Source organism: Hevea brasiliensis, chromosome 4 (genome assembly GCF_030052815.1).
Source record: "Hevea brasiliensis isolate MT/VB/25A 57/8 chromosome 4, ASM3005281v1, whole genome shotgun sequence".
In the NCBI taxonomy this organism is placed as follows: domain Eukaryota; kingdom Viridiplantae; phylum Streptophyta; class Magnoliopsida; order Malpighiales; family Euphorbiaceae; genus Hevea; species Hevea brasiliensis.
The window spans coordinates 16,335,779-16,479,957 of NC_079496.1; the positions used below are offsets into that span (position 1 = coordinate 16,335,779).

The following is a 144,179-nucleotide window of genomic DNA, read 5'->3' on the forward strand; positions in this document are numbered from 1 at the left end:
TGGGACAAACGTGCAATCAAACTTTAAAATTCCAAGACCAAAGTATGGTCGCAACTCAACATACAAGGTATACAGGTAGTAAAACCTTTATAATGATCAACCTTAGGGGCTAAAGAGTAATGCTTTTAGCAAACCATAGGACTGAAGTGTGTATTTTTGGAATAGGAGGGATTAAAGTGTTTTTCATGTGAAACATAAAAGGGGTTTTTCCAATTAACCTTTTATTTTTCCTGTCTTGGGAATTTTTCTTGGTTTAAGATGATCATGCTGAAATCTTTGCATCTGGTTATTTGAATTAGAGGTCCTGTTGTTGGGATGGATTCTAATATATAGCTGCATTGTGTGCAATAACTTTATTGTCAATATATGATCCAAATATGGAATGTACATATTTGGGTAAGGTTTACTTAACTCAACTCAACTAATCCTTTATCCCAAAAATTTATTGGGGTCGACTATATGAATTCTCTTTCTCCACTCTAAACGATTTTGGGTTAAATCCACTGAAATGTGTAATGTTTCTAGGTCATATTGTACTACTCTCCTCCAGGTTAGTTTAGGTCTACCCCTTCTTTTCTTTCTATTCTCTAATTCAATGTGCTCTACTTGTCTAACTGGAGCCTCCGTATGTCTACGCTTCACATGACCAAACCATCTCAATCTCCCTTCTCTCAACTTATCCTCAATTGGCACTACTCCTACCTTTTCTCTAATACTCTCATTACGGACTTTATCTAGTTTAGTATAGCCAATCATCCACCTTAACATTCTCATTTCCGCAGCTCTCATCTTAGACACATACGACTCCTTCATTGCTCAACACTCACTATCATATAACATGGCCAGTTGTATGGCTGTACTGTAAAATTTTCCTTTCAACATATTGGGAATCTTGCGATCACATAAAATTCTCGTGGCACGTCTCCACTTCAATCATCCGGCTTTAATCCTATGTCTAACATCCTCCTTATATCCTCCATCTACTGAAGAATTGAGCCGAGATATTTAACATGATTGCTTTGGGGCAATAACATTCGATCCAAACTAACTCCTTTCCTATTACCAGTTCGGCCTTCACTGAACTTGCAATGCATGTATTCTGTTTTCGTTCTACTTATCTGAAAACCCTTTGATTCTATAGTACTTCTCCAAAACTTTAGTTTTCTATTGACTCCTTCTCGCGTCTTATCTATCAAAACTATATCATCCGCAAATATCATGCACCAAGAGATACTCTCTTATATATGTTTCATCAATAGAAACATTTGGATAAGGTTTAATGACTTAAAAAAGCACAAAGCATTCAAATTTGTTCAACAAACAGAAGAATCTGCCCTGTATTTTATTATGAGTTGCAATCATTCATATCCCAAAGTAACTTAGCTAATTTGATAAATTGGAGTTTGTTTGGCAAGATGAGTTGGCAAATCCTAGTTGATTCTCTTTTATCCAAACTTTATGGGCTGATAAGGATTTGCTTATTGCCCTTTGGCTCAGCTGGGACTTTTTTTTTTTGGCTCGAAGCCTCAGCTAGGACTTGACTACTCATCTTGTCATCAAATAAATTTAGCTCAGCAAAATGGGTTGGGTTCTTATGGCCAGGTTATAATTAGAGCTTGTAATAAATGAATAGGTCAATATCTAGTATTTCCATAGATGTGGCTAGGATTGAAAAAATGGTACATAGAAGAATTCACATAGAAAATCAAACTTTCTTTTGTAAAACTTGCATCCTTTGTTTAGTGTAGACTTTTAATGGTTAGCAGGAAATAAACTAGAGCCGCTATCAAGTGATTGAAGTGCATGTGGAATCGATTGCTATCATATCATATTCTATTGTGTCTATATTTTTCCACTTTTATTTCTAATTCTCTTGGTTGCAATTGTTTAACAGATTGGAGTGTTCAAGCAACTGTTAGCTGGGTACTTTCAGAATCTTTTAGGGATCAAAATGTATCCATCATTGCTGAAGAAGATGTACAAACTCTCTCTAAAGCAGATTCAGCAGGCTTACTGACGACTGTCACAAACACTGTGAATCAAATCTTAGCTGAAGCATCAAAATATGGTCTTGAGAGTCCCAAGAAGGCCCTTGGAGGTGAACAAATTCTTGAGGCCATTGGTCGATGCAATTCAAGAGGGGGTCCTGTTGGAAGGCATTGGGTACTTGATCCTGTTGATGGAACATTAGGATTTGTGCGTGGAGATCAGTATGCTATAGCTTTAGCCTTGATTGAAGAAGGAAAGGTAGTGATTGGAGTTCTTGGGTGTCCGAATTACCCTATGAAGAAAGAATTGCTGAATCATCATCATCAGTATCATCAGAGCATGCCTAAATTGTCTTTACCTACTTCTGATACATTGGAAAAAGGATGTGTGATGTATGCACAGAGGGGCAGTGGTGAGGCATGGATGCAGCCATTAATCCAAGGAAATAAGAAATTTGGATGGCCAAATTCTGCACAATTCATACGAGTTTCTTCCATTGATGATCCTGAGCTGGCAACCTTCTGTGAACCTGTGGAGAAAGCTAATTCAAATCACTCCTTCACAGCTGGGGTTGCTAACAGCTTAGGGGTTAAGTATGTTATGATTTCTTTTTCTCTCCCCTACATATTTCAACCTTTTCTTTTATGTGGATGCTTGAAATGACTACTTTAAAAACATAATTTTGATGTGGAAACTCATATTTTTTGAGAGTTAAGGGGCAGTGAACTCTCATTTTCCGTGTGAAACTCTTCTGTGGATAAAAAAGAGGAGGGGTTTCCCCTCTTACTTCTTGAGGTAGTTCCCATAGAAGAATTAAGAAAGCATGTAGTAATGGTTAGCCTATATCTTACAAGAATTCTTTCTGCTTAATTGTGTGATTCAATTGTAGAATTTGTGGTAACCATAATTGCATAATTGATGCGGGGTTATAACTTAAGTCATAGACTCATTGTTAATGGAAGGAACTTGGACTTGGGTTTTATCTATGCATGATTAGGGTATGTAAGAGGAATAATAGAATACGATCATGTTCAAGGTGCAATCATAGGCAAGTTACCATGCTTAGTTTTTAGCCAGTTTTCCCAAGTTCAAGTTTGATTTACATGTTATCTCAGCTAAACGCCTTTATGAGTTTGGTGGAAAGGAGATATTCTTGTTGATCTTCTCATTTCCGGTCATTTGTTCACTATTTTAGTTGCTTTACTTTTTGGTTTCAGTGGCAAGTTTTGAACTTGAGGGCAGGCCCACCTCATTGGATGCTGTTCACAATCGTAGTGGATTATTGTTGACAATTAGATGGTTTAATATGATCATTTTTGGTTTTGGTCCTCATATCTCTCTTTGTACTCTCTAATGGCAGAAAACAACCCTTACGTGTCCATAGCATGGTCAAATATGCAGCCATTGCTAGAGGAGATGCTGAGATTTTTATGAAATTTGCATCGTGTGGTTACAAAGAGAAGATATGGGATCATGCTGCTGGCGTAGTCATTGTAGAAGAGGCTGGTGGTGTGGTAACTGATGCTGGAGGAAGGCGCCTTGATTTTTCAAGGGGGGTATACTTAGAGGGTCTTGATCGGGGCATAGTTGCTTGCTCTGGGGCCTTACTGCATGATAAACTCATTGGGGCTGTTTACGCTAGCTGGGACTCGTCTAATCTATGAAGGCTTCTGAATCTTGATGATGGACTTATCCAACACAGTTCCCATACTCTTAGCAGGGTAAGGTCATCCCTATAATTGGTATTTTGCGTTGATGGAAACCTTGTTTTTTTCTTTCTCATCTGATTAAGCGTGTTGAGATAAAAATAGCCTGGATTAAGCTAGTCATACCATCTAAAACGCAGAGTTATATTGTGATTGGTGACAAGAAATCATTCAAACCTAAAAACTAAAACTTGTAGGTGAGAGTCTAAGAATAGTTTATATCTCTAACAATTGGTTCTTAGATTGAGTCACTAGAGATTCAAATTTTTTCCTATTTGGCGTGTTAAGTTGCCGGTGCAAATTGACTTGACTCCTTTTTTGTCAATTTGGTGTTTGTATTGGACACGTCATCTTAGGCACTTGAGTAAAAATCTGTACTGAATCCAAATTGTATTAAGCTAGTCTCTCTTGGATCTCATATTTGTTTTAAAGTTTTTGAGCTATTTCAGGCCAAGCAAATTGCTGGAAAAGGTTGCCTGATGATACACAGAGACTTCATTATACTGTGCTGTCAAAGAGTAGACTCCTTGGCTTGAGGATACAAGCTTTTTTCAAGGTTTTGTATATCGAAGGATTGCACCTTTTCATATTATTCAAATATAGTGATAACTGATAACCACCCTTTAGCTGGGCTACTGCTAGTCTACTACTGTAATGAATAGTTTTGATGGACAGTTTCGCCTTCAGTACTCTTATGCTGAATTTATCACTTTCGAAATTTCCATTTATTATTTGCAAGGTCTATAGTTATGCGAGTTTAGAAATTATTACACATTTTGAAGTGCATTGCCTTTTTCTTTTCTTTTTCCTATGATATTTTTGGAGCAGGGCAATTTTTATTTGCTTTGCCACCAACAAAGTCTGTAATTGCATACGCTATCAATCCTACCAATTTCACAAGTCACACTGACAAAGATTTGATCATTTTCTATGATCTGAAGACAGAAGGAACCACCTCCATAAATCTTTAGAAGGAAGTGTATCAGATGGATTACTTGACCACAGAGGTTTTCTGTTGCCACTAAATTCATATACATCTTTAAGACGTGAGAATACAAGTATTAATTTTCATTTTTCCTATTTATTTTCATTTTTCTTTGTGTTTTGTGCAATGTTTTCAACTAAAATTATTGTCGCAGCTACTCATTGCGGAGAAATTTGCAATGGAGAATGATAAATAATTAAAAAAACATATATTTCATTTCTTCTAAAATACGACACAAATATTGTTTCTATCATTAAATTTGGACTCAACTCAGCTCAACTCAACTAAGTTTTTATCCTAAAAATTTAGGGTCGACTATATGGATTCGCTTTCTCCACTCTAAATGATTTTAGGTTAAATCCTCACAAATGTGTAATGCTTCTAGGTCATGTTGTATTACTCTCATCTAAGTTAATTTTGGTCTACCCCTTCTTTTCTTTCTATTCTCCAATCTAATGTGCTCTACTTGTCTAATTGGAGCCTCCGTATGTCTACGCTTCACATGACCAAACCACCTCAATCTCCCTTCTCTCAATTTATTCTCAATTGGCACCACTCTTACTTTTTCTCTAATACTCTCATTAGGAACTTTATCTAGTTTAGTATGACCACTCATCCACCTTAACATTCTCATCTCTGCAACTCTTATCTTAGACGCATACGACTCATTCAGTGCTCAATACTTACTACCATATAACATGACTGGTCGTATAATTGTACGGTAAAATTTTCCTTTCAACTTATTGGGAATCTTACAATCACATAAAACTCCCGTGGCATGTCTCCACTTCAACCATCCGGCTTTAATCCTATGACTAACATCCTCCTCACATCCCCCATCTCCTTGAAGGACTGTGCCGAGATATTTAAAGTAATTACTTTGGGACAGTACTACTCCATCCAAACTAACTCCTTCCCTATCACCAGTTTGGTTTTCACTGAATTTGCAATGCATGTATTCTATCTTTGTTCTACTTAACTTAAAACCCTTTAACGCTTAAGTACTTCTCCAAAACTCTAGCTTTCTATTGACTCTTTCTCGCTTCTCATCTATCAGAATAATATCATCCGCAAACATCATGCATCAAGGGATATTCTCTTGTATATATTTGGCCAATTCATCTAAAACTAATGTAAAAAGGTAAGGGCTTATAGCTGATCCTTGGTGTAATCCAACTGAGATCGAAAAATCTCTTGTGTCCCCTCTCACTATGCGCACAATAGTAGTTACTCCTTCATACATATCTTTTAACACTTGTATGGACCTAATATATACCCTCTTTTGTTCCAACACTCTCCATGAGACATCTCTTGGAACACTATCATAAGCTTTCTCTAAATCAATAAAAACCATGTATAGATCTTTCTTCATATCTCTATATTTCTCCATCAAGCTTCTAATGAGAAAGATCGCTTACATAGTTGAACGATCGGTCATGAAGCCAAATTGATTGGGAGAGATAGAAGTATCATGACGTAGTCGATGCTTCACAACTCTCTCCCACAACTTCATAGTATGGACTGATGAATCTAATTCTAAATTAGTCTGGAAAGCGATTCAATGTGATTAATTTGATTTATAATTTTTTTATTCTATTGATTCAGAGTGACTAGTTCATTGATTGAACTAGTGATCCATTGATTCAGTTCCTTATGAAGGTCAATTTCCGAATTTAATAACACTGATTACTCATCTCTCATTGACACCATCTACTCCTCTCATTTTCTTAGCAGTACTAATAATTTTACCTGTACCCGGCAAACCTCCACATTCTACAATAATTTCCTTGGAGCAAGGAGGTTTCTAAGCCCTAACTTTTCCTTAAATAAAATCTCTGCTTACCTAACAGGAAGAAGCTCAATTTCAATAGGTTCCTGGCAGCTCATCCTCTGACACAACCTTGAGGTCCTTGACGATCGAGTGCTTATGATTGCATCCACTCGCTTGTGTAGGAATTCCAACCTCATCTTGATGAGAGTAAGCTGAAAGTCTATCTAAGATGAGCACACATTTATTTCTTCTTGGAAGTCCTTTATGTAACTTTGCTGCTCTCTTCCTTGTACATTCCTCAGCAAAGACATCAAACCTTGCTTCTTTGGCAATATCACTCTGCAACCTGTGAATACTGAAATCTTATATTTTTACGTTAAAAAATTCAATACTTTTGTTGATATAAAGAGTAAAACTTTTAATTAATTTATATAAAAAATCATTTGAAATAAGAAAAAAAATTAATAATTTAATTTAAAAAAATATATAGTATGTAATTTAATTAAAATAATAATTTAATACATATAATTTATTTTTTAAAAAAATTGTTATATACATATAGTAAAGTGTGCTGAGAGTTTTTAAAATAAAGTAAAATAAAATAATAAAAAGTAAGATATGCAAATTTTTTAAATTTATTTATTTGATGAATTAAAAAAATTAACTTTTTAAATACTGTTAAAAATAATTTTAAAATTTATTTTCTTATTTTAAAGTGTTTATGATTAAAATATATTAAATTAAAATTAATTTTTAATTAAAATAATTAATTTGTTAGCAATAATTCAAATACTTACCAAATATTTTTAAAATTTTAAATTTTTTTATGATTAAAATTCATTCGTAAAGCAGGAGAAATTGACATTGCAGCAGAAGTTGCACTGGAATCCTCTGCAGTTTCAGCCGGTACAGCAGTGGCATTTGAATCTTGATGAACATTGCCATTCTGATCATTCGCAGGAGGAGATTCTTTATCAGCTGTGAACGCGTCAATTATTGTATTACTCTTTGATTCATCTTTGCGCCAATAACCATACCCCTTACGTCGCTGCTGTGGGACATAGCGCATCCAAGCACCATATGGCATGCTCACCCTGTTGTTTCTTCATTAAACAATTTGCAGAGTCCATCTCTTACTGCCTTTGACGGCCACGGAAATCGCAAAAAGTTGTGAGTCAGTTGAAACTTTAAAGAAGCCCAAACTTGCCTTCCAGTCGAACACTGGACCATAGTACCCATTGGCAATGGTTTCAAAACATTTAGACCAACTCTAATAAGCGAAGAATCAACCCAAACGTGTAAAACAGGACCAGGTTTTTATGAAGGGAAATACCATCCTACCAGTTCAGGACATGCAATATCCGATCTTCTTTAGCAAAATATCAAAACGATGTGCAGGAAATTGATGTGGTGCATAAATCCATAATATACCAGAAGACTTTTGTTTTCTTATTTTAAGAAAAACTTTTAATTTTAGATGAGTTCTTTATTTTCTTAGATAGGTCTTATTTATATTTCATAGTTTATTTATAACTCTAAAATATTACTTTTATTTAATTTAGGTCTTTAAATATGCTTTTTATTTATATTAGAACTCTTTAATTTATTTCTACCTAGATTAGTATTTATAATTTTATAAATACTTATTATATTTTCATTATATATAAGTTTTTCAAATTTGTTTCAATGAAGTTTTCTTCTTCATAAAACTATGTTTACTTCATTTTATCCTTAGATTCTGGATTGAATCTTATTTATTTTAAAATCTTGGATTAGATTTTATTTATTTTCAAGAATTTGATAGTGTGTCGATCCTCTTCTACTCTACATGCTACATCGGGTGGTATTAGAGCAGGAATTTTCCCCTTATTAAGATGGCCAATATTAGTGGTAATAGTGGCAATCAACCTCGTGACAATGATCAGAGGTTGCATATTGTTTGTTGAGCAATCAAAGAGCAAACAAACACTATAAAGCAATTAAATATGTATATAGATCATTAATTTCAAGAGGTTCACTGCTGATTAGGAGTTTTTAGTGTTGAGAAGAGAAATTATAAATTGAATTAAGCTAGAAGAGTTAACCACGGCAAAGTCAATTACGATTCTATTTTCTTTAATTCTAAAAGAATATTTGTTACTAATGTGAATACAGGAGAAATGGTGTTTAGAAATTGTGTATTTCAGCAGAAATAAAGAATGTGGAGGTGGAAGCAAATCTTATTGAGACATCAAAGAATGTTAAAGATTTAAAGTAAGAACAAAGAGATCAATCTGTATCAAAAAAACAACTCTAAGTTGAAGACCCTAAGCTTAAAAGATTTTAAATTGAAGAATATGAAACTTTAATTTTATTTCCTTTCGCTATGGTGAATGACGAAGAGTTTCACTTCTTAGGGAATGAAGAATAATAAACCATGGAGATTTAAATGGAAATTGAAGACAAACAATCCAAGAAGACAATGGAAATTGAAGAAACTCAAATTGTGAAGTTTATGAAGAACGAAGATTTTTCTAACCCTTTAATTCTTGTTATTTTCGTTGATTTTATTTGTACAGATATACCAAAAGATGCAAAGCACAAAGTGAAATTATTCAATTTTGTTCAAGTGAACTTTATTGATATCATTCAACAAGTAGAAATAGTGTGATCTTTCAATAGAGTTTTTTTTTTTTTCAACACTTTAAAATTCGAGGTCAAATTTTCTCTAAAATGCAGATGAATAAAGCGATAAACAAATCCATACTAAACCAGAAAACTTTTTGTTTTCCAATTTTCGCATTAGATGAATTCTTTATTTTTTTAAATAGATTTTATTTATATTACCTAATTTATTTTAAACTCTAAAATATTATTTTTATTTAATTTAAGTTTTTAAATATGTTTTATATTTAGATTATGACTCTTTAATTCATTCTTACTTAGATTAGTATTTATAATTTTATAAATATCCATTGTATTTTCATTATATATAAGTTTTTATATTTGTTTCAATGAAGTTTTCTTTTTCATAAAGCTATGTTTGCTTTTTTATCCTTAGATTTTGGATTGAATTTTGTTTACTTTAAGGTCTTGAATTAAATCATGCAGTGTGTAGCGTGGAAAATGATTAACACATGATCAAACCCTTGATAATAAACAAGATTTAATATAAGATATTAAAATAAACAAGATTCAATTCAAAATCTAAGGATAAAATAAAGCAAACATAGTTTTATGAAGAAGAAAACTTAATTGAAAAACTTGTATGTAATGAAAATACAATAGATATTTATAGAATTCTAAATTCTAATCTAGGTGAGAATGAATTAAAGAGTCCTATTTAAACATATTTAAAGACCTAAATTAAATAGAAGTAATATTTTAGGGTCCTAAATAAATTAGGAAATATAAATAGAACTTATCTAAGAAATTAAAGAATTTATCTAAAACTAAAAGTCCTTATAAAAATAGGAAAAAAAAAGTCTTCTGATCTAGTATGGATTTGCGCAATGCGTCATTCACTTGCACTTTAGAGAAAATTCGACCTCGAATTTTAAAGTGTTGAAAAATAAAAAACTCCATTGAAAGATCACACAATGTCTCCTTTTTAAATGATATCAATAAAGTTGACTTGAACAAAATTGAATTAAAGAACTTCACATTGTCCTTTGCATCTATTGAAACATCTGGACAAATAAAATCAACGAAAACAATAGAAATTAAAGAGTTAGAAAAATCTTCATTCTCTACCATAATTTGAGTTTCTTCGATTTTCATTGTCTTCTTGGATTGTTTGTCTTCAATTCCCATTGCAATCTCCATGGTTTGTTGTTCTTCATTCCCTCGAACACTTTCTTCAAGCTCTTTATCATTCACCATAGCAAAAGGAAATAAAATCAAAGTTTTAGATTCTTCAATTCCAAATCCTTTAAGCTTAGGGTCATCAACTTAAAGTTGTTTTTCTGATGCAGGTTGATCTCTTTGTCCTTGCTCCAAATCTTCAACATCTTTTGATGTCTCAATAAGATTTGCTTCCACCTCCACATTCTTTATTTCTGTTGAAATACATCATTCTTGAATACCACTTCTCCTATATTCATCATTAGTAACAAATGTTCTTTTAGAATTAAAAAAAAAACAGAATCATAAATGACTCTACCGTAGTTAACTACTCCGACTTAATTCAATTTATGTTTTCTCTTCTTAACACCACGAACACACAATAAGTGGCGAATCTCTTGAATTGATGATCTATATACATATTTAATTGTTTTATGGTATTCGTTTGCTTTTTGATTGCTCGACAAACAGCGTTCAACCCCTTATCATCATCATGAGGTTGATTGCCACCACTACCACCAGTATTAGCCATCTTAATGAGGGTTAAATCCTTGCTCTGATACCACTTGATGCAGCATGTAGCACGAAAAAGGAATGACACACGATCAAATCCTTGAAAATAAATAAGATCTAATTCAAAATTTTAAAATAAGCAAGATTCAACCTAAAATCTAATGATAAAATAAAGCAAATATAACTTTATGAAAAAGAGAACTTCATTGAATAAATCTGAAAATTTGTACATAATGAAAATACAATGGATATTTATAAAGTTCTAAATTCTAATCTAGGTAAGAATGAATTAAAGAGTCATAATCTAAATAAAAAACATATTTAAAAATGTAAATTAAATAGAAATAATATTTTAGAGTCATGAATAAACTAAGAAATATAAATAAAACTTATCTAAGAAATTAAAAAATTCATATAAAACTAGAAGTCTTTGTGAAAATAAGAAAATAAAAATCCAGAAAAAGAAAATAAAAAAGAAGTATTTGTTCGTTAAGGATCCAAAATATAATAAAGGGAAGCTGCATTAATAGACATATGCATAAGGTATAAATGTAAATCAATCAAAACAGAATATACAAGACAAAACAAGGAGAGATACCATTTTCACAAGAAAATTCCACAAAATACTGGAGGGAATCTCAAAAGTGAAATAAAATAGATATCAAAGACTCAACATCATGCCAGGAACCAAATCAGATGGAATAAAAATATGCAGGCTTGAAGCATTCTAAAAAGAAGAAGATAATTCATAACAAAGTAAGTGTTATATATAGTACATTAAAGGTAAAAATACATACACAGAAGCAGTGGAAGATAACTGCAAGAAAAGTTCAGTATGATTCAAACTGGGAATACTTCCTACACTGACAAAATGAAACCCAGACAAAGCAAAGTGGTGGATAGAATGGTTGATGAATGAATTGAAAATGATCAGTGAAGATGAAGCAGCTTGCCTCTACTTGCCACACATTCCGTCAACAGTTCCTCTTCAGTATCTCTTGAAGTGGCAAAGGGGCAGGAGGACATTCTTGGCATTAGGATGGTCCAATTCAACTGTCTCCCACCATTCTTGGGGAAATATTTTGATGTTTTGGAGAGAAGGGAGTGGAGACAGTTGGTCATTGTCCAACACGAGAAGAGAGAGAGGCATCCTCTTTAACTTCAGGCAACTGTCTACATAAATTCTACAGAGAGAATTGCAAATCATTTTTCCACTGCAAATGCTCTTTAGTTCTGGTAAGTAACTCAAACTAATAGACTGTAATTTTGGGAGAGGGAAATGAATAATGCCCTTGCTTTTATGGCTTTCTTGTTGCTCTTCCATTGCTATCAGCTCCTCTATGTTTTTACAATAATGAACAGAAATGTCTTCCAGCTTTTGAAGGTTTGAAGACAAGCCAGGAGGGAACAGCTTCTTTATACTTGGACATCCCCACATAGAAAATTTTTTAAGAAGAGAAAAGGTACCAAGAGGTGGTGACAATGGCATAAATTTTGCTGGTGGTGATGCCATAGCTGCTTCTCTACCAAAGAGGAAATGCAAGTCCTTTAAATCGCTAATATACATATCCTCAAGGCTTTGAAATATAGAAGGAGAAGAGGACAATGAGAACAAACATTCTATCCCATTACAAGATGCAATTGTGAAGGATCTTGGTTCAGTCGCATTTTTCAAGCATAAGCTCCTTCGTTTGATGTCGCATTGAAAAAAATCCAGGCATTGGACGTCTTTTGGGAGAAGTATGGCATCTTCATCTCCATCGATACTGCAATTATCAAAATACACAACTTTCAAACCTCGTGGTAACAAGTTGTCTGGTGGCTTATGTTGGGCAACCAGAAGATAGTATTGAATTAGATTGGAAGTATGTGTTGAAGTTGTGTATGCATTCAACTCATCAACATCATAGACACGACATTCCAATCTTTCCAACTTCCTCAAGGATGCTATTTCCACTGCTTTAACTTGGTCAAGAATGAGGACTTGCAGAGAGAAAAGGTTTGGTAATATTCCAGTTGGTAACTCCTTTATTTCTGTGTTACTGAGATCCAGATACTCAAGATTGAAAAGCAATTCTATGCCTTGAGGCACATGTTTAACTTTAGTATAATGCATATCCAACTTCTTCAGCGCTGTAAGTTGTGCCAATGATGGCATGTGCCTCAGCCTGCTACACCCTCTGAGCAATAAGGCACTTAGATTCACCAAATGGGAGATGAAAACCGGCAATTGTTCAATACGAGTATAAGAGAGATCCAGAACCTTGAGCCCATGCAACTGAACGAAAAAAGAATCTGCAATTGATCTCAACTTATTGCCACACAATAATAAGGTTGAAAGCTGGGGACACCTTGGTGAATAGCCAGAAGGAATTTCCTCTATATGGTTATACATTAATGAAACTCTCACAAGATCCTCTGCCCAATTCCTCCAATTTGGCATTTCAAACAGCTGTTTACCTGCTTTAACCATCACTCTTGGATCCACTTTCATTATTTGGATGGCCATATCTCGAACCAAGTCATGCATCTTCACACATCTGCCTCCCTGTTCCACAACACTTTCCAACAAGCATACTTTTTCAAGTCTATTTAATATGGTATGACCCATATCAATTTCTGCTTCCCTGCTTCCTCCTTCTATTATTCCCTCAACAATCAAATACTCTATCAACTCCACTCTTTTGATTTTATGATCTTCTGGATATAATGCACAGTACAAGAAACACTGTTGCAATGCTGAATCAATCAAGCGATTATAACTAAATTTCAATATTCGGAATACCTCATATTCCATGTCACCTTGCCAAAGTATTGATTCTTGCAGTTCCCTCAATGCATTTCGCCATTCATAAACATCACTCACTCCCCTCATACTTCCAGCTATTGTTACAATTCCAAGTGGCAAACCAGCACATTCCCTCACAATAGATTTTGCAATTGGTTTAACTTCTTCTAAAACTGCTTCTCCTATTTTCTCCTCGAATAAGTTCCAAGATTCCTTTTCGGAAAGAGGCTCCACTTTGAATTTTTTTTGACAACCCATCCTCCAACAAACATCTAACGAACGAGTTGTAAGAATCAACTTACATCCATTCGCTCCAACAGGTATACCTACTTTCTCCAGAGGAAAATGGATCCACAAATCATCAAGAATAAGAACAAATTCTGGTCTCTTACTTAAAGCTTTTGACAGTTTTGCAGCTCTTTTCTTTTCGTCATCTTCATTGGAAAGATCAAAACCGATAGTTTTGGCAACACGATTCTGCAATTTAGAAATGCTCAAGTCTTGTGATACAGATGTCCAATAAACATTTCTGTTTCTTAGAAGAAGCTCATTATGAATATGTGTTACCAGTGCTGTTTTACCTACTCCTCCCATCCCGTAAATGCCAATAATTGAGAACTCATCCATCACTAAACATTCCTTAATCTCACTAAAATTTGTTTGAAATGCTTGCCCCACTAATTTTGGGGCTAGCAATTGATCTCCACCATCCTCTTGCACATCAAGCACAAGTGCTCCTTGAAATCTATTCCTTTGATCAAGAAGTTCATTCAATTCTTCAGTCTTTTTCTCTAAATTCTTTCCTAAAAGTATGCTCCATCCACCCTGTGCTATTACTTCTTCTATGCTCTGAACCTCTCTTTTCATCTGTGCTACATTACTCAGCCAATTTGCAACTTCATTCTTCCGTTTCTTACCAGACCAAGATTCTGAATTTTCTAGTTCCACAATTATGTCAGCTTCAACGCTTTCTAGTTGTTTCAATTTTCTTTCTAGAACTTGCTTCTTTTCCTCAAAATTTAAAGCATAATCCACCACTGAACCAGCTATTTCTATGGCTTTCCCCAGATTCTCCATGCCTAAAATAAAAATAGCTTAATATTAAATCTCATATTACAATTCAACTTCTAAGTTACAGTAAAGCAAAATGAAATTTATTAAAGTTACATATTCTCTTCAATAGAAAATAGAATTTCATATCTAAGAGCTAGATAGCAGAGAAATAGCTTTCAAAAAGAGATTTTAGACAATCAATGCTCAAGAGTGAAAAAAAAAATCAATCAGATATGATTAAAGTCAAATCTAATGGCAATTCTACTAACCTATTGTTCTTTTTCCACTTGTTTTTGTTAGGATCGGCAGAAATAATTACCCTACTGGTAGACTTGAAGAGGGTTTAAAGCAGGAATGATCCCACCCCAATCTTCCATTTGTAGTTTTATTTTAGCAAAGTCATAGGCTCATATCTACTTGGTCGAATGACATACCGTTTGCGAACTCCCTTGGCTCTACAATCAAAATTTAAAAAGATCTTGAATAATATAATTTCAACCAAATATTACTAAGAAATTAATTGACAAAAAAGGGTAACAGCAGTAGAAATTTGAAACATATATAGAAGAAACCAGGTAAGAAAACAAAAACAAGTGCAACAAGACGATAGAATTACGACATACCTGGCCAGGCTACGATGGAAGAAAGTAAGAACCCCACCTCACCTCCCTGCTTCCTAGATCTCCTCAAAATGTGTAATTACAAAAGCATATGGTAAAAGTCAACATAAACCAGAAATGATGTCAACTGCCAGAGTTCCGACGGCACTGCTTTCAAGGGTGACTGTGGGCCGCCTAACGCTTGTCACATGATGGGTGAGAATTAATTTTTTTTTTTCCACCTGGCATCTGAGCTTTGCAAAATATTTTATTAATGTTATGAGTTTGCAAAATATTTTATTAATGTTATGAGTATTTTTTAAAATTTTATATTAATTTTTCGTTGACTTTTAGGCCATCCTTCGTCTTCAAAGCAAATCTTTGCATTGTTGGCCACGTTCGTTACTCCTTGGCCTGAGCAGAATTCAGTTCAAATCGAAAAATTGAATTGAATTAAATCAATTCGATTTAATTAATTTAACTTTAAAATTTAATCAGTTCAATTCGATTTTATATTATAAAAATTTTAATTATTTCAGTTTGATTCGATTTTGAAGAGAAAAAAATCAATTAAATCGAATCAAACCGAATAGTAATTTATATAGTCAAATCAAACTAAATCGAATCGAATTGATTTTTAAATTAATTTATTTTTATGGAAAATTTATGAATTATATTTAATTTTATATATATTAATTATTTAATTTCATTGATTAATGATTATTAGGTTCAAACCAAAGTTAAAATTAGACCAAATAACTTAAAAATCAAGTTTAAATTAAAAAATAATCAAAAATCAAATCGATCGGTTTAAACCGAACCGAAATAGAGCAGTTCGGTTCGATTCAGTTTTTCATCCATTTCGGTTCGATTCGATTTCTAAAATTTACGGTTCGATTTTTATAATTTAATTCAATTCGATTCGATTCGGTTTGAACCGAATGCTTACCCCTAATTAGCACGATTTGTTGGGCTTGGCATGTTCTTGAACCTTTGGGAGTGTAGTTGAGAGCCCAACAGAGTCCAACCCATGTGGTTTAAATTAAAGGGCTGCATCACATTTCTACAATCCGAAATCATAGGTTTGCTAACTTTATTACATGCTCGCAATCTCGAATCTCACCAGTCAAATTTGAAAGACAAATGATTCTATAAAAACCCCGGTAAGAGATGATAGACATTAGACCGGCCACGGTTCAGTTCGGATTCAAATTTATCCAGAAGCAAATACTTTCACTTTCCACATCATCTGGGCCACGGAGTCATCATGAGATTGGTAGAGCAAGGTTGAGAACTACTTGGGATTGCCGAGATTGTTTGTTTTTCAAGAAAATTTCTCTTCCGATGGCCCAAGAACCCACCAAGCATTAAGGCCCATTATGAAAAATAAAATTCCATTAAAGCATCTCTTGCTGACTTTGACCTTTTCGCCTATAATCCATTGCAAGATATGGTCTGATAAGCACAGCTGGCTAATATATTTTTCATAAATTATTTTATTTTCTATGAATTCATTAAATTAATATATCCTTGTTTGACAAATTCCCTAATTATTTGTTATGGTCTATGAAAATTTTTTATAGATATAGATCTGCAAAACAGAAAATAAATGAGTTAGAAGTCCATCAGGTATGGATTCAGTGAGGATCCTCTAACGCTTAAGTTAGAGCCAGTATGAGAGAATAATATATTTCATTGATTAGAGAGAAAAAACAAGCATTCATAGATAATTTGATCTATTTCTATAAGATATAGACAATAGTTAGTTATGGTAAGTCAACTATATAATTATATGAATATTATTAGCTAACATTATTATAGGATTATATTTCTATTTATTGTACATAATTATAGGCATTACTATATTTGACAATCTTACCAAAATTACTTATCTTTAATCAATATTTTTTTCCTTTTATTGAGTGAATCTTACAGCAGTTGAATTAATTAAACGAATCTTATCGTTGAATTATTAAATATTATTAGGTTTATGGGCTATCCAAAAATCTAATTTATTAAATTAATTATATATATTTTGAGGAGTTGTATCATTATTTATGCACTTAGTATTTTTTTTTTTTTAAAAAAAAAAGGAAGCCAGCTATGGAATTAAGAGGCTTTTGATTTATAACTCAAGTGGTCAATGTTAGGTTTGATATAATAATACATGAGTATTATTGGGTTATTAGGTTAGGTTGATCTTAGCCTAATTAGGATAATATTCTATAGTCCTTAGCACATGTTATTACTAATTACCATTGGTCCTATGGCACTTGGTTACCTTTGTCCTATTGTGAGAGTCTTGCTTGCTATAATATTTTTTATTTTTGGTCCAATGCATTCAAAATAGCTTTACATTTTAGTATATTAGGTCAAAATCTATGGGGCGAGATTTTTTTTTTTTTTGAAAAAATAAAAATACAAAATATCAAACATATTAGTCAATGGTTTTTCTATAAAACTAGTACCATTAGCTTTATTTCCATATATGATCATTCATTCATCTTTATTTCCATTTATATTTTTCATAAAATTTATAAATATTCTTAATACAATATAATGACAAAGTTACCCGTAATAAAATAACTATTATCGATTAAAATTTAGAGTTCAATTAGTAATAAATCAGTCGATTTCTGACTGATTTAATTTTTTATGACATCTAAAAAATTAATTTTCACCACTTATCACATAATATAATTAATCTTTTATATATATATATATATATATATATATATATATATATATATATATATAAATCTAATCCAATTAAGTATATTTAGCATTGTTGTTAAAAATATTATTGAGAAAAATACTTAAACAACATCTAAAATGGTGCTGCTTATAAACATATAGCTAAATATATAATCATATGTGGGGTAAAACTTGTGTATATATTTTGTGGGATAGAGAGATGTGCCGAGACACTGTTTTTTCAAGAATTAATGTGTTCTTGAAGAAACCTTTTCTTTTGGGTCTTGCTGAAGATTGTAGATTGTGTCTGTGATAAATAAACATAATTATTATAGAAGAACACATCACCACTTCGATCATTCAATTAGGGTTTATAATACATATCATATTTAATTCTTTATCTACTAGGAAATCCTATAGTTATATGATTTTCCTCAACTACAAATGATTGCTTTTAATCTTTATAATTTACACATTTATGTTATAATGCATTTATATATAAATAAAAATAAATATTTATTCATTTTTTCCATTTTAATTGAATAATTTTAAGGTGGATCCAGTGGACCAGCAGTAGTGCTTGATTAATGCACTTCAAATTAGTTGAAAATTAATGTTTACATTGGTCCAATAATAATTAGTTAATTAATTAATTACCTCCATGCATGCAGTAGCCAGCTGCTTGTATGACATAATTAAAGATAAAACAATATCAACTGCTACAAGATTAATGTGCCCAGCTAGTGAAGCATTATTTGGACATGTAATTGCTTTGCTTTTACTGCTTTTCAAGAGATGGTGCCAGGTGGCCATGTTAGTTTTTTCGTAATATTAAATATTGTTATAAATAATAGCTTCTCCCAAGATAGGAATTCAAATATAATTTAATTGGATATTTAAATTTTGCCTTAAGATATATAGTGATGAAATTATATCATTATCAATTTTATTAGTGAAATTATACCATCCTTAATCCTAAATTAGTGAAAATTGGCATTTAAATATCATTAGATTAAATAATTTAACAAAGCATATATGTGGAATCAATTTATTTATATATAAAATTGGTAAATTTTAATATTATTATCAACTTAAATTTAAATAAGCATAACTCAAACTGACATATAATTCGTTTTTATTTAATATATACAAGAAACTCCATAAAATGTAGAATTTTTATTACTTAATGTTGGAGATCTGGGAAGCCCAAAGTATCTAGAGAAAATCCTTCTTGATGGGTTTTATGAAAGAAGACACTCATGGGTCACATCCAACCATAACCTTAAGGCAATGAATCTATGGATCATTTCTACTTATATGTCTCTCATTCATCCCAATTTTTTTTTCTGATGTGGGAATTTTACACTTGTATATTTCCAACAATCTTCTCCTCAAATGTGAATTTTTTCTATATTGGGCTTACTAGGTCTGCTCCCCTTTAAATAGAAGCCTTTTTTCTTAATTCAATGATTATGTTGTCACTAAGAGTCCCAATTACTCCACCAAACCCACTCAAGTATGTACTTCTAAGAACCATGTCAGAGCCATCACGCCTTCCACTATCACGTGTACCGAGAGTTCCCACTCCATCGGTCTGCTCTTCTCCAGAAGAGTGCCTTCTTACTCCATTGGAGCCTATTAGGAGTTTCTCGACTCTTTTCATCCACGTGTCAGAGCATCACAAGAATCACTGACCACTGTTTCCATACTCATCCCTTACCAAACCAAGGCTCTAATGCCACGTGTTAGAAATATGGGAAACCCAAAGCATTGAGGAGAATCTTTCTTGATGGTTCTTATGAAATGACACACTCATGGGCTTGACATCACATCCAACCAAAATCATAAGACAATAAATCTATGAATCATTCCCACTTATATATATCTCACCCATCTCATCTTTTTTTGATATAAAAATTTTATATTTATATATTTTTAACACTTAATTTCATATGAGATACATTACGTAACTTATACAATCCTCATGGTTATTTACTTGAATTAGCAAGAAATTAAACGGAGTGGAGTGGATATATAAATAAATACAATTAAGAAAGATCTGAAATTAACGGACTTCGTGGGTGCCGGCGTGCCGGTCCAGACTACTCCAGACCAATTCCTCTAACAACACGCAAGAGAACAAGCATGAGCCCCGAATTCCATGCGACTTTCCGTACTCCAATCTTTAATGCCATAGATTGACTTGGTAGTCCATCATCAACTTAAAATTAATAATAATAAGAAGATGAAGATGAAGAAGAAAGGAAGAGCATGTTATAGAATGGCTTGTAATGGTCTTTCAGAGTCGGTGATATGATATCCAGCTTTGTTCACATCGTTAAAGGAAAGAGAAGTTTATTACTATTTATTTTCATGGCTTTACCAATTGGCTTGCTGTCATTCCCGCGTTCTTCTCATTTCCTCTTTGCTTTTTGTCATCTTATTTATTTATTTATTTGCTGTCTTTGATATGTCTCATTTATTTCCTATCTCTTTCTTTTCTTTTCATTTTACCATTTTCTCCTTAACTCTCTATTTCATATGAACAATATTTATTGATTTTATTTATTTCTTTATTTTTACATAAATTGCTACTAACACGTCAATGCTTTAGTATTTTATTAAGTACACAGACAGGCAACGAAGGATTTAAGAAGGACTGTCAGAGGCCACTTCTCTTAAAATTTTAATTTTTAATTATTAGATTGAATGTGAACATATTGTTTAATAAATTCTCATATTTAATTTAAAAAAATTTATCAAATTTTTAAAAATATTTATATTTATTTATTAAATCAATTAAATAAAAAAAATTTAAATAACTCATATCCTAAAAAATTAAAATATTATTTTTATTGATTTAAATAAAAAAAATTAATGATTTATATTTTGTCTATAACTAACTCTTAAAGTTTAAATATATAAAAAGCAGATCACGTATGTCACTGACTATATAATATATTTCATTGATTAGGGAGAAAAAATATACATTCATAGATAATCTGATATATTTTTATAGGATATAGATAATAGTTAGTTATGGTAAGTCAACTATATAATTATATGAATATTATTAGCTAGCATTATTGTAGGATTATATTTCTATTTATAATATATAATTATAGACATTATTATATTTGACAATCCTATCATAATTGCTCATCTTTAATCAAAATTTTTTCCTTTTATTGAGTGAGTCTTACAGTAGTTAAACTAATTAAACGAATCTTATGGTTGAATTATTAAATATTATTAGGTTTATGGGCTATCCAAAAATCTAATTTACTAAATTAATTATATATATTTGGAGGAGTTATATCATTATTTATGCACTTAATATTTTTTTTTAAAAAAAAAGGAAGCCAGCTATGGAATTCAGAGACTTTTGATTTATAACTCAAGTAGTCAATGTTAGGTTTGATATAATAAAACATGAGTATTATTGGGTTATTAGGTTAGGTTGATCATAGCCTAATTAGGATAATATTCTATAGTCCTTAGCACATATTATTACTAATTACCATTGGTCCTATGACACTTGGTTGCCTTTGTCCTATCGTGAGAGTCTTGCTTGCTATAATATTTTTTATTTCCCATGCATTCAAAATAGCTTTACATTTTAGTATATTAGGTCAAGATCTATGGGGTGAGATTCTTTTTTTTTTTTTTTTAAATAAAAATACAAAATATCAAACATATTAGTCAATGGTTTTTCTATAAAACTAGTACCATTAGCTTTATTTCCATATATGATCATTCATTCATCTTTATTTCCATTTATATTTTTTATAAAATTTATAAATATTCTTAATACAATATAATGACAAAGTTACCCTTAATAAAATAACTATTATCTATTAAAATTTAGAGTACAATTAGTAATAAATCAGTCGATTTCTGACTGATTTAATTTTTTATGACATCCAAAAAATTAATTTTCTCCATTTATCACATAATATAATTAATCTTTTATATATATATATATATATATATATATAAATCTAATCCAATTAAGTATATTTAGCATTGTTGTTAAAAATATTATTGAGAAAAATAATTAAACAACATCTAAAATGGTGCTCCTTATAAGCATATAGCTAAATATATAATCATATGTAGGGTAAAGCTTGTGTATATATTTTGTGGGATAGAGAGATGTGCCGAGACACTGTTTTTTCAAGAATTAATGTGTTCTTGAAGAAACCTTTTCTTTTGGGTCTTGCTGAAGATTGTAGATTGTGTTTGTGATAAATATACATAATTATTATAGAAGAACACATCACCACTTCGATCATTCAATTAGGGTTTATAATAAATATCATATTTAATTCTTTATCTACTGGGAAATCCTATAGTTATATGCTTTTTCTCAACTACAAATGATTGCTTTTAATCTTTATAATTTACACATTTATGTTATAATGCATTTATATATGAATAAAAATAAATATTTATTCATTTTTTCCATTTTAATTAAATAATTTTAAGGTGGATCCAATGGACCAGTGGCAGTGCTTGATTAATGCATTTCAAATTAGTTGAAAATTAATGTTTACATTGGTCCAATAATAATTAGTTAATTAATTAATTACCTCCATGCATGCATTAGCCAGCTGCTTGTATGACATAATTAAAGATAAAAGCAATATCAACTGCTACAAGATTAATGTGCCCATCTAGTGAAGCATTATTTGGACATGTAATTGCTTTGCTTTTACTGCTTTTCAAGGGATGATGCCAGGTACTCCAATCTTTAATGCCATAGATTGACTTGGTAACTTAAAATCAATAATAAGAAGAAGATGAAGATGAAGAAGAAAGGAAGTGCATGTTTTAGAATGGCTTGTAATGGTCTTTCAGAGTCGGTGATATGATATCCAGCTTTGTTCACATCGTTAAAGGAAAGAGAAGTTTATTAGTATTTATTTTCATGGCTTTAGCAATTGGCTTGCTGTCATTCCCGCGTTCTTCTCATTTCCTCTTTGCTTTTTGTCATCTTATTTATTTATTTATTTATTTGCTATGTCTTTGATATGTCTCATTTATTTCCTATCTCTTTCTTTTCTTTTCATTTTACCATTTTCTCCTTAACTCTCTATTTCATATGAACAATATCCATTGATTTGATTTATTTCTTTGTTTTTACATAAATTGCTACTAACACATCAATGCTTTAGTATTTTATTAAGTACACAGATGGGGCAACGAAGGATTTAAGAAGGCCTGACAGAGGCCACTTCTCTTAAAATTTTAATTTTAATTTTAATTATTAGATTGAATGTGAACATATTGTTCTCATATTTAATTTAAAAAAATTTATCAAATTTTTAAAAATATTTATATTTATTTATTAAATCAATTAAATAAAAAAAATTTAAATAACTCATATCCTAAAAAATTAAAATATTATTTTTATTGATTTATATAAAAAAAAATTAATGGTTTATATTATGTCCATAACTAACTCTTAAGTTTAAATATATAAAAGGCAGATCACGTATGTCACTGACTCTAAATTTTAATATTGCATCTATTATTATTACAGACGAAATTTAACAACATTAGAGTTTTTGTCTTTTACTTCCCCATGGAAAACTGAAATAAGATAATAATACTTAAAATAATAATAATAATAATAATAATAATAATAATAATAATAATAATAATAATAATAATAATAATATACTAGTGCTTCTGTCTAGAAATAAACCAAAAATAAAATACAAATAAAAATATTATGTAAAAGGTATATATTGTATAAAAATATTATATAATAATGATAATTTTAGAATTTTTTTTATTTCTTAAAAGAATTCTCTTGATAATGAGCTTTATACTTTGAATAAAATGCTATTAAATACAATTTTTTATATATTTAATATAAATTCAACTTTATATATATTAGAATAAATTCAATAACTTGTAAATTAAATATTTTATTGAAATTTAAATAAAATTAATTAAAATATGCAAATAATTAAAATAAAAATATATAAATTTCAGTATAAAAATTTAATTTAAAAATTATTAAATTCATTAAGAAATATTTTTTTATTTTTTTTAGGGGAATCCAAAAATTTAATCAGAATGCCTCTTAAAGAAAAGAAAAAAAAAAAAAGACTAATCAAAATGGGGGATGCTTGTCTTTTTGATTTAGAAGCATGGTTAACAAAAAGTAAGCATCTCATCTCATGGGGATGGGCCTACATTGATTTAAAAAGAGGAAGAACTTCTAACGCTCAAGTTAGAGTTAGTAAGAGAAAATAATATATTTCATCGATTGGAGAGAAAGAACATATATTTATAGATAATCTGATATTTTTCTAAAAGATATAGACAATGATTGGTTATGATAAGTCAATTTTATAATTACATGAAAATTATTAGCTAATATTATTATAAAATTATATTTCAATTTATAATGTATAATTATAGGTATTGTTGTATTTGACAATCTTACCAAAATTTATTTATCTTTAATCAAGATTTTTTTTTTTATTGAGTGGATGTGGTTGAACCAATTTAACAAATCTTATAGTTAAATTATTAAATATCATTAAGCTCATGGGCTATTAAAAACTTAAGTTACTAGATTAATTATATATTTTGAGAAATTATATCATTATTTATGCACTTTAGTATTTTTTTTTAACAAAAAAAAAAAAAAAAAGGAAGCCAGCTATGGAATTAAGAGACTTTTGATTTATACCACAAGTAGTCAATGTTAGGTTTGATATAATAATACATGAGTATTATTGGGTTATTAGGTTAGGTTGATCTTAGCCTAATTAGGATAATATTCTATAGTCCTTAGCACATGTTATTACTAATTACCATTGCTCCTATGACACTTGGTTAACTTTGTCCTATTGTGAGAGTCTTGCTTGCTATAATATTTTTTATTTTTGGTCCAATGCATTCAAAATAGCTTTACATTTTAGTATATTAGGTCAAAATAAAAATAAAAATACAAAAAATCAAACATATTAGTCAATGGTTTTTCTATAAAACTAGTACCATTAGCTTAATTTATTTCCATATACGATGATTCATTCATCTTTATTTCCATTTATATTTTTTTTTTATAAAATTTATAAATATTTTTAATATAATATAATGACAAAGTTATCCTCAACAAAATGACTACTATCAATTAAAATTTAGAGTACGATTAGTAACAAGTCAGTCAATTTCTGATTAATTTAATTTTTTATGGCACTCATAAATCAATTTTTATTGCTGTGATTGGATTTAAGGGAATAATTTTCTAATATTATATTATATTTTTAGCTAACTTGATCCTTAAAACAACAAGATGAAAGACATATGTAATAATTAAGAACTCTTAAAATATATGTATAATTAAATTAAAAAAGATTCCACAATCACACTGAGATAGTTTAGAGATGTCATTTTTTTTTACCACCTGTCACATAATATAATTAATCTTTCATATAGTTAATATTGTTGTTAAAATTATTGTTGAGAAAAATATTTTAACAATATTTAAAATGATATTTTTTTAAAAAAAAATAATTTTACTCTTTTAATCTTAATGTCAAATAGACACATTAGAAGCATATAGCTAGATATATAATCATGTGTAGGGCAGAGCTTGTGAATATATTTTGTGGGATAGAGAGATGTGCCGACAATGCCCATTGTTTAGGGACGCTGTTTTTTCAAGAATTAATGTGTTCTTGAAGAAACCTTTTCTTTTGGGTCTTGCTGAAGATTGTAGATTGTGTTTGTGATAAATATACGTAATTATTATAGAAGAACACATCACCACTTGAGTCATTCAATTAGGGTTTATAATAAGTATCATATTTAATTTTTTATCTACTGGGAAATCCTATAGTTATATGATTTCCTTCAACTACAAATTTACACATTTATGTTATAATGCATTTATATATAAATAAAAATGAATATTTATTCATTTTTTTTCATTTTAATTAAATAATTTTAAGGTGGATCCAATGGACCAGTAGCAGTGCTTGATTAATGCATTTTAAATTAGTTGAAAATTAATGTTTACATTGGTCCAAGAATAATTAGTTAATTAATTAATTACCTCCATGCCTGCATTAGCCAGCTGCTTGTATAACATAATTAAAGATAAAGCAATATCAACTGCTACAAGATTAATGTGCCCATCTAGTGAAGCATTATTTGGACATGTAATTGCTTTGCTTTTACTGCTTTTCAAGAGATGGTGCCAGGTTGCCATGCTAGTTTTTTTGTAATATTAAATATTGTTATAAATAAGAGCTTCTCCCAAGATGGGAATTCAAATATAATTTATATATATAATTTAATTGGATATTTAAATTTTGCCTTAAGATATATAGTGATGAAATTATATCATTATCAATTTTATTAGTGAAATTATACCATCCTTAATCCTAAATTAGTGAAAATTGGCATTTAAATATCATTAGATTAAATAATTTAACAAAGCATATATGTGGAATCAATTTATTTATATATAAAGTTGGTAAATTTTAATATTATTACCAAATTAAATTTAAATATGCATGACTCAAACCGATACATAATTCTTTTTTATTTAATATATAAAAGAAACTCCATAAAATGTAGAGTTTTTATTATTTAATTCCTTTTCTCTACACTTAATGTTAGAGATCTGGGGAGCACAAAGCACTTAGGAGAATTTTTTTTGATAGGTCTTATGAAAGAACACACTCATGGGCCACATTCCATCTTTTTCCCGATATGGGAATTTTACACTTGTATATTCCCAACAATCTTTGCCTCAAGTATGAATTTTTTCTATATTAGGTTTATTGGGCCTGCCCCCCCTTAAACAGAAGTCTTTTTTCTTAACTCAAGTATTATGGTGTTACCAAAAGTCCTAATTACTCCACCAAACCCACTCAAGTATGCACTTCTAAGAGCCATGCCAGAGCTATCACGCCTCCACCATCACGTGTACTGAGAGTTCCTACTCCATCGGTCTGCTCTTCTCTAGTGCCTTCTTACTCCATTGGAGCCTATTAGGAGTCTCTTGACTCTTTTCATCCACGTGTCAGAGCATTACGAGAATTACTGACCACCGTTTCCATACTCGTCCCTTACCAAACTAAGGCTCTGATACCACTTGTTAGAGATCTGGAAAACCGAAAGCACCTGAGGAGAATCCTTCTTGATGGATCTTATGAAAGAATACACTCATGGGCTTGACATCACATCCAACTAAAACCTTAAGACAATGAATCTATGAATCATTCTCACTTATATATCTCCCACACATCTCATCTTTTTTTGATATAAAAATTTCACATTTATATATTCCTAACACTTAATTTCACATGAGATACATTACGTAACTTATACAATCCTCATGGTTATTTACTTGAATTAGCAAGAAATTAAACGGAGTGGGGTGGATATATAAATAAATACAATTAAGAAAGATCTGAAATTAACGGACTTCGTGGGTGCCGGCGTGCCGGTCCAGACCAATTCCTCTTAACAACACGTAAGAGAAGAGAACAAGCATGAGCACCGAATTCCATGCGACTTTCCGTACTCCAATTTTAATGCCATAGACTGACTCGGTCGTCCATCCTCAACTTAAAATTAATAATAATAAGAAGATGAAGAAGAAAGGAAGTGCATGTTTTAGAATGGCTTATAATGGTCTTTCAGAGTCGGTGATATGATATCCAGCTTTGTTCACATCGTTAAAGGAAAGAGAAGTTTATTAGTATTTATTTTCATGGCTTTAGCAATTGGCTTGCTGTCATTCCCGCGTTCTTCTCATTTCCTCTTTGCTTTTTGTCATCTTATTTATTTATTTATTTGCTATGTCTCATCTATTTCCTATCTCTTTCTTTTCAATTCATTTTACCATTTTTCTCCTTAACTCTCTATTTCATATGAACAATATCCATTGATTTGATTTATTTCTTTATTTTTACATAAATCGCTAATCACACATCAATGCTATTGCTATAGTATTTTATTAAGTACACAGACGGGGCAACGAAGGATTTAAGATGGACTGATAGAGGCCACTTCTTCTCTTAAAATTTTAATTTTTAATGATTAGATTGAATGTGAACACATTTTTAATAGATTCTCATATTTAATTTTAAAAAAATATATCAAAATTTAAAAAATATTTATATTTATTTATTAAGTCAATTAAATTAACAAAAAAATTTTAATAACTCATATCCTAAAAAATTTAAAATATTATTTTCATTTATTTAAATAAAAAAAATTAATGGTTTATATTATGTCCATAACTAACAATTAAATTTAAATATATAAAAAGCAGATCACATGTCACTGACTCTAAATTTAAATATTGCATCTATTATTATTACAGACCAAATTTAACAATATTAGAGTTTTTGTCTTTTACTTCCCCAAGGAAAACTGAAATAATAATAATAATAATAATAATAATAATAATAATAATAATAATAATAATAATAATAATAATAATAATATACTAGTGCTTCTGTCTAGAAATAAACCAAAAATAAAATACAAATAAAAATATTATGTAAAAGGCATATAACATATGGTAAGTCTATATATTACTTTTGCCATTATAATAATGATAATTTTATTTTTTTTTTAATTTCTTAAAAGAATTTTCTTGATAATGAGCTTTATATTTTGAATAAACTGCGATTAAATACAAATTTTTATATATTTAATATAAATTCAACTTTATATATATTAGAATAAATTCAATAACTTGTAAATTAAATATTGTATTGAGATTTAAATAAAATTAATTACAATATGTAAATAATTAAAATAATAAATATATAAATTTCAGTATAAAAATTTAATTTAAAAATTATTAAATTCATTAAGAAGTATTTTTTTATTTTTTTTAGGGGAATCCAAAAATTTAATCAGAATGCCTCAAAGAAGGACTAATCAAAATGGGGCATACTTGTTGGTTGACAAAAAGTAAGCATCTCATCTCGTGGGGACGGACCTACATTGATTAAAAAAGCGGAAGGGGTAGTTTGGTCACTTAAAAATGGACAAAGGTACCGCTGGGATAAGTCCACGTGGCATCGTTAAAGTAGGGATTCCGCAACGGTAAAAATCAGCGGAGTGGAGTGGTGAAATGATAATTCATTGAAGCATTGAAGCCTTCTACAAATTTCCCGCATCAATCAGTCTCTCTGTGCGCCGTTGATCTATTTTCGATTCCCTTGATTAGCGGAGTCCCACTTTCTAGTTAAGAAAGCACTTCAATGCGTTCAATTTCACTTGATCTTTTTGGTTTTATTATATTTTATTTTCATTAAATTTTTTTTATTAAAATCCGAATTCAAGACTAATTAATTTTTTTTTCTTAATAAATGGAATAAAATTCTTAAAAAATATAAATAAATATTTTTAAAGTCATTATTAATTATAAATAAATATTAATTTTTAAATTTAAAAATATATTTATTTATCTAATCAAAATATAGAAAAGCAAAGAAAAAAATGAAAAATTATTAAAAAAGAAAATACCACACTAATTAAAATTTTAAATATTGAAACCACAAAATTGAAATATACTAATATAAAATGAACTTTAATAATATGGTTAGTTTTAAAAGCCATAATTAATCATAAGTAATACTAATTTTCAAACTTAAAAAATATATTGATTGGTTATTTGGTTCAATTAAAATATAGAAAATAAATAAATAAAACTTAAAAATTAAAAAAAAAACTAAATAAAGAGAAAATTAAATTTTTAACTTTAGATATAGATAGATAGATACATCATAGATATAGTTAGATATATAAATGTATTAAGAAGATATTAATTTCTAAATAATTACTTATTTTGGATATATATTTAATATTATTTAACGATTAGTTACTAAATTTAATTTATATATGTAATTTTAAATTGAAAATTTTTTTTAGGGTTTTTAAATAAAAATATAAATGATAAAATCCCTAAAAAAAACCATTTTTTAGGGTACTAAAGAATCAAGAAAAAATCTTATATCAATAAAAGCAAAAAATATATCATAATATTCTTTTCTAATTTCCACAAATTTTTTCAATGACATTAATTAGAAATTTTGTCTCTGAAGTATTAAAGGTGTAAAATCACAAAATTATTATAGATTATGAAATACAATAATATTAAGTTAAATAATAAGTTATTACAAATGTATAAGTAAAGGTTCTCTTTAAGCTTAATATGCTTCACTCTTTTTCTAATTTTTTTAATTATATTAATAAATTAAAAAAAATAATTAAAACGATAATATAAAAAGAATCTTTTTTTACTTAAATTTGATATATTATAAATTTAAATTATAAAATATACGATAAAATTTATTTATTTAAAAAAATATGTAATTAAAAATAATAATAATAATAATTAAAAAAAGGAAGGTGAGTCCTTATAGAAATTTTGGTGATGCTTAATATTTTGATGTTGATCTCATTAAAAAGAAAAAAAAAAAAAGAAAGAAAAAATTTGAAATTCTTCGATAGCATCCCTTCTTTTTCCAAATGACAGCTGGAAAGCACAATACTGTTAAATGATGTAACTTTTTTTCCTCACTTTTTATTTTATTCCTTTCACATACATTACATGAGATTTTATTAATTTAATTATTTATTTATAAATTTACAATTTTATATTTTTAATTTCACGTCTCCTATTATATTTTTTATGCGCAGCAATTTTATGTATATTAAAATTAAAGCACATAATAATTTGATATAAAGACTTATTTTATTTAAAATTAAATATTTATTTTTAATACAAACTATTGTATCATAGTTAAAATAATTATTATGAAAAGGTAAATGCTGATTAGTTAATTATTAAAAATATAAATATTATGGAATTTATTTTCTTAAAAGAACTTATACAAGAAATTTTTCTTAAAAAATCAAATTTAAAATTTATAAGTTAATATTATTTAACTTTTAAATATATTTAAAAAAAAGGTTTATTTAAAATTATATTTAAAATTCTGAATTTATTTGGTCAAAACATTAAGTTAGATTTATTTGATTTTGAGTAAAAGTTGAGGAGTTATTTTGATTATTTTTCCATTAAAAATTTCGGTAACGAATCACAATGCTAATTTTGTTCCCATTTTGCCCTTCCACTAAACTCTATACATACCTCAACCGCGCCCGCTAATTATTCTCTTGTGGTCTCTCTCTCTCTCTCTCTCTCTCTCTCACGCAAGGTCCGTACAAATCCACCCACTAAAGGCAGTAAGAACCTTTTTTTGGGAGAAAAAAATGAGATCAAATCTCAATTCCTTCTTTCCCTTTTAAAGCTGGGTTAGCACAAAACGACGAATCCAAACGCGTTTCATGCTTGTAAGGGCAATAGAGATGATAATATCACTGTTACCAGACCTGACATTTGCAGATTTATTACGCTGATTTTGTCTCTCTTACTCGTATTCACTCAGTTCTGAGTTGAAAACAGCGCTTGGGGGGAGATTCTGATACAGAAGCTCTGATTTTCTGCCATCTTTTTATGTTTGGTTTCTCTGTTGCCGTTTTGGGATTGGGCTGGAAAATTCTCTGTATCTGCAATCACTGGATCTGATGGTTTTTTTCAAGTGGTACTGACATTTCGTTACTGTTAGTGGGAGAATCTGAGTTTCTGCTTTTCTGGGTTCTGCTTGGTTTTGAGTGTGCCCAATTTGCTGCTCTTTTTACAGCTTCTGAAAAAAAAGAAGAAGATATTCTGCCGTTTCTTTTTTTCTTTTTTTGTAAGTAAATTGCTAAACTTAATTTTGGCGAAATAATTATGCATAATTTAATGCATTTTCTTTCAATACTAATCTTTGATTTTATTTCCCATGATATTCAGTCAATCTTGATTGTTTTCAATTAATGGTTTCCTGTCTTTAGTTCCTTCACTGTTTGAAAGAAAAAAAGAGTTTTGAAATCATTAAATCTCTTCTCAAAACCCCAAATTATAATCAATCTATCCGTATAATCTTTCCCTTGTTTGCTGGTTCTTTACAAAATAATACTCTCCAATTCCTTCTTAATTTGCTCTGTTTTTTATTTCTCTTTTTTTAACTGACCTTTTCGTCTGATCTTTTATATTTTTTCACCAGATTGATTTTTTCCCCTTTATCAAGTCCTCTAATGACTCTCTTCAATTTACAGGTTTAAACTAAAAAAATTGCAGAAGACCCAGACCCCTTCCAATGTCACTCACTGTGAAACCTCATCTCCATTATTACAACAACAAAACGGGCAAACCCACATCAACAAACAGAGATTGGACACAGATCTATGCAATCTATGGCATGGACCAGTGGCAAACCTTGTTCTTCCTCTTGTGTCACGCCATTTTCTTCTCCATCCTATCCATTCTCTTCCTCTTTTACTTCGATCCAGTCTGCAATCTCTTAGAGACTGGTGTTCTTCTTTTCACCACCACTACCAGCAGCACTGGCGCCGCTCGCTTCGTCGCCGGATTCACCGGGTGTGTGACAGCGCTGTCCGCACTTTGCCTTTTCTTCGCAGCTGGGAACTTCTTTTACAGCTCGGTGGCGTTGCATCATGATATGGCACAGAGGATGGTAAGTTATGTGAATGATTGGTCTTCGGTTAAATTGGCTCTTGATATTGGGTGTGGTCGTGGGATTTTGTTGAATGCGGTGGCTACCCAGTTGAAGAAAACTGGGAGCTCTGGCCGGGTTGTCGGGTTGGACCGCTCTAAACGGACCACTCTGTCCACTCTCCGAACAGCTAACATGGAAGGTAGGCGTTCTTCCATTTATTAGTAATAAATTTAGAATCTTGTTTTATATCATTTTATTACTAATTAGAAACTGATCTTTTCTTTAATTTTCTTTATTTAAGTTTTGAAAATTGATTTAATTATGAATTCTGTAAACAGGAGTAGGAGAGTATGTTACATGTAGAGAAGGTGATGTGAGAAGCTTACCCTTTGTAGACAACTATTTTGATGTGGTGGTGTCAGCTGTTTTTGTTCATAAAGTAGGAAAAGAATACGGCCATCGGACGGTGGAGGCAGCGGCAGAGAGAATGAGGGCATTGGGTGAGATGGTTAGGGTTCTGAAATCTGGTGGGATAGGAGTGGTGTGGGACATAGTACATGTACCAGAATACGTCCGGCGATTGCAGGAGTTGAAGATGGAGGATATTAGGGTTTCAAAGCGTGTAACTGCCTTCATGGTGAGCAGCCACATCGTGTCATTTCGGAAGCCTGATCAGCTCGTATGGGGACTGAGTGAGGTTAGGCTGGATTGGAGATGCTGATCATTTGGTAATGCATATCATCGTTATTAATTAAAACTAGAAAAAAAAAAAAAGAAAGGAAAAGAATTAGGTAAAAAAAAAATATATGCATAGTAAATGATGAGTTTACTTTCAGAAATCTGAAGAAACGAAGTGGATTCAGATACTTTATTGAAAGTGTATATATATATATATATATTATGTAATTTAACATATAAATTATATGATTATTGTTGAAAATATTGATTACCCAATTATCTAAATTAGTTAGCTTTGTTTGCTATACTTTTCTTTCAAATCATGGTAGTGATTTTGATGGTAACTTCTGATTTTTAAGATAACAAAATTGAGATTGTACTGAAGTTTTGGGTTTCAGATCTTAATCAGAGTTAATTATATTAAAAAAAATTAATTAAATGAAAACAAGAAGGCAATTCTACTGCCGAAAAGTTGAATTATGAGAGTTGTTAATTTTCCAATTCATAGGGCATAAAAGATGAGAAGATAGCGATTTATTTGGTGGGACGCGACTCTGATGGATAATGAGAGGTGAGAGAAATGGTAGTGGGCTTGTTGTGAGGTCGCAATCCTTGATCTTTCATGGGGAAACATGTAATGTTTATGTGGATTAATGGGAATGAATTTGGTTGGATAACTAAATTCTGGGTGTTTATAAAAGCCCATTTGATCAAAACAACTGGCTTCTGAAAATTCAAATCCAAAAACATTGTCATTTTCATAACAGTTTCAAGATTTAATCACAGCACTCGATATTGGTACCATAGAATATGACGTTTTTGGAATCCTTTCTTATCAAATCCATGGAGTCCTATTCCTGAATTCCGTGTACGTGTATTTTACTTAAGGATAAAAAAAAAAAAAAATTGAGTCCTGTTCCTGAATCCTGAGTAAATCTATGGCGTATAAAATTAAAGACTTGACCATTTTAAACTTGTCGTACAATGGCTTATTTAAATGATTATTAGTTAATTAACATTGGCTAACAATGCCTTAATTTGTTAACGTTAGGTGCTTAGGGAAATATGTATGTAGCTCAGTGATGATTTATTAAAAAGAAAGAAGGGGATGGTGGTGGTTATCAAAATCTTGAAACCTTGAGAGGTTGGCACTTGAAAGAACAATGATATTTCCAAGATTTTGTGGAGAGTATTAGTGATTAAGATGATACTGTGGCAAGGTGGTCGTGTTGTCCAAATCGTAAGACCCATTTTGCAGGGAAATACACTGGAATTTGTGGGTCAGCAATGGAATGAATTGGTTAGTTGAGAGCTAAAAATTTCTGCAATTAATTAATTAGTGTGCAAGATTTCAGGAGTTTCTTTTTTTTTTTTTTTTTCCATTAAATTGCAATTGCCTACATGATCTCATGCCTCTGCTTAGGCTTAGGTGTAAGGGTTTTGAGCCATATTGTGCTAACAATCAGAGTATATTAATTGTACATATAATGAAAAGCAAACCATATCAATTAACAATTAAACTATAATAAATCTCCGGTGACTAGTGCTATTCTTGCTAGTGGCTGCTTCTCTTCTATTTGCACGTGTCCTGCCCTAACTGGGGTTTGGGTATGGACTTGGGCTTTTGGAAGGCAGAGACTTGGGTTTTTGGCAGGCAGAGTGTGTGGGTGTCTTGGTTTTGAGCTATGATCTCAGAATGGATTTGTGGGTTTGGTATTACTAGATTTGCGTCTGCCGGGCAGGCTTTATTTTAGCCTCATCTAACTGAGCTTTAGTTTTAATATTAATGAAGCAACTATTTTTCGAAAAAAAAAATCAATCTTATTTATAAGATATCAATCTATTGTTCAAGGAATGATCGAATCTGTTCCTGCTCAAATTGAGTAGCTTCTCCCTTTTAATCAGTGTTATAAAATTTGGACTAATTCGACAATTGACCTAATGTTTCAAATATAAAATCAAGTCGATTCTTTTATTAAATCAGAGAAAAATTGACCTATAAAAAATGATACAACTCGATGGATGAATCAATGGATAAATGATTAATGATCAATTTTTTTAATTGAAAATTTTTTAAAAATATCAATTATTAATATTTTAATATTTAAAAATTAAATTTATATTTGGTCAATGAATAAGATTTTATTTAGATATTATCTTTTTGTTTGCATAATACCAAAAAAATTATTTTTTTTATTTTTAATATATAATTAATATTTTAAAAATATTAAAAAGGTAGTTATTCATTTATAAAAAAAATATTTTATTTTATATAATCATTATAAATTTTGAGAATAAAAATATTTAATATTTTGGTAAGAAAATTTAGAATCAATTTGTTAATATTTTGGTTTGTGAAATGTGATCCTCATTCCTCTCAAATCTTCATTGTATTTAATAATTACAATGCTTAGATTTTTTTTAATATTTTAAATACGGGCAATTAATTTATTTAATAAACTACTAAAGATTTCTTATAATGTATAATTCAATAAAATGAATTATATATGAATAAATGATAAGTTAACAATATAGTGTGACATTGATGGTTGAATAATTATTTCACACAAATTTTACATTATAAAAAAAAAATCCCATGCTAAAAATAATTAAAAAAACATACATATAAGTTTTGATAATAAAATAATTCTATAGAATAAATATTTTGGCAAAGATAGAGATGGTGCAAATTAGAATAGTAAATAGCCTATATTTAAAATATCTCTCAATTTCCCTTTTTTTTTTTTCATATCACTTATTAATTTCTATGTTAGTGTATTTTTCAATTTTTTAAATTGTAAATTTTAATAAATAAAAATAATATCAAAAATACATTATTAAAATTAATAATACAAAATTGTGACAAATAACAATGATTCTAATAATGGAAATTTATTAATAATTGTTCTTAGCTTTTTTTTTTTTTTAAGACTTCATTTATTTTTATTTTTTTTTAACGCAAGATAGAATGAAATATGTCATTAAACAAAGGAAGCAATGCAAATGGGCTTACAGTAAAACAAAATAACAAACTCAATTCTAGAATAATAAAAATTCATTCCAAATATCAAAACCAACCCCAGCCCTAATAAAATATTAGGTCCAATATCCATTGAATAGAAACCCTAAGGCTCACAAAGGGGAGCAATGCAAATGGGTCTACAGTACAATAAAACAAGAAACTCAATTCCAGAACTAGCTAAAACTCATTCCAAATATCAAACCAACCAAAGCACCAATAATACATTAGAACCCAAAATCCATAGGATAGAAAACCCTATGACTCACAAAGGGGAGCAATACAAATGGGTTTGCTCCATAACAAAATAAGAAACTCAATTTCAGAACTAGCAAAACCCCATTCCAAATATCAAAACAAATCAAAGCCCCAATAAAACATTAGGCCCAAATCCCATTGAACAGAAACCCTAAGGCTCAGATGGTTTGGCTTGTAGACCCAAATCTGATATATGATGCTATAGCATTATGGTTGTCTACATCACTGCATGCAGTATGAAGCTTCAACAAAGACGCGCGCTGATCAAAGGAAACCCAGGAGAATCCCTAACTGAGGTATCAAAAGCTAGATAACCAACCCCAACTAAAGAATCCTCTAAAAAAATATATGCCCAAAGTCTTTCTGCAATCAAAAGAGAAGATGGTCTCAGCTGCTGTAGAGGGAAGGGCGAGACAGTGCTCTTGGCAAATTTTGGATAGATGTACCAGTGGATTTGCCATATTAAGCATTGACTGAAAGAACCCCTTGAACTTTACAATTTTACTGATTAGAAAGAATTATTATTTAATTTTTAAATACTGCTATACTCATGAGCCAATCTTTCTATAGTTATATTAATCAACTTGTGTAGATAGTTGGATGCTAATATAGGTTTAGAATTACTGTTGAAAATATTGAGAAAAATATCTATTTAAATATACAATTAGAGTATTAAAAATTAATTAAAAAATAAATTTAATATAATTTAATTGTAAGAACATTAAAATAAGAAAAAAAAAATTTAAACAACATTTTCAATATTATTTAAAATAAAGCACTGAAACTAAGCCACACCCAGTTGTGCTGTTAACGTGACAAAAAATAAAAATTACAATTCGGATAACATTGTGTCATAGTTTCTGTTCAGTTAGCCATGAGCAAAGCACAAACTAGAATCATCCTCAATGCCTCAATTTCTTTTTTAAAATATACTTATAATTGTTTATGTGGCATGAAATCGCAATGTTACTCTATAATTTCTCCTCCCTTAATCTTCTCTCTTTCTTTTATTATTATTATTTTTTTTATAGAATTTCAATCATTTATGATTCATGACGGCTCCTGATGACTCTTACCATTACAAATGCATCAACTACAGCATTATGGAAATTATGGACAAAAGTATAATAATGTTGGATTAAGCGACGAGCAAAAGAGGAATGAAGAGTAATTACTGATTCATTTTCCTGTGTCTAAATTATTGAAAGAATAACACCAATATCTTCGTAGATAAAAGGGGTCGCTGAATTAGTGAAACGTTTCATCAAATCACATAAATGCATCGTGGCATACAACACAAGATAACATGTAATCAATAATACAAACTTCCAGCACCTGCAATTTTTTTTTTTCTTAATTTTGTATCAAAACAAATGTCATCCAAACAATTTTTAAGGGTGATGAAATTGTGATTTTCAGTTTCCATTGTGTCTCGTACATGAAGCATACAGCATTCAACTATACATGTTTAAGGAACTAATAGTGTTATACAGCAGATGGCAGCACTCAAAAAACCCAGCTGGCTGCAACTAAATTCGAACAACTCAAACTAACTTCTCTTGATTCTCTACAATAGGTGAACATACAAATTTACAGATTTCAAGGTAAGCAAAACTGGATACTTTTAATTTGCTTGAAGCAAAGAACCCATCCAACCACTTTTCGTGGAAAACTAGGACAACCAGAATGCATGAGCTGAAAACAATCATGCTGGGATGCAAAAGGAGGAGCTCAAAACAGGGGGCATGACACAAACCAGATGAGGCCCAGGAGGATTGTTACTTATATTAGACTCGTCAACATTTGGCAGCCCAAGGCGGGGAGGACGAACATAACCAGCCACCAGTGGCACACATAGTATTGAGATAACTATCCTTGAACCTGTCATGATGAGGAACAATGACACAGAAATGACTGTCAAATAATTTCTGTTGTATACCAGAAAGTTTTCATGTAATAAAAATTCATAAAAGAATCCAAGTCATTTACAAACCTTGATTTGTGGAAAGTGAAACATGTCCTCTCTTCCTTCCAGCAATCATCCAATTCTCGGAATTTGCACTGACTTCATACAAAACCTCACCCTGTTGCACGGGTTACAAATATGACATTTTATTTATTAATTATGAAAAGGTATAATTTACAACATCTAAGTAATTCACATAACATGGTGAGAATTGCCTAGTCCACATAATCACAAAATAATTGCTGTGCGTGTCCTTAGACACCCAGCACCCAGAACATCCCAAAACAGTAGGTCTTATGATATTACTATGGTTTTGCTCGACTTCTGCTAAATTCTGATTCGGTTGGCAAGAAAACCAAGAAAACAAAAAGCAACAAAAAGTTGAATCATAAGCCTCAAACTAGTGGTTTCCACTGATATATGGGAAAACCAGGAAGAAGAAAAATAAGACGAATGATTGCTTTTTACTCTTCTATCATATTGAGCCCAACCAAATAGCATAAGGCTGAGGAAAGGAGGTTGGGTGTTGGGGGATGGGGTGGTGGTGGGGAGGTTGGGGGGTTGAAGAGAACTATTTTCCAAGGGGATTAGAAATTCCAGGATTGTGTGCAGCTTATTTTAATTGTTCGTAACTTACACTCTGTTCAGATATTTCATCATCTCCAAAACCCTTCAATCTTTCAATCCTCCACTTCATGGTAACAAGTTGCCCAACTCTCAGGCCAGTCGATGGAAGAGGAAGAAAACCAACAGCTAGGCATGGGTCAAGCACAGGCCTTTGCAAAACAAGAGCACTCTTGAAGATCAAGTCCTGCCCTGCTACCTCAGGTCTAACTGATTCCACAGCCACAGGAGGGTGTGCTCCAATTGTTCTCTCACCAGAAATTCCATATCTGATATTTAATATGCTCTCTGTCTCTGGTTTCCGTGCCTCTAATTCATCTGTAAACCAAATGAGCTTTTGTGAGTGATAATATCCTCAGCTGAAAAAGGAGCCAAAGGGGATACACAACCCTAAAAGTATGCAGAGATACAGTAGTGTAGCAAAGGAAGTAAAAATAGAGATGGGAAAAGAAACTAAAAGTTAATACTCCATTTGTTTCATGGAAAATGTTATCCCTACAAACACCTTCTGCATTTCACAGTGTTTGGGGCAACGAGGAAAAATTTCGTTAATGGAAACGTTTTCTTAGTCAAAGGAAAAACAAAGCAAATTGCTAGGAAAACAACTTAACATCTTAAAAACAGAGTCATTTTCTACACTTCTACAATTCATAAAGAGATGACCCATAACAAAACCACAAAAGCACATATCCAATAGTCTACCAACCACTGCCAAGTCTAGGCCATCACCAGTCACTGCCAGCAGCAGCCAGGGGCCAACAACCACCACAATTTTCTCTTTTTTAATGCAACATCTCTCTCTTCTATTCAAGTATTTAAAAGCAAGCAAAAACATTTTAAAGTTTCCACAAATCTAAATATAGTCTCATTCACTGAAATAAAATTTACTTCTTTGATGATTTCTAGTTGATGTTCAATAATATAACTAAATCCTATAAAATATTGTCCACATACAAGCTATTTTGTTACAAAACAAACAGAAGAACCAATAAAATCTAGGAAAACCTAGACCTAATAAATAAATAAAATCTAGGAAAAACATGGCTAAGAAAAAGCAGGAGAAAATATACACAATAAAGACATCCTTAGCATGTGAATGGGTATTTTCATCTGTTTAAATGTTATGCACTTCCTTTTCTTCCAAATACACTATATTGAGCAAGGAGTCACACCCTGAGCACTTGGATTGTCCTCACTTCTAAAGCTTCCTCCGACTAGCTGGAGGATTAAGACTTCAAATGTCAACTTGAAAAGTGACCAAATTGCTCAAGACATGAAATCTACAGGCCTTCAAAACTATAATACCGATTTTAAGAATTTATAGAGTTCTGTGAATCAAATGAACATATATGGCCCAAAAACAACAATCATTAGAATAATGACAATGTTCTCTCTTGATCCCAGAGGAGTGTTGCCTTTTGGAATATTTATTAATGCAATCAAATATCTTTACCTTCACCAATCATCTTCCCTAAGCAAATACTGAACAAGATTCCCGCTTTTGAGGTTGGAGAAATCACAAGCGGAAAGAAGCTTGACGTTGGCCTTCCATTGCCTTTTCCAGTGTGAACAAATCCATCTTGAAGTTCAAGCCAAGCATCATATATGGTCAATGAGGCTTTCACTTGGGAGTGCAGTATCACCTGGAAGTAACCATTATGGAAAATGAAAGCAATATGAAAAAAAATCAAGGCAAAAACAATTTGTAAGAATTATGATCACATAGGCAAGTATAAATTGTCAATATCTATAGAACCCACTGAAATAGTCACCAAAATATCAGATGCCACCAGTTTGGGAAAATATAAATTAAATAGGTGATTTCTTAGCTCAGGATATCTGTCATACCTGCAGAAGCAGAGTACCATCATTGCATTTATCTGCAACGCGTGTGCTCACATGGAAAGGGTCAGTGAAATGAACAGCTATAGTTCTGCATATCAGGCCCAGATGAGTTTACTAAGAAATCAGACAGAATGACTAGCAGAAACAAAAAAATGAAAAAAAAGGGAAACAGAATTCATTGTATAATCTGGGATATGAGAGCCGTGGACTATACTTTTCAAATATCTGGTTGTGAGATGCTCCAAATTCAAGTTTCAATGCTATTGTTCTCATACCATCCACAATGCTTTGTTTCTGAGGGTTGACTGCTCATGACAAACAATATATTTGATAAGAAAATCATTGGACAGAACTGAAGGTATACATACAACAAACAAAGATGGAAACAAGCGAAAATCATATAATTATTATGACCTGAAGATGATCCTTTTGGAAGTGTGTCACTGATAGCAAGAACAGGGATCCAAAGAACAGAATTCACATCACTTGCCCAATCTGAAAATTCTATTCTACCATCATCAAGGCTTAATTGCTCAGGCTCTTTATTAGCGGCCAAAGTACAATCTTTTTGAGTGCCATTCACGTTTGAAATGTCAGCTGCACTTTGTGATACATTGGCACAGCTCTCCATCTCAATGACATGTGACTCTTCAATCTTCAGACCTGGACCAGTATCAATGTGCAAGACAGCACCTTTGAGAGAGTAGTCAATGGGCCGCACTATAATCCCAACCCACTGAGTTTCATTTATTAGCAAAGCAGATGAAACAGCTGCAGTGAGATCAACCAGAGGTCTCGGTTTGAAAACCTAAGAAAAGAAAGGCTCTATTAGAGGATTAATATGTTACACACATATCAGCCACAATGGAAGACCACTTGAGTCCTTGGTCATCTACAGCACCACACTTTGACAATTCAATTAATGTACCACACAAAAGAAAAGGAAGTGTCAAATATCATTGGCCAAAGCATATCTCTCGGTGTAAATCATCATAAATGCAATGACCCAAAAAATTTTCACTACTTTTACTATAATGTTTCTATCCTTCCATAGATTATGAGAAACATTACCTTCAAGATAGGCCTAGTTGGCTTTTCATAACTCATAAAATCATCACTGTCTGCTGGGCCACCCTTGGAAAAACTATGCGATCTAAACCTCAATTGACCAATTTGCCCAGTAAGAACCCCCAAGACATAGGAACCAGGCTTCTGCGGGGGTAAAGCAAGGGTAATTGTGTTCCTACCAGGCTTTAGCACTGTAGCAGTAGAGCTCCTTAATGCCTAAAATATCAGATGAAATTCTTTAGTAATAACTAGTGAAGAATGGTATAGCAAGTGACATACTAATTCTGCAATTCCACAGAAATGAGAATGTTTAATTCTAGGAAAAGCACACCTTAGCACCTTCATCAGCATTAAATGTAGCCATCAATGTGAGGCTAAGAGAATCAAGAGTTATATCATCAGGAAAGCCACTCCAAACAGTTACAGAGAGAGTACCAGGATCCCCATCACATAACTCCAATGGTGGTCCAAGGTTTCCAGAAAATGTGATTAATGATGAGACATCTAAAGGCACAGGGTCCTTCATCTCACTGTGTGCAAGACGAACAACCTCTGCCTGAAAAGCTTGACGCTCCTTGGTTGAGAATAAACCTTTGTCTAGAGACAGCAATCTCACACAGGATGATAAGTAGCCAGCTTGATCATTTAGCATCTTCTGACACTCAGCTAAATTTGGCAGGACATCAGCCAGTAACTCCTGCCATCCTTCACCAGCATATAGTGCACAAACTTTCTCATATGACTTTGCAGCCAGATCAAAGTTTCCATGCCTGAAGCAAACTGCAGCTATTTCACCATCAAGGACCACTCCATGTCTTTTCCACCAGGAATGATGGTAGTTATCAGCAGCACCTTTGGTCAGCTCAAGGTATTTTTGCTGCCATGACAAGAATATGAACTCAATAAAGATGAGTGACAAAGAACTGAGAGGTAATAGATTCAGCGACTAAGGATAACTTTAGACTGTGATGTGAAAGCTTAGTTCAGCATTGCAATCTTCTAGAAAAAGTCAAATTTAAGAATGCATCCACTTTAATCATAAAAGTACCAGGAATTGCCGACTCCGCATAACCTAAATTCTTCAGGAGTTTAATCTCTCAAGAACTACAATTATCACTCTTCAGATATACTAAAAATCTGATAGCCAGTTGACAGCGGTGGCATATCTTAGCAGTAAAATAACTCAAGTTTAACAAAACAATAGCATGTCAGCCATACAGAGACTTTCTTCATCCTCCTTTTAATAAGTAATATTTTTATTAAGAATGACACCAAAAGAGGTTCTCTTTCATCTACATGAGTTATTTTAAAATCAGAAATCCATCAACAAAATTTACAGCACTAAGTTGACCATGAGATATTTCCCATCACCCAACAGTTAACTATACAAAACCATTTTGTGATGACGTTTCCAAATATCCAAAAGCTATCAAATTCCTCTCTCCAAAATCCAAATAATCAACCAAATGACCTACGGGATGGCAGCCCAAACATTTTTAAGATAACCATTAACATCCATATTTAAAATTGATAAACATGAACAAACCACTAGCATCAATCAATAATAACTTTAATCAAAAGTCGACAACCTCTCAAAATCACAGCATGCTGAGACCAATGCTTCCATGTCAAGGTTATAGAAGAATGACACCTGTTGTGGAAGCCCAAAGCTAAGACTCATGGACTCAACAGTGATGAAAACATTTTGGTCAAAGAATTAGAATCCATGGTAGTTTTCATTAAGCCGAGTATTTCCATCATGCTACTACAAAAGTTGATTAGTTTGATTGAGGGTTTCTATTTTTTTTTTTTTTTCCCTTTTCGTTTTCTTTCTTGCTTCATTTAATTAGGGTTTAATCAACATTTCCCATCTGATTCTTTTAGGGGTAGCATCTAAATTTTCTATGCCTGATCAAGTTGTATTCTCCTTATGATAAATGGAAAATTACTAAGAATGTCAAAACTCAAAAACCTTGTCTGAGAAAAAGTTGCCTCGCAGTTCTTTTCCCCTCCACGCGTTTTCTTGTATGTTCTTTCTATCTCTTTCTTCTTTCATCTGAATATTGTGTTTAAAAATTCAAAATTTCTTGCTCCAGACCAGATAAGAAACCAGCCTCAGAACTTAATATATAAGATTTACCTTGATCACCATTTCCTTACAAGGATCCATAATCATCTCCAATGTTATTTATCAAAATCATCATCCTGGTTTCCATTAGGTGATCAGAAGTTGAAGATTTCAGGACCATCTGGCATCCAAAACTCCTATTTTAATTGATCCTTGTCTAGCTTGCGCAATTCTCAACACGTATAAGGAGTAAGAATTGGTATTTGTGTAGACAGAAAACAGAATTCTAGGGTTATATGTGAAAAAAGCAATTGAGAATTGCACTCCAAATTTCCACAAAACAAGTAGGACATAGGAGGGAGGATGTTAAGAATGCATTATCAGGTAGGCTATTTGTACTATTTTATAAATGTAATTTATTTAGTTGAATGAAGGATGAAATTTGAACATGAGAAATCATTGTGAGAAATCCTTCAGTGCTGAAATCACCAAACAAAGAAATTTTTGTATGCGGAACTAGGAAGATGTCTGTATGTAGTTAACTTTGATACCTCAAACTCCTCTAAAGATGACAAGGATTTCCATAGATCAGCATTAGAAATTGTACGCTTAAGTGCATGCTCAGCAGCAACATAAATCTCAGCAAGTCTCATAGGTCGATCCATTGACCCATCAAAATTGCCAGGTGAAGAGTTTGTTCGCGGCATAGAAAATGTTTTTGCTTTTTGCAAGGGTGATGTCGATGGTGAAGCATCTGGAGTTGATCTGTCAATAGACACCAAATACATTAAAATTTGAAACACCTCAAGAAAGAAAAATCGTTACTCTAACATCAATTTTTTTAAATAAAAATAACAGCATCTTTGAAGAAACCAATAGCAATACATGTACTTCGATCTTTGAAACCATTACCCATCAATCAAGCTTGGGCGACTATCAAACATTTCAAACATGTTCCCAGCAGAAAGGGAAGCCCTCCGCCGGTTTGCCTCCCGCAGAAGTACAGAAGGTTCAAGGGGCAATGATTTCCTTTGAATGCCAAAGTGCTTACTTCTAGGAGTAGCTTGAAGGATCACCTACACAAAGATAAGAATGGTTCATGACACTTTTGTGGAAATTTAAAGAAAGCAATCCTTTCAATAAGAAGAAATAAAAGTTCCATCCTAAAAATCTGGACCATTTGGTTTGGCCGCCAATAGCGGTCACTTAAGCTATGCCATTAAAAGGCCCTTATGTTCAAATTCGTCAAAATGTATTTCATGACAAACTTCATGATTGTCACATGACAAACTTCATGATTGTCACTTGCAAAACTTAGCAAAAGTTACATAATTCATCATATAACAAAATGCATTTTGATAATGTGGTTCTCAATCTCATTACACAGACACCCCATTATCCTTTGTAACTTCAGAGTCGAATAAACTATCTAAAAATTTACCTTTTCTTTATCAAGCACCTGAGAAGAAGCATCAGCTGGAAGTGAAGGCCAAACTGCAGGTTTAGGCCAAGGTAGCATGCTGAGTGAAGCACTGCACAAAACGAAAGAGAAATTACAACATAGAACAATGCAACAAATTCTATAACCCAATGTCATTATATCATTTTGACATATTTAAGTTCAAATTTCTAAATACAAGACCAAGCAACCAATTAAACAAGAGGCCATAAGTAAGTTTGCTCTTCAAGTTTGGATTTTCACCTGTTGACAGGACTTCTTTCTATATCCATTCCATATCCAATTAAATATGCAAGCCTCATGAACTGCCAAAATCGTAATTTAATTTCATTAAAAGCCTTTTCTCTAGCTGTTAAAATAATTGAAAAAGAACAATTCTAATAGCAAATGCCTTGCAAAGTTGTTTCTTATGAAGCGTTTGTAAAATAATTTTGTTTTGTCAAATTTCATTGTTTGTTTGACAGCAATTTGGTCACATGAAGACAGTTTCATAACAGAATAAATTTAAAACATACCAAGGAGAAAAAAAAATTACCTTAACTCGACATAATGAATAAAGATCACCCTGAAGACGGTAGAACTCCTTTTCAATGTCAGATGCCACTAATCCATCATTGTAATGAGAAGAAGTTGCATTGATCAAAGCCAAGCAAGCGCTTATTACCCAAACTTCTCGCAGACAAAAAGGCAATGTACTCTAAGAGAATCCAAAAGAAGAGGATAACAGGGGAAAAGGAACAAGGAAAACAGATCAGAAACAATAACATGTTAGTAAGCAATGAAAAAACTAGCATTAAATCACCATCAAATACCTCATGCAGTATAAGGGCCTTAGAAAAGCTGATTACAAATGGATAACCCCTTGATACAACCTCAAAGGGTCGATTCAGCTTGAATAAAAGCTGCATTTCAAACATAAAATGTGTCAAACAGTATTCTGAGAAAAGTAAAATCTAAAGGTAATTGATGGGAAACTCTCATGTGAACTTTTAGCGAGAGCAGCAGTGTAACACATTTAATAGTGAATGGTCTCTCATTTTTAGTGTGAGAGCACTGTAACCATACTCATCAAAGGCATCCTCTACCAAATAATTTTTGGCATTTCAAAACTACTTCAATGCACACCAAGAGGAGATTACAAATTTTGAAAAGCTTCATAATTGGTACCTACCAAGCAGATACAGAAATAGTTTGTAAAAGAATTAGCTTTATTTGTTGGTGTGTGAACTGTGAATACCTCCATGTCTAAGTGTGCATGTACCCATGAGTCTTTGTGTATGCATCCACAAACAATGGTAATTCCCTCAGTATTTATGGACATACACAAGTATAAAGCCACAAACATACACACAGAGAGATTAAAAATATTTAATCATTTAACAAAAGCATACAACCACATATTCAGAATTCACTTGAGTTTTTGTTTTTGTTTGAACAGAATCCAGTTAAGCATATTCTATAAAACAACTTTTTTTCAATCAAAGTGACTGACTCAAAAAAAAACCGTGCACATGAAAAGAAAGCAGCAATAATACCTACATAAGCGGAACTTCATAGTTGACAAAGAAAATAAATATATATTCTCTACTTACCTTCTGGAATTAACTGTCTTGTTGAGTTTGTCTCAAATGCAAAAGATTTAAGGAAAATATTTAAGTAACTGTCAGTTTTCCACACCTTTGATTGGCAGGCAAAGAGATACTGCCTAAATTCAAATTCTCTAAAGGAGTCATCTTGAACGATTTGTGTCAATGGTTTGTTTCCAATATTGAGCAGTGCTGCCTGATCATCACCACTGTCTAGTCCTCCAAATTCTCTCTGCTTCCCACCCGTATTAACTGCATTATGTCAGAATAAGTTATTAAACCATTATTTCTCAAAAACACAAGATAAATGCAAGTATTGATACACCAATAAAAGTGCATCTACTACTACAACTATAACAATGACTATAAGTACAAAGAAACGTCCAGGGTAAAAACAATTTCTTTGACACCTCAACATGACAAAAAGGAAACTGTCAACTTTGACAGCTATCATGGAAGGTAGACATATATACATTAAAAATAAAATTTGATAGTCATGCTGAGAATTTCTTTGAGCGAACATCTTCTCATATAAATATTCCTACTCCAAATGAATGTAGCAATCTAGTAAATTTATATCTGTACCTTAATGCCCCCCTAAAAGACCAAATTCTTGGATTACTAGATGGTTAACAGGCAATCAGAACTTGGCACAGGATGAAAGGTAGTTTGCTATGATGATTCAATAATTCAATCAGTGACCACTGACCAGTGGTATTAAGTTGCTTTAGCTAACTGAATCCATTATAAGAAAATGAAAAGGTTCAGAAATGTGTTCCCAGGAATGTACAACTAATTATCTTGTAGCTAGCATACCATCTATCTTTCCCAGTTGAGGCCCTTGATGGAAAACGTGGTCAAACATAAAATCAAATTGACAGAATAAGATTTAAGTTTAGGGAAAAGGAAAATGAAAACCTCAAGTAAGAATTTTAGATTTATATGATAAAATATGAACTATCAAATTTAAAAATTTCCATCATAAGATCACCCAGAATATCTCAAATGTATAATCAATATAATGATCGTCTTCCTAATCACCATAAGTAAACACAAACAATTAGCAGCTATACAGATCCCCCCCAAAGGTTTGATATATTTGAAAGTTATATGAGCGCTAAGACGCTTTCATTTGAACATACAGTTGAAAAATCATGACACATGCTTTGACAGCAGAAAGGATCAAAGTTATTGATGCAATCCAAGAAAAATAGATTTAGGGATTTTTCTGATACATTTTCCTACAAATTTAGATTTTAGTACTATTAAGAAATTTTCTATTTTCATTACAGATTTTCTCATAAAAAAGTTGTTTCATTCAAACTTATTTTTGGTTTAGAACCTTCCTAATATGGGATTACAAATCTTAAAACAGGTAGATTAGTCAATTACTCATTATTAAATCTCTATATATATCTACGGAACAAGTTACTTTCATGAATCTTTTACAGGGAATTGGGAGTATTAGATTAAGATTAGTTATCATTAAGTCTTTGTAGATATCTATGCAACTAGTTATTTTCATGGGTCTTTTATTATGGAATTAGGAGTATTGGATTTGGAAGATTTGAGCACTTGGTTTATCTCTTTCACTCCTTTTCTTCCATTCTTCTTTTTCCTTCACTCAAAAGGCCAACCGTTACAGTAATCTGGGACTGTTCACAACCAACAATTTCCCTCCTTTTCGCACTCCATTCACCCTAATTCAACCTCCTAAAAGCTCCTCATCCTTTAAATCTGAACCCTAAAATTCATCAATTGCTTGAGATATACCCACCATAAAAGCATCAGCAGCCAGGCATTTCAATCTATCCTAAATCAGATATACTCCTCCTAATAGGCAATCCAATAAAATTGGAACAATAAAGAGAATAACATAAAATATATAATAATAAATGTCCACTTTAGGTACCTGTTTCCAGATAACAGAGTTCTAATTCATCGTATTCACGCAATGCATCTTCATGGAGATGAGCCATCTCAAACATAAAAGCCAGGCTTTCCTGTGATAGAACACATATTTAAAAGACAGAAGAAGCAATCTGCAGAACTAGCTGCAGTAAATATTATATATAACCAGGGTATATATTTGCCACAAGGAAGCAAAAAGATTTCTGAAATTAGAGGCTCCTTATTTCTGAGGGAAATTACACTGATATTTCATGGATATTCAGAAAAGTAAGGCTATTAAGAGAAATTGTTTCAAAAAATTGCCTTTCAAGATAGTTGTAATCTATTTGAAAAAGAAAAAATAAAAAACAAGGAAATCAACAGTTCTCATTCCAAAATCCAAATCAAGAGCTCTCCTTGTACCCATAGCACCCCTTATCACATTAACTTGGTCAAAAGAAATTTAGAAAGGAACAACCTTCAGTACAAAAAAATTACAGAAGTTCCAAACTGGCATGAAGCGCTGTTCACTGAGCTTACGTATTTCATCCTCATAAAATTGTACACGCCTATCCAATGTGTTTTTGACACATTCCATAATTTTGGATTCCAAATCTTCCCAAAAATTTGCTTCAGGGCCATGAATATCAAATTTACAACACCTGGATAAAGCATAAGGCTTAGAACAATCCAAGAAGAGAAAAAATATTGAAAGCCATGAACCATGAACAAATGTATTTTATTAACAGAAGTATAAGAGGGAGAAAGAAAAAAAGTTTGGCTGCAAAAGTCCTATTATGCATTTCAATGTAGTGCCTCATACATGCTGCTTTTTAACACAGCATTTTCAATCATGCATCCAAATGCATCATCTTTTACTCTCCTGGCTCTAGATAAACAAGTGAAAGAAAGATTTGAAAGAGAGGGAGAAACAGAATGTCTTTCTTATGGGTGAAGAAAATTCAATAACAGGCACTAGGAGGGCCCACGAGGGTGCAGTCCACTTAAAAAAAAAAAAAAAAAAAAAAACAACAACAACAACAACTAAGATATCATATGCAAGATAGGGTAAATAAAGATTTTCCATCTCCTTCAAAAGCCCATCCATTGAGTTCCCTGCAAATTAACCAAAACCTACAAGGGAGACCCAAAAAAATATCTTCCTCTCTTAACATCACAAGTAGACATAGCTTCCATGCCTGCAACTCATTGGTGACTGGATTTCCTCATACCCAGCGAATTATAAACACCAGGACATATTTGCACAGCTTCCTAGTTCACTTACAATGCAGAAGCAAATGAAGAACGATTCAGCTGCACTTTATAGAAGCATCCAATTGACCCAAATTTTCTTATCAAGATATCATCAATAGTCAGAATCCTCTTTTTAGTAACTTTCCAAGCAAAGAAGGAAGAGACAACAAATGAGGAGCAACTCTTGTAGATGTTGAAGTATTCGATATAAACCCTCTAATGCTTCCACAATGAATACAAATTCATAATACGCCAACAAATGGTAGAATCAAGTATTTGAAATTTAGATAATTATTTTATTAAGGAGATGGGCTTTGTTTTGTGATTTAGTTTATCAATTGAGTCACTAAATGTCATCTATAAGGAGCTATATAATATGTCAGTCAAATTCAATTTGAATCATTAAATATGATGTTTAGTTAACAATAAATGTTTAGTTCTAAGGTTTGCATCTATTAGCAACTAGCAAGTCATAAAAGTTTAATAATATTTACATGAGGCTTTCTTATAGGCTTCTAAGAAGATGGAAAATAAAAAGAATAAGCTGAATTACTCCAGATTCTCTTGGACTAGATTTTCTGAAGCTGTCAAAGGAGTAGCCTCCTCCCACTCTCATACCCACCCATTAATCTTAAATTTTTCATTTTAATTTCTTTACATCAAATTCAGTATTTATTTAACTTCTATGGGCTTGAACTTTTGTCCCATACGAAATGACTGTCTCATTGCAAAAGGGTATGATACTACCAGCACATCTTTAGCATCTTCTCATCCACTTCAAAACAACTCAAAAGCCCATTATTGGTAGCCTTCACTGATCTTACGAAGAACTACCAGCACAACTTTAGCATCTTTCCATTCCACTTCAAAACAACTCAAAAGCCCATTATTGGTAGCCTTCACTGATCTTGCGAAGAACCTCCATCACAAAACCCATTATTTGTACCTTAAATTCATTTCTTTCATGGACTCATGAAACCCATTCTTTCTGAAATATAATTAGAAAATTCCAGATCACATGGTGATTAACTTTCTCCATATCCAATTTGCAAACCAAAATTCAACTCCTGTCCTTTATTTACCTTACAAGCATCTCATTGGCAATAAAGATTTATCAATGGTTTGCCTTCCCTCAACAAAGCAATTTGATATGGCCCTACCGCTTGATCATCACCTTGTTCAATAATCTCAAAGCCAAAACATTAAGTAACAATTTATAGAAGCCACCCATCGGCGAGCAAAGATGGCTCTACCACCATGCAAGTTGTATCCTCAATTTTATTATCTGCCATCACATTGGAATTCAAAGATGTATAAGGGGAATACACAATCATTTAGATACAGCCTTCCCACCTTACTCATCACCTTGGGTTTAGAGGCCCGTATTTTATATTCCATGCAGCAAATGTGGATGATTAGATGGATGTCTAGCAACACGATAATGGATAAGATTAGGAATGATCACATCTATCAAATAATACACGTAGCACATACTGAAGGTAAAATGAAAAAAAGTCAATTAAAATGATTTGATTATGTCCAATTTAGAGAATCAAATGTCGCGTTACGGAAGTGTGATAAGTTAGTAGATGAATGAATGGAAAGGGGAAGGGAGAGACCTAAGATGGCATGGCAAGAAGTACTATCAAAGGATTTACAAGTTTTGAAAATTGTTGTGAACTTGGTGTCTAACAGAGTTGAATGGCGAAAAAAGATCCAAATTTGGGATTAAGGCTTAGTTGTTATTGTTGTTGTAGCAAATGTTGAGAAAATAAAACTAGTTACTTTCCAACTATTCCCCAGTCTCTAACTTGACAAACTAAATAAGCAAAGGAGTACATGTTCTAACATGCATCATCTTTGAGCTAAAACCTACCAACTGAATAATTCTTGTCATCATGATGAAGAAGAAGAAAAAAGCAAAAATAAAAACAACTATTGTCGACATCTTGACATCATAACAAGAAGAAGAAGATGAAAAAGGAGAAGGCAAGGGGGGGGGGGGGGGGGGGAGAGGTTGGGGAGCTATGGAGAGCCTTGGCCCCTGCTACCCTCCTAAAATTTCCTTGTGTGTATATGTATATTCCTAGAAAAAATTATTTTATTTAGCTATTGGCTCCCCCAAAAATAATTTATATTGTTTGATCATAACATAAGTAATTTGAAATATTAAAATTGTATAATTTCATTATATATTCAATAAATTTTTATAGCATTGACACTATCAAAAAAATTTTCTAGCTCAACTACACTCTATTGTAGTACTTTTACAACATACAATATTGAACCCTCAAAAGTATATAGACAATGAGTATAATTAACAATTTTTTGAATCAATTTTATATATAATGTCAGCCCTCTTAAAAAAAAAAATTCTGGCTCCCCCTTAGAGAAGGAGAAGGAAAAGGCAAAGGCAAAAATAATACAAAAAAAAAATAATAATAACAATTGTTGTCAACATCCTGACAGCATACTTTTAGCTTGTCAGTATCCTTTGTCCTAACATTATAAATATAGATTTGTGGATAATGAAATGGTTATATCTAAAAGCTAACATAAAAAATGGTCAAATAATGTAGAACTAGGAGAATAAATACTCTACGTGTATAATGAAAAACTTGTGGAACACTATAAAAGAAAAACATATAGATGTTCATATATACAGAAATTCCCAATCAATAAGACTACAAGAAAATCTGAGTGCACCAAACTTATTGCAGCTATCGCACATAACTTCCAACATTAAAATTGAAAACAAAGCAAGCAAATAAAAAGATGAGAGAGAGAGAAGTTCATTTTTTGGCAATTGTTGCCAACTTATCAATTGGGCAACAGATAACTATCAAGTGCAAACTTACCTCTCTCTTTTCTTTGAGCTAAATTCAGCTTCAAGCTTGGCATATACTTTTTTTGCCATTTTGGTGGCGTTATCATTACTTGGATGAGCTCTAGACACAAATACAATAAACCATTCCCGTTCGTCATTTTGGACGATTAACCTCAGGCGTGGTTTAAGGATGGTTTTGAACTCTTCAAGATCCTGAAGAATATGTGAACATAGTAGAACAAGAATGTTAGATATTAGAGAACTGCACACAAACACACGCAAAAGAGACATATCACCAACCATAAATAGCAGAAATATTGTAAGAAATTATAACATTTACATTCTTTCTAGAGTGACAAAAATGCAACCAACTAGCAGAACCAGCTAAAAAAATTATAACAGAAAATATAAATTAGATCAGTGTGATGGCAAACTACCTCACATGTAACAAGAACCACAGTTGCGTATGGTTCTCGAAACCAGAATAATGATTGCTCCTGAGGAAATCGACTACGAAGCCTTGCATCTGTAGTTAATATGAATTCAGCAGGCAGATTGTCCACAAACACAAGGTTACGCGTCTTGTTATTCAAACAAGCTCTTTTGAATGGCAGTTGCTCCTCAAATCTATCTTTGATATTGGGCCAAAGATCACTCACATCTTCAACTAAAAAGAAGTTTGTTGCACACATTCAAGATTTAAAACATAAAGCAATAGGTATAGTAATGCATCATCAATAACTAAGAAGACAGAGCATTGATTCTTATTTCAGATTTTAATAGCAACACAGTTTGGACAAAATAACAAAAAGGGAGGTTCTCAATTCCAGGCTATGCTTCAACATTACAATAATACCAAATCACATAAAATATCACACAGCAATAGGGCCAATCCAACCGTTCTAATATGTCTTCACAACTTCACACGCTATCTAGAACACAAAATTCCAAAATTCAAATATCATGGGACTGCCAACTGCTCCACAATTAAGAATGTATATCATAAAAAAAAATATTCAGGTCACAGGAAACTAGACAAAGCACCCTAGTGTTATTCCCGTTGTGGTTTCAGAAAGACACTTTTCCATCAAATTTAATAGATTTCCCAAAACAGAAACAAAAATTTCAAACCACTGTCACCAGGTAGTTTAAAATCAAATGGGTTTCACATTAGGATTCACTTATTTTTGCAGGCAGAAACAAGAATCGAAAAAAACCAAGAGATAACATAATGAAAAACTGTCAAAAGTCCGAAATCTAGCATCCCAATTCATAATGTCATCCAAGGACGTTAGTAATTTGATCGTCAAATCTTAGTTCATCACTAATCTTAGAGCTACACTTCTTGCACTATCAATCAATCACATTCACCATCAAGTGAAGTTCAAATCTAGTAGTATAGTTTTAACCTCGTAAATGGTCACTGAAATTAGAATATTTACAATTATAAAATCAGGAAAGAAACAGAAAAATAAAGCTTGATCCGAAGAAGGAAATGCAAAAGTGAAAATAAAATAATTATTAAAATTTAACAGAAGAAAATTGAGATTCACCTGCAATTACGATTTGATCACAATAATTCTTGATTGTCTGAAACTGAGCTAAATAGTTCGCCATTTCTCGATCTATAGATTTCCTCGATAATCCATAGATCGATGCACACACAGTTTTATATTATATGAATGTCGAGAGAGAGAGAGAGAGAGAGAGAGAGAGAGAGAGAGGAGTGGAGTGAGTTATAACTAAGCTCTGCTTCGAGACTTCGAGTATACAGGAACGCACTTCGGTTGTCGTGATTTGTGAACTTCGGATTCACGGCGTCTGGTGATCCAGTGTTCCGCGATGTATCGTGTTGCCTAATGGGTCATCTAATCTGACGGTAAGACTTCGCATCTCATTTTTTTGAGTTGGCGTTGGCGTAGGTTTTTTTTTTTTTAATTATATACTAATTTTCTGCTATTTTAAATTATATAAATTTTCACAACTGTTCTTGAACTTATAGTTGTAATACTATAATTTTTTAACTTTAAAATATAATATAAAATTCTCTAAACTTTTAAATTTTACACAATAAAATCTCTTTAACTTTCAATTACTGATTTTTTAGTTAGAAACTGATATGAATAGCTCTCGTATGATCTTTAGTCAATATTTCTCTTTCTTATCTTATGCAAAGTGTAAAATTATTCTCTTTATGCATAAAAAAATTATTTTATCCATAAAAAGAAGAATGATTCAATTTACACATGAATTGAGAGAGAAAAAAGTAATACAAATTAAAATCCATGCTGAAACTGTTTATCTCAGCGTCTAATTGAAAAACTGGTAATTGGAGATTAGAGAAATTTTATTGTGCAAAAATTAAAAGTTAATGGGGTTTTATGTTACATTTTTAAGTTGAGAGACTGTAATGTTACAACTAGATAAGTTCAGAAACAGTTGTCTAAATTTATCAATTTTAAGTTATTAACTGAATATTATAATATATTATTTAAATATAATCTAAATTATATGAGATACTTTGAATTTTATGAAATAAAATTTCAATTAGCTTCGCGAATTATTTAAATAAAATTTTATAAGATTGCGAATTTATCATAATGCATTATTTAAGCCTTTTGAATTTAAACTAGACACGATTTAAAAATTAGCTGAATTTAAATATTTTATGAATTGAGTTCAATTAATTCACAAATAAATAGACTTATTTAATTAAGTTTTTTTTTTATTTAATAAATGCTTAATATATTAAATATTGTAAGCTGCATGGTGAAATGTTTGATAGACGGAGAAATTATTTTAACTCGATGCTTTTTTTATTTTTTGTGTTTTAAATATGAAGTAATATTGGCTTTAATTTGGTGGGTGAAACATTTATATATATATAAGTAGAAAGATATAAATAAATTATTGTTTAGTTTGACTAATAAATTAAAAAAAATTACTTAAAATAAATATAAAGTTATAAAGAATATATCCATCTCTTATAACTTATCTATTTATTTTAAAATTATTATTTGATAAAATAAAATATTATATTATTCTAATAACATTTAAAAAATTAATATTATCATCATTTTAACAACTATAACACTTAATTACATCTTCTTTTTAATCATTTTATCAAATTAAATTACTTTTAAGATATATTTTTAATCAAATACTTAAAATACTTAAACTACTTAAAAATAACTTTAAGTAATTTTACCAAATAATTAGTTGTTTTTAAATGGACTTATAAATTTAAAAATAAAATTTAAATAAAAAATAAAAAATATGTGGTGAAATCAATACCCTCTTAATTATATTTATTTTTACCATAACCATTATTTATATTTTAATTTTATGTATTTTACTTAGAAAAAAATGTGATCACAATGACAAATAGGTACCAATTAATTTAGTTTGTGTTTATTTGAAAGGTTATCAATCAAATTGACTGATTGAGTTAATATGAAATTAAACCTTTTTCCATGAATTCATTCAAAATCCAACCCATTTAAACTCCTTGAGATCCATATTGAATTTTACATGAGTTGGAGCCAAATTGAGTTTATGAAGGAAATAAGGACTCCAAATGCATGAAGCACATGAATTTAAAGTATTAAGCACAGGAGAGGTTCATTCAACAATATTAGTTGTTTTAGTAGCTATCAGCTATTTTATTAACTATTAAATATTAGATATTAATGTTTATTTATTTATATAGTGATTTAAAATAGAAATATTGAGTAAAAATAATCGTTGTATTATAAAGTAATAGTATCATATTTTTTACTATAATTAAAAATCAAACACTGCCTTAAAAGTTAATAGAGTAATATTTCATGATCCACTCCTTTAATTTTTAAACATTAATATAAATATTTATGTTACCAAATAATAAGCCTCGTAGTAATCTATCCAAATCAAGAGATTCATCTACCCCTAATCGAGTAAGTCTTATCTATACATGAATATATAAATTCAATCAATTAACAAATGTCATTTCATTTAAGGTCATAGTGAGTCCTACATATAAATATACAGTGATAATTTCTTATTGATTAGATATATGAACGCCCTAATCAACGTAAGAATCGGCTACAGCTCCTTCCACTCATGAAGAAGAGCATGAGTGCAAGCGAAAGGCAATGTGCAAGCCCACTCCAACAACTCAAGCGAAGGGTATGAAGAGAGGGTGAGACATACCACCCAAGGTGCAGCCAATTGCATCCTTAAGTCTGGTGGAGAAGGGCCGATGAACATCTGGACTTGAAAAAGCTACGATGAGTATAGTTTAATCAGGGACATTAAAAAAATTATTTATTTACTAGTTTAGGTAGTAAAATATATAAAAGTTTGTTTAAAAAATAAATGAAACACTTTTTTCAATTTTTTTTGGAAATCAAATTATAAAGAGCTAATTAATTTATCTTTTTAAAATAAATAGATTTACTTGTTAATAATGAGAATATTCATATATTAAATAAGTAAAGGATAAAAATAACAAAGAATACGTAGAAGAGCCAATAGAAAACAGCCAGATAGGACAGTGTGGATAGATGAGGCGCGCCAAAAAAACCCTTCTGGCTCTCACAAAGCAAACTACCAGCAATCAATTTCAAGTTATGGCTCTCTCTTTATACTCTTCCATAATCAACTCCCAAAAGCTCTCTGTTAGCGTATCCATTGTTCCTTCAATTCAAAAGCACCGTTTCCTCTCTACCCATTTCGCATTTCGACTCAATCAAGCCCGTGCCGGTGTCACACCAAGACCAGGCCACCTGAAGTTTCATTGCAAGTCTACCAAAAATTATGCAACAGTTGGGTTTGATAGTGTTTCACATCTTGTGTTTGATTTTGCTATTGCTGTGTCTGCTTTGTAATTGGTGTCGTCGGTAGCTCTTGGTTGTTAATTGATGGATTTTTTTGGCAATTACGTGTACAGAGTTCTAATTTAACTTATCCACATTTTGGTGCATCTATGGCATCAAAATGAATATAGAATGTACAAGAGGTTTGCCATTGGGCGAATAATCTAAAAACCAAGTATCTGCCTCGTATTGCAAGGAGTTATGGGGTGTCTTGTAAGCTTGTGATAGTTGAAGAGGAATTCAAGTTTCTTGAAACCAGTTATCTTAAATTTCCAGGCTAGGCATTGGCTGAAAGCGCATGCCAGTGCAGAAAATTTTAATAATGTGTCAGCAATGGGATTTACGCTATAAATATAAAGTAATAGCAAATTAGGCCCCCATGTTTGTGGTAATCCATTTTGTGGTGGGATTGGCTCTTGGACAGACTCAGGTTCCCTTTATATCTTCGATAATTTCACTCCTTGTAAAGAAATGTTCGTGCTTGTGGAAAAGCGTATTTTATTGCGTGCCTCTTCCATGAATGAATTCAGGACTGTGGGTTGGCACTAATTTGGTGCACCAATACCTGGCTAGTGAAAAAATTGAAAAGCAGTTCTTTTTCATTTGAATGCTCAGCATAATTCAAATGTCATGTATTTTTTAAGTCTTCCATTTAAATATTCATGTTGTGGATTGGAAATGAAAGAGATATAATTCCTAGAAGTTTATTTTTCACCTCTAGACTCATGTCCCATAATTTTTTCCATGAGTGATAATTTTTCCCCTGAGTGACAATTGATAAATATTAGATAAATGTGATATTTTCCTGCTGTATATGTTCTGAGGGAAGTTCAACTTGCAACTTATTGTTAAGAAGCTGTACCTTGTTTTATTGGATGTTCAATAAAATTTTTATATTTTGAACTTTGCTTCCACCTATAATGAAGAGGAGAATTGAAAAGAGATTACTGGTTTACCTTTTTGTTTTTTTTATGGTCTTCTTTCATACTGGTTATGATATACCGTGGATCAGACAACTAACAAAATCATAATTTCCTTTGCAATATTTTTTCTAAAATGGATTTTCAGCCATGCAGGATCTGGCCTACAGGGAAGATATTCCTGCTGATTTATACACTTCAACTTTTGAATATGGAATGAAGAAACTTGAGAGTCTGATTGCTGTGATCCTTATCTTTATGCAAATCTCTTCACCGCTACCTTTGGTTTGTTGGGACTTTTGGGCTATTTCTGCAGCAGAAGCAGTGCTTTATTCTCCAGACACCAAGGTCCCAAGAACTGGGGAACTTGCTTTGAGAAGGGCTATCCCTGCAAACGCAAATATGAAGGCTATACAGGTTCTTCTTAGTTTCTGAATTGTATTATTTCTGTTAACCTGGAAAAAGTAATTGGTTTGCAGATAATCCTGCTTTTTGCTTCCAGACTTCTCTAGAAGATATTTCATTCTTGCTCAGGATTCCACAGAGAAAGCCTTATGGAACCATGGAGGGCAATGTGAAGAAAGCACTAAAGGCATGCATTGTATTCTTTCAGTATAATCAGATAAGAAGCTTATACCATCAGATCGTTGCTGGTCAAAATCTTGTAGCTCATCGCAATTTAATTAGCTTTATTACAATTATCAGATGGGTTATTGTGGATCTTCTATGACTATGCTTGAATCTTCTTCTGTGTTTTTAATTGTTCTAGGATTGACATATTGATTGAATTAATATTTACTTCTCACTTGATATTTTCAGACATGGGCCAAATCTTTTTTTCCAAATGCAAATTGCTTTTTGCAAGCATGCCATGCTTTGTTTTAGTGAAACAAGTTTGCTACTGAGTATGGGAACCACGTTTTCTTGTTGGTTGTATTTGCAACCTTCATCTACTTCTTGTTGCATTTGATGTCATTAGCTGTTTTAGTTTTCTCTGGTTTGTTTCCCACATTGAACGTGTAATAGCTTAATATAGCCATTTTCTAATTTTTGCATTTCCCTTGATCTCAGATAGCCAAAGATGAAAAAGATCCTATTTTAGCAAGTATACCAGCAGATTTGAAGGAAATCGGGTCCACACTGTATGAATCTCTAATTGATGGAAAGGTATGGGAAGGCACTTAGGAAGATTATTAGCTTTTATAGGTGAGAAAGCCACTTAGTGTCATGTATTTTCTTTCTTTAACTTGCATGTCCTAACTATGAAGCTAGAGTTGGCCGACTGAAAAAGGAATGATACATGCATACAGTATAAATGTGGGGGTTTATGCATATAGATATACCCACACTAAGAAAACAAGATCAATGAGCATGGCAGAAATCAGCATCTTGTTACTGGAAAGTGAAAAGCTACCTATTTCTTGATGTTGTGTGGCTCTTAATTCATTGTTGACAGCTGCCAAGCAGGAAAAAGATTAAAATAACAGTATGTCATAGCATCAAATTCTAAATTATATGATCTATCTTTTAGAGATGTTTTATCTTGGAGAAGTTATCGCATTAGTAAAAAAAAAAAAAAAAAAAAAGAAATGTTGTAGTTATTTTAGTAAAAAGAAATTCAGATCAATGGCTTATGTTAGAATTTAGTGGCCTGACGGTAGAGTTCCTTTTTTTGCTAGGGTGGTTTGCAAGCACTCATTCAATCTATTAAGGATCAGGATCCAGATAAAGTATCTGTTGGCCTTGCATCTTCACTGGATACAGTTGCAGAGCTGGAGTTGTTGCAGGTAAACATGACTCCCAAGTAATAGTGGTTAATTCTTCTCAATACTGGTTAATTCTTCACATATGAACTGCATTACAATATGTATCTGCGATCACCAAAAGAATTGGTAGTACACCTTAAATTGTAGCTTTTTCCATATTACTAGAAAACTTTGATTTTTACCTGAGGATTTCAATGATATTGAGCATTCTGGACATGTCAATATTTTCTTGTAACAGGCCCCTGGGCTATCATTTTTGTTGCCTGAGCAATACTTGAAATATCCAAGGTCAGTCCTCTCCAGGATTATCCATCTCATTTTCATTCATTTTCATATGTAGGATACATGCATAAAAAACTATACATGTGCCTGTTACAAATAAGTGTGATGAACATGGTTTTAGGACTATCTAGATTGTCATTCTGATCCAAATATGACATCCATGTGATAAGCAAAAGCAAAGATAAATTTATAGTGACATAAAATTAATTCTTCATTTAAATGTTTCTGATCCAGCATATTTATTTTCATGATTGGTGGAAACTTTAACTGTCATAATTGTGTGGAATATGGTTATACTCTTGACTTGCAACTTATTTAGTTTCCATTCACATGGAAGTCCACGGTGCATGAAGTTCCCTGCTTTGCAAGAGTAAGTTCCAACTTTTTGAGTGTCTATTTGACAACTTCATCATACACCAAGGCATATAAAACAAAAAAGGTGAAAAAAACGAGGTTTATTTTATTATTTTGTTAATTGAACTGACAGAGCATTTGCGATTAGATCTTTTGCATTTTGAATGTTCCACAAAATTTGGATGAATTTCACAAGTGATTAGGATGGCTTTATTGATTTATTTTTTCCTTCACGTTTTTGTTGGTTAATTTATTCTTTGTAAGTTTTTGTTTCATAGTTAATGATTGATTTTCATTTGACTCAATTTTATGCTGTGTTACAGCTAATGCATTTATTTGACTACTCTGATATGCAGTTGAGTTGCCTGATTTATATGTAACATATTTTATTCATATCTGTAAAATGTGTGCTTTTCTTTGTATCATCTGTTGAATTGGGAACTAGGCTTACAGGCAGAGGAACTGTTGAATTTACCATCGAGAAAGGTGATGGTTCAACATTTTCCCCAGAAGCTGGTGGTGAAGAAAGAAGGACTGCAAAAATTCAGGTTTGATGAATTTAATTGTCCATTAGAATGAGACAAGCAAATAGTGTTGTGCATTTTTAACAAATATAAAGAAAATTTATTGTACAAGTGGTGAGCTGCTATACTGCCTAAAACATATTTTATAGATTTCTGTAATAACTAATTACTGCTTTTAGGTTATTACTGCTTTTGCATGTATTGATTTTGTATCTCATATCACCCATACGCTGTCTCCCTTCAAAGAAATTAAGATGCTTGAATGGCTAAACTGACTGGGAAATTAAATTTGATTAACGTTCTTGTTCTCTGGAGGAAATTGATGGACCTTAAAATCTTTCTTGGAGTGTGCAGTTCCATCCATGGCTAATATTCTTTAGGAGACTATCATAATTTAAATGATTTTGTGTTGTTCCTGGAATTTGTGGCTAAACGAGGTCTTATCGGTTTAATGAATAATTCATGAACCTGATTATTACTGCTACACCATCTCTTTTGGTTGATTCAATTAGGCTAAGGAGCTTGAGGGCTGTAGAAATGTCCCCTTCTCCCTTCCCACTTTATCTTTCAATTTTACTGATGCCTAGCCACATCTTTACAACTTTATTTTATACAATAATCCCAGCCAGTGGAGGCATGTTGCTTGGGCTGTTAGATATAATTTATGTTCATTTGCACTGCTTTTGAATGGCTGACATTGTAATTTGTTATTTTGCATTTAATGCTTTCAGTTATGGCATTTTCTTGTCCTCTCATGATTATCCACCCAAGTACACTTTTGGTTACAGCACAAACAATTTGCCCGAGTACTTGTAAAGCATTATTAACAATTGGATGCATATAACCTTCAGCTGTATTTGGTTAAATGGACACCAGTTCATTTAATATATATTTAAAACCCACTGATCATTAACCCTTGTATTCAGGTTGTTATAGATGGATATTCAGCACCATTAACTGCTGGGAATTTTGCAAAACTGGTAAGGTAGTTGAACCTCACTTCAGACTCATGGAATTTTTGTTTCCAATGCTCAATCCACTACACTTTATTTCTTCCTAGTCGTGGTTTTCCATGAAAAGTAATGATGAGCTGGCATGTCAATAATTAGAAGTTTATTCTTTTCTCTCTCTTCGTGGTTCGACCAATGTTTATTTATCTATTTTTTCCTTCAGATAGGTTACTCAAGGTTTGATCTTCTGAAATTAATTGTTCAAAATGAAATGTACAGAGTTGTTGACTATATGTGTCCTTCACTCCTGCTGACAGAATAACAAACTATTAATTGATAATGGTTCAGGTAGTTGATGGGGCATACAATGGGTCTAAGCTCAGCTGCACTAACCAAGCTGTTCTCACTGACAATGGGATTGATAAGAATGGTGGTTACAGTGTTCCCCTGGAAATAATGCCATCAGGGCAGTTTGAGCCCTTGTACCGAACGACATTAAGTGTACAGGTACAGGATCATTTCCTGTTTTTTGTCAATTGTAGCAATTGTAGCTAGCAAAGCATAATGTCCCAATGTCTAATTTTCATTTTCTTTGGCTTCCATATGGAAGGATGGGGAGTTGCCAGTGCTTCCATTATCTGTTTACGGAGCAGTTGCAATGGCTCACAGTGAGGTTTCTGAGGAGTACTCAGCACCATATCAATTTTTCTTCTATCTCTATGATAAAAGAAATGTAAGTGCAGTCCAAGTTCCCGTTAAAAATGGTATTAGCTCTAAAACAAGAAGAAAATTTAGAAATCAGAATTACACACAACATGTTTGGTGTGACATTATTCTTTTCTATTTCCCCTCTTGATAAAATTTCAATATATTGCTGCTCTTTTAGGCTGGCTTAGGAGGGTTATCTTTTGATGAAGGACAATTTTCAGTTTTTGGGTATGTCTTTACCGGATTACTTTCTTGTCAGCATTCATATTATAGTGTTTGTTTTGACAGATTCATTAGTTTACTTGACATTGTTTCACTGAGCAGATACACAACTGCTGGGAGAGACATCCTTTCACAGATAAAAAGTGGGGATGTGATCCAATCTGCAAAGCTAGTGGAAGGTCAAGATCGCCTTGTATTGCCAAATGAGAACTGATATTTCTCTTGTCATAGCAGAACAACCTTTGATTCTTTGTATTTATTGCATTCCTAGATTCAATCAACCTGATTTTCTTGGTGCAGGTTGTTTTAAAGATGTTCATAAATGTGTATGCTATGATGGTTGAAACTGTTATTTGAAGTTAAATTTGCTCCCCTGGAATTGCCACATCGACTTAAATTTACTTTTTATATTATGAAATAAAATTTTTTTATCAAATTATTAATTTAATGGACCAGAACTTTTTTTTTGTAAGCAGAAGAAATGCATAAATACATTTCAGTTGAGTGACAGGGACGTACGTCTAAATTGGACGGGTCTGGCCTGGGCCAAATCTGTAACAAGCTTCGATAAACTGTTCAAGGAATCGGTTCTTAAATCATGCATTATTCAGGCCACGTAAACTTATTACTATTTGGAAATACAAACAAAGAATGTCTCTGTGCTTCAAATGTGACCTTGAAAATTTGTATGGTTTACAAAAATTTGACATGTAAAAAGATTATCTAGAATCACTCAATCAGAGCTTTTTCAGAGAAGTAGCCTTCATTCCCATTGGATGTGTGAAATTCTCTGTGGGCCAGCTAGACCCACGATTGTGGACGACCAAAGAGATCATTGTGGGACCCACACTGTTGATTTGGGAGTTCTTTATCCGCCAGTGTGTTCTAATGGCCCCACTCTCAGTTCCAAGTTTGACGAGGGATGGATGATCCTCACCCTGTTATGGACTTTAAAGTGATGTAATGCAAGGATCAATTAAGTTCACTCTGGAAATCTTAAAATTACTATTGAATATACAAATGCAATACTACTGCTTTGTTTATTACTCTTAGTTTTTTTTTTTTTTTTAATTTTCAATATTTTAAAAATATATAAAAGATATGAGATTATTAAACTTTGAACTTTAATATTTTATATTATAAATAAGTATTCGACTATTGACTTTTTTTCTTCTAAATTTAATATATGAAATGCGCTGGCCTTCATTTTTTTGATGAATTAATAAAAAGGTCATCCCCTAAATGAGAATTATTTTATCTAAAAGGCAAGTTTATTTATTTATTTATGTTAATAAGAACCCATTAGTATTTGATTTTTATGATACTGCACAATAGTCATGAAATAGATTTTTTTTTTAATCAATTTCTCCAGAGACGTTTAATATAAAGATTTAACGTTTGTTATCTAATTCGTTAGGCTTCATTGAAATATATATATATATATATATATATATATATATATATATATATATATATATATATATATATATATATATTTGGGTAAATATACAAATCTTCCATTTGAATGTTTAAAATTTGAGTCTCTTTTTACTGGGAGATAAATGTTTTGCATCCGACTAATTTTTTCTTATGCCGCTTTGATTTTGATGTTGAACGGATGGAGACAAGGAGAAAGTCTTCCTATTCTGAATCCTTGAAACTTGCTCATAATAATATATTATTATTTTTTAAAATTATTTTTTTATTTTTAAAATTAATTTATTTTTATATATTTAAATATTTATAATTAATATTATGTTTGAAACTTATATTTGTATGTTATTTTTATATATTTAGGTATTTAAATATTATAATATGAATAAAAATATATGTATATTATTAAAATTATATTTTAAATTTATATATATTTTTATAATTTATTTTTTAATAAATAAATTTATATTATATATTAATAAATTAAAATTAAAAAAAAAAATTCTACCCAACTCATATCCCAACGAAAAATTCCTGTCTCAATTCCGATTATTTAAAAATATTTTTGAGGTTAAAATTTAAAATATTTTTATAAGTCAAATCATGTAAAATATGCTCATGAACAATAATAATAATAATAATAATAATAATAATTTTGATAAAAATAATAATAATAATTTAAAATATGGTTGGTTGTGAATTTTTTATTATTAAAAGAATATTTTTATCTTCTGCGTTTCTCATGTGGACTGCATTCATCTCTCTGAAAACTGAAAAAGGATCCTCTGCGTTGTATCTCACAGCAATACGCCACTGTGTCCGCAACCAGTCACCATCACATAAAAACCCACCTCAAGACATCATCTTGACCATTCATCATTTAAAGAAAAAAAGGAATCCAAATTTTTAGCATGCTCAGTAGCAGAGCAGATCATGAACCAACCAATATGATATCGCTTCGCTCACAAACTCAAACTTGGAGAAACGAACGTAGTTGCATTGATAACTCGGTCAACTCATCTCATTTACTGCCAACCTCAACTCAGTGGCCAACCATGGCTTCTCTCCACACAATTTCTTCCCATAGTCTCCTTCCTCTTTACAAATCCAAAAATCCCACCTCAAAAACCCTTCCCAGCTCTCATTTTCTCGGGTCAAAATTTCCTCAGAGCCCAATTTTCTCTAGAAGCAAACTGAGAGCTGAGAGCTGGCTCTTGAACTCTGTTGTCCAAGAAGAGCTTGATGTTTTACCAGTACAGAGCGGAGACACCACGGACCAGCAGGAAGGGGTGGTTGTGAGTCAGTTAGAGAGCGAAGGGACCGAGTTGGCGACTCAGGTGAGCGGGTTTGCATCGAATGAGGGGCAGCTGTCTTTTGAAGGTTTCTCTTCTGCCTCTAGTTCTGGTATTGGAGATGATGGAGGGAGACAGAGCGAATTGGAAATGGATAGGTTAATCGATAGGACCATAAATGCAATGATTGTTCTTGCTGCGGGTTCTTATGCCATAACCAAGTTGCTTACAATTGATCATGATTGCTGGCATGTAAGTATATGGAAATCTCGAGTATATGTGTTGTTTCCATACTGTTTTGTGTTGATTTGCAATAATAGAAGTTGGACTATTGATACCCTTTGTTCTAATTTTTGGTGATATTATTAAATTGTTTTGGTGTTTCTTTACATTATGTTAGCTTTATTAGTTTCATTATGTGTTATGGGCTTGTTTTTACAGCAGTAATGTTGTAGGAGACTCCTTTTTGTTCACTCAGGTTTAGAACAATGTAAAAGCTTCTCATTTTTATCATTTTCTTTAGAAGTTTCTTCACTAAAAGCTCTGTTCCAATTGAAGAAATTATTCAGTCCCATACATTGGAGCAAGTCAAATTGTGTTGCTTTTATCATTGTTAGCTCTTGGATTTTTTCTTTCCCTTTTATCTATGATGTGTATTGAACCTAAGAGTTCCTTTTTGCTGTTTAAATATTGCCTTTGGTTGTCTATCGAAATATTAATTTCTTCTTTTGTTGGCTTCAATGATAACAAAATCCAAAGAAGCAAGTTAATCAGTGCTTTAGATGTCTAATTGGTAAAGAGATACTCTGAAGTGGTTGCAATACTGACAACCAATATTTTTTATCTTCTTAATAATCTATAATAAAGGAGTGGAATGTTGTGAAGTGGAAATTGCTGTTACATATTAGCCTGCACACTTACTAAAATAGAGGAATAGGGAGAGAAAGATAGAAATAGATGAGAAAAGAATAGAAATAGATAAGAAAAGAGAAGAGAGTAGATGAGAAGAAAAAGAGAATATTTCAGAGATGAGAGATATCTTTGATTATTGATGATTTTGGATAGTCTTCTCTTTACAATTAAGTTCCTATTTATACTTCTTTGGATCCTATAACTGCTCTCTACAATTACAATTGACTGGAGAGTAATTGCAATAAACTAGTACAATAGAATCTTCCTATTTAACTACTAGACTAACTCCCTAACTGCTCTACTCCTTACTCATAACATTCCTCACTACTTGACATCATTTTTGTCCTCAAGAATGAAGAAAATGCTGGAAATTGATACGAATTTTAGGTGTTGCCTTCTCATCAGCCGACAGAATGTGAAAATCCCATATAGTTTCTTTTGCTGGCCAGTTAATTCCCTGAATTTTGGAATAGCAAATGTTAACTTCCATCATATGCTTCAGCTGAAATGTACCATAGAATTGGCTAAAAGTTGCAGGTAATAGTATGAACTGTTAATGAACAAAGAATTATTTTTTTTCTTTTTCTTCTCCAAATTTTTCATGCTTGTTCCTTGAAGATCATAATACCATTTGATGACTAAACTTTCTTCCTTTCCCTTCTTGATATTTCCCATTCATCTTCTACGAGACTTATAGGATTACAACAGCTGAACTCACCATCTCGGCTCCCAAAATTTTGCCACTTGCTTACAGTACCCACATTTTTTATAGCTTCTTTATCTTTCTTGTTTTCAGAAACATCCCCAAAAGTTTGTACAAGAAGAATTTCAGGCTTAGCTTCTGCATTCCCCATTGTCAACTCTAGTTTCCTATCATCACCATCTTTATCCTTCTCCTCCTCTTATTCCTCTATTGCACTAGACAAATTAAAAACAAAATCCTGATCTTGCTCCATCTCAATACGCTTGTCTTTCTTATTGGAAGCTTCATCAAAGACATCTTGTTCTTCACTTGAATTTTCAAGAAGTGGATCCTCATTATTAAAGACTGCAACATTCTCCTTTACCACTTGAATTGCTTCCACCACTTTGTCAATTTTCTTTTGAAATGACTTCTCATATTTCTCTAATTTTTGTAATAACAATTCTTCCTGCCTTTTTAATCCTCTTTCAACGACTTCCATAATCCTATCAAGTAATTTCTGTTCCCAATGATGGTCTTCCATGATCATCTTGTAGCAGGCTGAGTAGGATGTTGGAAAATTTTATTTCTTAGAGAAGAAAAATTATAGGGACAGGGGAAGAAAAGCTGATGCAGAAACAAGGATTTCAAGAATTTCAAGAAAGAATAAAGAGAAGAAATTAGGGAAAAGGTGGAGGAAGAAACAGGTTTCTAGAAATTCCAAGAATTTCAAGAAACAGGTTTCTTGAAATGCAGGAAGTGAAAAATTAAAGAAAAGAAACAGAAAAAAGAACCAGAAATTGACAGAAGAGAGAAATTTGATTCAAGAATTCAAGAAAGAAGGAAGAATAGAAAAGAAATCTGAATAGAGGAAAGGGAAGAGAAATAGAAGAAAGGAGAACAAGAGAGGAACAGGATATAGATCAGAAAAGTAAGAACAGAAGAAGAAGAGGAGGAAAAAGGAAGGAATTTCAGAGAAGAAGAAGAATTAGAGGGAAGAAGAGAAGAAGAGAGAAGAATAAAAGAAACCTGGTATTTTGAGAACAGTAATTTGCCATAGATGCAACTCCCATGAAAAATTTTCAGTAGTTGCCCACCAATCTAACAGCTCTGATACCAATTTGTTACATATTAGCCTGCACACTTATTAAAATAGAGGAATAAGGAGAGAGATAGAAATAGATGAGAAAAGAATAGAAGTAGATGAGAAAAGAGAAGAGAGTAGATGAGAAGAGAAAGATAATATTTCAGAGATGAGAGATATCTTTGATTATTAATGATCTTGGATAGTCTTCTCTTTACAAGTAAGTTCCTATTTATACTTCTTTGGATCCTATAACTGCTCTCTACAATTACAATTGACTGGAGAGTAATTGCAATAGACTAGTACAATAGAATCTTCCTATTTAACTACTGGTCTAATTCCCTAACTGCTCTACTCCTTACTCATAACAATTGCTTTTCAAGAGCTTTGTGGTCTACAGTTTTTTGCATCATGGCAAAATATGAGTTTCACCTTTTATTTTGAAGCAGAAGACTTCACAAAACAATGCTTAGAATCATTATCTGTTGCTCTTTAAGTGAAATAATGATGTGTGCTAGCTGCAAAGGTAGAACTCAGCTGGAACAAGATTGATTCAAAAGGATTAGTTGCAATACTAGTAAGGTTGGATTAGATATAGAAAACAGGCAGAAAACTTATCGTAAGGGGATGTTAGCTACATGAGGGGAAAAGATAAGATGTTTTTAACTAAATAACATTGGTTAATGTGCAGATTGGAACTGATTTGGTGGACTTTGAAAGTCTTATGGGAAGACTGAGAGTGCCTACAAATAATATGGTTGAGGCAAAAAGGGAAAAATCCAAGACTAATGGCTTAATAGATGCTATTGGGTTACAGTAACAATTAATTCACAGTTGCTTGTTCTCAAGTTTCACCATAAGCTTTCATTGGAATATTGGAAATTTCATCCAGGAATATTTCCATTTCTATAAATATTGCAAAATGAACATGCTTGGATGTGTTTGATTGGCCATTGGATTGCTAAATATCTATAACTGTTAATAAATTTTATCTCATGTCTTGGTTCTTTGCTTTTCTCTCAGGGGTGGACCATTTTTGAGATATTAAGATATGCCCCTCAACATAATTGGACTGCTTATGAGGAAGCTCTTAAGACAAATCCGGTTTTAGCAAAAATGATGATTAGTGGAGTGGTCTATTCTGCAGGGGATTGGATTGCACAGGTTAGAAAATGTTGTGAGATTAATTAATTGCATCTCATTTCTGTGGTACATTGTTCCTTTTATTTATTTATTTATTTTTGGATCATTTGCAGTGCTTTGAAGGTAAACCGCTCTTTGAGTTTGATCGAGCACGAATGCTTAGATCAGGCCTCGTTGGTTTTACATTACATGGCTCCCTTTCACATTACTATTACCAGTTTTGTGAGGTGACTATCATTTTTTTTCGGTTGCTTTTATCATTTTGGATTTAACTAAGTTAATTTTGTAGTTTACCTGAGACATTTCCTCTGTTTGCAGGAGCTTTTTCCATTTCAAGACTGGTGGGTGGTTCCTGCCAAAGTAGCCTTCGACCAAACTGTATGGTCAGCAATTTGGAACAGCATTTATTATACAATATTGGGATTCCTGCGTCTGGAATCCCCAGCCAACATTTTTAGTGAATTAAAGGCTACATTCTGGCCAATGCTAACAGTAAGAGAACATCATGCCCTTTTCTCTGTACTTGATGTGGTCTGCTGTGCGGGCAGGGAAGCTTTTTAGTGAATTTGAAGGCTTAATTCTATCTTCTTTGACATGGTCTGTTGTGCAGGCAGGGTGGAAACTTTGGCCTTTTGCTCATCTTATTACATATGGTGTGATCCCAGTAGAACAAAGGCTTCTTTGGGTGGACTGTGTGGAACTTATTTGGGTGACAATACTCTCAACGTAAGTAGTGTTATGAATTATTGTGGAATTTAGGCACTTTCTTTTCTAGAGACATAATATTTTGATTCTTTAATGGTCCAAAATGAGATGTTTTGGATTATTTTTGGGGACTAAAGTAATGAGTTTTTTTTATAACTCAAGGACTTAAACTGCAGTTTCTTAAAAAGGGAAGAATTGAAAAATTAAAAGAGTAATTTTTCCAAAAAAAAAAAAAAAGCTGAATTCTTCTGGCCAATATGCGGATGTTTATGTAATCCAAACTCTTGTTAAGGAAGAGGAGAATCTTAGGTCTTCTTAGGGTTGTTCAGTTGTCCTCTTTCCTTCTCCAGTAAATTCTGATTTGGAAAAATTAAAGCTGCATGCTACATTTTTTCAGTGGTCCCAGCAGTGACGCTGCCATAGAAGGCTTTGGAAATTGGAATCTTAATAACTGCCTTAAGTTGTGTATAAGATACCAGTGTGTGTGGATAGTATTTAGAGGAAACATATTTTAGCCATCTTGTTTGCTTCCACTTGATCTCAGTTTTGTTCTGGCATGGTAATCTTTTCTCTTTGCCAGATATTCAAATGAAAAATCAGAAGCAAGAATATCTGAGACTCCAGCAGAAGCTAGTTCCAATTCTTTGTTGAAAGGCCCCCCTGAGGTATATGAAGAAACTGTTTAATGCTGATGATTACAGATGCACAATCAGCCGCTCATGAGAAGTACTAATGTTCTTTTTTTTCTTTGAAAAAAAAAATAATAATTTCATTTTCTTTCCTAACAGGAGTAGATTAAATGGAAACAACCAGAAGTTGTTAGAACATGAAGACTTGCTAAGTTGGTTGTAAGAGTTGAGAGTTGAACCCGCAATGGGATGATTGGACATTGATGCGAAAATTGCAGTGCAGAAAGAAGCTGAACAGACTGGTTATCGTATATACTACAGACATCTTGCATACTTGCATGTGTATTGTTGGAGATTAGACATACACTCTGAGATAGTGCTGAACAGAGTTCCCAGTTCTTTCTAACTGTAAAAATGACATGACATGGTGCTCGAAAATTTCTATGGTATATAGAAATTTCTTTCTTGAAGATTCTCATATAGATCTATTTATCCCATCATGACTTGTTATGTGCAAAATAAACAAGCTACTAGCAATAATTACATATACTCAATGAAGAAGGGTGATCTGTAACCATCTTGGTCAAAAAAATGGAATTAATTAACAGACAAATTGGTAATTTTGTCAAAGACTAACGAACGCATGAGAATTTTTAAGGGGGCTAGTAGCTCTTGAGGCAAGCAAACTAGCATTTTAACTTCAGTTGCATTTAAGATTAAAATTAAAATCCTAAACAAGAAAGTAGATGGTGAGAATGTGCAAGCGCATGTGTCTGTTTGTGGTTTGTGAGAGAGAGTCAATCCTTACCAGAAATACCAGGGACTACGTTGAGCAGAGGTTATCGGACTACTATAGCTAAAGAGCAAGATCACTTGAAAGAATCAAGCTCAAAAAAACATATAACACAAATTGCCTACAAAAGACAAGACTCAAATGACCTGCAACTTGAGATAACTTCAATCCACCTCTAAGTAGATGAGCAGCCTCTATCAAGGCCGAATACGTAAATTGCCTCCTGCATTTTCATTAAATAAGAAAGTATGAAAATAAAATTAAATAAGAAAAATAAAATTAACCTATTTGGATCGCACTCAAAAGCTGTCTTAGGTACTTCCATTTCAAACTCTTAAATTCTATAAAAAAAAAAAAAGACATAATTCCCCCACAAAATTGGACATTTCCCCAATAAAAAACCAACAAATTCATATAAATACACCAAAATCCTCAGTAGACCTACGACAAATTCAGTTAATTTATTTAATATGCTTAACTTTAAGCCCTAACATAAAAGTTTTTCTTCCTTATTTTACGACATCTATAATTTTTAATCACATTTTTTCAAACATACACATTGTCATTGATGTAGTTTTCACAAAATATTAAATTTCATTCATCAAAAGTGCGCAACTAAAGGCATTGAGAAAGCTTTGCATAATCCATAGAAACTAGTTACTGCATATTATCTATCGGTTTCCATTAATCACACAAATCAGTTGCTCATATATAACTATTGAAGTAGCTCAATTTTAAAAACAATCCTTATTATTGTAACACGTATGTTAATATCATAGAATTATCCTTAGCATAGAATAGCTTGTGTAATCAGGCATAAATAGCTATATGTGTAGATAACTAGAGAATTTTGTCCAAACCAACTCAACTCAACTCAACTCAACTAAGCTTTTATCCCAAAAATTTGGGGTCGGTTATATGAATTCGCTTTCTTCACTCTAAACGATTTTGGGTTAAATCCTCAGAAATGTGTAATGCTTCTAGGTCATGTTGTACTACTCTCCTCCAAGTCAATTTAGGTCTACCCCTTTTTTTCTTTCTATCCTCTAACTTAATGTGCTTTACTTGTCTAACTGGAGCTTCCGTATGTCTGCGCTTTCCATATGTCTACGCTTCACATGACCAAACCACCTCAATCTCACTTCTCTCAACTTATCTTCAATTGGCACCACTCCTACCTTTTCTCTAATACTCTCACTACGGACTTTATCTAGTCTCGTATGGCCACTCGTCCACCTTAAAATTCTCATCTCTGCAACTCTTATCTTAGACGCATACGACTCTTTCAGTGCCCAACACTCACCACCATATAACATAGCCGGTCGTATGGCTTTACGGTAAAATTTTCCTTTCAACTTATTGAGAATCTTACGATCATATTAAACTTCCGTGGCACGTCTCCACTTCAACCATCCGGCTTTAATACTATGACTAACATCCTCCTCACATCCCTCATCTACTTGAAGGACTGAGCCTAGATATTTAAAGTGATTACTTTGGGATAGTACCACTCCATTCAAACTAACTCCTTTCCTATCACCAGTTTGGCCTTCACTGAACTTGCAATGCATGTATTCTGTTTTCGTTCTACTTAACTTAAAACCCTTTGACTCTAGAGTACTTCTCCAAAGCTCTAGCTTTCTATTGACTCTTTCTCGTGTCTCATCTATCAGAACAATATCATCCGCAAACATCATGCACCAAGGAATACTCTCTTGTATATGTTTCGTCAATTCATCTAAAACTAATGTAAAAAGGTAAGGGCTTATGGTTGATCCTTGGTGTAATCCAATTGAGATCGAAAAATCTCTTGTGTCTCCTCCCACTGTGCACACAATAGTTTTTGCTCTTTCATACATATCTTTCAACACTTGTATGTACCTAATAGATACCCTCTTTTGTTCTAACACATTCCATAAGACATCTCTTGAAACACTATCATAAGCCTTCTCCAAATCAATAAAAACCATGTGTAGATCTTTCTTGGCATCTCTATATTTCTCTATCAAGCTTCTAATGAGAAAGATCGCTTCTATAGTTGAACGACCGGGCATGAAACCAAATTGATTGGGAGAGATAGAAGTATCATGATGTAGTCGATGCTCCACAACGCTCTCCCACAACTTCATAGTATGACTTATGAGTTTAATTCCCCTATAGTTTGAGCAACTCTGTATGTCTCCCTTATTTTTAAAAATAGGTACTAAAATACTCCTTCTCTATTAATCAGGCATTTTCTTTGAGTTTAGAATCTTATTAAATAATTTAGTTAACCATGCCACTCCCATATCTCCCAAACACTTTCACACTTCAATTGGTATTTCATCGGGTCCACAGGCTTTATCCACTTTCATTCTCTTAAGTGCTTCTTTTACTTCTAAAGATCTAATCCTTCTAGTATAATTTAAATTCTTTTCTATTGTTCTATAGTCTATATTCACGTTATTACCATTTTGACTATTATTAAAGAGATCATTAAAATAATTTCTTCATCTTTTTTTAATGTTCTCATCTTTTACCAACACTTTTCCTTCTTTATCCTTAAGCACCTAACTTGATTAAGATCTTGACATTTCCTTTCTCTCCTCCTTGCTACTTTATAAATATCTTTCTCCCCTTCCTTAGTTCTAAGTTTCTCATATAACTTTTCAAATGCCTGTGCTCTTGTTTGACTAACTGTCTTTTTTGCTTCTTTCTTTGCTATCTTGTACTGTTCATATGCCTCATTATTATCACATTTAGGTAATTTCTTATACCATGCCCTTTTTCTATTCACTGCCTTTTGTACTTCCTCATTCCACCACCATCTCTCTTTTGAGAGTGGTCCATGTCCTTTGAACTCTCCAAGTACTTTTCTAGCTACTTCTCTTGTCACACCTTATCCCTCCGTAAGGCATAACATGATCCCGTAGAATACTTAATGAACTTCCGAACTTCACCTACCGATAACTCATTAAGTACCATATAAGGGATTTTAAAACAATTTTCTTACATTTTGGAAGTTGTGAGCATTTTGGTAGGAATTAAAAACCATTTATTCAAAGCTTAAGGACTAGTAAAAATTTTTGTGCATTTAAATTTTGCTGCAAATTTTATAAAAATTTTGACAGAGTTCCCTCTGTATTTTGAGAAACCAGTTCTTCAAATACCTGTAAAAAGCACTTCCAAACATATTTCACAACTCCCAACCACCAATAATTCTCAAATCAACTCAATCAAGGCACTTCAAATAATTTCACAATACAAATCAAGATTTCTCATCTCAAAGTATTTAATACCTTCATTTACAAAACATAAAGTAGAAAATTCATGTTTACAAATATTAAATTTACAGAAACAAACCCAAAATAATATTATTACAATTTATTTACAACTGCTCAATTTACATTGATACTTATGACATTACAGTATTTACATCAAAATAACCATAAGGGTATAAAACAATACCCGTACAAAAGCTTGATGTGATCTTCAACTCGATGTGACTCACTCTGCTGCTTTTCCTTGCTCTTATCTGCGATAAGAATTAAACTATCACGAGTATAAACATACTCGATGGTGCACAATAAAACTTTAAAATGCGATACATAAATCATTTATTGATGAAACATAATTTGAATACTTCACAATCACATTTCACAAATATCAAAGCTCATAACAACTCATTTTGTCAAATAATATATTAAACAACAGTTTAGTCAAACAATTGCGTAAAAACCGTGTTGCCAAAGTCGTACACAACTTAAGCCATGACACAAAATTTCCTATCAATGCCGTGTTGTACACCACGACAAAGCACTCTCAACCCCATTCAGCGAAACCAATGAGGAGGTGGCTAGCTAGCTAATGAGTACTCATCCGATCTACAACCTCAATCGGCAAGCGGAGAGGGAGGAAAATAAACGATCTCAACCCCATAAATGGAGGAGGAAATGTGATACTGTCATGCTAAGTGTGAACATAAAATCCATTTCAAACATTTCATTCAAATATTGCATATAAAAATCAAATCAATTTCCAAAGTTATAATTTGATCACAAGGTGGCAACACAAAAGTTCATATGTTCATAATGCATGCTAAATCAATTTTTCAAGAGTAAAATGCTTAAATAGGGTTTATTGTGCACAAACCTCAAGCGAGTCGTCCCTTAGCCTCGACTCGTTTCCTTGGGTTCCTTCCCGATATTCTTTTCAACTGAAACACAAAATTTTACAATGTTTCAGTACTAGAACTTAACATAAATCCCAAAATAAATTTTAACTTCGCATTTACTTAGCTCTAACGTGTTAAATTCGACGTTCTCGAAATTTTGTGTTTCGGGTTACTATTCACTGCACTATTCAAGTCAAATAATTGACTTTCTAAGGATTAATAGGTATGGGAACTTCAACTTCACCCACATACCACATTTTGTTCATTAAACTTGTTGGTTTTGGTCACTTTTTCAAAGCATAGGTCATTTTGGCAAAATTGCCAATTTTCGGTTTTGTGCTCCGAAGTTGCACTATTCCATTGGTCGATCTACTATTGGAATTTGACAAAACTTCCTTCATAGAAAATGTTCCTTATTGTCTAAAGTGTATTCTCATTTTTGGATCACCTCAATCGGAGTTTTGTAGCTCAAGTTATGGCCAAAATAATTTTACTGTTCACGTGCACTGTTCATACTGCAATTTAGGTGCTGGCAGATTTTTGGTCCAACTTTGGTCAGTAATTTGATCAAGTTAAGTTCATAATTTGGTCTAACTTTCTTCAGATGAAATGTTCTACTATGTCTTAGGTTTCCATCGATTCAAGAATCGCCTAAATCCGAGTTTTCTAGAGAGAGTTATAGCCATCCAAACATTGCTGCTCCACTGAAAATTCTGCAGAGTTTCAGTACAGTAATTTTAACTTTGCTCAATGATTTGAATGAGTTAATGGCCTAATTTGGGTTGGTGTTCTTCATAAAAGTTTTAGGTCTATATCATATCTAATTGCTGGTAAAATTTCAGGTCAATTTGACCTACCTAGCTCGAGTTATGACCAAATGAACAGTTACTGTTCATTTGGTCAGTTTGCAGGGCAGCCTGCTATCAACTCACTTTGGTCAATTGTTTCACCAAGTTTTAGTCAGTTTTTGGTCATGGTTCCTTAATGAAAGTTGTGCTCCTTTATGTCTATTTTCATCTCCAATTGGTGGCATATCCATTAGGCTTGTAAAATTTGAGTTTTGGTCCTTCAAAGTGGGTTTGGTCATGCTGCCAGCAGCATGACCATTGACCTACGAATTTAGCTAAATTTTCCACCATTCCCATACAATTTATTTGGTCCTAATTGATCATTATTTCATTTCACAATAGGTCAAATATGCAATTTATGCATTTCTCCAATTTTTGATTCATAAACCCTTGCATTGAAACCCTAAACTCACTAACTCTTGCATTTAACCATAACTAGTGCACTTAACCTTAACCATTCAACTAATCAAAGCTTTTAAACTCATTCTAATGCATCAATTTCATGTAAATCATACTCCTATCAAGCTGCCCAAATTTCAGTTTGGTCCCTCTCCCATATTTGTTTCATTTAAATCAAGTTCTAAGCTCACTTAATTACCTAAACATGCATTTAAATGGAAAAATAAAGAGTTTGATATGCTAACCTCACTTAAAGCTTCAAAACCCTAACATTTGCTCTTCTTTCTTCTTGAAATCTCCTTCTTAAGTAGTAATAACAAGCTTTAAAGAAGTCCTTATGAGAGTTATTATGGTTGGTAAATAAAATTTCTAGGTTGGGATTTAGAGGATTTATGGAAAGGAACCAAGAATTCCAAGCTTTTCGTGCTTAAAAATGGTGGAACAACATAAGAAGAGAGGGAGAGGAGAGAGCTACGGGAAAAGCAAAAGAAGAAGCAAAAAAAATGTTTTTGAATTTTTATTTTTATCCATTTTTGAAGACCAAAATTCCCAAATTAATAAAATAACTTAATTAATCTTTTATGACATCATCTTTGACTTTTCTAACTTCTTTCTTTTCTTTTTTTTTTTTCTATTTATTTTTTTCTATTAGTTCTTTAATTTAATTCTCGATTCCGAAATTTTCTTTTCTCCGATTTTATTTGATAGTTAGGTCAGAAGTCAGCTCTCGGGGTCAATTGACCAAATCGCCCCTCGCCGGTTCATCCCGGTTTGCAAATAATTCCATATTTCTTCCGGCTCCTTGACCTAATTATTTGACTGGTTTAACAGTTCTTTTTCATGATTTTCTCTTTTTCACTGTGTTTATAAGGGTCCTAAGGACCGCAGCGTCACTTTTTACGGTTCGAAATTTGAGTTTAAAACGACTTGCGATGCGTTCAGGAAGTCACTCATCATTGTGACTCTCACGTTTAACCTCTTATGTTCTGTTTTTCTTATTTATAGTTAACTAATTAAACATTACTAATTATTTGTGTTTATGGCTTCTCAAATTGTCTTAAGTGTGGCCCTAATCCCATTAATTGTCCGGACCGACACCGGTCACCGGAACAGTGAAATCTACCAGGCTATGCAACGGGGGTGTTACATCTCTAATCTTTGATGCCATCTGTATCCACATATCATTGGCCTCCATATCCAGCTTCCATACTTCGGACTCTAGAAGCTTATTTTTGAACTTCACTTGCTTTACTCCTTTGAACTCCCACCACTTTGTTTGAGCTACACTATTTCTTCTGACCTTACTTGAATTGTTCCTAAACTTGACATCCAAGACCACCAACCGATGTTGACTTGTTAAAGCCTCTCCTGGAATGACCTTGCAATCCTTGCATAAAACTCTATTTGTCTTCTTGGTTAAGAGGAAGTCGATTTGGCTTCTATGTTGCCCACTTTTGAAAGTCACTAAATGTGACTTTCTTTTTATAAAGTAGGTATTTGCTAGTATTAGGTCGTATGCCATAGCAAAATTCATGATGTTTTTTCCCTCCTCATTTCGACTGCCAAAACCAAAACCTCCATGAACATTCTCATAACCTTGTCTATCACTTCCTACATGTCCATTCAAATCTCCACCAATGAAAACATTCTCTTTATTCGATATGCTTTGCATTAAATCATCCATATCTTCCCAAAACTTTTGTTTACTCTCACTGTCTAGTCCTATTTCTGGGGCATAAGCACTAACTATATTTATTGTTTCTCCTTCTAGTACTAGCTTTACTAATATAATTCTATCTCTTACTCTTTTCACAGCTATTACTGTGTCTTTCAATGTCTTGTCTATGATTATGCCCACTCCATTCTTGTTTCTCTCCTTTCCAGTAAACCACAAGGAATGCAAAATTTTAACCAGAGAGAAATATTATGCACAATGTGACTACCTTAAAGAGTGGAAGGAAACTCCAGTCTCTCCCCAACACTGCACTAGTCAAATTCCCAATAACTAAATACCTATACTGTGACTTGAGAAATTCCACCTAGCTAAAGAGCTAGACTATGACACCAACAATTTATCTAGTACATCATATATGCTAAAGCCAACAATTTCCACATGTTGTATAAATTTGTATAGCCCTCCATCTATTAAAGATTACATCTTGTTACCTTTATAATTCATAGGTAGGTATAAAAAAAACTTCAATGATAGGCAAATCTCCAATTTTGTCAATACATCTCCATGCTATATTTTTAACAGTCTAGAAACCAAACATAAGAGAACAATGTAACAATCAAATTATGAATAAGGAAAAATCCACTGCACTCTCCAAGGTTTAACAACTCAAATCAATTCATATCACAATTAACCCTTCATGAAATTAGCTCACCACAAATTCAAACAAACTTATTTTGAAATTGAACAATTGATGAAACAACCTAGATTAAAATCAAAAGATAAACAAAACTTCAAATTCAAACCAACAGAAACCTCACAAATCAATATAAATTATAGTAATTACCTAATAGCTATGGGTACAACAACAAGAAATAATAACATCACATATGGAAGAGGAAAAAAAAAAAAACATAAGCACCAAATTTTACTTGAGCTATGAGATCGAAGTAGAAATTTCCATCCTCTTTTCCGTATAAAAGGAGAGAAAAAATTTTTAAAATTCCATTTTGCCCTCAATAATATGAAATGACCAGGATACCCTTCTAGACAAATGAATTAAAAAACTCTTTCCCCCAATTTTCGAATCCCTAACCCTCTCACTCTCACTCACATGCTCTCTGTCCCACAAGGAGAATATGTCTTCTTTACAATCAATACTTCATTCTTTACCCAAAAATTTTCTATCACCCAATATTTTGAAATTGAACAATTGATGAAACAACCTAGATTAAAATCAAAAGATAAACAAAACTTCAAATTCAAACCAACAGAAACCTCACAAATCAATATAAATTATAGTAATTACCTAATAGCTATGGGTACAACAACAAGAAATAATAACATAACATATGGAAGAGGAAAAAAAAAAAAAACATAAGCACCAAATTTTACTTGAGCTATGAGATCGAAGTAGAAATTTCCATCCTCTTTTCCGTATAAAAGGAGAGAAAAAATTTTTAAAATTCCATTTTGCCCTCAATAATATGAAATGACCAGGATACCCTTCTAGACAAATGAATTAAAAAACTCTTTCCCCCAATTTTCGAATCCCTAACCCTCTCACTCTCACTCACATGCTCTCTGTGCCACAAGAAGAATATGTCTTCTTTACAATCAATACTTCATTCTTTACCCAAAAATTTTCTATCACCCAACTATTGTATTGCACTCGGGGATAATCTTACACAAAAGGAAGAGATTTTGAATTCGGTACTGACATTTCCCAGGGCATGGTGTGTGGTTCTGTGTATTGGATTGCTATCGTTCACATGAGCTGAATAGCAGAGCATTTCAATCATTTTTTTGGTAAGCATCATAGTTTCTGCGAGAATTCCCTTTTACATTTATTTCGAGAAAATGACTCTTTCGTCCTTATATTTTCATTTTCATAATTGTTAAGTCCTTATATTTATTTATTTTTTTTTACCAATTTTATAGTCCTTGCCTTTTCATTTTAGTGGGAGAGGGTTAGGGAATGGAAAATTGGGGGAAGGGTTAAAAATTTTCTCTCTCCTTTTAGACGGAAAAGAGGATGGAAAATAGATAAAAGGACCATTTAGTTAATAAAGGCAAAGTATACGAACATTTTAATGAGTTTTTGAAAATGCAAAGATTGACTTGTAAATAATGACAAAGTATAGAAATGAAATTATAAATCTCTTTAAAAAATTATAAAATAATAAGATATCCAAGTGTGCTTTAATTTCATTATATATTTTTACATTTATATAATTGAAAGGAAAAATAAATTTTAAATAATTTTTAAAATTATGATATGAATAAATAATTATGTCAATAATTTATTTTATTAATATATTAACTTAAATTATTGAATTATTTTATACAACAAACTTTGTTTTTTTATTGATATCAATAGCTTTATTATTATGGAAATTTTATTTTAAGCATTTATTATTATTATTATTATTATTATTATTATTATTATTATTAAATTTATTTTATTTTAATTAATTACACTTAAAAAATGTAATTAATTTTATTTCAATAATTATTTATATAATATATCAAATTAATGGTAATGACAATGCATTATAATTGTTTTTAAAAAATTATTAATTTTAAAATATATAATTAATATATATTTAATAAAATATTAATTAAATCTCAATTCTACCCGATTAAATTTTAAACCTTAAAACTTTTTCACTCATCAATTCAATTATCGGGCTGGTTTTAAATATCTTCATTAGCCCATACAACTGAACTGAACTCAGTGGTTTGTTCTGAAGCTTAATATAGCTGGTTATGTAGTTCCTTCTCTCCTGAAAACTTATGTAGTACGCAGACTGTTGGTATTTTGAGGATAAAGGAAGCAGCAGATGGTAGATTGGTTACTTAAGAAATACATAAAAATTTTTATGAATGACTTGGATGAAAACAGAAAGATCCTCACTTGCAAACCTCCCATCGCCAACCATAATTGAATTATACACATCACTTGCATCATTTGGTCACTTGTGCCAAAAGCTAAGATTTGAAGGGGCAAACCAACGTTCTTGGATGCAATGATTTTCTTTGCTTGGTTGTTTCAAACTTCACATTCGATCTCTCGCATTAAACTTGAAATTTATATCATACATTAGAGATGCTGAGGTTTGAATGATCACGAAAGCTTATGGTCCTAGCTTTTATAGAATAATCTTTTCATTAAGTTCCAGAAATCAGAATCCTGATTTGAGGGCTAAATAGTTCATATTATCCGTCTTACTTCCCAACATAAAAAACCAAAGGATTCAACATGCCTCACAAGAGAAAGAAAGAGAGCACTTCACAACAGTTTTTCAATCCCAAAAGCAGAACACAAAATCAAATTAATTGGTAACTAGAAACCAAGCTGATATTTCAACAATTCAACCGTATGCAACCAAATTAATTGATTATTATTATTATTTTTTTGCAATAATTGAATAATTAAATTTTTTTAAAATAATTAATCAAATTGAATCATTTAAATTGGAAAATTAAATTAAATATTTTTTTTCAGAAATTAAATTTTCGATTTGAATCAAGATATTCTGGTCTGTACTTGTAAGTCAGCCTACGTCTCTCTGTTCGAGAGCTTTTGCATTGTACTCTTGATTTAGACTAGATCCCTTGATACTCAAAAAAATTCCCACGCACCTAATCACTACATCCATTGCAATGATTAACCCAACCCTTAATCGAGTTTTTGCTTGAGGTGAAACAGTAAATTTTGATGCAAAATTTTTTTTTTACTGTCCAACCTATTACAATTCTAATTGATTATGGTGGCTTTTAAAGAGCCTATTATTATTATTATTATTATTATTATTTAAAAAAAATATTTTTTTCTAAAAAAAAATTAAAAAAAAGAGATGACACGTACAAAAACATCATCAATTACTAAGTATTTATAATGATATTTAGAGATTTTACATTTAACATGAATAATTAAAGTGTTTTATATATTAAAATAATTAATTAATTTAATATTATAATTTAATTATTTATAAAATAATAAATATTTAACAATTTATTAATATTTTAACTTAATACATATCTAATTATATAACTTTTTAGATAGCTGAAAATCACAATTTAATCTAAATTTTAATAACACGTTAAATTTAAATTACGTATTAATATATTTTAATTCATGCATATATATAAGTGATTAAATAATTTTACACATCAAAATGACTAATCAATTTAATGTTACAACTCAATTACTTATATATTACCTTTTTACTTTATATTTTTTTGACGTGGGATTCCCAACATAAATAGGATTAAAAATTATTAAAATTATTATAATTTTAACAACGATCTAGTCTTGTCATTTATTAGTGTACAAATATTTTTTAACTTAAAAAACTATAAAAAAAAGTTTGTATCAGCATGCGTCTTCACCCCATAGATTGAGATATCAATCTTCACCCCATAGATTGAGGTCTCAAGTGGGGTATGCCCAGTGATAATTCGGACTGATCCTTTGAAATCCTACATTGAATATAAAGAGTACATATATATGTTATATAGAGCTAAAAACTCTATTAAAATTATTTTAATTTTAAATTTTAATAACAGTTCAATTTTATCACCGACTTATATGCATGTATTTCTTTACTTTTGATAAAGAAAAAAAAACTAATTAGCACTAATGACAAAGACAATCAATTGTGTTTATATCAATAATTATGTTAAAGTTAGATTAGGAAGGCTCCTTTATTTAAATTTTTTTTATATCAAAAAAAATTTTATATTACTTGATTTAGCAATAGATGAAGTGTCAATATGCCATGAAACGTAAAATAATCAAATTTAAACTCTTAATTATATCTTTGCCATTTTATTCTCAATAAGTTAAAAAACCAAATCAAATGTTAAGAGACCTAGATAAATCCTTGAATTTAAGATAGGGTACTTTTGATTTTATTATAGATACTCTGATTTTCTGTGCAAGCACTAGCTTATGTAAAAATATGATCAAGCCTCTATTTATTTTATAAAAAATATATTTTTTAAAATACTTTATATAGTTTTTAATATTTGAGATATTTAAAAAAATTAATAGATTGAATTTTTTTAATAAAAAAATTAAATTATTTTTAAAGAAAATATTTTTTTTAAAAGTCATTTTTTATTTTTTAAAAATTAATAATCTTATTAAAATATAAAAACAAATATTATTAATTTGACATTATAATCAAATAATAAAAAAATATTTTTATATAAAACATATATATTTTTTAAATAGCTAGGACTTTTGGTACACATTTTTTTCTCTATCTTACTCTCTTTAATATAAAGAACAGCTAAAATTATGTATTTTCGAAGATCGCTATTTTTTAATATTTCAAATATGTTTCATAAATTTCTCTTGTTTTTATTTCATTGCATGAAAGAGTGATTTGTGTCAAATCTTTCACCACTAGGTAAAATACTCTAACAATGGTAATGAGATTTTTCTAGAAATCCCAAATAGCCATATCAAAGGCTAAAATTAATAGGGTATTATGAAAATAATTTGAGATTATAAGTATTTAAAATTTTAAACACGAATATATATTTACTTAAAGTACTTATATGTAATTAAAAAATAGGTTATTATCATATTTATTATTAAAATGATAAATTTATGATAAAATTTTGAAAATTAAATAAGGATAATATAATAAAATGCTTAGTCAAATTAGTTTATAAGAATCAAAATAAAAAAAAATTGAATCTTCAATTTATTTTTTTTAATTTATAAGCTCAACTTATAAATTTAAATATTATTATAAATAAACAAGTCAACCTATTTAATACTTATAAGCTAATTTGATTAATTTAATAAAATAAACACCATTTAAGTTACATTTTTCTTAATGTAATCCAATGGACGAGATTATTCACATTAAGTTAAGGAAAAATTTTATCTTACCTCAGTGATTTTAAATAGGCAAGTCCAAAGAGCACTGCATAAAAAACAGTAACAATCGGGGTTTGAAAGAGATGGAGGTCGATCCTCTCGCAGGGAGTGTGCATGAACATGGGAATGATGATGAGGACAGGGCCACGAAGAAGGTTAAACAAAGAAAGGAGAATGAAGATTCTTCGACTCCGCAAGTGTCATTTAGTGACAAACTTGTTGCTGGTATGGAAACGGATTCATTGATGGAAGATGGGAATGTGGAGGACGATTTTGAGATTGGCGATGGGGATATCACCATTGATCTTTCACGAGACATTCCTGACATTAAAATCTCTTTTTCTTTACAAACTAAGCTGGCGCAGAAATGGAGTAAGGTTGTAGCGGTCAGGCTAATGGGCAAAAAGCTTGGCTATAAGGCACTCTGTAACAGAGTTTTTGCGATGTGGAATGCTCGTGATGCCAAGACTGTTGACTTGGGCAATGACTATTTTTTTATTAAATTTTCTTGTGAAGAAGAGTATCATAGAGCTTTGCTGGATGGTCCTTGGATCATAAATGGGAGCTACTTGGTAGTCAAACCTTGGACACAGGATTTTGATGCAATGAAAACTGCTATTGATTCAGCCATTGTTTGGGTTCGGATTCCAAGCTTGGCACTAGGGGTGTGCAAACGGTCGGTTCGGAACCGAACCGAACCGATAAAATAGAAAATAAAAAATTTTAAAAATCGAACCGAACCAATTGATAAGAGAAAACCGAACCGAATCAAACCGATAAATATCGATTCGGTTCGATTTTAAACCGATCAAATCAAAATTTATAAAATTTTATATTTTAACATTAAATCTAAATAATAAAAACATAAAAACGAAAAAAATTAGAAATCAAAACTCAAAAATCTTAAGGTTCGGTTCGATTTTCTTTGATTTCGATTCGGTTCGATTTTTTTGATTTCCTATATGTATTAATAATTTCGGTTCGGTTCGGTTTTTTTAATTTTTTATGAAAATAACCGAACCGAACCGATTAACCGAAATTATTAAAATTATAAACCGAATCGAACCGATTGAATTTTAAAACCGAACCAATTGAACCGAATTCAATCGGTTCGGTTCGGTTTTTTGGTTTAAACCGAAAACTGCTCTCCCCTACTTGGCACTTCATCTGTATGATAAAAAGGTACTAAGAGTTATTGGATCAGCGATTGGTAGAGTAGTAAAAATTGATTATAATACGGGGGATGCAGTTCGAGGCAAGTTTGCTCGCATTACAGTTTTGGTGGACCTTAGGAATTCTTTAATATCTCAAATTCGAATTAATGGGAAGATTCATAAGCTTGAGTATGAATGCTTGCCCTCGATTTGTTTCTCCTGTGGACGAGTTGGTCATCGAGATATTTTATGTCCATATAAGAATGTTATTCCTAAGGTGGAGGAGACGTCCGTTGAGCCGGTACCTGAGATGGGGAAGACGGTTGAGGCTGAGAAGTTTGGGCCATGGATGGTTGTCGAGCGCAAATCTCGCCGTGCTCCACGTAACAGAAGCGAAGTTTTTGGAACTGATGGAGGCCGTTTTAATGTTTTATCGAATATTCATGATGTGAAAATCAATGAAGATACCATGCATAATAACTCTCGAGGGGCCAACGACTTTGTTCAGAAGCAATCATTTGGCAAGACTTTAAAGGCACATGTCTTATCTAAAGGAATTTCCATAAGGAATGATGCTAGTAATGGGGGTAGTTCAAATCAGGAATTGTTTCAAGATTTTGGTACCCCTGATTTATGCAGAAATAAAAAAGTTGACTTATCTTCCAAACCTAAAAAGTCATGTGGTTCAAGAAGGGCTAAGGCGATTGATTTGCCACAAAGAATTATGAAACGTGGCGTTGATGATGTGGAAGGTATGCAATCTGGTTTGGACCCAAAAAATCATTCTGTTGTGAGGATTGCGTCTCCTGTGGGTCGAGATGTTGCTGGCCGTTCTTCTGGCCCACATGTTGATTCGGTGGGTAAGGAGAAATCAGCCCAAGTAGCAGAATTACATAGTAGACCGCCTGATAAAGTTGAAAAGGAAGGGACATCTACGCAGGTTGTTCCTTTTCTTGTAGCGGCATTTCATGAGAATGTCTTAAAAGAAGGATTTGTTCCTATTGACAATCCTGCTTATGCATCAACTGTTGATGACGAGGAAAATATTAATGGAGAAGAAGATGAGATAGTTGGTGAGAATAGGGAAAAGGAAGGAGATGAGGAAGAGGATGATAAGGATGATGAAGAGTTTGGGGATCCCTACTTGCGGGATTAAGATGGGGCTATTTTTCTTTCTTTTTTTGCATCATGTCTATTTTGGTGTGGAATTGTCAGGAAGCAGCTAGTCCCAAATTTACTCGCGTACTTCGAATGATTATGGCGTGTCATAAGCCTAGCCTGATTGCAGTTCTCGAATCGCATATTAGTGGAAGAAGAGCAGATGACGTGATTAAAAAATTGAGTGTTCTACATTCTCATCGGGTTAAGGTGAATGGTTTTTTAGGAGGCATCTGGTTACTTTGGAATAAGGAATGGTCAGTGACAATTTTAGAAAATGATAAACAATATATCCATGCGTCTGTTGTGGAAAATGGGTCCTTGCTAATGCATTTTACGGCTGTGTATGGTAGTCCCTCGTTGATGCATAGGAGACGTTTATGGCAGAAACTTCATAGGATTTGTGATCAATCTCAAGTTCCTTGGTTAGCTGCTGGTGATTATAATGCTTTGCTTACTGCTGATGAAAAAAGAGGGGGAGCTATGCATCGGTCTAGCATTGATAAAGACTTTGTGCAATGGTTTGAAGCTAATGATGTCATTGATCATGGATTTCGTGGTCCAAAATTTACATGGCAGCGGCGATGTTTATTTGGGCGCTTGGATAGGGCTCTGTGTAATGAGGATTTGTGTCTTCGATTTAAGGAAGCTAGCGTCTTTCATCTTCCTCGTCTTTATTCGGATCACAGACCTATTTTGGTCCAGCTTAATATGCTAGGAGCATCTCACACTTCAGATAGACCTTTTAAGTTTCAAGCAGCTTGGATGACTCACGAATTATTTGGTCAGTTCATGCTTGATAAGTGGAGTAGGAGCTCTGATCTGATGTCTTCCCTTGGTGGCTTAACAGTGGATCTAAAGGATTGGAACTTTCATGTTTTTGGGAATGTTTATAAGCAGAAAAGACAGTTGATAGCTCGCATTGATGGCATTCAACATTATCTGGAGAATCGACAGTCTCACTTTTTGCAGAAGTTAGAGATGCAGCTAAGAAGAGAGCTGGATACTATTCGCTATCGGGAAGAATTAATCTGGTTTCAAAAGTCTCAGGCGGATTGATTACAATGGGGAGATAAGAATACATCGTATTTTCACGCCAAAACTATTTCAAGGAGGAAAAGGAATCGTATTGAGTTTTTGAAGGATGATCAAGGGAATTGGATAGAGGATCAAAGTGTTTTGAAGGGGATGGTCTGTGATTTTTATAAAAATTTATATAAGGAGGAAAATCCTCTTGCGCCAGTTTATCATTTACAAGGAAAATTCCCAAGATGTCCAGATGATGCTCTCACACAACTGTGTCGATTAGCAACTGATAATGAAATTCGTGCAGCTCTATTTGAGATGAAACCGTGGAAGGCTCCAGGATTGGATGGGTTTCATGCAGGCTTTTTCTAGAATCAATGGCCTTTGATTGGGGAGCAGGTTTGTGAGGAAGTCCGCTGAGTTCTAAGAGGAGGTCAGTTGGGTGCTGCTCTAAATAGTATTCTTATCACTTTGATTCCTAAAGTTCCTGAGCCAAAAGTGATTAGTGAATTTCGGCCCATTAGTCTTTGTTCTGTTATTTATAAGATTATCACAAAGGTATTGGCTAATAGATTGAAGAAGTTTCTGCCTATGATTGTGGGGCCTAACCAGACTAGTTTTGTGCCTGGTTGTAAAATTACAGATAATATTATCATCGCTCAGGAGGTTATACACTCAATGTGATTAAAAAAGGGGAGAATTGGTTACATGGCGCTGAAGGTTGATCTTGAAAAAGCTTATGACAGAATCAGATGGGAGTTTCTTAGAGATACCTTGTTAGATGTGGGCCTTCCTAGTTCTTTTGTTAAAACAGTCATGAGATGTATTTCTAGTGCGGAGATGAGGGTTGTGTGGAATGGGGGTTTAATAGATAGTTTTTCTGCTTCCAGAGGGTTGAGACAAGGGGATCCCCTATCTCCTTACCTTTTTGTTCTATGCATGGAAAGATTAGCTCATGGCATTTTGGAGGCTACTGGGGACCACTCCTGGCGCCCAATTTTTCTTAATAAAGGGGGTCCTTCTTTGTCTCATTTGTTTTTCTTGATGATCTTATTACATTTCTTTGAGGCCTCGGTAGATCAAGTGCATGTTATTCGTCAGGTTCTGGAGAGTTTTTGTCTTAGCTCTGGTCAAAAAGTAAATTATTCAAAAACTCATATTTTTTTTCTAAGAATGTGAGTAACAGTCTTCGACGCAACTTGTGTAACATGCTTGGTGTAAGAGAAATAGATGATTTAGGGAGGTATCTTGGAGTCCCTCTTCTTCACTCTCGAGTTACTAAGGCCACTTATCAATACATTGTGGACAAGTTCAGAAAGAAGTTAAACAGCTGGGATGTTAAAAAATTATCTCTTGCGGGTCGGGTGACTTTAGCTCATTCGGTGCTTGCAGCAATTCCTATTTACAGCATGCAGACTGCTTGCATTCCATAAGCTGTGTGTCATGAAGTAGATAAATTATGCTACCAATTTATCTGGGGTGCTTCTGTCGACAAAAATAAGATAGCTTTGGTGAGTTGGGAGCGTGTTCAACTTCCCAAAGAAATGGGAGGCCTGGGTTTCTGCAATCTCTCAATGCTTAATAATGCTTTCTTATTGAAGTTAGCATGGGAAATTTCCACAAATCCTCATGCTTTATGGGTCCAAGTCATCAGGTCAAAGTATAAGGTGGGTGATGATCATCTTCCTCAATGTTTGCGAGCTTATAACTGTTCAAATTTGTGGAGGAATATAGTTTGGATATGGTCTTCATTTCATAATGGGGTGTGTTGGTCTTTAGGCAATGGCAGATTGGCTAGATTTTGGTTGGATGCCTAGCTGCCTGATGGATTAATTCTTCAACGAATTGCCATTCAACCAATCCTTGAGGATTTGTTGAATGAGACTGTTGCTAGCTATGTTACAACTGCAGGTCAGTGGGATTGGGGAAAGTTTGGTCAGTTCCTGCCAGCCTCTAGTATTCTCTATTTTACAGCCATTCCTCCTCCTTTGTCTTCTCAGGTGGAAGACTCACTTTTTTGGGCATCTTCAAGTTTAGGCCAGTTTACAATTAAATCCGCTTATCAACACCTTTTGGGGAATATTGAGTTCTCTAATGACAGTAACTGGCATTGGGTTTGGAAGTGGAAGGGTCCGGAGAGAATCAAGTATATCTTATGGCTAGCAATTAATGATCGCTTATTAACAAATCATGAGAGACTTCGAAGGCATTTATGTGTGGTGGATTCTTGTGATATTTGTTTGTCGATGGTGGAATTGGGGCTTCATGTTTTGAGAGATTGTGTTGTGGCTTCTTATATTTGGAAGCACTTTGTTCCGAGGAATGACTGGGCTGAGTTCTACTCTTCAAATACTGATCTCCGGAACTGGGTTATTCAAAATTTGAGTAAATATGATCGTGAAGTGCAGAATATGCACTGGCCTTTTCTTTTTGGCTTCATATGTTGGTCTATATGGGGTAGGCAAAATTGTTCTTTGTTTGGGGAGAATGATTTGAGCCTTGACTCTATGATTCATGTCATGACTTGCAAAGCACAAGATTGGTATTCTGCGGTATCTCGTTTACCCAGAAAAATTGATTCATGTATGAAGACAATAACGATCATGAGTTGGACTTGTCCCCCTGATAACATGTTTAAATTAAATACTGATGGTTCTCTTCCAAATTCGGGTGGTATAGCTTGTGGCGGAGGGCTTATTCGAGACTCGAATGGCCAATGGATTAAGGGGTTCAAGGTTGTGTTTGGGAAGACTTCAGTTTTGGGGGCTGAATTATGGTTTATCCTTAAAGGTATGAAGCCTGCCAAAAGTCTTGGGCTAAAGGATTTAATTATTGAGAGCGATAATCTTATTGCTGTGCAAATTTTTGCGGTAGTTCTTCAGCCTCCAGGTGCTGTTTTATCAGTTGTTTCTGCAATTCAATTCCTTTTAACTCCTGATTGGAAGGTTACTTTCTCTCATGTGTTGCGTGAGGCAAATTACGCTGCAGATTGGTTAGCAAAGCATCTTCATACTCATGATTTTGGTGTTGAAGTGTTGGATACTCCTCCTGCAGATTTGGTTCCATGGCTTATCCATGATCTTGTGGGTGTTGCTTACTTTAGATCTGTTTAATTGTTTGTTTTAATCTCTTTTGTAACAAAAAAAAAAAAAAAGGCAAATCCACATAGAATGGCAAACAAGTAAATAAATTACAAGTAAATAAAAATAGTTACTCAATTTTGAAAATAAAGAAATTGCTAAGTAGTTACTTGACGGTTATAATTTTCAAGGGCCCACCTATATATATATATGTTTAATCCTTATTAGATTGTCATTTTATAAAAAATATCTTACATGAAATCACCGTTGTATAGTAAGACATTATTGCCGAAATTTAAGGGAATTAGTGGAGTATACATACTCAGTGAGGCAGAGTAACTTGGTAGTATTTGGGCAGTATTTTGTTAACCTTTACCGGTGTCAGGAGCTGCTTGCAATGGCAATTGCAAAAACGCCAAAATCATCTAATTTGTATTCGGCCTAATTTTACCTCGGTCTCTCAAATCCAAGAGTCATAATGATCTAGTCTCTCGTATTTAATTTGTATCACAAAACTTTTCAATATCAATTATCAATAACTCCAATCAAAGACTGAAATGGCGATGTCTACTTAAATTATAAATAATAAAATAAACTTACCTCTTTTACACTTTGGCCCACATTCTTTCTTCTCCTTTCGACTCCCTCTTTCTCTCCCTCTTTCCTCAATCTCTCTCCTCACATGCTCTCCCTCCAAACTCCCTTTTCTTTCTAATGAACACACCACAACAACATTTAAAAAAAAAAAAAAAAACACCAAAACGCTAATTGCAATCCATAGAGGATTCCAGAAAGAGAGAAAATAAACCTTTTTCTAATGAAGGAAAAAGGAGAAGAATTAACTATGAATGACCTTTATTCTGCCTTGTTTTATCTCAGACTTAAGTCACTTGCCTCATTTGCATCTCTAGGCTGGTCAAAGCTCAAGCAAGACTAGGCTCTCTATAAACGTGTCTACAAAAGAATAACCAGAAGCTGAATGAATTCTGAGTTCTTCAATCTGTAAGCTTTCTGGGTCAACTGAAATTATCTCCCCCATGAAATAGTTCAAAAAGCACATCACCATTCCTCCTGAAGCCCAGTGCCCTTGGAACACCACCCTCATATCTGCCAAAAGTTAGTATCTTTGTCCATGACTCTGTGACACCATACTTTTTCATCACCCATATATCACTGTCAGAAAAGTTAACATAATTCCTCATAACACCACCAATTGTTGAATCCATATACTTGAAAACAGTACAAAACATTGGATTTTCATTAGCCAAAGATTCAGGCAACATTAGCTCATGAAAATTTTCATTAGCCAAAGATTCAGGCAACATTAGCTCATGAAAATTTTCATGACCCAGATCAAGTCCCAAAACCAAATTGTTAGATTCACCGGTTCTACTTCTCTTTGTTGCAATCCAGTGCACTGTTCCATTCACAAAAGCTTGTGAACCTCGCTCAACAATATCATACTGGGGTGCTATATCGGTAATATTCCTCCAAGAATTCCTGTTGAGTGAGAAAATCTCAACCTCAATTGCTAATTCCTCATCCTCTTCATTCTCTTTTTCATATTCAAGAAGGCGCACAACTCTCAGAACTTTATAGTCTTTACTGCAAGAATCAAACCCACAACCCACCAAAGCCTCAAATGCACCATGACTCTCAAATGTGACGTTAGGCTTAGGAAGTGCTAAAGATTTTCGAATCAGGGGATTCCACAAGACGAAGGTGTAGTTGTAGGTATAGAGATTGTGCATGAGGCAAACTAACCCATTGGAAGAGCCAACGACAGAGAAAGATCGATTGTCATGCTTGAAAGGGACTCCCAGCCGCTTGTACTCGCTGAATTCTTGATTGTCAAAGTGCAGAGAATACTGAACTTTGAGTGTTTGCTTCGAGCAGAGCTTAAGCAGGAACAGGGAATCATTCTTCGACGGAATGGTTTGGTGAAGGTGGGAGGAAACAAAAAAAGGATTCTTTACGAGGGAAAGCCAATACTTGCAGACGCACATGCATCTTCCAATGGACTGGTTAGGGAGCCTGTGAAAGATATCTAATAGCACTTCCTGAGGCAAATAATCTGACATTTTTTTATTCAAGATTTTGGAAATGGGTATGAGGAAAATGATGCAAAGACTTGAGAAAGGAAAGAAACGTAGAGAGACTGGTGAAAGGCAAGCTTTGCTCTCTAATCTATGGTCAAATCACAAATGGATTTTAGATGGGTGCTTAACGCGCAAGAAACCTAAAATTCTGCTCATGGATTTCAAGTCAACTTTCGATATTTTAATGCTAGTGACTAGTGCGTACACATTGTACATCCTTGTCAATGGCATGTAAAAGGAAGTTTCGTAGTGGAAAATAATAACACAATATAATAACACACTCAACCAACACACACTTAACAAATATTTATGGTTAGATTTTGAAAGAAATTCCAAGCAGTCCAATTAACTAAACCCATGATCACATTGATGCATGTTGTACTTGCCTATCTTGTCCAATGTTATGCTATTTATGTTAAAATAAGAATAAAAATAATAAAAATGAAACTTACAATATATTATTAAGACAATCCTCAAAGAAGTATTTGTAATTTTCTGAAAGGTATTATAAGAAAGGGATATTAGAACATGATACCGTTGATATGGATTTATCTTTTTTCTTTCTTTCTTCTTCTTGCCGTTTATCCATTGTCATACCCTTTTTTTTTTCTCCCTTTCCGAAAAAGAACAAATAATATTTGAAGATAACTTTACCAGAGGCAGCAGCATTCAAGAGAACCTCTTCCTGCACACATAATAAACAGTACAGAACAGAGCATGCAGCAAAATCAATAAAATCCATCCAGGATAAGCACAAGAATCTAATTGCAGTTTAAAATTGTGGGCGTAACTTTTTCAACATCATAATTTACATTTCCTTACTTCTCCAAGACCAGAGTCATACTAGCAGTGTCTCTCGCTTGCTTCTGATTTCCTGTAGTGAAGTGGGAAGAGCATAATATTTGTTTGGTCGAGCTACATAAACTCGAAGGACCTTACTAGCATCATAAAAAACTTCAACCTTTTGGAATATGCAATTGACATAACTTAAATAGCGCTTGTTTTAGATGGTGCCTACGTACTTATCATGCTAAAGTAATACAAAACTAAACATAATGCAAAAAGACCGAGTTGCCTCCACTGCAAAGTCAAAATGAGAGCTTCATACTCTCATAACCCATCAACTTATATGGATCCATGGAGTCTGCAAGAATCGGAAAAAGAGATTGATGTGTTTCTTATAAATAATTGAACAAATGAAGAAATGTGCAAAATAACATTTTAAAAGAACAGAGATACCTAAAAAAAGACACTATGGAGATATTGTACACCAGAGACTAACTGGCTAGGTGACCCCAGTGACCACACCAAGGGAGGTTGGACAAAGGCACAAAGCTATACTTACCTTACAGTAAATGTATTCATTAGCATATAGAAAACAAAATGAAAAAAAATTTAAAAAAAAAAGTGAGAGAGAAAAGTAGTGAAATAATAGCTGAATACATTTTGTTCTTCTGTCAATTTTACTTGGATTTTAATCACAAAGTTCATCAAGTGCACTGTTTACATCATTTGCATCTCTAATAACCCTCATCATTTTCTTTGTTAAGTTATTACATATGTGTCAACAAAAGAATATCCAAGACTTCTTGGGTTCTAAGATCCATGATCTGTAGGATGTCCATGTCAAGTGAGACTGAGAGCACCATTCAATTCTATTAACACTTCTCCAATCCTCAACACTGGTGATTTTTCTCCATTCAGCCTCAACAATTTCATCCATGGTCTTACTAATCTGACTCTGTCATTGACATGTTGACCAGAAATAAAACAGTCTTTCTTGATAACTGTGATTGATGACTCTCTAAACACATCAGCAGACAATTCTAGTGGATTATCATCTATTAAACATTCTGATGAGGCAACCTTGTGTAAGACCTCATATCTCACATCAAACACCAAAACAAAATGCATTAACTCAGCATCCTTCCTCTTTTGACATGAAATCCAATGCAAGGCATCATTATCACATAATTGGGCACAATATTTAATAATACTCTTCCAAGAATCAATTATAAAAAAATGGTGCCCAGCCTCAACCAGAGGGACTCTTTGGCTATATTTCTATGACATTTGTGTGTATCAAAAAGGGAAATGCTAAGTCCAGCACTAGAATTAAAGCTGGCCTGATAGAAATAGGAAGTGACATTGGGCTGTAGAAGTTCAAAGGGTTTTTGAATTTAGGGGTTTCAAAGTATGATTAATTTTTGCATCCATTTTTTTGATAAGCAGATAATTAGTTTTGTATCCATAACGTAAGCTTTTATTGAAGAGGAAGACCAGGCTGTTGCAAGAACCAATGAGGCAGCATAATGAAGTTGGGTGTTTCTAAAGAGAGAATGAATGACCTCATAATTCATACAACAATACATTTCGACAGAGATTTTGATGGCACCATGTAGAGGATTTCTACTGCCCATTCTTCAAGCTGATTAAATCAGAAGATTTTTCTTCAGGATGATAAAGGCTTAGCCATTTTCCACCTATTTTTATGGCCACTGCTTCACCAAAAAATGGAACATCTTTCTATTCAATGAATTGTTGCAGAAAAGATGTGAAACATGGTGCAACTGTATATGTCAAGCATTATTCAACTGAAATTTGCCTTATCCATTAACATACATGACATTGTCTCTTGTAAATTAAACGCCGGTACATAGTTTCTATTGTTATAGAGCAAAATTACATACACAGAGAGAACAAAACAGCAAATATCAAAAAAGAACGGCAGAAGGTACTTAACTTTTCTACTCCTTGATTGTTTTCTGCCCAGACAGTGCATCAATTGGATCTCCTATTTCGCTTTGCATCACTTGGTCAACCTGTATCAGTTCCACTGCATCCCCTGCATCATTTCCTTTATCAAGCAAGGCTAGGCTCTCCAAATGGCTGGAACCAAAACAATATTTAATTGTCTGGCGATTTACAAGATTCTTAAAATTCTTAGGTCGGTGGCTCCTTAGGTCAAGTGAAGCTATCTGCCCGCGAGAAAATCCCATTAACACTTGTGACTTGTCCATTGTTACTAAACGCCAACACTGTGGAACAGCCTTTCCAGCGTTTGCCCACTGTCACTATATTCACCCGATTCCACTACACCATACTCTTCCATCACCCATATGCGCGAATGATAAGGATCAAGCCGATTTTATTTTCTAATAGCTGCAATTGATGACTTCCCAAATACCTTAACACACAAGTCATAAGCACTAACATTAACCAGACATTCCGGCAGCATAATCTCATCAAAGACGTCATCTTTTACATCGAATACCATGATCAAACTGCTGATTCCACGAAACACAATCCCATGCAATGCACCATTTACAAAAATCCCGATTCCATGCTCTCCAAACTCGTAAATGGGAGCAATATGAGGAATGTTCTTCCAAGAATCCGCGTTAAGAAAGTAGAGCTCAACAACCGGAGGTCCTCGTTCAATGCTAAATGGACAAGGGTAATCAGCGATTCACAGGACTTTGCAATCATTGGAGCTGAAAGACAAAACCAAGGCAGACCCAGTTGCTGAAACTGGGTTGGGGAGTGTTATGGATTTCCTAATGGAAGGATTCCAGATGATGAGTTTGCCGTTAAATAACTTAGAGACGCAGACTATACCATTGCAAGAACCAAGAACGCGAAAACTCTCATTGGCGATCGATGAATGGTACACGCATGTACTCCTTAAACTCTTTGTTGCCAAGACGCAAAGAGAATTCCAGTGTTCCACCATGTCTAGGCAGAGTAGGAGTAGTGGATAAATCCCATGGCGGGTGGAAAAGAATTTGGGGCTTTTGACGAGAGAACACCATGATTTGCACGGGCTAGTGCATTTTATCATATACCTTATAGGCAATATGTAGGGGACATTCGCTATCACTTATATAAAAATTTTATTTTTATATGATTTACTATAATTTATTTTAACAATACATAATCATACATAAATCATACCTTCCATCTCACAAAAATAGGTTTAATTCTTTTTTATTTATTTCAAATTATAGATTTTTAAAAAATAATTTATTTATTAACTTCTTAATATGTCCCTTTTAATATTAAGAATGACACCGAATAAGATACCTGTGAAAATCATCATAACAAATATGAACTCAAATCTAATTAATATTCTTGTTGGACCTAAGTGTCTTAACTCATGTTTTGATGATAATAAATAATTAGTGTGTTACTAATATACTTTGAAAATATTTGTATTGAGTTTGTAGGCCCTAAACTCAAAATTACTAAATTGCTTCAAATCAAGATTAAGGAAGAGCAAGATAAGGAAGCAAATATTTATGAGACCCTACAATATAACTTTTATTTATTTTATATCTTGTAAATCTCATTTAATTAATTGTGTTGGCTCAAGTCTAGGTGGTACTAAGAATATCTTGTTCAACTTAGTTTTCACCTAATTCTTTATCAAGGGAAAATTAAATAAAATTTTCAAATATACAAAATTTATTTTGAAAAGTATTTTAGTTGCAAAATACATTGAATTAGCTTTCCAATGGTTCAAATGGATCAAAAATCCGAGTTTGGATAAAAAAGTTATGAGTTTTTTAAACTCTTAATTTCTTAGTGCATTACTTGTAACTTTTTCTTAATCAAGGGGGACTAAAATGAAATTTTCACATTTGAGAAATGTAAATTTGTTTTTGAAAGTTTTTTTCATTGAAAAATTATCAAATTAGCTTTCCAACGGTTCAAACGGATTGAAAATCCAAGTTCCAGTCAAAAAGTAATGCATTTCCGAAGCCTAAGTGCCCTTGTGATACTTTCTGTTCAGAGAGCACTTCGACAGCCGAAAGTGGAAAGTTTGGCTGCCAAAGTTCATTTTTTAAATCATAGTTTTTGAGTGTTAAAAGCCATTTTGTCCAAAGAGTAATTCAGTAGTCAAAAGTGGGAACTTCGACAACCGAAAGTGGAAACTTTGGTGGAATTCTTCGACAGCTCTTGTGGTGATTATAATGGGTTTATTCTTCACCCAAAGAAGAATTTTAATGGAATTAACTCTCAAGGAGGGCCTTAAGGAGAGGACTTAGGCTTGGAATAGCTGAACCTCTATAAATCTCTTGTGTTATCATTCTTTCTTTTATCTTCTTTGTGTTTAAATTTCTTTTAATCTTTAATTTTGCAATTAGAACCCAATTCACACCCCCCCCCCCCTCTTGGGTTGCTATAAGGGACAACAAGTGGTATCAGAGCTAGTCTCCATTCTACAAGATTTAATCATCTTGGAGTAAAGATCAATGGCAACCCTCAATGCACAAGAAGGCCAATAAGTGGTAAGACCTCCTTTCTTTGATAGTAATGACTTCTTGTATTGGAAAAATAGGATGTATTATTTTCTTAAATAAGAAGGGCTGACTTGTGAGATGTTGTAGAAAATGGGCCATTCACCCCAACTAAAATTATTGATGGTGTGCATGTGGCTAAGCCTAAGGGTGAATGGAGTGAGCAAGAGAAAAGAAGAGTGGCTTTAAATGATAAGGCTATTCATGTTCTATTTTGTGCATTAAGTAGAAGTGAATATAATAAAGTATGTATGAAGTCTACCGCAAAAGAAATTTGGGATGCCTTGGTGGTTACTCATGAGGGTACTAGTCAAGTAAAGGAGAATAAGATGAATTCCCTCATCTATCAATATGAATTGTTCAAGATGAAGTCGGATGAAACCATAAGTGAGATGTATGATAGATTTGTGGAGATTATAGGTGGAATTAAATCCCTTGAAAAGACATTCATAAATGAGGAGCTAGTAAAAAAGATTTTAAGAAATCTTCCTAAGGAGTGGCTACCCAAAGTAACTTCACTAAAGGATTCCAAGGACTTGAGCAAGGTATAACTTGATGACCTCTTACGAAATCTCATTGACTATGAGATGACCCTCAAAAAAGAGCAAGTGGAGGAACCTAACAAAGCCAAAAAGACCATTGCCTTCAAAGTATCTTCTGAAAACTCAAGTGATGAAGATGATGAGTTTGATGAGGAAGAATTAGCTCTAGTGACAAGGAAAATAAGGAAGATGCTATTCCAAAATAAGAAGTTCATCCCAAAGAGGATCTTCAAGAAGGACAAGGGTGAAAGTAGCAAGTGTTAGTAGTATGCCCTAGAGCATATCATTTAGTATGTATCTTGTACATATTTTTATTAATAAAAGGCATTTCCACTTTTCCGTTTACATAATATATTTATATGTAATAGAAAAGGTCCATTGATATTTTGTTAGAAATATTATTCTTAAGTTTTCTAGCACAAAGTATCATAAATAGGTTCACAATCGAGGATACTTCATAATAAGGACATGACTTATCCAGAAAGATTGTATTCATGTTTGTTCCCAAGTTATTTATATGAGATATAAATAAGATAGAATGGTGAGTCTCATGCCATATAACAAACATGATAGGCACTTATAAATGATAAGTAGGCCGAACCAGTGACACTTATGACAAGCACATGGAGTTTACTCTTGTCAATGTTTTGTCATAAATTATATCAGTGCATATAATCTTTAGACCTGAGATAGCACAGTTATCTTGTATATAGGTAGTTTGAGTTTAATACTGCTTTCATACTTGTACTATGTATGGGTATATGGGCATGTGTTGGCTCCTACTAGTTATATATGGAGGTAGTGTTGATCAAGATGGAATCTGTTCCTCTAAGTAAATAGAGATAAAATCCTATGTTCATTTAATTGTTCTTGATGTTTCAAGTTCCTGGCCAGGACAGATAGATTTATTCAGAAAAGAGTTTCTGATGAGAAAATCTTTTTAATCAAGAACTGGAATTAAAAGAGAACATAATATTCATAGCAAATGGAGTTTGACATAAACCATGACTCCAGCTTGAGTTGGGATTTTGTAACAGGGAGATTCTAGTGCATGGTAACATATGATTATAGGTTCATTTAAGGTAAACCTTATTACTAATTGGGTGGCCATGGCATGCTATGCTAGGTGTTAACCATGGTCTATGAGGTTCATAAAATAATTTAGAGAAATCATTTATGGTAAGAAAGAGTTCTGGTGATAGTAAGAGTTGATATTATGTCTCATTGCCAATTAGTGATGAACTTAGTAAGTCACACACATACACAAGTTATCACCTATTTAAATATGATTTAATTAATTAATTAAAGAGTTTAATTGATTAATTAAATAGGTTTGGTTTGCAATTAAATTGCAAAGTCCCTAGCATGACTTGAAACCAAATCTAGATTATTAGATATGTAGTATAAATTAAATTTACATTTAAAGTGTTTAAATATAAATTTAATTAATGAGAAATTAATTAATAGAAATTAATTAATTAATTTATATTTGATATAAATTAATTAGAAGAAGAAAAATAATTATTTTGGGTTAAGAACTCAAAATTAAGACACAGGGGCATTTTGGTCATTTTACAGTGTGACACGTGGCACCATGAGATAGTGACACATGGGATTACACATAAACTTGCCAAATGTTTTTTTAATCATGTAAGATGATTAAAATCAATATTAAATATAGGTTTGACACTTGGCACAATGTGATTGGGTCACTTAAACCTAGAGCTAATTAAAGGGTGACATGTGACAAGGGTTTAATGTGTTAACCTAGTTATTTAAGTGTGGTTATGAAAAGAAAAAATAACCAGCAACCACTCCTCTCCTTTGTCACGCCACCTTGAGGCTTTTCATCTATTCTTCTTTATCTCTCATCAATTCAAAGAAATTAGCCATCAATCTCTTGAATTAAGAACGCTAGAAATTATTTCTAGTGTCCTGTTTACATCTCTAATCTCTTAAAAGGCAGAACTTGAATTTCTAATTAATAGAAAAAGCTTTAGAAGCTGTTCAAGGGCTGCCATAGGTGTTCTTGGTGTGGACAAGCTAGAGGGACAATATCTGGTGTCACGAAGACGAATCTCAAAGCGCGAACACATTTGCGATTGCATCAAGAATTTAGTGTAATCGTTCTTGATTTAATCTAGGGTTCTAAAATTAATCTGATTAATTTTAAAATCTTAAATAGCAAATACAGATCCAAAAACATATTAAAAGAGTTTTAATATGTTGTTTATCATTGAAATCAAATAGATAAAAATAAATCTTGCATGGTGCATGTGACCCTAGGTGAAAATTTTTGAATTCAATGGTATAAACTTGTGTTTTTCACGCTTCCGTTCCTTCAATTTGTATCAGAGCCACTATATTTGCCATTTAGATTGTTGATTATATGATTTAATTGTATTTTTGATCATGAGATCAAAAGTTCATTGCTGGTTGCAAAGCCAAGGTGGCGGCACAAATGATGAACACCATGGTGCGCATGGTTGATGCACCACAATGGTGTGCAAAGGTAAATGGATGGTGAATGTGCAATTGTTGTATGATCTAAGATTCATTTTATGTCTAATTAAATTGTTTAATTAGAATTTTAATCACACAATTAAATTATGATTCAAATCTGAATTTTAAAAGTTGTTTGAATGTGATTCAAATCTGAATTTTTAAAATTGTTTGAATCATATTTAAATCTGATTTTTTAAAATTGATTGAATAAAATTCAGATCTGATTTTTAAAAAAATGTTTGAATGTGATTCAAATCTGAATTTTTAAAGTTGTTTGAATGTGATTCAAATTTGAATTTTTAAATTTGTTTGAATGAGATTCAAATCTAAATTTTTAAATTTATTTGAATCATATTCAAATCTGGTTTTTTAAGTTGAATATGAGATATTCAATTTAATTTAAGTATGTATGTTTTATTTAATTGTTAAATAGTGATATGCATGATGGATGATCATGGACTATAAAAGACCAATGTGATTTGATTTATTTCTTTTATGTTTCTTTAGGATTGTAAATTAATTAATTTATTTTAATTTATTTTGGGCATTTATTATTAAGTTTGTAATAATTTTTGGGTTGTAATTTCATTTATTTAAGTTCTTGTAAATTCGCCTTGGTATGCCAAGGATTACCATGTAATATTGGATTGCAAGAAGTTCAAGGAGATCAAGAGCATTGGTGGGACCAGTGGGAGAAATTCAAGATCAAGTGTTGATTATGTACTCCTTCAGCAACTCTTGTAAAATGAATGAATGAATGAAATGCACCTAGGAATGCCCTGATTCAATTCTTGGTGGCTCAGAATTGAATTCCTTAGAAAGTCCATGATCATACCATATTTATTGCTTATCCATGAATGTATGAGATGTATGGGAATGTATGCTATTATATGATATATGCATGCTAATTGGATAATGTGCAAAGTGAGACCTTAATAGTAATTAGAATGACCATAAAATCTTCCAAACAAATGATTGAGTTGGAAATGCTATAATTATAGTAATTATAACATAGGCCCTCCATTGGGGCAATTATTTTAAGAAATTTTAAATAGTTGCATAAGATGCAATTAATTTAAGAGATTTTCTTAAGAATAATTGTTAAGCATGAGATGTTGTAAGTATGTAAATGGTTTTGTGGCCAATATTGGATGTACCTGAGGACATTAAAATTATTTGCATAATTACTGGCTCAATGGGATCAACTTAACTAATGCAAGATAAGTCAATAATAGATGTACCTGAGATTTTGAGCATTAGGGGCTAGGTAAAGGATTGAACCTCGCATGAGATGTGATGGGCAATGAGTTGCTCACTTATAGTTTATTGTAATTCCAATAATGAATGTACCTGAGGATGATCAATAGAATTATAATAATTCAATCACCCACTAGAAATCCATCTAACTAGGATTTCCGTTTTCTACTTTGGAAGTGTAGGATTCGCTAAGTTAGTGGGAGGACCAATTTGATTAAAAGACCATAATCATTTTGGTTAATTACATGATACATTTACTAATTAATCTGGCTATTTTCTGTAGTTAATTTTCTGATAAAAATGAGCACAAAACAACCACCACCATCCAATATCCTTGCAAGCATACTTGATCACAATAGGTTGACAGGACTTAATCTGTCTGATTAGCTAAGAAATTTGAAACTTGTCCTGAACCTTGAACATATAGGATATGTTCTAGATTCAAATGTTCCTGGTCCCTTACCTCCAGAGGCCACACAAGAGGAACATGAAACTTTGGATAAGTGGAAGGAGCATGATATGAGAGCTAAGTGTTACATGCTTGCTTCCATGAGTAATGAGTTACAGAAGCAACATGAGAACATGAAGAGTGCGAGTGAGATCCTCTTTCACCTATAAGAGTTGTATGGTGAGCACAGTAGGAATGCTAGGTATGAGATATCTAGACAGCTATTCCGTATGAGGATGTCTGAGGGACAGAATATTGGGGATCATGTCCATAAGATGATTCGGCTGATTGAGCAGTTGGAACATCTTGACTTCAACATTGATTTCCAACTACAAACGGATTTGATCCTTCAGTCCCTTCCTGAGTCTTTTGGGAATTTTGTGATAAATTTCCATATGACTAAACAGGAATGCACCTTAGCTGGTTTACTCAACATGCTGGTTATTGCCCAAAAGAATATGCCAGGCAATAAAGGAAAAGAGATAGCTTTGGTTGCATCTTCTTCTGCTGGAATGTCCAACAAGAAGAAGGGCAATAAGAAAAAGAAACCTCAGATTCCTGGTCCTTCCAAGAAAATAGCTAAACAGAAAAGGAAGACTAAAGCTGATGGAGGCAAAGGAAAGTGTTTCCACTGCCAAAAGGATGGGCACTGGAAAAGGAGCTGCCCAGAGTATCTTGCTTCTCTGAAGGACAAGAAGGATACACCTTCGGAAGGTATATCCATATCTTGTTATTTAGATTTTGATGATACTCATAGTTCATCTACAGCTTGGGTTTTAGATACTGGTGCCAGTTCTCACATTTCTAATGATATGCAAGAACTAGCAAATAGTAGCAGCTTACGTTCTCAAGATATTAGAGTCCGGATTGGTAATGGCTCAACTGTTGAAGCTTTAGCCATAGGATCTAAATCTTTTTACATGTTTGGACATGTTTTGTGTTTGGATAATATTTTATATATACCTGATGCTTTTAAGAACATCATTTCTATATCTAGTTTGACTAGAAATGGCTATGAATTTCAGTTCACAGATTATGTTTGCAATATTTATTTTGGAAATAAATATGTTGGTTCGGGTTATATGAATGATGGTCTTTATTATTTGAATAATAATGACAAACACAAATTGAATGCAAGTGATCCAAAAGAATGCAATGCCATGGTGAAAACCAACTCAAGTTCAAAATATATTTGGCACTTAAGGTTATGTCATGTTGCAGAAGATAGGATTGCAAAACTGGAGAAAATGGGGATTCTATCCTCATTGGGCTCTGAGCCTACTCCAACTTGTAAATCTTGCCTTCAGGGCAAAATGACTAGATCACCCTTTGTTGGACAAGGGCTAAGAGCTAAAAATATTTTGGAGCTAATACATAGTGATGTATGTGGTCCATTTAAAGAAAAGGCTAGAGGGGGTTTTCATTATTTTATTACCTTTACTGATGATAAATCAAGGTTTGGGTATTTGTATTTGATGAAATACAAACATGAATCTTTTGAAAAGTTCAAAGAATTTAAATCTGAAGTAGAAAATCAAACAGGAAAGAGTATTAAAGCTCTTCGATCAGATCGTGGAGGTGAATATTTGAGTACTGAATTTGATGAATACTTGAGAGAGCATGGCATTGTTTCTCAGCTGACTCCTCCAGGAACGCCACAACTAAATGGTGTATCTGAAAGGAGAAATCGTACCCTATTGGATATGGTACGTAGTATGATGAGCTATACTGATATGCCAATCTTCTTTTGGGGATTTGCATTAGAATCAGCTTTGTATATTCTTAATAGGATTCCATCAAAATCAGTTTCTTCCACATCTTATGAGATATGGCATGGAAGAAAACAAAGTCTTAAGCATGTTACGATTTGGGGTTGTCCAGCTTATATCAAAAAGTTGAATACTAATAAATTGGAGACCAGATCAGAAAAAGGTCGATTTGTTAGATATCCAAAAGATAGTTTTGGATATTATTTTTATTTGCCTACTCACAAAAGGTTGTGATAAGTAGAGATGCCACATTTCTTGAACAACAGTTTGTTCAAGAGGGAGGCAAAGGAAGGCAAATAGAGTTAGAATTGGAGAATTCTGACCAACCAACAGATCAGATGGATATAGATCCATCTAGTCAACCTTTACCGTTGATGAAACATCTACAGCTGTTCCTCGTAGAACAACCAGGATATCTCACCCACCAGTGAGATATGGTTTTTTTCATGAAGAAGAACAAGAGTTGTCTACTCATGAAGAAGTAGATCATAGAGATGATCCACTTACTTATGAAAAAGCTATATCAGATATAGACTCTTCAAAATGGATTGATGCTATGAAATCCGAGATTAATTCCATGTATAAGAATCAAGTTTGGGATCTTGTTGACCCACCTGAAGGTATTGTACCTATAGGGAACAAATGGGTTTTCAAGAAGAAAATTGGTTCTGATGGAAAGGTAGAGACCTATAAGACAAGGCTAGTAGCGAAAGGGTTTCGCCAAAGGCAAAGAATCGACTATGAGGAGACTTTCTCGCCTGTTGCCATGCTTAAATCAATTAAGATTTTATTAGCAATAGCTGCATACTATGATTATGAGATTTGGCAGATGGATGTCAAAACAGCTTTTCTCAATGGATACATTGAAGAAAACATTTTCATGGAACAACCTAGGGGTTTTGAATCCCAAGATGGTTCCAAGGTATGCAAGCTAAAGCGATCCATTTATGGGTTGAAACAAGCTTCGAGGAGTTGGAACATCCGTTTTGATGAAGCCATTAAATCCTTTGGTTTTATAAAAAATGAGGATGAGCCATGCGTATATAAGAAGGTTAGTGACAGTGCTATCACTTTCCTTGTCTTATACGTGGATGACATACTGTTGATGGGTAATGACACAGGTATGTTGACGACTATAAAGGTATAGTTGTCAAATACATTCTCCATGAAAGACTTAGGGGAGGCAACCTATATTCTTGGGATTCGCATCTATAGAGATAGAGCGAAAAGAATAATTGATTTATCCCAAAGTCTATACTTAGAAAAGGTGTTAAAGAGGTTTAACATGCTTGATTCCAAGAGAGGATTGTTACCAGTGAGACATGGTATCCACCTTTCTAAAGAGATGTCTCCAAAGACACCTGAAGAAAGAGATAAGATGGCCAGGATTCCATATGCTTCGGCTATTGGAAGTTTAATGTATGCAATGTTGTGTACTAGGTCGGATATCGCATATGCTGTTAGTTTGACTAGCAGGTATCAATCCAATCCAGGTTTGGAACACTGGATAGCTATCAAGAATATCCTTAAGTACTTGAGAAGAACTAAGGATTTATTCTTGATTTATGGAGGTGGAGACTTGCAATTAGATGGTTATACTGATTCTGATTTCTAATAAGATATCGATGATAGAAAGTCTACCTCTGGATATGTTTTCATTTGTAATGGAGGTGTAGTCAGTTGGAAGAGTTCCAAACAGAGCACGACTGCAGATTCCACTATAGAGGCTGAGTATATTGCTGCATCAGATGCTGCAAAGAAAGCTGTTTGGATAAAGAAGTTCGTGACAAAACTTACAGTAGTTCCTTCCATTGAGTCAGCAGTTCCATTACACTGTGACAACAATGGAGCAGTCATACAGGCTAAGGAACCAAGGTCTCACCAGAAATCCAAACACATAGAAAGGTGCTACCACTTTATCAGAGAAATAGTTGGGCGAGGCGATGTAGCCATGCAGAAAATAGCATCAGCTGAAAATCCAGCTGATCCATTCACTAAGCCTATGTCACAGACTCAGTTAGACCGACATCTTGAGAAGATAGGTCTAAGATATTGTAATGAATGGCTCTAGTGCTAGTGGGAGATTGTTAGTAGTATGCCCTAGAGCATATCATTTAGTATGTATCTTGTATATATTTTTATTAATAAAAGGCATTTCCACTTTTCCGTTTACATAATATATTTATGTGTAATAGAAAAGGTCCATTGATATTTTATTAGAAATATTATTCTTAAGTTGTTAAGAATATGAGTGATAATATTTCTAGCACAAAGTATTATAAATAGGTTCACAATCGAGGATAATTCATAATAAGGACATGACTTATCCAGAAAGATTGTATTCATGTTTGTTCCTAAGTTATTTATATGAGATATAAATAAGATGGAATGGTGAGTCTCATGCCATATAACAAACATGATAGGCACTTATAAATGATAAGTAGGCCGAACCAGTGACACTTATGACAAGCACATGGAGTTTACTCTTGTCAATATTTTGTCATAAATCATATCAGTGCATATAATCTTTAGACCTGAGATAGCACAGTTATCTTGTATATAGGTAGTTTGAGTTTGATACTGCTTTCATACTTGTACTATGTATTGGTATATGGGCATGTGTTGGCTCCTACTAGTTATATATAGAGGTAGGTGTTGATCAAGATAGAATCTGTTCCTCTAAGTAAATAGAGATAAAATTCTATGTTCATTTAATTGTTCTTAATGTTTCAAGTTCCTGGCCAGGACAGATAGATTTATTCAGAAAAGAGTTTCTGATGAGAAAATCTTTTTAATCAAGAACTGGAATTAAAAGAGAACATAATATTCATAGCAAATGGAGTTTGACATAAACCATGACTCCAGCTTGAGTTGGGATTTTGTAACAGAGAGATTCTAGTGCATGGTAACATATGATTATAGGTTCATTTAAGGTAAACCTTATTACTAATTGGGTGGCCATGGCATGCTATGCTAGGTGTTAACCATGGTCTATGAGATTCATAAAATGATTTAGAGAAATCATTTATGGTAAAAAAGAGTTCTGATGATATTAAGAGTTGATATCATGTCTCATTGCCAATTAGTGATGAGCTTAGTAAGTCACACACATACACAAGTTATCACCTATTTAAATATGATTTAATTAATTAATTAAAGAGTTTAATTGATTAATTAAATAGGTTTGGTTTGCAATTAAATTGTAAAGTCCCTAGCATGACTTGAAACCAAATCTAGATTATTGGATGTGTAGTATAAATTAAATTTAAATTTAAAGTGTTTAAATATGAATTTAATTAATGAGAAATGAATTAATAGAGATTAATTAATTAATTTATATTTGATATAAATTAATTAGAAGAAGAAAAATAATTATTTTGGGTTAAGAACTCAAAATTAAGACACAGGGGCATTTTGGTCATTTCACAGTGTGACACGTGGCACCATGAGATGGTGACATATGGGATTACACATAAGCTTGCCAAATGTTTTTTTAATCATGTAAGATGATTAAAATCAAGATTAAATATAGGTTTGACATTTGGCACAATGTGATTGGGTCACTTAAACCTAGAGCTAATCAAAGGGTGACTGTGGCAAGGGTTTAATGTGTTAACCTAGTTATTTAAGTGTGGTTATGAAAAGAAAAAATAACCAGCAGCCACTCCTCTCCTTTGTCACGCCACCTTGAGGCTTTTCATCTATTCTTCTTTATCTCTCATCAATTCAAAGAAATTAGCCATCAATCTCTTGAATTAAGAACGCTAGATATTGTTTCTAGTGTCCTGTTTACATCTCTAATCTCTGAAAAGGTATAACTTGAATTTCTAATTAATAGAAAAAACTTTAGAAGCTGTTCAAGGGCTGCCATTGGTGTTCTTGGTATGGACAAGCTAGAGGGACAACATCTGGTGTCCTGAAGACGAATCTCAAAGGCGCAGACACGCTGCAGTGCATCAAGAGGTTAGTGTAATCGTTCTTGATTTAATCTAGGGTTCTAAAATTAATCTGATTAATTTTAAAATCTTAAATGGCAAATACAGATCCAAAAACATATTAAAAGAGTTTTAATATGTTGTTTATCATTGAAATCAAATAGATAAAAATAAATTTTGCATGGTGCATGTGACCCTAGGTGAAAATTTTTGAATTCAATGGTATAAACTTGTGTTTTTCACGCTTCTGTTCCTTTAGCAAGAGGGATCCTCCCATATGCTTTAAATGCAACAAGCCGGGTCACATTAGAATGGATTGTCCCAAATTGAAAAAGCCTTTCAAGAAGTTCAAGAAAAAGGCACTTAAAGCAACATGGGATGAATCAAGTGACTCCGAAGATGAGGAGATTGGTGATCAAGTTGCCCAAATGTGCTTCATGGCAATGGAGGAAAGCTCCAATGAGGTATCTTTAAATGATGATGTTGTTGAATTTTCTTATGATGAACTAGTTAATGCACTTAAAGTTATGAATGATAAACTTGAGTTGAGTCATAAGAAAAACAAGCTCTTAAAAAAAGAACTAGTTAGTATAAGGAAGAAAAATGAGACCTTAACTAAGGATGATAAACCTTTAGGAGATGATATGCAAAAATCCTTAGATGAGCTCTCATTAGAAAATGAGAAATTGAAAAAATGAAATTGTAAAAACTTCTCTTTCCAAATTTGCAAAAGGAAAGGACAAACTTGATGCAATTTTGGACTCTCAAAGGTCTCCTAGCATCAAGTATGAACTTAGTTATAGTAAATTTGCCCAAGCACTTCCTTCCAAGACCATCTTTGTTAAAGCATCTAGTTTTAATGAGCCTAGTCCTCAAATGCCTAGTTTAAAGGTGTCTAATCCTAAAGGACAAGAACTAAAGACATGTAGTGGAAATGAAACTAGAAAGATCTCAATTCATCAATATGCTTCCAAACAAAATGTAAGTAGGACATATACATCTAAAAGAGTTGCATCTAGGCCAAACCTTCATAGGGGACATGCTACTAAGCCTCATAATTATCATCACTCACCATGCCTCATGCTCACATTCACATAATGGACATAAAAAGAATGGTCACATGAAACCATATTCACAATCTCTTGCATATAGACCAAGAATAAGAAGGTTCAATGGTCATTGTCACTATTGTGGCAAGTTTATTCACACCAATTATAGGAGTGCTATTAGGAAAATCCATCTTGGATATGGTAGAATATTTGATTTTAATGATAGAACTACTTGAAGGAACGGAAGTATGAAAAAACACAAGTTTATACCATTGAATTCAAAAATTTTCACCTAGGGTCACATGCATCATACAAGATTTATTTTTATCTATTTGATTTCAATGATAAACAACATATTAAAACTCTTTTAATATGTTTTTGGATCTGTATTTGCCATTTAAGATTTTAAAATTAATAAGATTAATTTTAGAACCCTAGATTAAATCAAGAACGATTACACTAACCTCTTGATGCACTGCAGCGTGTCTGCGCCTTTGATATTCGTCTTCAGGACACCAGATGTTGTCCCTCTAGCTTGTCCACACCAAGAACACCTATGGCAGCCCTTGAACAGCTTCTAAAGCTTTTTCTATTAATTAGAAATTCAAGTTCTACCTTTTAAGAGATTAGATATGTAAACAGGACACTAGAAACAATTTCTAGTGTTCTTAATTCAAGAGATTAATGGCTAATCTCTTTGAATTGATGAGAGATGAAGAAGAATAGAGGGAGGGCTGCGAAATGGCGTGACCAAGGAGTGTGGCTGCTGGTTGTATTTTATTTTCTCATAACAACACTTAAATAGCTAGGTTAACACATTAAACCCTTGCCACATGTCACCCTTTGATTAGCTCTAGGTTTAAGTGACCCAATCACATTGTGCCAAGTGTCAAACCCATATTTAATCTTGATTTTAATCATCTTACATGATTAAAAAACATTTGGCAAGCTTATGTGTTATGCCATGTGTCACCATCTCATGGTGCCACGTGTCACACTGTAAAATAACCAAAATGCCCCTGTGTCTTAATTTTGAGTTCTTAACCCAAAATAATTATTTTTCTTCTTCTAATCAATTTATATCAAATATAAATTAATTAATTAATCTCTATTAATTAATTTCTCATTAATTAAATTCATATTTAAAAACTTTAAATATAAATTTAATTTATACTACACATCCAATAATCTAGATTTGGTTTCAAGTCATGCTAGGGACTTTGCAATCTAATTGCAAACCAAACCTATTTAATTAATCAATTAAACTCTTTAATTAATTAATTAAATCATATTTAATTAGGTGATAACTTGTGTATGTGTGTGACTTACTAGGCTCATCACTAATTGGCAATGAGACATGATATCAACTCTTAATATCATCAGAACTCTTTCTTACCATAAATGATTTCTCTAAATCATTTTATGAACCTCATAGACCATGGTTAACACCTAGCATAGCATGCCATGGCCACCCAATTAGTAGAAGTTTACCTTAAATGAACCTATAATCATATGTTACCATGCACTAGAATCTCTCTGTTACAAAATCTCAACTCAAGCTGGAGTCATGGTTTATGTCAAACTCCATTTGCTATGAATATTATGTTCTCTTTTAATTCCAGTTCTTGATTAAAAAGATTTTCTCATTAGAAACTCTTTTCTAAATAAATCTATCTGTCCTGGCTAGGAACTTGAAACATCAAGAACAATTAAATGAACATAGGATTTTATCTCTATTTACTTAGAGGAACAGATTCCATCTTGATCAACACCTACCTCCATATATAACTAGTAGGAGCCAACACATGCCCATATACCTATACACAAGTATGAAAGCGATATCAAACTCAAACTACCTATATACAAGATAATCGTGCTATCTCAGTCTAAAGATTATATGCACTGATATGATTTATGACAAAACATTGACAAGAGTAAACTCCATGTGCTTATCATAAGTGTCACTGGTTCGGCCTACTTATCATTTATAAGTGCCTATCATGTTTGTTATATGGCATGAGACTCACCATTCCATCTTATTTATATCTCACATAAATAACTTGGGAACAAACACGAATACAATCTTTCTGGATAAGTCATGTCCTTATTATGAAGTATCCTCGATTGTGAACCTATTTATGATACTTCGTGCTAGAAATATTGTCACTCATATTCTTAACAACTTAAGAATAATATTTCTAACAAAATATCAATGGACCTTTTCTATTACACATAAATATATTATGTAAACGGAAAAGTGAAAATGCCTTTTATTAATAAAAATATGTACAAGATACATACTAAATGATATGCTCTAGGGCATACTACTAACAATCTCCCACTAGCACTAGAGCCATTCATTACAATATCTTAGACCTATCTTCTCAAGATGTCGGTCTAACTGAGTCTGTGACATAGGCTTAGTGAATGGATCAGCTGGATTTTCAGCTGATGCTATTTTCTGCATGGCTACATCGCCTCGCCCAACTATTTCTCTGATAATGTGGTAGTGCCTTTCTATGTGTTTGGATTTTGGGTGAGACCTTAGTTCCTTAGTCTATTTGACTGCTCCATTATTGTCACAGTGTAGTGAAACTGCTGACTCAATGGAAGGAACTACTGTAAGTTCTGTCACGAACTTCTTTATCCAAACAGCTTCCTTTGCAAAGATCTCGATGCAAAGAATATACTCAGCCTCTGTAGTGGAATCTGCAGTCGTGCTCTGTTTGGAACTCTTCCAACTGATTGCACCTCCATTACAAAATGAACACATATCCAGAGGTAGACTTTCTATCATCGATATCTGATTGGAAATCAGAATTAGTATAACCATCCAATTGCAAGTCTCCACCTCCATTAAATCAAGAATAAATCCTTAGTTCTTCTCAAGTACTTAAGAATATTCTTGACAGCTATCCAGTGTTCCAAACCTGGATTGGATTGATACCTGCTAGTCAAACTAACAGCATATGCAATATCCGGCCTAGTACACAATATTGCATACATTAAACTTCTAATAGCCGAAGCATATGGAATCCTGGCCATCTTATCTCTTTCTTCAGGTGTCTTTGGAGACATCTCTTTAGAAAGATGGATACCATGTCTCACTGGTAACAATCCTCTCTTGGAATCAAGCATGTTAAACCTCTTTAACACCTTTTCCAAGTATAGACTTTGGGATAAACCAATTATTCTTTTCGCTCTATCTCTATAAATGCGAATCCCAAGAATATAGGTTGCCTTCCCTAAGTCTTTCATGGAGAATGTATTTGACAACCATACCTTTTTAGTCGTCAACATACCTGTGTCATTACCCATCAATAGTATGTCATCCACATATAAGACAAGGAAAGTGATAGCACTGTCACTAACCTTCTTATATACACATGGCTTATCCTCATTTTTGATAAAACCAAAGGATTTAATGCCTTCATCAAAACGGATGTTCCAACTCCTCGAAGCTTGTTTCAACCCTTAAATGGATCGCTTTAGCTTGCATACCTTGGAACCATCTTGGGATTCAAACCCCTTAGGTTGTTCCATGAAAATGTTTTCTTCAATATATCCATTGAGAAAAGCTGTTTTGACATCCATCTGCCAAATCTCATAATCATAGTATGCAGCTATTGCTAATAAAATCCTAATTGATTTAAGCATGGCAACAGGCGAGAAAGTCTCCTGATAGTCGATTCCTTGCCTTTGGCGAAACCCTTTCGCTACTAGCTTTGCCTTATAGGTCTCTACCTTTCCATCAGAACCAATTTTCTTCTTGAAAACCCATTTGTTCCCTATAGGTACAATACCTTCAGGTGGGTCAACAAGATCCCAAACTTGATTCTTATACATGAAATCAATCTCGGATTTCATAGCATCAATCCATTTTGAAGAGTCTATATCTGATATAGCTTCTTCATAGGTAAGTGGATCATCTCCATGATCTACTTCTTCATGAGTAGACAACTCTTGTTCTTTTTCATGAAGAAAACCATATCTCACTGGTGGGTGAGATACCCTGGTTGTTCTACGAGGATCAGCTGTAGATGTTTCATCAACGGGTATTGGTTAACTAGATGGATCTATATCCATCTGATCTGTTGGTTGGTCAGAATTCTCCAATTCTAACTCTATTTGCCTTCCTTTGCCTCCTTCTTGAACAAACTGTTGTTCAAGAAATGTGGCATCTCTACTTATCACAACCTTTTGTGAAGTAGGCAAATAAAAATAATATCCAAAACTATCTTTTGGATATCCAACAAATTGACCTTTTTCTGATCTGGTCTCCAATTTATCAGTGTTCAGCTTTTTGATATAAGCTGGACAACCCCAAATCTTAACATGCTTAAGACTTGGTTTTCTTCCATGCCATATCTCATAAGGTGTGGAAGAAACTGATTTTGATGGAATCCTATTCAGAATATACAAAGCTTATTCTAATGCAAATCCCCAAAAGAAGATTGGCATATCAGTATAGCTCATCATACTACGTACCATATCCAATAGGGTACGATTTCTCCTTTCAGATACACCATTCAACTGTGGCGTTCCTGGAGGAGTCAGCTGAGAAACAATGCCATGCTCTCTCAAGTATTCATCAAATTCAGTACTCAAATATTTACCTCCACGATCTGATCAAAGAGCTTTAATACTCTTTCCTGTTTGATTTTCTACTTCAGATTTAAATTCTTTGAACTTTTCAAAAGATTCATATTTGTATTTCATCAAATACAAATATCCAAACCTTGATTTATCATCAGTAAAGGTAATAAAATAATGAAAGCCCCCTCTAGCCATTTCTTTAAACGGACCACATACATCACTATGTATTAGCTCCAAAATATTTTCAGCTCTTAGCCCTTGTCCAACAAAGGGTGATCTAGTCATTTTGCCATGAAGGCAAGATTCACAAGTTGGAGTAGGCTCAGAGCCCAATGAGGATAGAATCCCCATTTTCTCCAATTTTGTAATCCTATCTTCTACAACATGACATAACCTTAAGTGCCAAATATATTTTGAACTTGAGTTGGTTTTCACCATGGCATTGCATTCATTTAGATTGCTATACTCTGGCCAGTGGAAACACTTTCTTACTGGCAATGGAAACACTTTCCTGTTGGCAGTGGAAACACTTTCCTGTTGGCAGTGAAAACACTTTCCTTTGCCTTTGTCAGCTTTGGTCTTCCCTTTCTGTTTAGCTATTTTGTTGGAAGGCCCAAGAATCTGAGGTTTCTTTTTCCTATTGCCCTTCTTCTTGTTGGACTTTCCAGCAGAAGAAGATGCAACCAAAGCTACCTATTTTTCTTTATTGCCTAGCATATTCTTTTGGGCAATAACCAGCATGTTGAGTAAACCAGCTAAGGTGCATTCCTGTTTAGTCATATGGAAATTTGTCACAAAATTCCTAAAAGACTCAGGAAGGGACTGAAGGATCAAATCCATCTGTAGTTGGAAATCCATGTTGAAGTCAAGATGTTCCAACTGCTCAATCAGCCGAATCATCTTGTGGACATGATCCCCAACATTCTGTCCCTCAGACATCCTCATACGGAATAGCTGTCTAGATATCTCATACCTAGCATTCTCTTTGTGCTCACCATATAACTCTTGTAGGTGAAGGAGGATCTCACTCGCACTCTGCATGTTCTCATGTTGCTTCTGTAACTCATTACTCATGGAAGCAAGCATGTAACACTTAGCTCTCATATCATGCTCCTTCCAATTGTCCAAAGTATCATGTTCCTCTTGTGTGGCCTCTGGAGGTAAGGGACTAGGAACATTTGAATCTAGAACATATCCTATATGTTCAAGGTTCAGGACAAGCTTCAAATTTCTTAGCCAATCAGACAGATTAGGTCCTGTCAACCTATTGTGATCAAGTATGCTTGCAAGGATATTGGATGGTGGTGGTTGTTTTGTGTTCATTTTTATCAGAAAATTAACTACAAAAAATAACCAGATTAATTAGTAAATGTATCATGTAATTAACCAAAATGATTATGGTCTTTTAATCAAATTGGTCCTCCCACTAACTTAGCGAATCCTACACTGCCAAAGTAGAAAACGGAAATCCTAGTTGGATGGATTTCTAGTGGGTGATTGAATTTTTATAATTCTATTGATCATCCTCAGGTACATCCATTATTGGAATTACAATAAACTATAAGTGAGCAACTCCTTGCCCATCACATCTCATGTGAGATTCAATCCTTTACCTAGCCCCTAATGCTCAAAATCTCAGGTACATCCATTATTGACTTATCTTGCATTAGTTAAGTTGATCCCATTGAGCCAGTAATTATGTAAATAATTTTAATGTCCTCAGGTACATCCAATATTGGCCACCAAACCATTTACATATTTACAACATCTCATGCTTAACAATTATTCTTAAGAAAATCTCTTAAATTAATTGCATCTCATGCAACTATTTAAAATTTCTTAAAATAATTGCCCCAATGGAGGGCCTATGTTATAATTACTTTAATTATAGCATTTCCAACTTAATCATTTGTTTGGAAGATTTTATGGTCATTCTAATTACAATTAAGGTCTCACTTTGCACATTATCCATTTAGCATGCATATATCATATAATTGCATACATTCCCATACATCTCATGCATTCATGGATAAGCAGTAAATATGGTATGATCATGGACTTTCTAAGGGATTCAATTCTGAGCCACCAAGAATTGAATCAGGGCATTCCTAGGTGCATTTCATTCATTCATTCATTTTATAAGAGTTGCTGAAGGAGTACATAATCAACACTTGATCTTGAATTCCTCCCACTGGTCCCACCAATGCTCTTGACCTCCTTGAACTTCTTGCAATCCAATATTACATAGTAATCCTTGGCATACCAAGGCGAATTTACAAGAACTTAAATAAATGAAATTACAATCCAAAAATTATTACAAACTTAATCATACATGCCCAAAATAAATTAAAATAAATAAATTAATTTACAATCCCAAAGAAACATAAAAGAAATAAATCCAATCACATTGGTCATTTATAGTCCATGATCATCCATCATGCATATCACTATTTAACAATTAAATAAAACATACATACTTAAATTAAATTGAATATCTCATATTCAACTTAAAAATCCAGATTTGAATATGATTCAAATAAATTTAAAAATTCAGATTTGAATCTCATTCAAACAAATTTAAAAATTCAGATTTGAATCACATTCAAACAACTTTAAAAATTCAGATTTGAATCACATTCAAACATTTTTTAAAAAATCAGATTTGAATCACATTCAAACATTTTTTTAAAAAATCAGATCTGAATTTTATTCAATCAATTTTAAAAAATCAGATTTAAATATGATTCAAATAACTTTAAAAATTCAGATCTGAATCACATTCAAACAACTTTTAAAATTCAGATTTGAATCGCATTCAAACAATTTTTAAAATTCTGATTTGAATCATAATTTAATTGTGTGATTAAAAATCCTAATTAAACATTTTAATTAGTCATATGATGAACCTTTCATCATGCAACAATTGCAGAATTTAATAACAACCATGCGCACCATGATCTTCTCAAGCCATGCGCACCATGTTGGAGTTCATCAAGCATGCCGCCACACCTCTTGATCCAACCAGCAATGGATCAATCATCTCATGATCAAATCACACAATTAAATCATATAATCAACAATCTAAATGGCAAATATAGTGGCTCTGATACCAATTGAAGGAATGGAAGCGTGAAAAAACACAAGTTTATACCATTGAATTCAAAAATTTTCACCTAGGGTCACATGCATCATGCAAGATTTATTTTTATCTATTTGATTTCAATGATAAACAACATATTAAAACTCTTTTAATATGTTTTTGGATCTGTATTTGCCATTTAAGATTTTAAAATTAATCAGATTAATTTTAGAACCCTAGATTAAATCAAGAACGATTACACTAACCTCTTGATGCACTGCAATGATGTTCGCGCTTTGATATTCGTCTTCAGGACACCAGATGTTGTCCCTCTAGCTTGTCCACACCAAGAACACCTATGGCAGCCCTTGAACAGCTTCTAAAGCTTTTTCTATTAATTAGAAATTCAAGTTCTACCTTTTAAGAGATTAGAGATGTAAACAGGACACTAGAAACAATTTCTAGTGTTCTTAATTCAAGAGATTAATGGCTAATCTCTTTGAATTGATGAGAGATGAAGAAGAATAGAGGGAGGGCTGCGAAATGGCGTGACCAAGGAGTGTGGCTGCTGGTTGTATTTTATTTTCTCATAACAACACTTAAATAGCTAGGTTAACACATTAAACCCTTGCCACATGTCACCCTTTGATTAGCTCTAGGTTTAAGTGACCCAATCACATTGTGCCAAGTGTCAAACCCATATTTAATCTTGATTTTAATCATCTTACATGATTAAAAAACATTTGGCAAGCTTATGTGTTATGCCATGTGTCACCATCTCATGGTGCCACGTGTCACACTGTAAAATGACCAAAATGCCCTTGTGTCTTAATTTTGAGTTCTTAACCCAAAATAATTATTTTTCTTCTTCTAATCAATTTATATCAAATATAAATTAATTAATTAATCTCTATTAATTAATTTCTCATTAATTAAATTCATATTTAAAAACTTTAAATATAAATTTAATTTATACTACACATCCAATAATCTAGATTTGGTTTCAAGTCATGCTAGGGACTTTGCAATCTAATTGCAAACCAAACCTATTTAATTAATTAATTAAACTCTTTAATTAATTAATTAAATCATATTTAATTAGGTGATAACTTGTGTATGTGTGTGACTTACTAGGCTCATCACTAATTGGCAATGAGACATGATATCAACTCTTAATATCATCAGAACTCTTTCTTACCATAAATGATTTCTCTAAATCATTTTATGAACCTCATAGACCATGGTTAACACCTAGCATAGCATGCCATGGCCACCCAATTAGTAATAAGGTTTACCTTAAATGAACCTATAATCATATGTTACCATGCACTAGAATCTCTCTATTACAAAATTCCAACTCAAGCTGGAGTCATGGTTTATGTCAAACTCCATTTGCTATGAATATTATGTTCTCTTTTAATTCCAGTTCTTGATTAAAAAGATTTTCTCATCAGAAACTCTTTTCTGAATAAATCTATCTGTCGTGGCCAGGAACTTGAAACATCAAGAACAATTAAATTAACATAGGATTTTATCTCTATTTACTTAGAGGAACAGATTCCATCTTGATCAACACCTACCTCCATATATAACTAGTAGGAGCCAACACATGCCCATATACCCATACACACGACAAGTATGAAAGCAGTATCAAACTCAAACTACCTATATACAAGATAACTGTGCTATCTCAGGTCTAAAGATTATATGCACTGATATGATTTATGACAAAACATTGACAAGAGTAAACTCCATGTGCTTATCATAAGTGTCACTGGTTCGGCCTACTTATCATTTATAAGTGCCTATCATGTTTGTTATATGGCATGAGACTCACCATTCCATCTTATTTATATCTCATATAAATAACTTGGGAACAAACACGAATACAATCTTTCTGGATAAGTCATGTCCTTATTATGAAGTATCCTCGATTGTGAACCTATTTATGATACTTCGTGCTAGAAATATTGTCACTCATATTCTTAACAACTTAAGAATAATATTTCTAACAAAATATCAATGGACCTTTTCTATTACACATAAATATATTATGTAAACGGAAAAGTGAAAATGCCTTTTATTAATAAAAATATGTACAAGATACATACTAAATGATATGCTCTAGGGCATACTACTAACACTACTAACCCCCAAGGACCCAAGTACATTTGGGCACCTAAAGTAAATTGAATCATCATGTGTAGGTGTGCTTGAAATCCTCAAAACTTGAAAGTAAGTGGTACTTGGATAGTGAATGTTCAAAACACATGACCGAAAATGCCAATCTCTTTCTTTCACTTGAAAAGAAAGATGGAGGTGGGCAAGTGACTTTTGGTGATAATGGTAAAGGTAAAATTGTGGGAATAGGTAAGGTTGGTAAAGAAAACTCCCCTATTCTTGACAAAGTGCTTTTGGTTGATGGTTTAAAACATAATTTGCTTAGTATTAGTCAATTATGTGATAAGGGCTGTAGAGTTATTTTTTAGTCTAAATCTTGCTTTGTGTCTAGGATGAGTGATAACAAAATGTTGTTTATTGGTGAAAGAATTAAAAATATTTATGTTATTGATTTGCATGCTTTGTCTAACAAAGATGTTAAGTGTTTTGTTTCTATTAGTGATGACTTGGACTTGGCATAGAAGGCTTTCACATGCTAGCATGGACCTTCTTGCAAACTTGAACAAGGATGAGCTAATTGATGGGCTACCAAAGATCAAGTTTCAAAAGGATAAGGTGTATAATGCATGCCAAATGGGTAAGCAAGTCAAGAGCTTTTTTAAATCTATTCATAAGTTACCTACTTCTAAACCCCTTTAATTGTTGCATATGGATTTGTTTGGTCCTACTAGAGTGGCTAGCTTAAGTGGTGCATATTATGCCTTAGTGATTGTTGATGACAACTCTAGGTATACTTAGGTGGCATTCCTTGCTCATAAGGATGAATGTTTTGATATTTTTGAGAGATTTTCGAAAAGGGTTTTCAAATCTCTTTTATTAGGAGTGATCATGGTAGAGAATTTGAAAATGAGAAATTTAATAAGTTTTGTAACTTAGTAGGGATCACTCACAATTTTTCTTCTCCTAGGACTCCCCAACAAAATGGTGTTGTTGAAAAAAAAAATAGAACTCTTTTAGACATGGGGAGGACTATGTTAAACGAATATAATTTGCCTACTTATTTTTAGGCGGAAGCCATTAATACGGCTTATTATGTTTCAAATAGAGTTTTGATTAGACTTATTTTGAAGAAAACCTCTTATGAGCTATGGAATGGCAAGAAACTTAAAATAGGTTATTTTAGAGTTTTTAGTTGTAAATACTTCATTTTGAATACCAAAGATAATTTAGATAAATTTAGCTTCAAAACTGATAAAGGTATCCTCTTGGGGTACTCTACATCTAGTAAAGCATATAGAGTCTTCAATAAGAGAACCTTAGTTATTGAGAAGTCAATGCATATTGTATTTGATGAAGCTAACCCCTTTGGTCCTATAAAGGATATTTCTTGTGATAATGATGTTGTAGGTAATCTTGATGAGTTGACTCTTAAAGATTCTCAATCTAGTGGAATTCAAGATCAACACATGGAAGATCCCTTGAAGGACTTGGGAGTTGATCAAGTTGAGCTTCGAGGGCAACAAAGTCAACTAGTTCCATATCAAGAAGTCCAACAAGATCTACCCAAAAATTGGACATTCAAGAAGGATCATCCTAAAGACTTAATCATTGGTGATACATCAAAAGGGGCAACAACTAGATCCTCTCTTAGAAATATATGTGATAACCTTGCATTCATTTCTCAAATAGAACTTAGGAGCATAGATGAGGCCATTAATGACAAGAGTTGGGTACTTACAATGCAAGAGGAGCTCAATCAGTTTGAAAGGAATAAGGTTTAGACCTTAGTTTCTAGGCCAAAAGACCACCCATCCATAGGCATCAAATGGGTGTTTAGAAACAAATTAGATGAGGATGGAAACATAATTAGGAATAGAGCTAGGTTAGTAGCCAAAGGCTATAACCAAGAGGAGGGCATTGACTATGATGAAACCTTTGCCCCCGTAGCTAGATTAGAAGCCATTAAAATCTTGCTTGCATATGCATCATACATGAATTTTAAGCTTTTCCAAATGGATGTTAAAAGTGCTTTTCTAAATGGTTTTATTGATGAGGAGGTATATGTTGAGCAACCTCCTGGTTTTGAAAATCATGAGTTTCCAAACTATGTTTTTAAATTGGCTAAAGCCTTGTATGGTTTGAAACAAGCTCCTAGAGCTTGGTATGAAAGGCTTAGTAACTTTCTTTTACAAAATGGTTTTTCAAAAGGAAAAGTTGATGCAACTCTTTTTGTTAAAAATCATGTAAATGATATCCTTGTTGTATAAATATATGTTGATGATATTATATTTGGTACTACTAATGAGTGTTTGTGTGAAGAGTTTGCTAATACAATGAAGAGTGAGTTTGAGATAAGCATGATGGGAGAACTCAAGTTTTTCCTTGAGCTTCAAATCAAACAAGCTAAAGATGGCATCTTCATCAACCAAGCCAAGTACACCAAAGAATTGATCAAGAGGTTTGGGATGGAGAATAGCAAGCCTAGTAGAACTCCAATGAGCACAAACACCAAACTTGACAAGGATGAAAAAGGAAAATCGGTTGATGAAAGGCTCTATAGAGGTATGATTGGTAGTCTCTTATATCTCACAACTAGTAGACCAACATTATGTTTTCCATATGTTTCTGTGCATGTTTTCAATCATGTCCTAAAGAGTCTTATTTGCATACTGTTAAATGTATTCTCAAATACTTGAATGGTACTTTGCATTTAGGTCTATGGTATCCTAGAAATGCATCCTTTAATTTATATTTCTACTCGGATGCTGACTTTACTAGAAGCATCCTTGATAGGAAGAGTACCTCAGGTACTTGTCAACTCCTAGGATACTCTTTAGTTTTTTGGTGTAGCAAGAAACAAAACTCGGTTGCACTTTCCACGCTCGAAGCCGAATATGTGGCTGCGGGTCTTTGTTGTAGCCAAATACTTTGGATCAAGCAACAATTGAGAGACTTCAAATATCTCTTGATCACATTCCTATTAAATGTGATAACACAAGTGCAATCAATTTGACCAAGAACCCCATACAATATTCTAGAACCAAGCATATAGACATTAGACATCATTTTATACGTGATCATGTATTGAACGGTGATGTTGTTCTTGAGTTTGTTGATACACATTACCAATTAGCTGATATCTTTACAAAACCTTTATGTGAAGTTTAATTTCATTAAGAGAGAATTAGGTATGCTTGACAACCTTTATGCTTGAGATTGTGATTTACTATTCACATTACTGTTCACGTTATTGTTCATATTACTGTTCACATGAACAAAATATTGGTTTCCTATTTTTGGCTGCCATATGATCACAATACCATTCCTCATTAATATAGATTGCTCTCATTGATTGTTCTATGAAGGTTATTTGCCAGGATTCTGTTGATGCTTTGAATAGACTCCTTGATAGTTTTACAAGTCCAATACAAATGAAATTAGTAAATTTGTATTGAAGTCTTCTTGGCTCTTTGTAGGCTATTCTTTAGAATAATTATTATGTTGCCTCTAGATTGAGCATATACTATATGGTGGTAAACCTTTGAATGATGCCATAATTTTTGTATATCTTTCCTTTTAGAGTGCATTTTGATAATGCCAAAAGGGGGAGATATATAGCTAGTTGATGAATAGTTCAAACTTAGTTCAAAATTATAGGCTTTAAACATGATTACTTGGCTTTTAGTGGGATACAAGTTTTAGGTATACTTATATGATACTTCTTGGTAATCCTTTGATACATATTCTAAATTGTTTTTGATATAAAAATAACTTTGCATTATCATTCACCTAGGACTCATGACATTGCATTCATTAAGTCAAAGCCTCTCTTATGTGCTCTCTAAATTCTATTTATTAAGGTACAAACTATTTTTGAAAGGGGGAGCACATTAAGGGGGAGAATTTCTAAAAAACACACACTTCACTTGTACTTAATTTTCCTCATCCACTAATTATTTGTCATCATCAAAAAGGGAGAGATTGTTAGACCTAGGTGTCTTAACCCATGTTTTGATGATAATAAACAATTAGTGTGCTACTAATATACTTTAGAAGTGTTTGTATTGAGTTTGCAGGCCCTAGACTCAAAATTGCCAAATTGCTTCAAATCAAGATTAAGGAAGAGCAAGATAAGGAAGTAAATATTTATGAGATCCTATAATATAACTTTTATTTATTTTATATCTTGTAAATCTAATTTAATTAATTGTGTTAGCTCAAGTTTAGGTGGTACTAAGAATATTTTGTTCAACCTAGTTTTCACCTAATTCTTTATCAAGGGAAAATTAAATAAATTTTTCAGAAATAAAAAATTAATTTTGAAAAGTATTTTAGTTGCAAAATACATTGAATTAGCTTTCTAATGATTCAAACGAATCAAAAATCTGAGTTCGGATAAAAAAGTTATGAGTTTTTTAAACTCTTAATTTCTTAGTGTCTTTACTTGTAACTTTTTCTTAACCAAGGGGGACTAAAATGAAATTTTTACATTTGGGAAATGCAAATTTGTTTTTGAAAGTGTTTTCATTGAAAAGTTTATTAAATTAGCTTTCCAACGGTTCAAACTGATCGAAAATCCAAATTCTGATGAAAAAGTTATGCATTTCCGAAACCTAAGTGCTCTTTTGACACTTTTTATCCAGAGAGCACTTCGGCAGCCAAAAGTGAGAAATTTGGCTGCCAAAGTTCATTTTTTAAATCATGATTTTTGAGCATTAAAAGCCAATTTATCCAGAAAGCACTCTAGTAGCCGAAATTGGAAACTTCAGCAGCTGAAAGTGACTTTTCAAAAGCTATTTTTTAGTGCTCCAACTTTTGGCAACCGAAGTAAATAACTTTAGCTTACTTTGGCAGCCGAACCTAAGTTTTTGCAAATCGATAAAACAAAGTTTTGGATGGTTGAACGGCTAGTTTTGCATTTAATACACCCCCAACGGTTATTTTCTTGCAAAAACTATAAATAGGCACCATTTATTACTGAAAACAAGTTTTACAACAATAATCTTTTGAAAATTTATTGTGTTCTAAAGATTTTCTTCATTCTCTCTCTAGAACTTGAGCTATCATAGTTAATGTTGAGAACTTGATATTTGAGTTGTAAATTCTTTGTTCTGAGAGTTCATTCAAGGTTGTTGTGAGCACTTATTGTAATTTTGAGTGTGATAGGGCTTTAAATAGCTCTTGAGTATAAAGAAATTTGTAAAAGAGCAAGGGTTTGCTCTTGTGGTGATTGTAAGGGGTTTATTTTTCACCAAAAAAAAAATTTTAGTAGAATTAACTCTCAAGGAAGGCTTTGAAGAGAGGACATAAGCTTGGAATAGCCGAACCTCTATAAATCTCTTGTGTTATCATTCTTCCTTTTCTCTTATTGGTGTTTAAATTTCTTTTAATCTTTAATTTTACAATTAGAACCTAATTCACCCCCTCTCTTGGGTTGCTACAAGGGACAACAATTTTCAATACTCGAACTTGTCTTATACTCAAATAAAATTTATTCTCAACTAACCGAACTTATCTCAAATCCAATTATTATTATACGAAAAAATACCCCAATACGTTTAATTTTATATATTTTTAATTAATAGTTTTAAAAAAATTATTTTTATTAATAATTTATATTTAAAAAATTTAATAATTTTATAAAATATTTAAATTATATTTTGTATAAAATAAAATGTATAAAAATTTATAAATATTATTATAAAAAAAGATATTTTATATTTAATTAAACATTTATATAAACAGATTCAGATAATAGTTACCCAATAAACAAAATCTGAACCCAATCCGAACTTATCACAAATATTATTTTTAAAATCTGAACCTACCTTAAATTCGATTATATTCTATATAAACTCGTCTTATTAGTATTCTATTAGATCGTATAGTCATATGCATTAAAAGATAAAACTCATTAGTTTTAATAATAATTTAATAATATAAGTTATTTTATTTTTAATAAAACAATATGAACGAGGGTATATTAAGAAAATACTAAACAAAATTTATTATTTTAACTATATTAATTATATTTTATTAATTTATTTAAAATAAAAACGAAGGAAAATATTATAATTTATAAAATTTTCTTAAAATATATATATATATATATTTTAGTTAAACTTTTATTTAGATTAATTATTTTAATTCGATGTTAAATGAGACTAGATACCAAAAAAAATACCCTACTCGTCATTCGGACTAAGTTTGAATTCGCGGCTTTGTTTACAGCATGAATAGTCTAATATATGGTCTAAAATTAAGTTTAGCATAAAAACTCATGTTTTTTTAAGGAAATTGAAAATAAAATACAAATTTAAAATATAAATTATTATGTAATTATATTTTTATAAGTAAATTTAACATAAATCACTTATAAATAAAATAATAATTATTTTAATTTAAAGAATCTAATTATATTGATAAAATATTTAATTTAATTAATTAGTGAGTAACACACTTCATTCAATAGTGATTTGCTCTCATTATTTAATTCAACGATCTTTTCATAGATCTAATTTGATAATTTTCAAGTTTTGACTTTTTATTAGAGAAAAATTTACACCTTTATTTCTCTTCAATCCAAATAATAAAATAACACATTTAAATATTTCGTAAAATGAAAACAAAACAGATCTTCAATGAGAGTAACAATTTCATAAAAATAGAGATGAAACAAAATAAATCCTTACTACAGAGTAAATAATTCGAAATCTACCAACAAAAACATATAAATTTGATTAGGTTAAAAAAATGTTTCAATTTAATTTATTTGAGAATAATTCTTAAAATGATAAAAAAATTAAAATGATTGACTAATATTAATAAATATTTAAATTATTTTTAGTAATTAAGATAACTATTAAAATTAACATTAATATGAAAGTTTCATATTAAATTAATAAAATTAAAAAATTTTACTAAAATTAGAAAAACTTATAAAGATTTGAATTTTTATGATTTATCCTTTTATTTAAAATAATATTTTTTAATGATATTTAAAAATTTAAATATTATATTACAAATTACATTACAAATTAAATAAATATATTATTTTTAGTGAATAATTTTATTATAAAACATAATCAATAACACAAGGGTTGCTCATTATTATAGAAAAGTTCTCGCACAAGTGGAGCTCTCTAATTAAAATTCTATTATTATTATTATTATTAAGCAATTTGCAGTTGAAGTCATGAATCATGGTGATCGAATTTTGTTTTAAATCCACTAATTTGGTTCTTAGTTTTAAGTTCTGTTGACCACAACCCAGCTATTAGCTGTTGCCCGTTGGCTAAGATGATGGCGGTGGCTCTAGGCTGTAACCTACGACCCTCTCTTGCCAGGTAGGTATAATAATTTTAATAAGATAAATTTAAATAGTGTATAATTAAATTAAATTTAAAATAAATTTATATTTAAAATTTAATTATTAATTTAATTTAATTTAAATTTTGATAAAAAAAAAAATTAAAATGTGCTCAGCCCTATAGTAAATTTCTTAAAACTTCACGCCGATTAATTAATTGCCTAATCTCAATGGAACCATGAAGAAATTAATTAAACCCTGTAAAATTGTTCTTGGTAATCCAGTCCAGAAAGTGAAGTTGGCACAGGAATATTGAAAAATCACAATATACATATTAACAAAAGAATTTCATACGGTCTAGAGTTATTCCAATCCACAGTCACATTATAAAAAAAAAAAAAAGAGACAACCTTTAAGCAGTAGACATGTTAGATAAGCGACTAGGCGTTGGCCGGAAATTCCACCAGCGAAGGGTCAACTTCCGATTGGGCGGTGTCAAGGCCCTCCTAATTATCTCTTTATTCGCTTGACGCCTTTTCAACTTATCACCAGGAATAAGATAACCATGGCGGCTACACCTGGCAGAACCAGGACGGTTGGAGCAGGTACAAGATGGACGTAACCTAGGAGAAGATACAGGTGGTAGACGATGATTTCTACGGACCCGATTGGTGTGAGCGGTGGTGTTTTCGGACGGCGGCGACTGTGTGGTCGGAAGTTGAAGCCTTTGATTGTGGGGGATGTTCATTTTTGTTTGGAGGATGGAGAAAATGGAAGGGAGGGGTGGGGTTTTATTGTGTTGGAAAATGAGGAGTTGTTGGAAGACTTTTTCTTTGGCGAGTGGAAAAAGGCCGAGAGAGTTGACAAGCTGAACAGCTTGGTGAGTGCTTGGCCTTGGAATTGTGAGGATCGGAGAAAGAGCCTTAACTTTTGACCATTAGATTTAATACCTGTCCAAACGGAGACGTTTGCTCGGTGTCCTTTGAGTGGATACTTTTCACAATTGCTCTTCTGTACGCCACAACTGGAACCTTCTGTCATTTTTTTGGTCTAGGCTGCGTTGTTCTTTGCTTATTCGTCCACACACATCAACAATACCAACTCATTTTTTCTGTGCTTAAATAGACCTAGCAACCAGTCGGTTACAATCCAATTTTGATTTATAGAACCGTTGGTTCAGTCGATCTTACTGTTCAAATTAATTTTGACTTGAAACAATTTCGGAATGATTTTAGTTTAGTTTAAATATGATGAATGTATAATAAATTTTTAGATATAATTTATTTAGTTTTTGATTAAAAATTAAAAAAATTCAAATATAAGTTCAATATATATATCTATATATATATATTAAAAATAATCATTTAAATCAATCAATTTCAGCTTAAAATTATCAGTTTGAATTGGTTGATTTTGATAGGTTCAAGGGAAGAGTAATAATTGACTTCTATAAAACGGCACTAAACCAATCATAAATCATAATAATTAATCTTATTTAATTAGAAATAATAATGGATCAGATTTTTATGGATACTCAATCTAATCGAAATTTAATAGGACGAATTTTGATATTATATAATTGAATTTGAAACGGATTCAGATTTGAAAAGTAATATTCATGAAGGGGTCGAGTTGAGTTCGAGTTTTGCATGTTAGGTATCCGTTACTCGAACTCATTTATACAAATATTTAATTAAATATAAAATATATATATATATATATTTTTATAATTATATTTATAATTTTTTATATATTTTATTTTATATAAAATGAAATTTAAATATTTTATTAAGTTATTAAATTTTTAAAATATAAATTATTAATTAAAATAATTTTTATTTAAAATATTAATTAAAATATATAAAATTAAATGAGTTTGATTTTTTTTAATAATAATTGGGTTTGGAACGAGTTCGATTTTTTATTATATTAATAATTGGGTTTGAAATGAGTTCGATTTTTGATTATATTAATCAAGTTTGAGTTCAAATAGAATAATTTTTACGAATATCCTACCCATTGCTATCTCTAAATTTAATCTTGAATTTAACTCGAATTGATCGGTTTAATTCATAGTTCAAACTGACCTATGGCTGACTTTACTTGTAAAATACTCCAATGCAAGAAAATATTTTTCAATAAATACAGGGGGATTTTTATGAAAATATGCAAATATATATACGCGCACACACGTGGCATTCTCTTTATAATATTTTTACATGGTATTCTCTATTCTATTAATATTATAATAAGTAATCATTATTATAAGGTAAATTATAATATATTACCTTTCAAAAAAAATTTATAATACATTAATACATATTAATTATATATATTTTTATCTATATTATATAAAGATAGATTTTAATTATTTTTATTATGTAATCTTTATTAAAAAGTTTGAGAGATAAAAATAATAAAAATAAAAATAAAAATAAAATTTAAAATAATTAATAAAAAATTTAAAACATTACATTATATTTATTTATTAAAATTAAAAAATATATATAAATTAAAATTATTAATAGTCACGTGTATTAACACAGACAATTCCCATCTGACATGTAATATTCTCTTTTATAGTATTATCACGTGACTAATACATGATATTTTTTTTCATAGTATTGTTGTGTATTATTCTCCATTATATGTAAGTTATAAATTATTTAATAGTTATCTTATTAATATTATAATAAATAAGCATTATTGTAAGTTAACTCATAAAATATTAATATATATTAATTACATATATTTATATTTATATTATATATAAATAAATTTTAATTGATTTTATTATGAAATTTTTGTCAAAAAATTTAAATTAAAATTATTAATAGCCACATGCATAATAATTACCTAGTCCCTTTATATTTGGTAACCATGATGTAGAGATATGATTAATCAGATTAATTATCCTTTAAATTGTGGGTCATGGCATGGCTAAATCTTCCATTATGAGCTTAGTGACTGCCAACTTGCGCCTAACAAATGCCCTCAACTAGGGGATTTGGGCTAATCTGGTCCTGACCTGTCAGTAGTCAAAATGGTCCAGTGGTGCTTTAATATCTGGAACAGCTCTAATATCATCTGTCAATTTGTGGGTACAAGGCAAAATTTAGATACTAATAATCTTCCTTCAAATGCTCTGTCTAAGTTCAATTATGGGGTCTAAAGAGTGTATGAAATATTAGTTGGGTAGGCATGTGTTCATCAATGAAAACCCCATATTTTTTGGTAGCTTCATGCATGACAATGAAACCTCTTCCTCATCACTTCTCAGTTCCCTTCTTGACCATCTACCATTGACAAGGCTCATCTTTTAGCAGATAAAGACTTGTAGAAATGTATGCCCATTCAATAGGAGCCCCACTCCTTTATAAGATTCAACATCATGCACAATTTTTTAAGGCATAAAATTAGTAAGGCCAGCAATTAATTTTGGTTGGTTCTATAGCCAAATAGAGCTAGACATTGAATTCATAATCCTCACCTGCACTTATCTTCAGTATTATCTACACATGAATTGAGTCAAGTTCAATTGATGAGGGGTTAATTTTGATGATTAAGGTAGCACTTGATTTTCTCTCAAGTGATAAAAATATTGATATATATAGTATAAGACGTGTATATATACGTATTTCTATCAATTTATAAATGTATATTAAAGAAAAGAATATTTATGGGAGAATATATATAGATGATTTTTGAAAAAATTTCTATCATTTCAATTTTGCAAACCAAAATTAAGCATAAATCATATAAAATTTTGGTAAAGTAGATTTGTACGCTTTCCTTAGAAAGGAATGAAATTAAAAGGGATTTTAATTTGTGTGGTTTTAAGATAAAGATTCTCTTTTGATAATAGGACCCATAGTCAGCAAAGAGAGAAAAGCCATTGGTGAGGTAGCCTCTTGTTGTCAATTAGTGTATGAGACCCTTGCTGGGTCATCGTCATCTTGGAATATATTTAGCTATGTCTTATCGATCATCAATTTGCATGAAAATGACATCCACCCTCAAATATCTTCGTATTCTTTTGGAGGTAATATCCAAGAGATATATATATATATATATATATATATATATATATATATATATATATATATATATATATAATTTGTGGATTAAATCAAGGTTGGTGCATACAAAAAATGAATTAATAATTCATTAATCAAGTGTTTAATTAAAATATTGTCATAATGAAAAAAAAAATCTCCATGTATTGATAACAAAGAAAAGATAAAGAAAGAGAAAGCTAGAATGGATAAATGATCTTTAATTTGTATATCTAGCTATATATGCATGTGTGGGATAGCTAGCTCTTTCTATCTAGAAGAGCGCACACTGACACACATGAACACTCATGTGCAGTTCTTGAAGTTTTCATACACTAAAAGCTGATGATGAAATCCCCAGTAGGGGACTATTCATGATCGTATACCTTTCAAGAAAATATTTACGTGCGTGTATTTATCCAATTAAAAAAAGGTCTCAACCAATTCCAACATTGGTTATAGCTTTGAAAATTTTTAATTTTTGCATCTCTTAATGCCCAAGTCATAAATATTTGTGCAAAGAATTAATAATACTAATGAAAAAAAAGAAAAAACAGAAAAAAGAGGTCAGTAAACTTCATTTTCTATGATTTTTTTTTTTTAGCTATCATCGTTCATGAGATCATCCATCTTTCTCCCTCCCATGCCTCGTTAACATCTGCCTTTTCTTTTTTTTGTCGCATTGCAAGCTTGTAGAAACATCTTGATCAGTTGATGCATATCAATATATACCCACTTGTATTATTATTATTATTATTATTATTATTATTATTATTATTATTATTTGGGTTTTTGGTAATCTATATAGATCGAGATGGCTGTGTTTATATATAGCTATAGGAAAGAAGGAAAGATGGAAAGAATTAACAATTCAACTTCTATTTGCTCATCAAATGCAGGAATACAAATATCGAACATCACTATATGCACAAAAGCACGATCACATATATCAAAAATACTTATTTAATTAATAAAAAGTATTGACACCTACAAGAATATGTGACGAATAAAAAGCAATATGGCCCCATTTCAATCATATTGGAGAATTTTATTTTTGTTCCTTGTTATCCATTTATGAAGAGGTTTCTTTAATTAATGAAAAAAAAAAATAATGCTAGTGGTACTTCTGGTTATAATATTAATTATTACTGGATTCAATAATTGTATGCTGATTAATATCAATTTGAAAACGCGATCCAAGTTGATTATGATCAGGGTGTACTCCAATATGGAAGACAACTAGAACAAGATTCCATATACTGTTTTCAAATCTTTCATCTTTGAGAGAAAATTTTCAAGAAAATCTAGCTAGTTCTGTATATATATATATATATATATATATATATATATATATATATATATATATATATATATATATATATATATATATATATATGCTTACATCGAAATTTAAAACCAAATAACACAGTGAATATATAATCTGTAAATCAAATTGCATGTATATATATTGATAATCACATTGCAAGTTATGCTTCCATGAGCAGCCACCAAAAAAAAGCCCAAAAAACCCTCAAAGAACAAATAGGTAGATCTTTTTCCCTTCTAGGGTTTATGCAATCACGAGATCAAGAAAACGGAAAAAAGGAAAAAAAAAATTCCAAACAATGGAACTGAACCGAAGCATGATTTCTTTAAATGCAAGTATGATCATTGATAGATCAAAAGCTATTCATAAAACAATCTGGTTAACCATCAATATGAACAAACAAGAACAACAACCAAGAATAATAATATCTTAAAAATGATTAATTAATAATAAGAGTTCTACAAGGTTAAATGTACATACCCACAAGCAAAATATATATATCATTTATCAATTTTATTTTTCTACATGAAGATGAACATCTCAATTTTTCCTTTTGAGTGCCTAATTATAACAACCAAATATGTATATATTGTGAACTATATATATCATTTATATGAACCTATGTATGTATATATATATATATATATATATGAGAGTATCGATGGCCTTACCAGGAAATTGGCAGCTACACGTTACCCTGGAAGATACTGGAGGCCAATGAATTACTCTCTAATCTCATCCCTAACAACCAAAATCTCAACAATCCCAATCTGAAGCTGATATATAACTAGTTTCAACTGTACTTATGAACAAGTATATAACATCTCATTTTGCCATTCTTCCCCGAATATAGAACTAATCAAGACACTATATATATGTATATATATCACATCTCCCTCCACCTTGAATGAATCAAGACTCAAGAATACCAATTCAGGTTTGATAGCTGGTATGGTGGCCTAAAAATCCCATCTCCCATAGACCCCAACATTGTTTGTTGGTGCAATGGAGGTGTTTGTGGGAGCTGGCTAAGCAGAGAGGCTATGGAACCGTTCCCATCAGTCCTCACAACACTTCCATCTCCATTATCCCCCTGAAATCTCTTGCTTGATGGAGGTCCACCCGCGTCGTCATCGCTCCAATACAGAGATGGGTGTGTTCTTTTGAGAGGAAGCATAGACAGCTCTGCAGGTCTAGAGGTTGAAGAGGCCAACTGAGAGAAAAAGTTAGTGTTATTAATGCCATCGTTGCTTAACATTGCGTTAAAAAAATTCTGCTCATTTTCAACCAATGCTTCATAGTTTGGGCCATTTACGAGCTGCAGTTTCGTATTCTGTTGGGTACCAACTGATATCGATGGTGGTATTGATCCAAGCATATCCTCCACAGAATCATCTTTATCGTGATCCATTGGTCGAAGTGTGTTATTTTTCTTGTATATTCGACACAAAACCCAATCGTCAAGCTGAACAAAAAGAAAAACAAGAAAGAACTATCGGTTTTCCAAGGATTAATTAACAAGTAATAATCAAGAACAACATACGCAAAAAGTTACAAGTAATTTACCCTTAAGGAGTTTTTCTTGTTGCCCAAGTCACATCCTGGGGGCTTGTTACTGACTTTTTTATCTGCTAATCTGTACTCATGCATGATCCAATTGGTTTTGATTCCTTTCGGGGGCTTCCCTCCATAGAAAACAAGAGCTTTCTTAACACCAACCTTTTGAGTACCCCCAGAAGTTAATACTGGCTTATCAGTTCCGGTGGCCTTCCAATACCCTGAAGTTGCTGCCCTGTTTGGCCTCACACCGTTGGGGTACTTCCGGTCTCTTGGACTAAAAAAGTACCATTCTTGCTCGCCAAATGTCGCCTTCGCTGAAAACCCACAACCCAATAACAACTCTTAGGATTGTTCACAGTTTAGAGAATAAAAAACAATAACATAATCATCAACTTAGCTATAGCTAGCCATCACACAGACCCGGTAATTCCCAGGGATCAAACTTGTAAAGATCAACTTCTGCGATAATTGCTACCGGAAGAGGAGAAGAGGAGGCCTTTTTCTTGAGGTAGTGAACCACTAGCTCTTCGTCGGTAGGATGGAACCTGAACCCCGGTGGAAGGTTGGGCTGTTGCGAGCCTGAAGACGAATCGGTGCTCTCCATTAGGTATTGGCCGGCTCTTAGAATTCTTGAATCGGAGAGATTGAGAGGTGGGATTTGTAGGGGTTTTGAGGGAAGAGCATGTTAAAATTTTGAAGGTTTGTTCTTCAAATGCTAGCCATGTCCATTTTCTCTCTTAAATGGGCAGATGGGCTAAAGACTAATTACCAGAGTTATTGCATAGTACAGACAAGTTAACAATCGACATAGAATCAAAATAAGGGTAGATCAGTCATTTAGTAACTTGTCTATTTTTTACCTAATTAACCCTGCTATTTTGCCTAAATTCATACAAGGCATGAATAGAAGATGGATGATGCAATGGTTAGTGAATAGAGAAGGTGAACAAGTATGGGGATGATAGGCAGGTGATAATGACGCAAACTAAGGAATGGACGGTTGACAGGGAGACACGTGTATTTGGAAAACGTGGAAGGGAATGACACGTGGGGGTAGGGACCACAGGGGAACGCAAGGCAACAAAAAGATAAAAATGGAGGGATAAGTGTGGGGTGGGATTGAAAAGGTTTACGCTTCAGATGTCACTCTTTTGTTATGCAAATCCCACCAATGTAGGGGACCCTCCTTAGTCCATACATTATGCACCTCTCTTTCTATATGTGTCTTTGTCTGCGTTAATAAAGCCATCTTTTGAGGCCTTTGAGAGATCCTACATCTCCATTCATGATGATCACTCGTGCTTGTGAGCTATATATATATATATGTAGCTGCCTTCAGGCTTGCCCTAGCTAGTCTTCAATCATCTATCTACTTATAATACTACCCTAAGGTAACAGAATATGGAAGCTGATTCTATGTGCATATAAGCATCTAAGTGCGAATTACAGTTCCTAGATTAGAATTTTTTGTCTAATATAATTTTTTAAAAAATATTTAATATTTTAATTATAATTAAAAAATTTTTCTTTTATTTATATCATTTATTTATATAATATTTATATTAATTTTAAAAATTAAAAAAATAATTAAAAAAATATTTTAATTATAATTAATAAAATAATATTATTATTTTTATAATTAACATAACTAATTTAAAAATAAATTTTAATAAACACTTTCTCTTTAAATTACTATAAAATAAATTAACAAAACTCGTCTGACTTCAGTCCAGTTAAAAGAGTACAGAACCTGGAGCCCATCCTCGATTAGATCTTCCCTTCTCCTATGTAACTATTTAAAAAAAAAAAAAAAAAAAAAAAACTCCATCCATATCCAATAAACTTAAATTATAATAATATATATGTATAAATATATTTTTCCTTGAAAAGTGCACAATGAAAGTGGGTTGGGCTGTATGGTGTGTAGTGAAGAATATTTATGATTATTCTATGGAAGAAAAATAAAAGATGCGGTGAGTATGGCTTTGAAGTTTGAGCAACAACAGCAAACACAGAATCAAAACTTTGTAGCAATAACCGTTGGGTTGTTAGGCGTGACAAAAATATACACATTTTGTGTGGGCTCCACTGCTGGTACCATCACAGACCACATGGACCCATTCTCCATTAATTAATTAATTTCTCTTATCATCATCATCATCATCATCATCATCAATTCATCACTACTCGAAAGAAAACCTATTGCCATTTCACGTCTTCGCTTCCACCCCCCCTCGACTTTCGTCAATCTTCTATTTTAATGGTCCACGTGCCATGGGTATTCGTACACATGAATACTAAATATTTTTCATAATATTTATTTATTTAAAGATTATTGTTTATTATCCTCATTTACAAATAATTACGCTAATATTGAAGATGAATTGATGTAAAACGTAATTAATGGCAAGTCATGTCAACTCACCTAAATTTGATAGTAAATTGAATGCAACCATCGGATTAGACATAAAGATGTTGAATAACGAATCTGAATGGGCCCTTATGGTACAACCATTTTGTTTTTTTTATAAATGCCATTAGGCTGTGACATAAACAATGTTCCTTTTCTTGTTAGGAGAAGAGATGGACCCATTTCTAGGATTAAATCTAGGGATCGGTTGGTTTGGTTTAAAATTAAATTAAATTAAAAAAAAAATTAAAAATTGAATTTTATTAAAAGTTTAAATTTAAATTCAACTGAAATAGTAAAATAATTGAACTGAAAATAATAAAAAAGATAAAGAAAAAGAAGAAGAATGAGAGATAGAGACAATTGTCAGGGTGGGTCTTGCGTGGACTCGTGGGTGAACTGATGCTTAAGGAGGAGGCAGAGCAAAGGATGGGCAATGACTGACGAAGGATAGAAATGAAAAGGGTCTAGAAGAAGAATGGATGGGAGAGGGGAGAAGAGGTGCGCTGCTGAATGAGAGAGAGAGACAGTGGAATGGGATAAATACTTAAGTTTATAACCCTAAGGCTCAAAATCAAAATGCAGCGTTTTAGCTCTATTCGGTTTAAAATACTCGGTTCAATTTAGTTTTATCGATTTTTTTTTCAAATCGAAGTGAATTGTGATAATTGAAAATTTTAAAATTTAAAGCCAAATCCAAATATTAAATAAATCAAACCAAAATAATGGAATTAAATTGATTAAACTGATTTATTTAGCTCAAAATGAATAGTGCACACCCTAATTAGGACTACAACTAAGACCATTAGGGATAAAATCGAATTAAATACTCAATTGAATTCTATATAATATATATAATTGAATAAAAAATCAATTTAAATTTGAAAAACATATTTATATAGTCTTTAAATCAATTTAAATTGAACTTTTTAAAATCAACTTAAATTGAATTTATCAACTTAAATTGAATTTCTTGTTTACAGAAAAAATTACATTATTAGTGAAGAAGAAATAGAGAAAGGAGGATGGTTTGATCATAGGGTAACTAAATGCATTTTATATATCTTATTTTCTTTTTTTTTTAAAGAAATTAATAAAATAAAGTAATTTTATTTGTAAAATAAATGATAAGTCAATAAGTTAACTTAACAACTTTTAATATTTAGTTATAATAATTTTTATAAAATTAAATTAAAATTTAATAATTTTAATAAAAATATTTATAAAATTAAATGAACACATATGATATTTACCCGTTAACGACGATAGTACATCCATTTATCTCTTAACATGAGTTAGCTACATGGTAGGTAGTATCGATAAATGGAGCATATGCTAAATATAAAGACATAATATATGATATGTAATTGTCGGGCTCTAACCACTAGAGGAATTGTCTGCTTTGGCCGTAAGCCTCACGGTTTTGTCCCATAGGTGAAATGGAGAACTTTCCAAGAGGTCACCCATCCTAGGAAGTTCTCCATTCCACCTGTGGGACAAAACCGTAAGGCTTACGGCCAAAGCGGACAGTTCCTCTAGTGGTTAGAGCCCGACCGTTACAATTGGTATCAGAGCCACTCACGTGTCCTCTTGAGCGATGGTGGGGCAAATCTCAGTGAGGACCCTGAGTCCCGAAAGGGGGAGAGAAAGGTCTCTTAGGCAAATTCTGCATCGGCAAAGCACGGAGATGGTGGATTTAAAAAGTAATGATATATAAAATGAGGGAACTAATCACTAGAGACGCCTTTTGATGGAATGGCTTGAAGAGTTGGAAGAACTCCAGGGTTAAGCGTGCTCGCTTGAGAAAAATCCTAGGATGGGTGATCTCCTGGGAAGTTTTTCATTCCACCTATGAGACAAAACCGTGAGGTTTATGGCCAAAGCGGACAATTCCTCTAGTGGTTGGAGCCCGACCGTTACATGATAAGAATATTTATAATTGAAAGAAAAAATTATTATTTAGATCTTATATTTTAACAAAATTAATTATTTATTTTTTATATTTTTAAAAAATACACCATTTATTTAGTTTTATATTTTGTTTTTGTTAAATTATTTACTCAATCATTCAAATTTTCTATTAGTTAATGGATTTTAATACCAATTAATGTCACACCCTACCCCTCTGTAAGGCATAACATGATCCCGTAGAATACCTAATGAACTACCGAACTTCACCTACTGATAACTCATTAAGTACCCTACAAGGGATTTTAAAACAATTTTCTTATTTTTGACAAGTGGTGAGCATTTTCTAGTAAGTACTTAAAACATTTAGTTGAAATTAAAACTAGTTAATATTTTAGTCCATTTTAGTTTTCCGCAAATTCTATAAAAATTTTGACAGAGTTTTCTCTGTATTTTGAGAAAACCGTTCTTCAAATACTTGTAAAAAGCACTTCTAAAAATTTTCTCAACCACTACTTCAAATTTCACAATCAAACTCAATAAATTTCTCAACATACTAGCAATACATTTCATTAGTGACAACACAATTTATATACATTCTTACAAAATTTACATCAAAAGAAATACAACTAAACTTTATTACAAACTTCATACAAATTTTTGTACAAGCTGCTCAAGACCCATTTTTACATGTCCATAAATTTATGTGCAATATATACATCAAAAGAAGTATTTACAATTGGGGTATAAATTATACCCGAAAACTTTAAGCTGATGCTCCTCACACCTCAAGACTCGATCACGCTCTTCTAGTCTCTGTATCTGCGACAATAAATAGAAGCTATCGCTGAGTACTAGGACTCAGTGGTGCACAACATACTAAAATAATCTTTATGCAAAACTTAAATCAGATTTATTCAAAAATTTGACTAAACATGAGCATTAAACACAAAAACATAAATTATGAGATTTTAATGCAAATCAGGTTCATTTCAAAGTATCAAAACACATTTCATAAAACCCACAGTTAGATCATGCCATTCGAAACAAATAGAATCTCAATAGCCAGAGGCTAAAGAGAAATCATATCACAAGGCTAGCTAGCTCAAATATATGGATATCCATTCACATCCTCTTCTACTGGCACACCTCAACACTTCTCCAGAGAAGGAATCAAAATTCGAAACTAATTACCCCCACTAGTCATGCTAGTGAGGTGTTCAAATATATGGTCATGACACTGTGGTTTCAAAACTTATCTTAACAATTTGCTAAACATTTTCATTTCAAATATACACAATAACTTTCAATAATTTAAGTCAAAACATCATAAATAATGTCACAAATAATTTTTTTAACAATTCGAAGCAAATGTAAAATACATATTTCATTCACTTTATCAATAACTTTAAAACATGGTGATGTTGTGCACAAACCTCAAGCGAGTCGCCTCTTAGCCTCGACTCGGTTCCTCGGGTTCCTTCCCGATATTCTTTTCAACTGAAACACACAATTTTACAATGTTTCAGTACTAGAACTTAACACAAATCCAAAATAAATTTAACTTCACATTTACTTAGTTCTAACGTGTTAAATTCGACGTTCTCGAAATTTTTGTGTTTCGGGTTACTATTCACTGCACTATTCAAGTCAAATAGTTGACTTTCTAAGGCTTAATAGGTATGGGAACTCCAACTTCACCCACATACCACATTTTGATCATTAAACTTGTTGGTTTTGGTCATTTTCTCAAACCTTAGGTCATTTTGGCAAAATTGCCAATTTTCGGTTTTTGTGCTCCGAAGTTGCATTGTTCCATTGGTCGATCTACTGTTGGAATTTGACAAAACTTCCTTCATAGAAAATATTCCTTATTGTCTTAAGTGTATTCTCATTTTTGGATCACCTCAATCGGAGTTTTGTAGCTCAAGTTATAGCCAAAATAAATTTACTGTTCACATGCACTGTTCATACTGGTATTTTGGGTGTGGCAGATTTTTGGTCCAATTTTGTTCAGTAATTTGATCAAGTTAAGTTCATAATTTGGTCTAACTTTCTTCATCCGAAATGTTCTACTATGTCTTAGGTTTCCATCGATTCAAGAATCACCTAAATCTGAGTTTCCTAGAGAGAGTTATAGCCCTTCAAACATTACTACTCAAATATAATTCTGCAAAATTGCAGGTTTGGAAACTCAACTTTGCTCAATAATTTGAATGGGTTAATGGCCTAATTTGGGTTGGTGTTCTTCATGAAAGTTTTAGGTCTATATCATATCTAATTGCTGGTAAAATTTCAGGTCATTTTGACCTTCCTAACTCGAGTTACTGTTCATTTGGTCAGTTTGGTGCAGTGGCAGCTTGCTCTCATTTCACTTTGGTCAATTTGTTCACCAAGTTTTAGTCAGTTTTTAGCCATGGTTCCTTAATGAAAATTGTGCTATTTTATGTCTATTTTCATCTCCAATTAGTGGCATATCAATTGGGCTTGTAAAATTTGAGTTTTGGTCCTTCAAAGTGGGTTTGGTCATGCTGCCAGCAGCATGACCATTTGACCTACGAATTTGATTTTTATTCCAACAATTCCCACATATCTCTTTTGGTCATTATTGACCATTTTTCATCTCACAATAGACCAAGGTCATCATTTATGCATTTCTCCAAAATTTGGTTCACAAACCCTAGCCTCCAAACCCTAATTCACTTAAATTGTGCAATTAATTAAATTCAAAACTTTAAACTATAATCAATCAACTAAGTAGGGTTCCTAAACTCATTCAAACCCATTAAATTCATGCAATCCATACTCTCTTTAGGCTGGCCGAAATTTCAGTTTAGTCCTTCTCCCATGTTTGTTTCATTTCAAGTTTATTTACAAGCTTTTGATGCCACACTAATACTAATTAAACAAAAAAAATTGAAGTTTATAGTACTATACCTTGAGCAGAATTTTCTTCCTCCTTTTCTTCAAATTTTTCTTCTTTCTTTTCCTTGAATCTTCTTTCTTAGTTGCCCAAACAAGGTCTAGTTATGGTAGGACAATTTTGTATGGTTGGATTTTAGTTTTTCAAGCTCAAAAATGAGCTTTCATGGTGGTTTTGTGAGGGAGAGAAGAGAGTGACGTTTTTTAGAAGATGAAGATGATTTTTTGTTGTTAATTTTTTTCTTTTCTTAATTTATTTTAGTTGATGGAAGACCACAAAATCCCATTTAATAAATAACTTAATTAATTTCTTATTGACATCATTCATGATGTCATCACCTTTGACTTTTCTATCTTCTTCTTCTTCTTTTTTTTTTATTAGTTTTTTAATTTAATTCTCGATTCCGAAATTTTCTTTTCTCCGATTTTATTTGACGGTTAGGTCAGGAGTCAGCTCTCGGGGTCAATTGACCAAATTGCCCCTCGCCGGTTCATCCCGGTTTGCAAATAATTCCATATTTCTTCCTGCTCCCTGACCTAATTATTTGACTGACTTAACAGTTCTTTTTCGTGATTTTCTCCTTTTCACTGTGTTCATAAGGGTTCTAAGGACCGCAGCGTCACTTTTTACGGTTCGAAATTTGAGTTTAAAATGACTTCGCAGTCGTTCCCGAGGAGGTCACCCATCGCTGTGACTCTCGGCTCGTTTAACTTCTTATGTTCTGTTTTTCTTATTTATAGTTAACTAATTGAACATTACTAATTATTTGTATTTATGGCTTCTCAAGTTGTCTTAAGTGTGGCTCTAATCTCCTTAATTGTCCAGACCGACACCGGTCACCGGAACAGTGAAATCTACCAGGCTATGCAAACAGAGGTGTTACAGTTAAATTACAATTTAGTTTTTCTATTTAGTAAAATTAATTAGTTGATCATTGTATTTTAAAAAATACTATTACTTAGTCCCTTTATTTTAAAACCAATTAGTTATATTTTGAAAAAGATATTTCTAGATAAAAAATAGAAATTTTGTTGAGTGGAGACTAAATCTAAATTTACTTATTTTTTTAAATTTGTTGAGTATCATTTCATTCAATTCTCTGGGCATCATTTTGTGCTTTCTCAAATTGGAATCAATTTTCTTAAATTATTTTCTTGATTACTTAAAAATCTAAATACTTGATCAAGTATTGTTTCGCAATAGAGAAATCACAAAAATTATGCATGGAATTAAATGAAAATACATGAACAATTTAAAAAAAAATAATAAAAATTCATATTTAGTTTTCACACAATAAAATTTCCATTTTTCATCTATAAATTTTTTTTTTCAAAATATAACTATCAATTAACTAATTTCACTGAATGATTTAAATAAGAATTTGACTAGTATTGAAATATGTTAGCTAACAAAAAAAAATTAATAGAATGACAAAACAATTTAATATACTAGACTAAATAGTGTATTTTTTAAAATAAAGTGACTAAGTGATTAATTTTATTAAAATAAATAGATTAAATAATAATTTTACCTAATTAAATATGTGATATCTATTCATCTCTTATTATAGAAAATTTTTCAAATAGATATAGTCTATCTCATTATCCATAGATTAAACTAACAAAATTATTTTTATGATAATGTACTTAATTTAAATTTAAATTTTTTTATATTTATATAATTATATATAAATAGATAGTGATTTAGTTAATTTAATTTAATTGATAAATAATATAGTAAGTTAAATATACTTAAAAATTCTTCTTATTTTATGTAAAAATAAATAAAACATGAATTAATCATTCTACAAGAACATATGCATGATCAGAGAGTTGCAAGAACCTGCAGATAATGCAAATTAAGGGTCCTAAAAAATAAAGTATGAACCCCAAAATTAGAAGGTTGGAGAAAATGTAGTCTTGGCTCACTCAAATTCCTTGTGCTTCTAACTCCTTCATCTTTCTGTTTTTTCCTTTTTTATTTTTTTCTTGACTCTCCTTCTTCTAGCTAGGGAGATTTTGTTGAGGCCACAGTGATGAGTCCTGAAGTAATTAATTATAAAAATCCCTATTAGGAACTCTAATTACCACCTTCAATTATTAATTATTTCATTACTAAAATCCAATCAGGTTGCTTGCAAAGATGCTGCATTGAATGGGCCATCAATTTTGTTCTGCCTTCAAGAACGGATATTGCCAAAGATTGGATAATTGACGTTTGGTATTATTGTTGAAATTGCTGTTAAGAAAATTATTTTTTAAAATATATTAATTAAATATTATTAAAAAATAATTTAAAATTAAATTTGATAAGTTTTAGTTA

The 144,179-nt window shown here is 32.3% G+C and overlaps 10 protein-coding genes across 14 annotated transcripts in view; 5 read left to right on the forward strand and 5 right to left on the reverse strand.

Moving 5' to 3' along the window:
- The window catches only part of LOC110667909 (PAP-specific phosphatase HAL2-like), a 9,250-nt gene extending 4,781 nt beyond the window's left edge, over positions 1 to 4,469 (forward strand). Inside the window, exons 2-4 of the mRNA XM_021828901.2 lie at positions 1,895 to 2,582; positions 3,350 to 3,710; positions 4,145 to 4,469. Of these exons, the coding sequence (XP_021684593.2) occupies positions 1,895 to 2,582; positions 3,350 to 3,653 (992 nt within the window). The 3' untranslated portion in view covers positions 3,654 to 3,710; positions 4,145 to 4,469. The remainder of the gene's footprint in view (positions 1 to 1,894; positions 2,583 to 3,349; positions 3,711 to 4,144) is intronic.
- Positions 4,470 to 11,511: 7,042 nt separating this feature from the next.
- LOC110667885 (probable disease resistance protein At4g27220) lies at positions 11,512 to 15,462 on the reverse strand. Of its 2 annotated transcripts, XM_058145447.1 has the most exons (3): positions 15,251 to 15,462; positions 14,897 to 15,082; positions 11,512 to 14,653 (listed from the first exon to the last, which is right to left on the reverse strand). In XM_058145447.1, the coding sequence occupies exon 3, from the start codon at positions 14,649 to 14,651 to the stop codon at positions 11,775 to 11,777; it is 2,877 nt and encodes a 958-aa protein (XP_058001430.1). In that variant the 5' UTR covers positions 14,652 to 14,653; positions 14,897 to 15,082; positions 15,251 to 15,462; the 3' UTR covers positions 11,512 to 11,774. The 2 variants fall into 2 exon arrangements, with proteins under 2 accessions (XP_058001430.1, XP_058001431.1); XM_058145448.1 differs by lacking the exon at positions 14,897 to 15,082 and having other exon boundaries at positions 15,251 to 15,422.
- Positions 15,463 to 31,094: 15,632 nt separating this feature from the next.
- LOC110667886 (uncharacterized) lies at positions 31,095 to 33,418 on the forward strand. Its single transcript, XM_021828852.2, has 3 exons — positions 31,095 to 31,671; positions 32,078 to 32,677; positions 32,817 to 33,418. The coding sequence occupies exons 2-3, from the start codon at positions 32,119 to 32,121 to the stop codon at positions 33,197 to 33,199; spliced, it is 942 nt and encodes a 313-aa protein (XP_021684544.2). The 5' UTR covers positions 31,095 to 31,671; positions 32,078 to 32,118; the 3' UTR covers positions 33,200 to 33,418.
- A 4,413-nt stretch (positions 33,419 to 37,831) lies between these two features.
- Positions 37,832 to 54,801, reverse strand: LOC110667887 (trafficking protein particle complex II-specific subunit 130 homolog). Of its 2 annotated transcripts, XM_058145449.1 has the most exons (21): positions 54,574 to 54,801; positions 53,458 to 53,687; positions 53,052 to 53,233; positions 49,418 to 49,601; positions 48,962 to 49,052; positions 47,141 to 47,301; positions 46,276 to 46,365; positions 45,999 to 46,160; positions 45,707 to 45,768; positions 45,446 to 45,536; positions 44,917 to 45,080; positions 44,556 to 44,769; positions 42,268 to 42,813; positions 41,940 to 42,152; positions 41,283 to 41,676; positions 41,083 to 41,173; positions 40,872 to 40,956; positions 40,477 to 40,666; positions 39,037 to 39,341; positions 38,427 to 38,517; positions 37,832 to 38,314 (listed from the first exon to the last, which is right to left on the reverse strand). In XM_058145449.1, exons 1-21 carry the CDS (start codon positions 54,635 to 54,637, stop codon positions 38,139 to 38,141), a joined length of 3,786 nt encoding a protein of 1,261 aa, XP_058001432.1. In that variant the 5' UTR covers positions 54,638 to 54,801; the 3' UTR covers positions 37,832 to 38,138. The 2 variants fall into 2 exon arrangements, with proteins under 2 accessions (XP_058001432.1, XP_058001434.1); XM_058145451.1 differs by lacking the exon at positions 54,574 to 54,801 and having other exon boundaries at positions 49,480 to 49,601; positions 53,458 to 53,595.
- Positions 54,802 to 57,540: 2,739 nt separating this feature from the next.
- Positions 57,541 to 63,974, forward strand: LOC110667910 (peptidyl-prolyl cis-trans isomerase CYP37, chloroplastic). 2 transcript variants are annotated; one of them, XM_021828902.2, is made up of 12 exons: positions 57,541 to 57,825; positions 58,953 to 59,213; positions 59,299 to 59,388; positions 59,868 to 59,963; positions 60,476 to 60,583; positions 60,801 to 60,850; positions 61,644 to 61,746; positions 62,649 to 62,702; positions 63,021 to 63,179; positions 63,283 to 63,405; positions 63,559 to 63,608; positions 63,705 to 63,974. In XM_021828902.2, the coding sequence occupies exons 1-12, from the start codon at positions 57,565 to 57,567 to the stop codon at positions 63,814 to 63,816; spliced, it is 1,467 nt and encodes a 488-aa protein (XP_021684594.2). In that variant the 5' UTR covers positions 57,541 to 57,564; the 3' UTR covers positions 63,817 to 63,974. The 2 variants fall into 2 exon arrangements, with proteins under 2 accessions (XP_021684594.2, XP_021684598.2); XM_021828906.2 differs by having other exon boundaries at positions 57,688 to 57,825; positions 58,945 to 59,213.
- Positions 63,975 to 65,974: 2,000 nt separating this feature from the next.
- Positions 65,975 to 71,593, forward strand: LOC110667911 (uncharacterized). The gene is made up of 6 exons (XM_058145452.1): positions 65,975 to 66,580; positions 70,030 to 70,170; positions 70,263 to 70,376; positions 70,468 to 70,641; positions 70,760 to 70,875; positions 71,435 to 71,593. Exons 1-6 carry the CDS (start codon positions 65,984 to 65,986, stop codon positions 71,538 to 71,540), a joined length of 1,248 nt encoding a protein of 415 aa, XP_058001435.1. The 5' UTR covers positions 65,975 to 65,983; the 3' UTR covers positions 71,541 to 71,593.
- A 16,065-nt stretch (positions 71,594 to 87,658) lies between these two features.
- On the forward strand, positions 87,659 to 88,618 carry LOC131179409 (uncharacterized). The gene has a single exon (XM_058146249.1). It carries the CDS (start codon positions 87,659 to 87,661, stop codon positions 88,616 to 88,618), a length of 960 nt encoding a protein of 319 aa, XP_058002232.1.
- A 3,613-nt stretch (positions 88,619 to 92,231) lies between these two features.
- LOC110667914 (F-box protein At3g07870) lies at positions 92,232 to 97,676 on the reverse strand. Its single transcript, XM_021828912.2, is given in 4 exon segments — positions 92,232 to 92,583; positions 92,585 to 92,701; positions 92,703 to 94,908; positions 96,508 to 97,676. Coding segments are annotated over 3 exon segments (1,209 nt in total). The 5' UTR covers positions 93,747 to 94,908; positions 96,508 to 97,676; the 3' UTR covers positions 92,232 to 92,535.
- A 30,310-nt stretch (positions 97,677 to 127,986) lies between these two features.
- Positions 127,987 to 128,704, reverse strand: LOC110663908 (uncharacterized). The gene has a single exon (XM_021823386.2). The coding sequence runs from the start codon at positions 128,420 to 128,422 to the stop codon at positions 128,087 to 128,089; it is 336 nt and encodes a 111-aa protein (XP_021679078.1). The 5' UTR covers positions 128,423 to 128,704; the 3' UTR covers positions 127,987 to 128,086.
- Positions 128,705 to 133,473: 4,769 nt separating this feature from the next.
- LOC110663907 (NAC transcription factor 56) lies at positions 133,474 to 135,402 on the reverse strand. Of its 2 annotated transcripts, XM_021823385.2 has the most exons (4): positions 135,037 to 135,402; positions 134,623 to 134,930; positions 134,372 to 134,521; positions 133,474 to 134,269 (listed from the first exon to the last, which is right to left on the reverse strand). In XM_021823385.2, exons 1-4 carry the CDS (start codon positions 135,218 to 135,220, stop codon positions 133,976 to 133,978), a joined length of 936 nt encoding a protein of 311 aa, XP_021679077.1. In that variant the 5' UTR covers positions 135,221 to 135,402; the 3' UTR covers positions 133,474 to 133,975. The 2 variants fall into 2 exon arrangements, with proteins under 2 accessions (XP_021679077.1, XP_021679076.1); XM_021823384.2 differs by having other exon boundaries at positions 133,474 to 134,521; positions 135,037 to 135,399.
- Positions 135,403 to 144,179: the final 8,777 nt, after the last annotated feature.

Coding starts and splice junctions, on each gene's coding strand:
- LOC110663908 (XM_021823386.2), bottom strand. CDS start 128,422: ATGAACATCCCCCACAATCAAAGGCTTCAACTTCCGACCACACAGTCG.
- LOC110667887 (XM_058145449.1), bottom strand. CDS start 54,637: ATGGCGAACTATTTAGCTCAGTTTCAGACAATCAAGAATTATTGTGAT. Junction 53,688..54,573: donor TGATCAAATCGTAATTGCAG/GTGAATCTCAAT, acceptor ACTTCTTTTTAG/TTGAAGATGTGAGTGATCTT. Junction 46,366..47,140: donor TCTTTGCCTGCCAATCAAAG/GTGTGGAAAACT, acceptor TTTGAAATGCAG/CTTTTATTCAAGCTGAATCG.
- LOC110667910 (XM_021828902.2), top strand. CDS start 57,565: ATGAGGCGCGCCAAAAAAACCCTTCTGGCTCTCACAAAGCAAACTACC. Junction 59,214..59,298: donor CAAATATGAAGGCTATACAG/GTTCTTCTTAGT, acceptor TTTTGCTTCCAG/ACTTCTCTAGAAGATATTTC. Junction 59,964..60,475: donor AATCTCTAATTGATGGAAAG/GTATGGGAAGGC, acceptor TTTTTTTGCTAG/GGTGGTTTGCAAGCACTCAT.
- LOC110663907 (XM_021823384.2), bottom strand. CDS start 135,220: ATGGAGAGCACCGATTCGTCTTCAGGCTCGCAACAGCCCAACCTTCCA. Junction 134,931..135,036: donor TGATCCCTGGGAATTACCGG/GTCTGTGTGATG, acceptor GTGGGTTTTCAG/CGAAGGCGACATTTGGCGAG. Junction 134,522..134,622: donor ACAAGAAAAACTCCTTAAGG/GTAAATTACTTG, acceptor CTTTTTGTTCAG/CTTGACGATTGGGTTTTGTG.
- LOC110667885 (XM_058145447.1), bottom strand. CDS start 14,651: ATGGAGAATCTGGGGAAAGCCATAGAAATAGCTGGTTCAGTGGTGGAT.
- LOC110667911 (XM_058145452.1), top strand. CDS start 65,984: ATGATATCGCTTCGCTCACAAACTCAAACTTGGAGAAACGAACGTAGT. Junction 66,581..70,029: donor TTGATCATGATTGCTGGCAT/GTAAGTATATGG, acceptor CTTTTCTCTCAG/GGGTGGACCATTTTTGAGAT. Junction 70,876..71,434: donor TGGGTGACAATACTCTCAAC/GTAAGTAGTGTT, acceptor TCTCTTTGCCAG/ATATTCAAATGAAAAATCAG.
- LOC131179409 (XM_058146249.1), top strand. CDS start 87,659: ATGGCGTGTCATAAGCCTAGCCTGATTGCAGTTCTCGAATCGCATATT.
- LOC110667886 (XM_021828852.2), top strand. CDS start 32,119: ATGTCACTCACTGTGAAACCTCATCTCCATTATTACAACAACAAAACG. Junction 32,678..32,816: donor CCGAACAGCTAACATGGAAG/GTAGGCGTTCTT, acceptor TTCTGTAAACAG/GAGTAGGAGAGTATGTTACA.